The 144,179-nt window shown below is 42.0% G+C and overlaps 1 protein-coding gene and 1 long non-coding RNA gene across 9 annotated transcripts; both read right to left on the bottom strand.

Moving 5' to 3' along the window:
- Window positions 1–30,393: 30,393 nt before the first annotated feature.
- TSC22D1 (TSC22 domain family member 1) lies at window positions 30,394–126,224 on the bottom strand. 8 transcript variants are annotated; one of them, XM_037375991.1, is made up of 4 exons: window positions 125,756–126,224; window positions 122,257–125,111; window positions 32,949–33,000; window positions 30,394–31,826 (listed from the first exon to the last, which is right to left on the bottom strand). In XM_037375991.1, the coding sequence occupies exons 2-4, from the start codon at window positions 125,076–125,078 to the stop codon at window positions 31,569–31,571; spliced, it is 3,132 nt and encodes a 1,043-aa protein (XP_037231888.1). In that variant the 5' UTR covers window positions 125,079–125,111; window positions 125,756–126,224; the 3' UTR covers window positions 30,394–31,568. The 8 variants fall into 8 exon arrangements, with proteins under 8 accessions (XP_037231888.1, XP_037231886.1, XP_037231894.1 ...); XM_037375989.1 differs by lacking the exon at window positions 125,756–126,224 and having other exon boundaries at window positions 122,257–125,120; XM_037375997.1 differs by lacking the exons at window positions 122,257–125,111; window positions 125,756–126,224 and adding an exon at window positions 58,599–58,619.
- On the bottom strand, window positions 85,715–92,287 carry LOC119142729. The gene is made up of 3 exons (XR_005102398.1): window positions 90,901–92,287; window positions 86,779–86,976; window positions 85,715–86,260 (listed from the first exon to the last, which is right to left on the bottom strand). It is a non-coding gene; the product is annotated as an uncharacterized LOC119142729 (long non-coding RNA).
- Window positions 126,225–144,179: the final 17,955 nt, after the last annotated feature.

The raw sequence follows: 144,179 nt of genomic DNA, 5'->3' as shown, positions 1-144,179 counted from the left end.
TCAACAGAGAGATGTTGGGTTCCTTAAGATCAAGGGAATACTCCCTTGAAGTCCAGGCATTAATCTTGCCAAGGGAAATCACGTTTCAGGTTCACACATCTGCCATGGTAATTCATGCAATACAGAGCCGGTGGGCCAAAGAATAAATACTCACCTTAACAAGTGAGACATGGAACAGGAGCTCCAGGAGAAATAGGAGCTGTCTTTGAGATACGTCTGATATAGGTACCACAGGTGAGATTGCTCTGCAAGATCCCAAGTTCTTGGGATCCCAGTCTGACCTACGAAGATGCTCCCTGCAATGCAAGGGGGTGAAACCTGAGCCTGGCCAAGGCCAGGAACCAAGGCTGTCTCAGCAACAGCTATTTGGAAACCCCTTAGTTTGAGAAGTCTTTTCCAGCTTAGAAGAAATCAAACAGGGATCTGCAGACACTTGACAACCCTTTGGCAGATCTGAAGTGTGTCTGTTAAGGCTCCTTCTCTGGGAGGAACATAAAATTGAAGCATGAGCACATTCGAGGACTGATGCATTCATAATCTCTAAAACAACATCACAATCTCAATTCTGCTGATCTGTTTTTACAGAAGATACCACAAAAACTTACCCTGTGGTGGCAGCAGCATCTGTGGGCCTTGTGCAAATTCAGGAGAAGATTTTATGTCTGCTGAACTTGTTCTGTCAATTTTCACTCAAGAATATGCCTCTCAAAGTGCAATGAACATGTGCCATGTCATACTGATCCGGTGTTGCTCTAGCTGTAACAGCGAAAGCAAGAACAGCTTGTCTTTTTCAGTAATTAACTCTAACCTGAGAAGACACAGGTAATTGCATGAGTAAAGGCTATTACCCCTCCAAGAAATAAAATTTAATCTGCTTTTTTTTCAGCACCAGTGTTCAGCTGGACTACAAAGTTTTTTCTGTTGCAAATCAGAAGCATGATATGATTAAATAGTAAATCTACTATTACTGGTTTTAAGGCAATGACACCTTTTAATATCTTAAGCAACACCACATCAAGTGAGTTTGAGATGGAACCCGCAAAATTCAGTGACAACTTTTGGGAGGGAGTCTAAACCATAGGTAGCAAATGACTGGATTTCAGAAAAACGTATTTTCTTATTTAGAGAAAAAGGGGCAGAATGTTAGGCTAGTCCATAGTCCTGAAAGGGCTTTTCAAAATAAAAAATGTGCATATTAAGTCTTTCACTGGACTGGCATCACAGATATTGTGAAAAGAAAGGAGTGGACTTCAATTCACCAAATGACCATGGTTATTTTAAATCGTAATGAATGGTTATCCCGGAGCAATTGTCAGCAAAGAGGAGTTCTGGAGGAACTGCAGAACATGAAGAACTGAAGACATGTTTTCTCGGACACACCTGGCTCTGGCTGTACTGGGGGCAGTTTATAAGCAAGCCCCTGCAGGGCACCAGCTCCTCCGTTCCCAGGAATATTGTCTAGGGAACAGCTCAGCTTATGAAGCAGTTAGAAGTGCTGTGTGTGAATTAAAATATAAACTATAAGGCTAAATGAAGTGAATTGTTTAGCCATAAGGCTAGATTACCAAATAATGCAGAGAATAATACTTTTCATCATGTAGCTATATTAATTCCCATACACACCAGTGAGTTTTGGAAACAATATGGGTCAGAGCCACTAGAAATACGTGGCTGCTGCGCTATTCCAAATGGCCTGTCTGTGCTGAGGACAATGCAAAATATGATTTTATTAATTTTTCCATCTAATTTCATGGCACTCAGCAGTGTTTGTGCCTGCGCACAATGACAGGCACCAATCCAGAGCCTGAACTGGCACAAGCTAGGTTTGTTCCATCTACCCCAACAAAGCCATGCTGATTTACACCAGCTGAAATCCGACCCATATTTTCTGCCTTGGGTGGATTAAACTGAATTACTTTTTTATGCTTGACCCACAGCGTTGGGATATCCCAGCATTACAAACCCAAGGGTATCCATGTCTCCCCTCAGCTGTAGTAAACTCCCCATTCAAGCCAATCTCACGACAGATGCCTGGCAAGAAGCAGAAATTGTGCTGTGGCACCAAACCCATTGACTGGTTGGTGTGGCCATGAGAGGTCACATGCCAGGGTTTCTGGAGCCCTGTGGGGCTCCAGGGGCTCACAACGCCTGCCCTGGCAGAGGCAGCTTTCAAGACCAGACCTCCTGGACTGCAGGTCCTGAAAACCAGCTTCTGAGACCTCCCCCACAAGGAAGAGGGGTTTGGCCCTTCCAAGGGGTCCCCCTCATGCTTGGTCCGGAGATGCCTTTGGAGTGCCCTTGGTCTGGTGATGCTGGAGAAGGGTGAATGTGGGGCCCTCATCTGTCTTGCAACATCGTTTTGTCTATCAGTGCTCCACACATGTCACCCTCCTGCCGGCTGTCTCTGCCTCCTTGGTTTTCTACCACTGAATTACCCTTCTTGAAAGCTAATATGGAACAGGCAGAGTCAAGTGTAAATGCAGGGTTTTCAGTTTGCCCTGAACATTTCCAAATCTTGGACCAACAGGGGAGAAAGGAGTACTTTCCAGGAGAAGATTTAACACCCAGGTCCTGCCACTTGGACAGTGACCATGCTAATGATGGCCCATGAGCAGAGCCACTTGACACAGGCCCACTGAGGATGTCAGAAGTCAAATCAGTTGGGACTTCAGAGGTTAAAACACAAGCACCTTAGATTGCCTCCCTGTGCCAGAATCAAGCAGTGGCTTGCCCAGTTCCCAGCATGATCCATTGCCCATGGGAAGTGCTGCTGAATGAGGACACGTTGCCACACTGTCCTGCGCTCACTGCAGTTTGACAAATGCTTATAGAGCAGCATCTTAACATAGAGCCCATTGTAGTAATCATGCCTTAGGGCTGTGTCCTTTCTTTCCAAGCAGAAGAGGGTGAAAGCATGCATGGAAAATATTTCTCACTGGGCACATGGGTGTAGAGAAATCCAACAGCCTTTTCCCCCCATGCTTCTCAGCCTGCCCACCCTCAGTCATGCTCCTCTCAGCCTTCTGGTTTATGCAGCTATTAGGACAGTTTAGGGCACCTTCTGGTAAGCAATTTGCAATAGAGGGATTATTGCCTGGTCCCCAATTAAACAGGTTCCCTGGTGATGGGGCTACAGAGTAGACAGGAAGAACATCCACCACAAAATGCATGGTGTGCCCCTCTGTGCCACCCTAGCATGCTACATGCCACAAGGCAGCATGTATCTTATATCCTAGCTCTGATAAGGTCAATGGTCACCTGTTCCAACAGCATTAGGATTTTGCATCAATTTTTTTTTTTTTTTTCCTGCATGGAATTCAGCAGTCTCTTATGTGAGGAGCGTTGGCCGGGTTTGTTTTGCAAAGCATAGCTGGGAATGTCATGCTGCTTGTCTTCCATGTAGGAACAAACCAATGGCTCGGGTATAATAATTTTAAAATCTCCTGTTGCTAAACTGTACCTCTATGGCGTTGATTTCACTGTGTCCCTTCACTTGAAGACATGCTGAAATGCAGCTGTTAACTGTAATGTCTATCTCCTTACGTCTCTGAAGAGTATACACCGGTTCATTAATTTTGCCATTTCATCTAGGAAGGATCAAATCTGGAAACTTTTTTTTTTTTCCTTTAACTTGGTAATTACACTGTGAGAAAACAGAGCAGAAAGGAAATTGCTTCTAAAGGACATGGTAATAAACATGTCACGTATATCACTTAGCTGGGTTGTGTTTATTATTAATTCAGAATGGGAGAAGACTCGAGTTGTGGTGTAGGAGCATAATGGACTGGTTCTCTTGGGAGTGCAATTCCAGACTGCACTGCTTATCCCACATTTGCACCAAGGGGACCCAGCCCGTGCTGCACACCTCATTAGCCAAGCGAGGGACCTGGGAATCCTATTGCTGCATACATTTCTCCACAGTTCAGCAGCAAGGAATTCCCTAACATTTCACTCTCTGCTAATTTCCACTAACTGAGGATCCAACTATTTTTAATTAAACCAGTATGTACTGAGAATAACTCCTCTGACTTGACATTAATACCAGCCAACAGAGATGAAACTCTGCCTTGTAGTGCCTCCTCCTCGGCAGCTGTCCACCTGGTGAACTTCAGCTGTGATTTACTGAACTCTGGCACTTGTAGAGATAAACCTAAAGATGGTGGCTTGATGATGAATCTCAGACAGGACTCGCGGGGCAGTGGATGCAAAACCCTAGGGAAAGTCTCCTAAATTTCACTGTAACCAAGAATTCACTTTTATCTCTAAAGAATGCATTGATTCAGGACAGATTTGCTATCCTACTGCTTTAGATCACTCCCAAGCTGTAAAATAGAGTTAAAATTGTTAAACAAGTAGCTACTTAACCTGGGTTTACTGCTGCTTTGCATAAGTGAAATGGCAAAAAGCAGCTTGCATGAGTAGTTGAATCTGGCCAAAGCTTGCCCGGATTCTTCTGTTGGAATAACTTCCTTTATAGAAAGACCATGGATGGGCAACCAAGCAGCCATTACAGGTTGGCTTTTGGCTAACGCTGGAGACAGACAAATGGTTTGGGCACTCAGTTGTATTGTGGAGCTCCTTTGTTTTTAGCAAATCCTGGTGTAGCTCTGCTTGGAGGTGTGAAAGTGGGGCAGCTGCACCAGGGCCCCCAGGGCAGAGCCACACTGGCTTTGAAAATGAGGCAAGGTAGGAACAAGCTCTCCACAGTGCAAGCTGGGACCCTGGAGCCATCCAAAGATGCTGAAATATCGCTCAGATTTAGGGAGGACGTTCAGATCAGTTGGGTTTGCATCACTTCATGGAAGTGAGTGCACAGGAGCGATGCTCAGTGAGGAAACGGATGCTTGGATGGGAGCTGGGTCATGGTGATGTCCAGATCCAACAGGGCCAGTTTAGTTCTCGGTGGCCAGTCCCAGGGCAAATACTAGACACAATCAAAAAGAAAAAAGTGCACGCATAACCACAGTTCCTTTGCTGTCACATGAAGTACATTTCTCAGGGCACGTATTTTGAAAGATGTACATTGGCCTTTGGTTTTTTCAGGAAATTAAAAAGGTGGCATCCACCCCCAAAACTGTTTCTGCCTAATTTAAGTTAATAAGCTCCACCAAGACAGCAATTATTCTCCTGTTTGGCTACTGCTTCTATTCATTATGTGAGTGTGTGTATATTATTGTTATTTATCAGTAATCTCCTTGGAGCTATACAATGACACAATATTATGACATTCGCTGCTCCCAGAACTTGCTATACCAAATACAAACAAATGATCAGCAAGAACCGTAACAACTGAGCTACTGATCTAAGCCAGCATTTGATCTGTAGCTGGGAATTTGAGCAATCGAAACATGGCTTGTCAGATTGTCAGGACCTTGAGTTTTTATATGATCCACCAGTAAAAGTGGGTACTTTGGCTAGGGCATATTTGATGCACATTCTTTCAAGGATGCTAGGGCTTTTTCCTTGGTTTGGGATTTTTTTCCCCCACACATGGCATTGGTTTGAAAGTATTTAAGTGGTGATTATCCCTTATTTTCCTACTATATTGGCAACAGTGAATCGTGGGGATAAACAGAATATATGCAATGGTGAAGAAAAAAAAAAAAAAAAAAAGCACATTTCTGAGTTAAGAAAATGAATTGTGGAGCAAAGACCACAGTGCTATTACACGAGCTTATTCACTGATGGAAATAAGTGCTGTGGCAGGCAATTATTTCCAGACCTTACCATGCAAGAAAGGCAAACTGTTTGCTGGAGAGCATTCATGAGGGTCAGATGATGGAGGGAAAGGCCAGGAAGACAAGAAGGAAAGCTTTCACATCCCTTTTTCAAACTGTCACATGAAAGAAATGCCTGCAGTAACACTCAGTGAATGTGAACAGGGAGATGTTTGCAAACTGCCAAAACGTCCTTCAGTGGGGTGGACAGAGGAGGGAGAAGAAAATTATCATGAAATAAAACAATAAGAGAATTGTTGCCATTTCATGTTATTTTTGTCATCCAGAGCTGAGTGAAGAGAACGAGTTGTGCCCATCCCGTACATGCTACCATGATGCTACTATAGGTGTTGCACAGCCTTCTTATGTGCTGCTGGCGAAGGGCAACTCGATGGGGTTGCTGGTGATACACCTTGAGTATTTAATGGCAACCAGGAGGAACCCATCACAGTAAGAGCCCAGTCAATGGAGGTCTTGGACTTGATTCACCATCACATGAGAAAAACAGTAGTGCTAAAAGCATGTGCTCTGAGCCCTGTCCCAGCTGCAAAATCACCTGGGCTTGTTCAGAAACCATAGTGGTCCCCGCAGCACGTGCACGCACACCCAGTATGCCACATGTGCTTATAGACTTCTGCTTAGCAGGCACAATTCTATCTGCTGTTCAGCCCTGAGCTGGCAGCCCCTAGATGACAGGCATCTACCCGAGATAGCGGGCAGAGACTGGCTCCTTAGAAGGTCCAGAGTTGCCCCTCTCCCCTTGACCACAGAGGGGACCCCAAGCACGCATGCTTCTACCACACCGGAGTGGTGGGGTGGCTCTGGACCTGCAGGCACTTGTATGACAGTCCCAAGGCTCAGGTGAGCTGGCAGCAGTGTGCCTGTTCCTGTGGGCACAACAGCTCCGTTAGCCCAGAGACCTGCTCAGGGTGAAGTGATGCTGCAGAGAAAGCTCCTCAGGAAGCGCAGCCGTTCAGGAGTAAGAAAGCATGTCCTGCTACTTATAGATAATGGGCTGAAAAACGGGGAACAGAGGTCAGGAGTAGACAGCCAGTTCTCACAACGGTGGTGTGATAGCAATGGCCTTCCATGGGGGTCTGTGCAGCAACCTCGGCTGCTCAGCATCCTCATAAATAGCCTGGAAAAGGGGTGAGGAGCGAGGTGAGAGAGTTTGCCACTGATAAGAAGTTATCTGAGTGCAAGGACACCCTGTGAGAACGGCAGACAAGGTGATTAGTCAAAGGGCAGATGAAATTCAACACATGTAACTGCAAAACTGGGTTTTCGAGGAGGGAAAGAGAGTCCTAGGTTCATGCGGGCTCTGCACAAACCACTGCTGGTTAAGAGACGGGTCCTGTGTTTAGTGTCCACCAAAGCATGAGCTCAGCCCTCAGCAGTCAGGAAAGCAAGTCAAGCACTAGGAACCTTCAGGAAAGGAACAGAGATCTCAGAGGTTAGCAGGGGAAGCATCACAAGCCCTGTCTTCCCTCCTCCCAAAACATCTGGCCACAGCTGGAGATCGATACTGGGCTGGATGTGAAACAAGCCTAACCCACACAGTCAAGCTTCCTCTGTTGGCATGGTATCACCTCAGTACACATCTAGGGTGGGAGATTTCTGCACCACACAGCATCATGGACATATTGTTCCTCTCACCACACCCAATAAAATGAGAAGATACGCAAATAATATGAAAAAAACTCCCCTGTGCCTTTCTACAAAGATAGCACAGTCCCAATAAATGACTGAATTTCTTCCCAGTCCTCAACAACAGGGTGTGAAAAGTCAATACCCAAAGCAAACATAACAGAATACTGACTTTAGGAAGGTCTACCACATTGTTTGTCAGCTGAAAGATGGTTTTAAAAGCCTGTAGCAATAGGTTTATTGCCTGTTATGGCACGAGTCACCTGGCCATGCAGCTATGCCATGGGGCACCCTCTCTTTTACCATGAGTAGTCATGCTTTTAGGGTACAGGTCTTGTTGCAAGGCTACTGCAAGCAGACGGACAGTTTGCCATGTGTTTTCCTTCCTACAGCTTGAAATAATTCCTGGGGACGTGTTATATCCTGAAAGCTGAGACAGCCCCGGACTGAAGGAGCCAGAGAGCTGCCCGCACTCTCATTTTGGGAACCAGTTGCTGTGTCACAAGCAGGTAACTTACACCAAAACATTCGTGTTTCAAGCCTTGGATTTCTCCCCCAAAGGAAAGACTATACTCATATGGGCTTGAAATAAGCGGTGTTAATCAAAGATGTAATAATGTGCATCACGAGAGGAAACGGAGTCTTTGCTTTCACCTCAGATGTCATCCTTGCTGCTGTGGGAGCCACTTCTCCCAAAACCGCTAGGTGCCACCTCAGGGTTTGGCAGCCCCTTGTACTGAGGTGTTGGCAGCCCCCACTGCCCTGGGGACAGCAAGGGATGGGGCAGCAGGGAGAGCTGGTGGAGGACACACAGTGAGAGTGCAGGGCATAGGCACAGAGGCATAATGGGACATGCATTGGGGACCACTGGCGACACGCAGGGGGGTTGGTGGGATGTGTGGAGGATGTAGGGGGCACACGGGGACATTCATGAAGCTACAGAGGGACATGTGGGACACATGGGGTGCATGCAGGGGCACAGGAGACACACGAGGGTGAAGAGGGACACATGGAGGTGGAGTGGGAAACATGGGAGCGTGGCAGGACATGTAGAAAAGCATGGAGGGACAGGTGTGGGAGGACAGCAGGACACAGATGAGATGTTGGATCATGTTGGGGCACATGGGTGCATGGGGGGAGAATGTGGGAGCATGGGGGAGATGTAGGGGGCCAGGCACAGTAGGGCATGCTGTGACATAGGCGGCAGGATGCATGGGGCCACACAGTGGGGATACACTGGAGATCAAGGGGGGACACACGAGGCTTCTCTGGGCAGGTGTGCCCACCTCCTGTGGGGTCCCACATGTGTCCCAACGCCACAGCCTGTGGTAAGCAAAGGCACTCAGAGGGATGCACACACTTTGGGGGCCAGAAAAGCAGCCCCCAGCAGCCTCAGCTGCACCATTGTCCCCATAAAAAAAAAATGGTATTTTTTTTATACACAGGAAAACATATGCAATAAATACATATATAGAATGATACATGTCTATATACTTACAATTAATTAATATATTTATGAAATAAGAAAGCAATAGCAGCCAAATAGTGGATCTGGATGGCAAGTGAAAAGCACAGTGAAACCTCCACCCACCAGAGAGGAAAGGCAGTCCCACACTGGTAAGGTGATGCTGGGGTGGTGGGGCCATTAGTAGGGCTCTTGGGGGGACACCTCAGGTATGCTCCCTCAGCTCCCAGAGCAGGCAGGGTTCCTTTTTCCCTGGCATCCTCTTCAAAAGGGAGGAAAACAACCTGCCTGTTCATTGCAAAGCATGCATCTGCCCCAGTGAAACCAGCAGAGGAAGTGTCAGACCCCACCCTGCAAAAAACCCACACATGTGCGAGTATGTATATATAGATGGCTCGGGGGGTGGTGGCTTTGTGGCTGAAGGGGGGCACAGTCTCCCCTTCATGGCCATGGTGGCTGCGCCTGGGCTCCGACCCCGTCACCGCTCCACGGGCGGTGGGTCTACCCAGCCACGCAGCGCCTGGGCTGCTGAGGCTGCCGACAGCCAGAAGCTGGATTATGGGAGCGGGCTCTTCATTTAAGCTGAGCCTGCCTTCATCTGTAACTCCTGTACAGCTCTTGTTTGGTCTAAATCCACTGACAGAAGGATATAGGTGGGAAGCAAAGAGTGGATGTACTCCTTTCCCTTCCCTCCATCCCTGGGAAAGGAGGGCGTGATTTCCTGGTGTCCCAGGGGGGGAAGAGGGAGACCCGTAGCGAGGAGTTTTGGGTGTCCGGGCAGAGCGACCCACTCTGCCTTGGAAGTAGGACTCCTCAGCTACATTTGGCCAAAATCCATTTTTGTTGTTGAATCACCCTCATGTCCCTGAAGATGAACTTTAAAAGAAATATGCTACAGCTCTTGATGTTTTCCAGTCCTTAGGAAAAAATGGTAGATTTACTTTTCTTCCAAAAAAACCCACAACTCCAAGTAAACTATTACAAGTTAATTTAAAACAGTGTTTCTACAGCCCGCTGCCTTTCTGATAACAAGAAGCAAGAGTTTGGTTGGATTTTTTTTTTTTCATGTTTACTTTAAATCAGTTCAATCTTTTATTTTTTGCTCCTGCCACCTGTTGAATTGCAAAGCAGGGTTTGTGCTTGGAGTGCCCGTGATGAACACCAGCAGGAGTTACCACTTGCAGCATAAACAGCCTGGGATTTGCGGTTGCTGCTCTGGTGCCTCCTCTGTCTGCAGTCCCACATGGCCCCAGGTCTCACCCTTTGGGTCAAGGGGACATTCCTGCCAACTTGCATTGTGCCGGTTAGTGGGATTTTGCACTTTCAGCCCCAAAATTGCATTTGAAGCTTGGTTGTCATGCTCAGCACCACATGGGTGCATTGCCCCAGGTGGGAGGGGAACCGATGTGGGTGACACCCCTCTGGTTGATTCCTCTGAATGGAGGTTCAGCTCTGAAAGGAGCTCAGCAGCTGCCTTGGGAATGGGGTGCAGCCGGGGGGGCTGCCAAAGACCCCCCTGGTGCCAGCAGGGACCTGCCCCAGGACCTGTCCCCTCAGGGTGGGTACCCAGGGTGGGGAGAGAGGAAGAAAGAGCTGCTGGAAGACACTAACAGTGCTGAAATTAAAAATGGAAAGGAAAAGGAAGAAAAAAGGGAAGCCAAAGTATAAATTCAGTTACTTTGCAGAGCCAGGGAGAAGGAGTCAGACAGTTACACAGCCTTTACTCTGCTGCTGCTGCTGCTGCTGCTAAATTCTACCAGTTGAACAAGTCGAATGAGTAATTATCAGTATATGTCAGCTGTTATTTCAGTCCTGGCAACATCTGCATTTACAGAACATCTGGGGGTTTTGTGAAGCTGTTCTATAGTTAACATATTGGTATTTAATTCTTCTTTTTTTAAAAGAAATCTTCAACCTGTTCCATGAGTGCTATGCTAGCAGTATACATGAAAATGAAACTCAGCAGTCCAAAATTACTATAAATTAATGAACTTCTCTTTTCTATGGTTTTCCCCAGCCTCAGAGCCCTGCCTCGTGCTGCTTCATTGTACTGACTCGAAATAAACTGAATAGAAGTTGCAACATCTTAGCACATTTCACATAAGGATATTTCTGGCACATGCTGAAAAGCATCTATTTTAATGGGATTTGATAGAGGGAGGGTTTAACAGTTTAGCTGGTTTTGGGGAGGAGGTGCCTGCATCAGTAGCAACTGAGGCATCTCAACAAGAGAAAAAGAAGAAGAAGAAACCCCTTGGGAGAGAGATGCTATTGGGTTGTTGAAGTTTTCAGATCTCAGAGCATCCTCTATTTTATTTACAGCTCCTCTGTGACTAAATACCATTTTCCAGTTACTATATTGTGTGTTTTTTTCAGTTGGGCTCCTTATCCTTTCTCTGAAGCAACATGACCGCATAGTAAACTGTTTTTGAGGAGCGTTTGCTGTTTGAGGTTAGAAGCTGAAACCACATAGTTCCTTATCTTGCCTTTCTGCGACTGTTTTTATATGAGCGAGTAGGGCAAAAAAGCAAAGTGCTAACAACCGAAGTCTTCTTTTTCCCCTCTCCACACCCATATTTTTGAGGCCACAGTCCCCTCTAGGACCCAGCTGCTGGCTCTCTTTGGTTTTGTTGCCTGCGGACCAGGTATGAACATGCTTCCAAAGGGTGGGCAGGGAGAGGAGGCAGGGGGCTGAGCTGGGAGGTGGAAAGCAGTTACCAGCCTGGCATCGCTCCCTCTGAAACTTGTGTTTGTGGCTTAGGAAAAAGGTCTGAAAGATGCAAAAAAGTTCATTCTGCTACCTTTCTTCCCCAGACTTTCAGTGTTCATTACTTAACGGCTGCTAAGTCTTGCTAGAAAATGTGTCTGGACGTGAAAGCTGGTGAGAGTCTTGCTTGGTACCTGGGGCACTGGGCAGCGTGGGGGTAGGTGGTGGCTGGAGTCTGTTCTCCTGGGATGCAGGTTGGCATCTGGTGTGGGAAGGTGGCAACTGTCACTGCCGCCATCTGAAATAGCTTCAGTAACCCCCAAGGGAAGGCTTTTGGATGAGCCCAGGTGACAAAATCTTCTCTTGTGGTTCAGTGTTAGGTTGCAAGGTTATTAGAGACTTCTAACTGGGACAGACTGGGTCACCTTCCCAGGCAGGGATGGGGGAGTCCTGGGGGGCTGCAAGCATCTGGTCCCTGCACTGCACCATGCACCTAGAGGCCTTTCAAACCCGCTCAAGCTTTCACAAGCCTTGAAGAGCATTTCGAAGGCATTTGTTTTTCACATGCTCTAGTGGTCATGCTGGATACATCCCAACATGACATTTTTATACACCCATGCTGGTACAAATAATTTTGTGAGGCTACCTCATTGCAGCCTCCAAGAATTGCACGGGGTCAATAAAGTCTGGCCAAGCTGGGTTGGGTACTTAGTCCTGATCTTTAACAACAGCCATCCTTGTGCTTCTGTGGCTTTTTAACTCGATGACCTTTAACTAAGAGGGAAAAGATTAAAAAAAAACAACAAAAAACCTCCAGCTTCTCTAGATGTATCTGATATGTTCTTTCCAAAGAGTTGTTCCTTGCTGTGAGAAGGTACCCAACCATTTCCAGCATCCTTGGGCAGACAGCACAAGCACTGCTTCCTGTGCTCCCTCCCCACATGTTCATCACATTGAACCAGCCCTGTAGGAACAAATGGCACCAAAATCTGCCCCAGTGCTCTGGGAGCACTGGGAGGCCAAGGAGGAGGAGGAAGAGGCAATGAGCGTAGGAGCTGAAGTGTATTGTGACCAAAGGCAAGTCAACAGCACATAGCTGACCAAGTAGCCTCATCTTCTGAATCTGAAGGCTGGATTTGGGATTTTTCTAGTGGTGAATGATCACTTTGATCGACAGATTGATTTCTAAGTGAAAACATTTGTAGTATTGAATCCTGAGCGGTGTTCATTATTTGCACTCAGCTGTCAGCGAATTACACAGATATTTTGCCTGAGAAATAGAATTAGTTTCATTATCTGGAGACCCGTCTTGAAAACACAGCACTGATAATGACACGGGTTTAGTGCTGACTCTCAGAAACTCCAGCTTTGTTCTTGAACAAGATGGCCAGGGGAGCTGTGTTTAGACAAATGCTTCCTGCTGGCAGAAGCTATTTCCCCATCTCTTGTCCATGTGAGCCCGGGCAGCTTCACCTCAGCGGCTGACTCCTCCCAACTGCCGGACTCTTACCTCAAGGTCTAACCTGAACCCTGCTCCTCCTTCAGCTTCAAGCCATTCCTCCTCGCCTGCCACCTCTGAGAGCAGAGCAACAGCCTGCCTTCTTTTCTGTTGGTCCCTGTCGCTAAAGATCCCATCCTCTCCCCGGTCACTTCTTCCCAGGAAGGGCCCTTAGTGACCCCAGGAGTGATGTGCACAGGTCTGTATCTTCTGTGTATTACAGCCAGATTTTGTACGCCTTTCCTGAATACCAAAGGTCAAAAACACAAACCGTATCTCAGGTTGGCCTCCGCAGCTTCATTAACGCCATAGCTTTTACCTGTAACCCCTCCTTCCTAAGGGACCAGCCATCATTTCACTTCCCAATGTTTGTTTCCACAGCACTGCAGCATTACCCTAACATTTGCCTTGCTGGTAACTGCTCCCCATCCCCAGAGGCTTGGCAGGGGTTTGGGTTCACAGTTGCAGGGTCCCAGCCAGGGTGGGGGTTGCGTGATGTGACAGCATTGCCATCCCACCATGCATGACTGGTAACCTTCCCCAGTGGAAACTCCTGACATGGCATGTCACACCTGAAAGGGCATCTTCTTAATAGCTACGTCATCAGCCTAGGCACAGAAAGGCCTGATGTCTCTTGGACATGAGGATGCGTTGTCATTCTTCCCCTCCTTCTTTGTTTGTTTGCTTCTACGGCTGGTAGAAGCCACCAGCACCCAGGGTAGGTGCTGGTTGGCTGGGGATGTCTGTGGTTGGAGCTGCAGGGGGGATGGGAGACCAAATGGCCCCTTGTGGGGATGGTGTGAGTGGACCAGCGATGTCCCTCCCCCAGGGCATCCCAACATTCCCTGCCTGACCACCAGCCCAGGTACTGCTGCAGGTCAGTGTGAGGGTACCATGTCCCATCCAGAGGCAATATAATCCAGGTCTGGAGGGAGGTGCCTCCTCCTTCCCACTGGCTATCAAGGAAGTGGAGTGACCTGCTCAGCTCTAGCTAGTTGTTAATTATCTACAATTAAAACCTGTATATACCACTCAGGGTTAAATTAAGGTTTGCAAAGTGCCTGGGAATGAAAGGCATGCTGTGGATGCGCAGTGTCACCGCTGCTGAAGGTATCCACACCTGCCTGTGCAGTGGTGGGAGACTGAAGCATGTTTCCATGAACTGGAGCTAGCTGAAGAATTCAGTGACTTCTCTCCTCCTTTCTTTTTTTTTTTTTTCTTTTTTTTCTCTTTTTTTTTCCCTTTTTTTGCTAATTCAGCTGTTGCACGAAGGGAGGGATTGACAGGTGACAGGTCTTACGGCATGTTCAGAATTGTGCGTTGACAGCATCCTCCCTTCAGATGCTTGCGGAAGGCGCAGCACATTTGGATGCTGTAGGAGGCAGACCAAGCAGCCAGCGCCCACACTTCTTGCAGATTATCCCCACTTCACCCTTAGCGGGTCAGGGGCAGCGCTGATATACTTGCTTTTGCCAGTCCTCAGTGGGCATTTCTCCGTCCAGCCTCACCCACACCCCCACTCTGCCCATCAGAGCACCCGAAATCTGGCGCTGGCCACAGGCCCGCCTGCGGAGGTGAGCCCAGCCCTCTGGCCTTGCTGGAGGCTGAAAGCATCCCTCCATGTGACCTCCTTGCCTTGGCCCGTCTCAGTCCCTTTCTCCACTTTATTTCCTGTGACAAATTTGCCGTGCTGGGTCTGTGGAAAGCAGCTGGAAGGGTTTCATGCCCGCAGTATTTTTCTCCTTCTTTATCCCCCTCAGCAGGCTTCGATCTATTCAAATCTCCCTTTCTTTTTCTTTTCTTCTTCTTTTCAGCGCAGCTTCCTACAGTTTCAGCTTTTTGGCTTGAAATCTGTCTTTCCTCTTCCCTGGTGCTTCCTCCTGCATTAACCCTTCATGTGCCATGGGCTTGCTTTCCACAAGCACGTGGAGGTATGTTTTAGAGCACGGTGGAAAGCCATTGCCTTTTCAGTTGGAGGGCTGCCACCGCTCCCAGCTTACCCCCTCAACCTCCCGGCAGTGGCAAGGGCATCAGCCGCTTCACCCTACAGGTGCAGACGTGGAAGGGAAGAGCATCGGGGTTCCGTGCCTTCAGCATCTATGCAGCTCCTCACCCTCCCGTGGGCTTTTCCGGGAACAAGTGGTTGCAAACCCTGTGTCAGAGCCATTGGGACATGGGGTCTGCTTCTCCCCCCAGCTCTCCTTGCATTGTTAGGATTTGTCATGAAGTTGCTGGCATCTGCTCAGCACAATGACACAGCTTGGAAGCCACTGGTGAAGAAACCAGCCTGATGCCCCGGCTGAACATTGTTGCCTTCCAATGCCCCCCTTTCCCCCTCCTTTCTCTCTTTAGCTTTTTTCTAATATTACAGGCAATGCCCCACAAAGCCACATATAAGGAATCCCACAGCAAAAAGTTTTCAGGGCACACTACAAGCTGTGCTGGCTCCATCCTGCAGATGGATAAGGTGGGTAGATGCCCAGCACTTTGGCACACAGAGGGACTGCAAGATCAGTCCTTTAGGGACACTCAGGGCACACAGCCACTCCATGTCACAGCTGCCTCTCTTGGTATGTGCAACTGTGCCCTGGGCTTGGACAACCCCAGTTTTGATGGCACATTTCTGGCCGTCTCATGTCTTTTGGGGACTTGCCACAGCCTGATCCAGGAAGGCCAGCAGGCAGCTGCTCTTCCATTTGGCAGATGCCTGTGCAGCTGGGAGCCTGTACTGGGACACCAGTATGATGCCCTGCCACCAGCCAGCCACGCTGCTGGCAGCTGTCTGTGCACATCCAGTGCTTGGGGGATGCAGGTACCCATGAGCTCAGCTGTTGCTGTATCAGAGATGATGGTTTCACATTATTAGATAACAGTTAAAATAGGACAGGTTGAGTTATCTGAAGGGAACAGGAAGTCTCACTGGGCTCCTACCAACCCACCTAACAGCAAGGAGCTACAACACAAAGGACATTTTTGCTTTTATAGTGATTTTAACTATATGGATAAGCTGGTCCAGAGCTGGTCTGCTGATTCCAATCTGCTCTCACCAGGATGGATTTGTGTGATGACTATATGTATGTCTGTTTCTGGATGCATACGCTGTGTGTATACTATCATTCTGTTTTATGATGGAACTTCTAAAAATATTACTACTCTAATTATTACAAAAAAATGCTTATATGCACAACAGTGTGACATTGGCACCCACTTCCCAAATAGCCAGTGCATGATGGTTTGAATCGGATGTGGTGCTGAGCATGCTAATTCCTGGAACAGATCCGCAGGTACCAGAGTTAATCATCTCATGTTTATGCTCCAGACCTGGCAGCTCTTTTGCGTTTCATTTTTGTTTAAGAAATTTATTTGCCAAAAATATGCTTTTGCTTATCTGGAATTTTTATGGGCATTAAACAAGCCAATGGCAACAACGCAAGAGTCATCCTTGCTGGGCCGGTCAAACTCATCTCTCTTTTTAAACAAGGCAGGTGCTCCCAGCTCCCAGCCCTGCCAGCTCCATGCCCCCATCCCCGCAGCAGCGTGTGGGACACGCTCAGCACTCAGAAACCCCAGCCTCATCAAAGAAAAATGGCAAAGGAAAGACACCCACCAAAAAAAATAAAAGTCAATTTAGAAATGCTCTTTGCTACCTTCACTTCACTTTTTCTCTATGGTTTTTGTGGTTTTTTTTTTTTAATTTCATATAATTTCATGGCATTTCATTAGTGCTGCATATTACATAATAATCTCTTATTGTTTAAATTCAGTTTCATTTTAAAACTATTAAAACCATCTGCCACTTAGTAAACACTAACATATTTTCTTTCCTAGATCAAAGTGTCTCCCGTCTGTGTTGTAATGGAAGTTTGACATTATTTTTTTTACAAGACAGGCAGGAGACACTTTGATCAGGTGCCAAACCATTTCACTACAACAAACAGGCAACACTCTGAGCTAGAAATGATAAGATGTTATTATGCGCCATGATGATTTCACGACATGTCAGCCATAATGTTAAAAAAAAACCCTACAGAACATGTAACATTAAAAACGTCAGTGTGAAATTCCAGGTTTTAAAAAATGAACAATTTATGAATTGAAAGCGTTCCTTTTATATTTTTCCTCTACAGAACTGTGACCTTTCTGTAGCATTTTTTGACTATTTTTTTTTGCAATCCTTTTCATTTCAACGAACCAGTATCTTCAGTCAAAAACAATCCACTGAAAAAATTCTGACAGAGTTAACTTAAAAAGCTTTTCTTGAAAGCCTTTTTTATATACAAAAGATTATTGTCCTTGTCAGAGAACAAAAGAATCACCTGCTGGCTTTTTTGTCATTCCTAAATAAATTAATTGCTTGAGGATTATTTCATCCATGTTTCTCAAATGCACCGCTCCCCACTGCTCCCACCAGACCGCGGTACACATTTGCCTTTTATCCTGGGACACAGGATGCCTCCACAGAGAGCCCCCGACTTTCCAATAACACAAATACTGCAGCTACACGCTGGGGAATAAAACCCCATGCACATTGTCATTTCTGTCTTAATTTGCATGCTGAAGAGGAGAAGGGCTCTTCCATAGTCATCTGCACTCAGCGCGCGGGCATCAGAGAGGGGCTGGGCACAGGAGCTGCAGGTGGAGCAGGGGAAGGCCACCAGACCCTTCCCCCTCCCCCTAAAAGGGGGGCTACTCCTGCTTGGCTGAGCAAAGCTATTCCAGCTTTCCATGTGGACAACCACAGCTGAGAAAGGGCTAGTTGTCTCCAGCATGCATGGCAGCTGGAAGGGAGGTCCACGGCTCAGAGTAACTGGTAGCAGAAGGGCAGCAACACGCACAAGGGGAGCCTGTCTCACCAGCAGGGAAAGATGAGCACTTCTTATTTGAAGACCACAATTTATTTCACCCTAAAAGAGGTGAGAAACCTCAGGGGCCTGAAATCTGTTTCTTTACAGTGATCATAAAGGAATCAAGGATGACTGTGTTGCAGAAACCAGATAAAAGTTGCATCTGAGAAATGTCTGACTGGGTATTAGGGAAAAAAAAAATCACAAAGAGGAAGAGGTTGCCCTGGAGGGCTGTGTAGGATTTTCATCCTTGGAGATTTCCAAAATTCAGCTGGACACAGCCCTGAGTGACCTGCTCTAATGCCAAAATTAGCTCTGCTTTGCGTGAGGAGTTGGATCAGATGACCTCCACTGTTCCCTTAAAGGTTCAGCCATTCTACATCCATTTATGACATCCCTACAATTATTACGGGATGAATCCCAGTTTAAGAGATAACAAGTATCAGGTTTGCCCAAACCTGATTGTGCGTCCTTACCTGCAGCCCACTGCAGCAATGGCATTTGCTGTGTCAGTGGTGGTGCCAGTTACCACCTCCTACACCACTGGAAGCACAGTGTTCAACCCTTCCAAGGGTAAGTCCTTGGCTTCCCGGATAGCTTCATTTCAAAACATGCATTTGAACCAGTCTGGGGGTTGGGGGACTTGTATCACACTGCCCAAGGTCAGGAGGAGACCCCAGACAGCGCCGGTCTGCAGGCGTTTCAGCACGGGGAGCTCTTTGTAGCAGCAGAGCCACATGCTGGTGCAGCGTCAACACACGGCGCACGTCCAAGCGCAGCCCAGGCTGCCGCACACCGGGGTCTTGCGTCAGTATGCGCAGTACAAACAGGCACCAAGCGTGGGCTACTTCACGTTTAGGTCTTCTTTCCTCCCCTGATGCTTTGGGTCGGTGGGTGTCACTGCCCTGAGAATGACTTTCCAGCACCAGTGGAGCAAAGGCTGTGCAAGAAACGATTGAGCCTTAGCTCATCTTCTCCCCTTTTAAATGCAGATTCTTTAGAAACAAAAGCCGCAGGATTGTGTGCGCTTGTTGTTTCAACCCACTAGTAAGTATTTTAATGTGCAGTAAATCATTATTGAAAGAAAAGGTCAGAAATCCAGAGCCTGGGAGGCTAGAGGTGTGGGTTGGGCATTGCAAACCAACCGACAGGAATACAACTCAGGTGTTTCATTCCCTAGGGCTCCCTCAAAATTCACAGCTTTTGTGCTTTTCTTCCTGAAAGACTGCATTCAGGGTGTGTTAGCACAAGGCAAAGTTGGTTATACTGGAAAGCTGAGAATTCAGTACTTTATCCCCTATAAGAGGGCCTGTTTACCACAGGTTGTTTATTGCTCATTATTACTGGTTGTCTGCTAGCACCTCTCCCTCTTTCTTGCCCTCTCCAGGCAAAAATCAAAGCCTTTCCTACCACCCGTGATGTTTTAGTACCCCACGGGCTTAGCAATAAGCTTGTGCCGTCCCTCCACACCCCATGTTGTGGACAGCCCAGCCAACCACACAACCCAGCATGCCTGAGGGCTTCCTTCCTCACCAAGAGAGGGAAACCACTGGGAAGCGACAACCACAACTCCCAAAGAGCCCATTGCTTCTCAAATGAAAACATTGTGGAGCTGTGGCCTAAATACAACTGTTGTTTGCCAACAAGTCAGAAACATCTAGAACAATCTCCCCTCTGGTCCAGCGCGAGGACCACCTCGTGCCCAGAAGCAGATAAACATCACGTGGCACCGTGAGCCTGTCCTGCTGCATCAGCCACACCTGCTCATCTCCTTGAAGAAGGACTTTGACTTGGGCTAGCAAAGGAGGCAGGGGTGATGCTCACCGGGATCACGGGCCTGAGCAGAAACCCTTGGAGAAGTGCAGCATAGCCTTCAGCCACAGCATCTGACCGCTCTCTTGGCTGTGCTTGGCAGTTGCTGCCACGCGGGTACCGCCTGTAGAGCCCACAGTAAATACCCCTCCTTCGCCAGCAAGAAGAACATGAAGATCACCAGGGTACCACGCTGAGGTGCACCATACACTAACAGTTCAGGTCCCAAACGTGTTATTTGCCCCGTCAGTTCCTGAAACATGTCTTTGTAAGATGTTCACGCCTCTCCCAGCACCAAAGACACCTCCAGCAGGACTGATCTATTATCCTGCTGCCCCTCTTTGGAGTGCCTTGTCCCCGTTAAGTAAACAGTGCAGGAAACCCTTCGTATTTACCCACTCCAGAGAAGGCCTTTGGTTTAACCTTGTCAGGATGCGTCTGCTGGAGCGACAGCGTACTGTATGTTCTGCCTCTCTATTTGCATGGGTCGAGGAAGGAGGCTGCCTACATAACCACCCTCCAGATGGAGTGGTCCCATACGCATCCAGACCTTTGTTGGCAGTTGCCAGGCTCACGCGGTACATGAGAAATGCCTCACGTGTAATTATAGGGCTGCGGTGTTTTGCTTAATTGTTCTGCTGACAGAATACAGCTGTCAAAGGAATTGTCCCCTTGGAAACCTCCCTGCCCACACATTTTAGGACACTCAAGATAAACTAGATCTCCTAGCAGGCTCAGGGTGGACAGATGTAATTTCATGGGGGCTGGGGGACAGAAGGGTCAAACTTCTAATTTTTCACAGAACAGCTCTCTTCTCGTTTGCTGTGCTCCTGATGTAGTTCTGCGAAGACGACAGCACACATAGGGGACTGGAGATGGGATCGTTACCATGGCTGGTTATTTTTGTTGGAAATGGCTGTTGCTATTTTTTAGTCTAGTTGATTTAGCCAGTGGTTTCCGGAGAACAAAAAAGTCAGTGCTTTCTCTTGACCCTTCATTGCAAAACGCAACCTGAGCTTTAGGAAACTTGGTGTCGGAAGGTTCCCATTCCTCAGACCTGCCCTGGCTGTTGGGGCCACTGTGAGAAAATGCCGATGGCTGCAGGGTGGCTGTCCCACCAGGCACTGAAGGGCATTAGCCCTGGCTGCCTGGGCAAGGTCTGTGAGAGCCCCTTTCCTGAGGTTCTATCTACCACAGAGCAGTTGGTGCCACACAGTGCCCAGGTTGTAGATGCCACAATTAAAACGCTCCAGAGAGTCATCTGGGGTAAATAAATGAATGCCATTGCTTCTGAAGTGGACTCTGACTTTGAGAGGCGCAGTAGAGCTGCAACACTGCACAACCCCAAGCTGGATGCTGCCTCTCCTCAGCTGTTTACACAGCTAAAAGCAAGCAGCCGTTTGCCTTCTCCATTTTTCTAAACAAGGTTGCAACCTCTGTTCCTGCCTTAAGGAACAGACTGAATTGCTTATGATCCAGAACAATATCATCCTTTATTCTCTCTCCAAAAGCAAATCGTATTTCACCTTGATTATTTGCACATAATATGATTCACCAGACAAAATACCACAGGTATAAAAATGCTTATTGATAGAGAAATTGATAAAAGGTATTAAAGATCCAACATTTGCTTAAATATCATGAAACTTGTCACACACCAAGATCAAGATTTCAGCCCCACTTTGTGAACTGGGAAGACTGATGCTGTGTTTCTGTTCACTCCCAAACCCTTAATTAATTTGTTGTGGGACCAGGGCATCATAACACTAAAGGCAGCTTGTGCTGCAGTCAGAACACAAGAACAAGTTTGCTCCAGCACCATTTCCAAAGCTATCAAAGCATCCCAAAGCCTCCTAAGTCTGGCCCAAATGCATCATTTAATCTTAAGAAAGAATTTGGGGGTTTTTTTTTTCTTTCTTGTTTCTGGCTTGGTGTATTGCAGCTCATTGATACTTCTAGCTCTTTTCCTCAGAAACTGAAGGCTAGAAACTGACTCAAGAGGAGGTATGAGTCTCATCAGAGCAACATGATTTCAGGAGCTCAGATTTTAATGGGAACATCACATCTATTTGGCATTACAAGGTCTGATCTTGGTTTGCTGAAGGTCTATCCTGGGTTTGCTTCTAACAGAGATCATAGGCTGATGTATACAAATGTCTGTACTGACGTTGCCGGGCAGCCTCATTGGCAAACTTTGCAGTTAAATATAGCTAGAAAGGAATTTCTTTTAAAATTTAGACCAAAAGTAAAGGCCGTTTTTCTTTCCCCTCTTTTTTAAAAAAGAAAAAGGAAATTATTGATGTCTGTGAGTTTTCATACAGAACATCTCCAAAGGGTGGATGTGCTTTCATTTAAACCTTCCCTTAGCTGAGCTGTTCTCAGCCCTGTTAGGATGACGTCCTTGTTGGAGAATGAGAAAGCAACTTTGCACAGACACTAAAAGGAGACATTTAACGATGTCACAGCTAAAAAAAAAGCAAATAAAATCAATGCTAACAATGGGTACCAATACTGAAAGTCCTCTTTTTCTGAAAGCGGAGAATTACTTCCTTTAAGTACCCAAGTAAGCAGGCAAGGGTGGCAAAGGTGAGGAGACAAAGTCTGCGGGGGGGCACCACACGTTAGCCATGTGAGCCTACCTGAAACTTCAAGGGCGAGGACTTGCAGAGGAGCTGACGACACCAAGTTCCAGGCAACACACCCAGAGCAGAAAACTCCATGTCTGAAGTGATGCCCATGGGCTAATAGCACAGATCAGGGCCAGTGCTGGGCTCCAGGCATGTTGCTATGCTGCAGGGCAAGCATGAGCACTGGGGGGCCTGGGGAGCCAGGCTGGGAAGGGAGAACTGGGGAACATCTGCTCTTGCAGAGCGAGCAAAAGATGGAAATGAATTTAAACATGTGTCTGCAGGACACGTCCAAACGCAACCCTAAAACATGGGCATCCAGCTGCATCCTCCAGTTTGGAAAGTCCCCGAGTTGTTGGCTGCTGGAAGGTGAAAAGATGCTTCGGGACAAGGACAGGTCCACACCTTCCCTCATGTATCTGCTGGTGGCCATGGCTACTCAGATGTGCTGGGCTAGGCGGGCTGGGTCAGTCCCCACTGATAGCCCAGGCAAGGCCGTTCCGGAGGGATAACACACCGAGTTGCTCAGTTTATCCCAAGCAGAAAGCATCACCTTCAATGTAGCAATACCAGTACCACAGTACTTACACTGTACAGATTGGCAGGAATAGCCGCTGCTAAAATACAATCATGCTCACACTAGGAGGTCCCATGACCTCAGCAACAGGCTTGATCTCTAACAGAAACCCCTCCCCTTAAGAACATCACTGCAGTTTTTGGGGCAGTACTTTGGCAACAGCTTTTAAGGGACAAGTCGGCAGGTGCCGTTCCAGTATCGGGGTGCAGCATTTTTATGCCAGACACCTCACTAAGCAGCATGTTTTCCCTTCATGCCCTGTGTGCTGCAGCACACGCTTGGTCAGGTAGGAGCTGGAATGGCAATGAACTGCCAGGCTGTGCTGGAAGAACTCTTTTCTCCCCCTAGGATGGACTGGGGTAAGATTTTCACGACCAAAACCACCAAAAAATTACTGTGTGCAGAATTGCCCTTGCTTTTTTACATTACTTTGGGTTGGGGGTTTTTGCTCATTCTTCTTGATTAGCTAAAATGCCCACCTGAAATTTATCTTGAGAAAAGGCAAAGGATCTAACCCTCCTGTAAACAACAGACTGTTGATAGGATAACTTTTTCCTCTCTGAATTACTAATAACCGATACCTGTATTTTCACATCCCCAGAAAGGAATGTTTTTTAAAGAAAGGGGCATTTGCCACTGAAGCCGCAGGTTGAAATGCGAACAGAGTTGTGGCCGTGGGTTGATTTTACCTCCAGGCTTGACTGCAAGCAGCCACGCCGAAATGAAATAAGAGCACCATGGAAAACTGGAATATTTTCCCTGGGCTACAGGGTGCCGGGGTGCAGCCTATGTGCCCTGCCCTATGTGCCCCAGCACTCACCGGGGGCATTAACCCTCGCGAGGAGTACCACAGCTCCTCCAGGGAATGGTGGGTGGGCGATGGCTGGCTGAAAGCTGCCATCCGATGTCACTTGGTGTCACAGGCCCTCTGCCTCCTGATCCAGCAGGCTCAGCATAGATGGCCTGGGGGGGGGGGGTGTCTGTGCACATACATCTGTTCTGCCAAAACCCCAGAGTGTCCAGGAGCAAGTTTAAGCACTGCAGGCGTTGAGGATGCTCCAGCAGAAAAATAGCCCCAAACCTCCTTGCTGGAAACCCTTTAAGACAGATAGGGGCCCATGTTAGACTTCCCTTCCCCCATAAGATTTCACTTCATTTACTAAAGCTACATTAAGAACATCAACATTGTGAGGGTGGGGAAAAGAAAGCCTCTTCAAGCCTCTTCTGATTTCCCCTGCTCTGCATGAGATTCATCTCAGCAGCTTGGCACTTGTACCTGCTCCCAGACCTCTCTGGCTACCAAGGCCACCCCAAGTAGCCCAGGGCTGGAATAAAATCACTGCCTAGCTCTGACATGTCCAACGCAGGCATTGGCATCCAACAGGCCACGTCAGAATACTGCCTCCCCCATCATCTCCCTCTATCCTAGACCTACTGGAGCACCCCCAGCCCTGATCTGTCTGTATCCTATTGTTGGCTGGAGCTGCTTCGGTTTGCTCCACATGCCCTGGCAACACAGCTACTGCTGCTCCTTAGAAAGCCCAAGTGCATTTATGGCACTTAAGTAGTAAATAGGAGTAATTGCCTCCTGAGCAAACAGGCTGTCCTGGCTCAGATCCTCTGCATGAGCCCATTAAAGGGGAGCTGCTGTTCATTAAGAGCATGACTGAACTTGATCCCACCACTGCTCGCAGGATTTTAAGTTGAAGCTGATGGAGACTGGGAGATGGGCTAGGGGACTTTTCCTCGCACTGCCTATGAGCACTGGCACTTCCAGCCTCTTCTCACCTCCCTGTGACAGACCTCAAGTGCTTTCATCATCACTGCTGGGGTGGATCCCTTGTGAACAGCAGATGGAGAAAGTCCATGGCTGCAGGGCACTTAGCAAGGCTTTGCTAAATCCTGCGCTCAGGGGACGCAGACAGGTACAGCACCCCAACCCATCAAGGCTATACTCAGCTGCACCGTTCTGATGCGCATTTGCTTTTCTCCTGTGCCAGGTAAGCATTAAATCTGCCTCTCTATCAGTGGGGGCTGCTGCTCCCTGAAGGCACGGAAACCTGCCGTGAGCTGCAAGCCACATCCACTCCCCGCACTCACCTTTTTTTCCACTTCTGTTTGGGTTTGGCGATTTTGTCAACTGCATCTTTTCTACAAAGAAGCCCACGCAAACCTCCCTTCTGACTGCTTTCATTTGTGATTTGCAAGCCTTTATAATTGGTTCTTAGAAATGCTTTAAGCAAACCGCTGAAGCACTTTGCAACATCCGTCTGCAGCGTTTTTAAACAAATGGTATGGTTGTGGTATGTGGTAGGGATCAACCTGACATCACTTGGAGGTCACCTTTACCTCTGGGGTCACGCAAATATTTCCAAATAGTTGTTCCTCTTGGCGGTCTGGCCCAAGCAGGAGGTGTTTGGGCCTTGCCTCAGTCACCTCAGAAGGTCACTACGAGCAGGAAGAGTGGCCCTGGAGCAGCCAGCACCAGGGAATATGCATTTACAGCACTGGAGACTAAATTAAAATCAGTGAAAATAAAGCCATCCAATTCCTTTTGGTATGGACATTCCTACCAATTCATCATGCTTTCATGCCCATGCAAAAAGCACAGTAATTTACCCCTGGAGCACCTTTGGAGCTTCTTCATCCTACTTCCCAAGGCAGAAAGACGCTACACTGCAGCAACCACTTTCAGTAAGTCATAAAGCAGATTTTGTGGCTCCTGAGTGGTGCCAAGTTTCTAGCTTCTCTCCTGCTTTGCAAGGAAGAAGTAGTACGCTCCTACCAGCCTCTGATGAGGAACGGGTCCTCATTTCAAGCATCTGTAAGCAGAGCCAGCAAGGCAGGAGGGAGGATGAGCCGGTGGCAGGAGGCAGAAGTGCTGGAGCAGAGCCCTGCAGGCTGCAGCACCAGCAAGCCCACAGCGTGGAGGGCACTCTGTTCTGGCAGCGGCCAGTTTCACAGAGATTGTGAGTTTAAGCACATATCTAATTGAATTGCAGATGTCTTTTCTGATGGCTATCTGGTAGCAAAGCTTCGATTAAAGCAGCTGCAGAGAGGCAGAACAGGCTGGTTCTCAGTAATAAAACTAATGGGAGGAAGAATGACCATTTACCGCAGCCTCCGTGGGAGCATAATGCAGGCAGCTACTTTAAACACCATTTTTGAGGGAGATCTGAGAGCTCAGCACAGATCCCCAGCTTCCAGCTCCTAGAGATCCTGAATGTATGCTGGACTGGAAAGCAGCTGACAGTAATTCAAATAATCCACAAATAAGCTCATCTCCCTCCCTTCCCATACTCCCTGATGAACAACAGATCTGCTTTCCCATGAAGGCCATAAAGGCTTGTTCTTCTTGACTTTGTTTTTTAAAGGCTGACAAATTTTAACCACTGCCCTTTTGTTTCTTCCAAGATTCAGGTGGGTTTGCCCTGAGCTTGCACTGGCCAGATGATGAAAGCACTTGAGGTCTGTCACAGGGAGGTGAGAAGAGGCTGGAAGTGCCAGTGCTCATAGGCAGTGCGGGGAAAAGTCCCCTAGCCCATCTCCCAGTCTCCAGCACCTTTCACCATTTTACGGTGCCTTTAGACCTTCAAAGAGGGAGAACTTTTAACAGAGCTCTCAGTCCACCCAAACTAGAAGACTGGAGTGCTAGGATGACCTTTTTTTTTTTTTTTCCCTTCCTTTTTTCTGACTAGCCAGTTTCTCATGACAGCTTGAACCACATCCAATATGCATCACCACATATGCATCACTGAAAAACCACCCCCACCCAATCCAGCTGAAGCATCAAAGTTAAGCTTCAGGATGACCTAAGAACCTGGCTTAGCTCTAGAACAAGGCTTTTGAGAACTGTTTTCCCTTTTCTCAGCTGGCTGTTACACAGTACCCAAATTCCCGTTGTGCTGCCTTTCGGAGGCCTCTTGGCCATGTCCCACCCAAACTCTTTTGCCTCTTGGTGCAGCACAACCCTCCCGGGGGCACCTCAATGAACAACCACCAACAGGCACTTAGCTGCAAGGAAAGTCATTGCAGTTTTGCTCATTTTCCTTTTTGAACCGCTGCCCTTTTCCAGCGTATTTACAATGTAAGGAAGTTGGTTTATTCATGGTTTGGCTTTTAACTTCATTGCTGAGCCTGGCTTTGTTCCTGTTGGAAACTGGACCCCGATTCAGGAGGGCAGTTGCCAGTGTCTGCTGGAAACTCCTTGCCATGGGATTTTCAGACACGGCGTTTGTTGGCCTAGCTCAGCACATACTAAATGCAGTCAGAGGAGTCTGCTTACTCATCGCAGGAAAAGGACCAGGCCAGTGGCAGGTGTTTTTCAGAGTATCCTCAAACAAGCATTTCAAATGCCTACGTTCTTTCCAGACTTCCCAGGAGCTGCCTCCAGCAACTATCCTCCATTCGGTTTCATACATCTGAAGCTACGCTGACCAGCAATGGATGGAATTAGGCTGATTTCCAGTTTAGGCACTTGGAATTGTAACTTGTTTCAGGCTCAGCCCAGCAGCAAACTTGCCAGAAAGTCAGAACGCATAATCCCGAAGAGAGAGGAGAAAAGCAAGAAATAACGCAGTGTCTGGTAAGATGTGAACTGTTACTAAAGTACTCAGCATGTTTAACAAGAGGTTTTGTGAATGGCATATATTAAGCTAAACAAGCATGCCTTCAGTCAGCGAGCTCGAGTACTGCTATTTCACCCTACAAGGAATAAATAATAATTAACATTCTTTGTATTGAGATAAATACATTCACTGTAGCTACAGAAATCAAGGGTGGTAATTCCCAAATAGCCTTGCTGGGTTCTTTCTCCAGCTGAAAGATGGGAAGCTGCCTCCCAGGCATGGATTTATTCCATGAGAATTAGGGAGAGGGATCTCTTAAGGCACTGCATTTACTCCACTGCTGCTGGGAGGTGTTGTCTGGGTGATCTCCAGATCAACGTTATTGAAGCATATTTCTCTTCCCCAAGTATTTACAGAGCCCCCAGAATCTGGACAATCTGGACTTGCCTTAGAATTATTTGTCAAAAATGATTGGTTTAACCAAAAAAAAAAAAAAAGCCCCAAGAGGTAAAAAATAGCAACTTGCTCTCTACAATAATTGGCTTAGATGAGTTTATCATATTGCTGTTAAAAATAAAGCAAGTGTGCAGCTAATTGTCAACAAGTTAAATGACAAACAGCTTGAATATAGCCTGAAGAGTTACTGAGTTGGAGATAGGCAGAGAATAAAGAGCCTGGCAAATAAAAGACAGATTACATTATTCTCACTGTGGATGTAAACCTGAGCAACTCAGAGCTCATACAAAGAAAAATTCTGGTGGAAAAAGGTTACACTCTTAACTATTGATAAGCTTTGATTTAAAGTGCTCTGAAAAATTATTTGTTCTAGAATAAAAACAAAAATCAAAACAATTAATTCCAGAAGCATTACAACACCATTGACTGAAACACTTTTTATTTGGGTCTCAAGTGCAATTTTAGTTGATTTGAATCTGTTTCACAGAGAGGCTGCAGTTTTGATAGAGCTATTGCTAAAATCAATTCAGCAGCAAAACACTGCTCTGCCTAACTTTAGCAATTAATAAACAGCTACAAAGAAAAGCTCTATAGGTACTGAAGTTTTAAAACTAAGAGTAAATTATCGTATTTGTCAGCATTGAAGCACAAGGTACTAAAATTGTTGATTACCTTAACCAAACTTTCAGACTTCCAAATACTGTATTAAAGAACAGTTAAAAAAAATATCTTGGATTTAGGATATGCTCAGGCTCTTCGTGAAAGAAATAAAAGCAGAGGTTAATTTCTTTCTTAAATAAAAAAAAGTAATTACTTGCAAATTTTGGTAAGTGAAGTGGGTGAAAAAGCGGCTCTGCATGTTGAGATTGACTTTTTTATATACTCAATGTTACAGCCTGGAAGTGCTAAAGAGACATTCAGAATAGAAAGGCAACTGGAGACAATTAAGCCATTTAAAAAGCACCAAAATTAGCATTCCTTTTGTCAGATCCAAATAATTCCAGTGCTGTTCTGCCACAAAGGCTATCATCAATTTCTAATTTTAGCTTAATCCATGAAAAAAAGCATCTCGCATTTCTCTCTGGCGTTTCCTCATTAAGAACGTTCTCAAATTATAGACTGAAATCTCAAGAACACAAACTACGAATTAAAGTTCACACTCCCACATAGACACACTCACGCATGCACTTTGATATACTAGTCCCAATAAAGGTAATGCAACTACTCATGCCGTGATACAACTAAGCAACGCCTGAACTGCCGTATGATGAGTACCCAAAAGCAAGAATTTAGCTATAAATCACACAAAAAGATGATCTGTTCTGCCTCTGAAGCCTCAGCCTTCTTGCTCCCTCTGCTACACCCGATTACTCTCAAAACATGAGATTCCATGAGAACGGTATCTCCTGATTTTCATTATATGGAATAAGCAGTCATATAAGACCCTATAAAAAAAAAAAAACACCACACACACCTCTGTAATTAACCCTTATGTTTTAAGCCAAATTAATTCTTTCTATTCAAATTTTAGGACAATGCTTTCAAGGTCAAAGAACTGCCCTACCACTCAAAGCACTGACCATTCTCCCTCATTAACCGGGAATACTCTTTCAAGTATACAAGATTCACATGCTCAGCACTAGCTAACACCATCCACTGCAAAACTGCAAATTCCTTTGCTCCCCCGGTTATAGCCTATCAATCACGCTGTATCTAGTCATTCACCTAGAAATCGGTAGGTTTAGATTCAGTTGTATTTTAATCATCATAACTAAAGAGGAACGAAATACTTTTTTCAAACCAAAGGGAAAGTTTTTATCTTCACACATAATTGGAATTTCTTCTCAACAATTTTAGAAGGCAGAATTAATACTGCAAGCCAAGTTCAGACAACTTTAACTCACAAAAGTATCAAATAATCAAGATAAAAAGCTGTGGGAGTGAAAGTGAGAAATTCTTGGATGCCGAGGTTTCAGCCTGGCAGTTTGAGAGGAGGGCAGGTCAGTCATGTTTGCACTGCCGGGGAAGCCGTAATGCTTGCTGCCTCAGTCACCCTGAATTCAGGGTATCGGAGCTGCTGCCAGCACGGGGTGACCCACGCTCAGGCACGGGTGCAGTGTGCTGCCATGGAACAACCATTGCACGAGATTTATACGTTCATAGCTGATCATACAAGCAGATGCCTGACTCCTGCTTATCTGCTACTCCACATACAGAAGGCACTCAACAGTCCTGCCTGCACACGACCAGAGCAAAACAAGGAGCTTTGCTTAGTCAGGCCCCCTATTCCCACCTCCTTCGTTTGGCTTCATGTTCACTGTGTTTTTAAGAACACTGTGGAAAGCGGGAGATGCATTTTTAGCTGAAACTACACCTCTGAAGCCTGGACCTTCTCCTGACCTCTCTGCTTATGTAAAACTGCATTGCAACATGTTGACAGTGACTGTAGTTAACATTAGTACAGTATACAAACAGTGATTTATCAACATTGTATGCTTTATTGAAAGTTGACAAGTGCAACAGTTAAATACATTGACGTGTTACAACTGTTTAGAGAACATGCACAAAAACATATGCATACTACTATACAGATCATATGCAAAAAATCCATACTGGGAAATCCAATTTTTTTTTTTTTTTTTTAATTCTTTGCTAGCAGGGTTTGATAATTTTTGGAGTGGTTTTTCCTGTCTTGAACCAAACTACAATGAACAAAGATTTACTTCAAGATAATCAGCAGCCAGGGAACTTCAGAAGTTACACAAACAGCATAAATCTGCCAAATTCTGAACAGTTGCGTAGGTGCATTCTTATTTATGTAGCATAAAAAAAACAACTTTCCAAACTTCTTCAGATCAGCCAATGAAACAACTAAACTTCAATCTGTACAACCTAAATAGTTACAGTTTTCTATTTTACAAAGTAATTACACTAAATACACAAATATACAGTAGGCGAATAACCTTCATTGTAATTATCCTATGACCCAACTGTACGTCACCTACCTGCTTTCTATATATAATACAGCTTTATGCACCTGTCCACTGCTTCAAAAAACGGTGCAAGTATTTGCACTTAAGGTTTCAGGTGACAATTAAATGTTAAAACACTGAATTTACCTTTCTCCCTCTCCCTCTTCGATCCTATGCACCAGTCCTCACTTTGGAACCCCAGTGCACTATGGGGGATTGAACCATCACTTTTTACTCCAGTCTGTTTCTTCATATTTCCAAGCTCGAAAAGCACTTGTATCAGTTATGTCACTGGATGAGCAGAAGGTTTAAAAACAAACAAACCAAAAAAAAAAGAATTCAGGCATGCAGCTTCGCTTCTCAGCCATTTGCAGAAGCTGCTCAAGTCCCCAGTGTACTTGTGCTAATTCTCTGGAAGAAGTTTATTTTATTCAGTCAACCTAAGAACAAAGACTCCTTCAAGCCAAAGGGGGGAGGGAGGGAAGAGAGAGAGACAGATGAGTGCATAATACGGGGAGGGAGAGAAGCCTCTCCTGATGTGTACGGGGCATGGAGTCCTCAGTCTGAGTTGCAATGTGCACTGAAATGGATGAAGGGTGGCTGTGGCGGATTCCCGCTAGTCCTTCTTGCTCTGGGCAGTCCAGAGGCCAGCAATCATGATGGCAACGACATCCCGAACTATGCTGAAGGCCCTGACCCCTGTGATGCCGGCTGAGCAGGCTGCTGTGTTGTCCCTTGTGACTGGGAAGAGGAAGGCGGGGAACCAGTCTGCAGCTGTGCTTGGAACTGGGCAAGCTGCTCCGGGCTGGCCAGTGTTTTTAGCAGAGTGTTTTCTTGCTCCAGCTGGGAGTTCTTCTCTATCAGCTCTTTGATTTGCTCTTTGAGGACCTCCACTTCCTCCCTTACCGCGTACATCAAGTGACTCTTTACCAGATCCTGAAAGGCAGCAGAGAGCAGGAGCGTCAGGAGAGCAGCCCCGCAGGCGACCCACGGTGGCGGGGGCCGGCGCCGCCCAGCTCTGCCGGGGCGCGGTGCGGCAGGTCCCCCCGCGAGGGACACGGCCCCGGCCCACGGCGGAGGGCGCCGGCCCGGCCCCAGCGAGCCCCACCGGAACCGGGGGCCGGTCACAAGCCGCCGCACACGTGCGGGCCCGGGGAGGGCGGTGGGCCCCGCCCCCGGCGCGCGGCCAGGCCCCGCCCCGCGCCCGGCCCCGCCCCCCGCGCACCGGCTGCAGCCAGTTCTCAGCGCAGGTTGCCGCATTTCCCTCCCTCCCGCCGACCGTGCGCGGCCGTGGATGACGTCAGAGCGCGCCCCGGCCAATGAGCGTCCGAGTTATTTATAGCCGGGAGTTAAAGGCTCGGAGTTTGCCTAGCAACAGTCGGCAGAGGCTCCCGTGAGAACGGCTCCAGGCACCGCTCCAGTAACAAAGGGCGGCCGGGCCCCAGGCGCAGCGCAGCGGGACCGCGCCGGGGGCAGGGCGGGGGCCGGGCCGGCGGCCGCGGCGGCCCGGAGGGGGACCCGCCGGCTCCGGGCAGCGCGACGCCCGTGCCGGCCGCCGGGAGAAGGGCGCAGCGGCGGAGGATGCCCGGCTGCAGCCCGCGGGGGATGCGCTTGTTTGGCAGAAGCGGGATGCGCTAGGAGTTTTAAAAAAAAAAAAAAAAAAGCGAAAAGCACCCCAAAACACCCCCGCTTTGGGGGGTAGGCGTGTGTGTGTAACACCCTACACACACACAAATGCCGCTGTCTGCCCCAGCAGCGCCCCTCCCCCGCCGCACGGAGCTGGGATCAATCGGTTGGGGAGGCAGGAGCCAAAAACGATGCCGTCATTCCCTCTCCGGCATCGATAGAGAGAAGTGCGCATTCCTCCCCGCAGGAAGCCTTTGATCGATAAAACAACAACCACCAGAAAAAAAGCCCCCAGAACCGGAGCCGTGCCTCCCCCTCCCTCTCCCCGGCCCCGCTACCAAAACGCGTCCGCGCACGGGTTAACCAGCCGCATCCCCATATTGTTTACCGCTTCAAACATCACCACGGTTTTATGCCCCAATCGGTACGTACCATGGCTTGCTCGATTTTGTTGTCGATAGCTACCACGCTTGCACCAGAGGAACTGCAAAAGAGAGAAAGAAAGAAAGAAAAAAAATACATTAGCGGCGGCTGAATTATTTAAGAGAGAAGAGACGCGGGCATTGGTAGCCAGTTGGCTGAGAAAGTCATCCTCACGCTGCCCTGCCGCCGCCGCCTCACCGGGATGCTCCACTGCAGTAAAGCAACCTGTGAAGCCGCCCCGAGCCCCCCGCCCGCAGCCGGATCAAATATCCCGACATTTTGCCCCCCAGCAGACCACAAAGACCGAGCTTAACTGCAGGCTGCGGCAGCCGCGCTCCGCGCCGGGGAGGGCAGCCCCTCCGGGGCGGGGAGACGAGGCGAGGCGGGCGCCCGGTGCCGCCGCTGCGGCTCCCCCGGACAAAGGAGTCAGCCCGGCGTTCACCTGCCCCGCCGCCGCCGCGCCGGCAGAGCCCCTCGGACACAACACTTATTTACCTACTGTCGAGCCTCAGGGACGAGTTGTCGGTGCCCAGCAAGGACGATAAGAAGGAAATTGAGAAGTGTCTTAGTTGATAAACTCCTAGATCCATTGCCACTGGTCTACAACATTGGGCATTCATGCAATCGCGGCCAGAAAGGCTCCCCGCAGAAATCAGGTCTCCCTCTTGCCGGACGTGTGCGTGTACGCGGGCGGCGGGGCAGCTCCGCCGGGCGGCGGGGCGGCGGCGGGACCCTGCGGGGCGCGGGGCTGCGCTCGGCCAGCTCCGAGGTCAGCGCTCCGCCGCGCCGCACAAAACCTGGCCATCCCGGCCCCCCCATAATTTATGCGGCGCCGCCGCCGTCCATTGGCTGCGCCGCCGCTCGGGCTCCGCCCCCCGCTTCATCGCATCTCATTAGGCGCGCTTGCCCCCCCCCCCCCCCGCCGCCCGGGGCTGGCAGCGCCCTGGCCGCCCCGCAGCGCCCACGCGGGACGACCCCGCACGGGTGGGTGGGGGGGCGGCTCTGCCCCCTCCTCCCCCCCCGCGAAACCCCGGCACACGGGGTGCCGACGCGCGGCTCACCGTGGATTTCCACCAGCAATCGCTGACGGCGAATGAAAACAATAATAATTATTATTATTAATAATAATAGTAGTAACAGCAGCCGCAGCCGAAGGAGCTGGGGAGCGGCGGGGGAGCCCAGCGCGCTGCCAGCCGCCGCCGGCGGGAGCGCGGCCCGCGCCGCCCAGGGGCCGCCCGTCGCCGCGCCGACAGCGCCACCTATCGGCGCACGGCAGGGCCGGCCGGGCCCCGCCGCACCGGGGCAGCCCCGCCGGCAGGGACGGTGCCTGCTCCCGCGGCGGGATCCACCGCCCCTACACACATCTCAGCCCCGGAGAATGAAACCCGTTACCGGACAGCTTCGCCTGTGCGGGATGCACACGCACAGACAAATGCACCTGCAGATAAAACTTGTTTCAGACTCGTACAGATCTGCTAAAACAGCAGCGATCCCTCTTTGTCCTTTACACGCCTTATTAGTCCCTAAAACCATTTATGAAAAAATATTCAGCCATCAGATCATCCACAAAAAGCACGCACTGCCAAACCTTCGGACTTCTAGCAACCCAGCTAATACTCTTGTACAATAACAGGGAAAATGCGTATTTGCTGATTTTTATATTGTCATCCAGCACTTATGGTCTTAAAAGTTGCAGCACGTGCCTAGTAATGTAGGAAAAAATTATCCCACATAACTGTGGTGTATTTATCAAGAAATGTTATGCTTTCAGGTGTCATCAAACACAGCCACTACAGTCACAGCCAGTCCAAGTGATCCTCTCTACCAGTAGAGTTTAGGAGGAGACCCAAGGCTGAGCTTGACCACCACAAAACACCTCCACAAGAAAGGGCCAGCCTCTAAAACCACTATCTGCTAGACCTGCACTTTCGTAAGGCATTACGTTACTTAAATGCACAAAAACAAAGTAAAAAACCTCTTCAATTCTCTACAGCAAACCTCTCCAAGAGCTGGAAGTCACATATATGTCACAGGTGTTGCTCCCAGAGAAGCAGGAAAGCCAGGAGGCACAGAATAATCATCTTAAAGCTAAATTTAGCATTTGCGTATCTGCATCATCCTTCTTAGTTTATTTACGTTGTCCTAGTCTACTATTCTTTCATTCAGTAATGCCAGCAGAGTAGTACAAACTAATCCTGTTCACAAGAGAGGTGACATTTAAGAATAAGTGCTCATCATAGCTGCTATCCTAGTACCACACAGGATGTACATCCCGCAAGGGCACAGCTCTCATCTCGCCATCTTCAGATATCAGGGGAAGCTCCACAGGATACCACCTAACAGGCTGAAAATTAAAGGAAGGGGGTTTTGAAAAAAATCCTTTGCTATTACATTTGCAAGTCAATACAGGCAAGTAAATTAGAACCACCACATTAAAACATACGTGTCAGGCTCCAGCTTCCCACCTCCTGATGGACAAACACCAGTAACCATACAATGTGAACAGACTTCAACTAACCGCTTTCTTTGCAAAGGTTACATACTACACACAATGGTACTCAAACATATTCAGTGATCCAAGTGAGCCATTTAATAAACAGCTCCAAAAGCACATCATCTGTACCGGAATCTGTATCAACTTCTCTCCTAGACTTGATCTAAATTAATATTTTATGAAGAGCTGGGGTTTGAAAATCAAGTAAATGTCTCAAATGACTCCTCCTCACAGTAGGGGACTTAGGACTTTAAAATTAACGGAATTGCAGCTGGACACAAGCTCAGGGGCAATCTCTGTTCCCTAAAGGTCTCAACCTGAATGGGGCAGAGTAGATATAAAACCAGAGAAATTGTATCTCTGCTAATTAGGTCCTTATAAAATAACTCCCTGGAAGATAGCAAACTCACATGCCCACACAGACGTACCCTTGAAATGCCTGCTTTTGTTGCAGGTCAGGCAGCAGACGTTTGTATGTGTTTTCATTAGTACATGTAAAAATAAAGTCATGGATGCATTCCAAGATGATCGTCAGTGCTGCCATAACAACTGGTGATTATAAAACACCATCATCCCACTTATGACAGAAAAATATGATTTTCAGACTAAATTAACAATAAGTAACATTGCCCTCTAATCTATACTAATGTATCTTCGTGAAGAAGAGATACAGGTATGATCCTAAATCCAATTCCCACTAAACTCTCTAGCCATCTTCCATTAACTTCAGTGGGCTTTTAGCAAATTCATTTATTTTTAGATGCCTACAAGCAGAGCTATGATTCAACTGAAAGCTGTCAGCTGCGTAAGTAGGACTGCATATTAATATGCATGTTCTGCTTTGCCCACCCTATTAAAAAGCAAAACATAAGCGTCCCTTTATGGCTGAGAAAGCTCTAAGCTCTCAAATCATCTAGGAAATAAAAAAAGCAGGACATGTACTTTCATGTACTACTTCATCCCCAAAAAGGCAGGGGGGGAAGAACACTAATCTGTGATGTTCTCACCTCAACACCACATCATCTGCCTGACAAGAACATGGACAGAACTCCGTATTTAAAGTTGGGGGTTTGCTATTGCTGTTTTATATCATACATTTTAAAAAATCTACACAAGCTGTAAGGAAAATAATCCTCCAAGCTCCCTTTCCCCCCCTTGCTGCTCATCAATTTGTCTCCCCTCCTGGCCCTCTACCATAACATTCAACATGCACTTTACTCAGCTTATGTTGTTTTGATTCACTCACCTTCTCTCACAGCACTAGAAGGGAGTCAAGATGACTACTATGTTACTCAAAATCTTCTCTCTCTCTTTTAATATCTCATTAATAGATACTACATGGTATTAGACTCCTGCAAAAGCTTACAATTTTACATTCCTGGGAGCAGAGGTGAGAAAGGCTGCAGAATTCCTTATTTCTGTAAAGCACCCCAGGTCTGCACTGGGCTGGACCAATTCATGCCCGCTGTTAGCCCTGGACATGGAATGAGGGTCATTTATTTAGAGTCCCATCACATGGCAGATCATACACTTTGGAAGTCTGCCTGGTGTCACAACTGCTTAAATTAATAGAAAAAGGGTTGAGATGGGTTACTGAGAAACAAGCAGGGCAGAATACAATATACTGCTAACAAGGAGCTCCCCAGCATCTCTGATGCTCAAGTAAATCAACTGCTAAGTTGAAACATATACGGTAGTGAAAGACTTCTTAGCATGCTTCACCTTTTGTAGTGTTTCAGTTCTTAAACACTGTTTCTCCCACTAAATAAATTTCCTCATCTCAATATAATCACGCTAAGCACTTGAAAAAAGAGCTTTTCATCTTAAGCACATAATGAAGTAAGCTGCAGCACAGAACCATTTTGTCTCTACGCAAGTTTGGTTTGGCGTATTTCTGTGTGCATGTTAGATTCTTTCACTTAAAAAAATTACCTTTCAGGTATCTTGTCAATGTATGCCCCCTTTAAATGCCAACATTAAAAGCCCTAGATAAGCATCTCCTGAACTTAAAATAAATCTCATCTTTTGACCATGTTGCAAAGAGACCACACGAAAAACTGTACTAGAAAACAGCAATTTCTGTCACAGCACGCTTTCAACTTACACTAAAGACAGGCTCAGATCCTGTGCACTTCAGCTATAGTTATCAACCACAAAATTAAAGCACTGAAAGGTTAAAAAAATTTTTAACAATTACTAAGAGTACAGTAATTAGATTCTACATGACATCTGACTTTACATTTCACTTGGCATCTAAAAACAGTCAATAAATGGCAAAGTACTATTCTGCCTTAAAATTCATAAATTCAAAACTATTTGTGTACTGACAGCAATCCCCCCAGTATCAAACTTAGCAACACTGCTCCAAGCTAATAACCTGAAGAGGAAAGTCTGGCTGCAGTTGGCTTCAAGGACTTAAAGAATTATTTATTTCAATACACCATGACTTTTTTTCTTCATCTCAGTAAAGGTACACGATAGGCTGGAGAAGCTTCCCAGTGATTTCCGCACCGCCCCCCGCCCCCCCCGTAAGTTATAATTATTTTTTTAACAGACTAAGGACAAAACCAAACCAACCAACTAAAAAAGATCACATTCAGATAGTCTAAAGATCACAGAATCTAGCCAACATCTTTTTTCCAGCCCCAAACTTGTAGCTAGGATCTTGATTTAAAGAAAACTTGGAGAGGTTGAGAACTTACTGCTCAGCTCCAAAGGCTAACACATATTTTATTTCTAGTTTGAATTCTGCAGATTTCCATTTACATATCTCTGCTAAATTGAAGAACCTCTTGCTGCCAGATACTACTTTAAATGTATCTTTTCCTCCCCCATAGTAAAGTTATTTGCAACTCTAATTTGGTTTGCTAGGAATTGGGTTTTAGTCCCATGAAAAAACAGATAAAAGGGAAAGCTATGCAAGATGCTAGTGAAATGAACTGCTATATTTGTAAATAAGTTGGTTTTTTTGCAGATGTGCAAGCATAACTAAATAAATAGTCAGCAGAAAGAATACATACACCCTGCTGGGGTTCTGGAAATAACCTGACAGTACTTCTAATTGCAATGCACACACTGAAATATCATGCTGTGTGCTCTGCACAGGAGACACAAAGCTGCATTTAAAAGCAAGAAGGTAACCATGTAAGATCAAAAGACAAACAAGGAGAGGTTCTCACTGGCCCCTCTGAGGATATCCTCTTTCTCTTTTACAGGCAACTAATTGCTAAGTCAACCCCAGTTGTTTTTAATGAGAATTATAATGATTCTACCAATTGTAATGCTGACAAAATAAAACATAAGGTCTGTACCAAGTACCTGGATATAGACAAACACAGAGATAATCCACCCATCAGAGAGAGCTCTGCAAAGAAATGCAAACCATCTTAAAGCAATTTTGATGCTTGGAGAGGGACATGCGGCATACCCTTCCCTGTGATCATCCACCGATGACCATCTAGCAATGCAGCTGGGATGAAGGACTGTTCTGTGCACATCCACTGAGTTTCAAGATCTCCTCAGTCAAGTGAGATCTATCATAACTCAAAACCTGAAATTGCATCCAGATGTTACACCACCTAAACTCAGAGAATTACATATTTGCAGTAACATCTAGTTTGGGAATCACAGGCTTCCCTAATTTCATATCCAAGCTTAAAATGAGTAAGTGTAAAATATTTAACTTCATTGAAAGTGAAAGTCCTTGTCAGTATTACATAAACTTCCCTTGACCAAGGACTGGAAGTGGGAAAAGATCCACCAGCTGTGTTAGCACCCCTGAAAGTTTTAAGTGAGACATCTGAGCCAGGAATTTATTTTCTTTCCTCCAGAAAGCTACACACATCACTCTGCAGGCTGACACTGTCCCCAGGATGGAAGGGGAGAAAAAACCCCATCTGTTTACTGCCATAAAGCAGCCTACGTAGAACAGTGGTAAAATGTTACAACCCAAGTTTCACTACCCAAAGCATGGAACTGTAACTCATCTTTCCTTTATGTGAAATTTGGTTTAAGTAATTTTAGATTTAACTTATTCCCTGTTCTTATGCATAGCTTTCATGTGCAATGATTTTCTCAAAACCAAAGAGAACACCTAGAAGGAAAACCTACTTACACTAGCATTTAATCCCACTTGTTCTAGCTGTACAACAGATTTTTCAACTGTGTACTCCAAAATTAAAAGAGGGAAAGAAACAATGTCACTGGACCATTTCAAGTTACACCTAACATAACAAAAAGAAACATAGCAAATATAGGAAGTGGTTTGGCACAGTGACACCACAAGCATTTGGAAAGCTGAAGTTCTCTATATTAACTAGTATCTCTGACCCAGGGGGCCAACAGCCCAGGAGGGACTCAGACAGTGGCTGACACCCACCCCACTCTACCTTGATAGCACACAGTGGGATTTAGTCATCAAATTAAGTAACAGCTAATTTAACCTGTAACTGAGCAGGGTAATCTTTTATCATTTTTTAAACTCTTAATATCTTCTGTTTCCTTAAGGCTGTGGAAAAGTCACTCCAAGTAACATGAAATGGGAATACTACATCTCACTGACTGGTGCTAACCATGGAAGGGGGACAGAGGACCTTAAGTCCCTCCATTTCCCCTGTCCCCAGTCTCCAGTCCCCATAAAGCCTACACCTATTATGTCAATCTCTTCCTTCCTCTTTCCCACCTCCTCCACTTTTTCCAATTGTTCCCCTTGAAACTACATTGAAAATCTTGGATCAGCTAATAATTTACTCATGCTTATTAAGAAATTACTTATACTGCATAACAGTTGGCCTACACTTCTCACTGAATATCATTTTCCCTTTAATGGCTACTTTTCAATTCAATGCTTGAAATTAAGCCTGTGTTTCCCACAGAAGTATATCACACTAGAAGCAAATTCAGAGTTGCTAGGAACAAAGCCAAAACCCACACAATTAACCAGTGTTGTCCTATGGTCTTCAGGAAGTCTGGAATGAAGTTCCCTATTCCAGCTTCTACAGAAATGATTAAAAACAGCCAGTGATGATCAAAGGAGAAAAGTACAGGCATATAGACACAAAATGTAAGGTAAGATCACAGTGCAGGAAACTGAGTGCCCGGGATGTGGAATACAATCTGCTGTGAATGAGGATGAAGGTCCGTCATTGCTCAGCTTTTGACATGGCAGATCACTCGTTACCACCCTGTTATGCAGAACCTTTTTTAAGGACATTCTGTTAAATAATAATAATAAATACCCAACACTGCAACTCTGTTACACATATAGTAGAATAAAGACAATAAGGTCAGAGTTCAACAACAATTTTCATCCTTGGCAAATATATGAAGATGACAGACCTCTATCCAATTGTCCATTTACACTCCTACAGTTTCAATCTCTTCACAATCACTGGCAAATGGCTTCAAAAGGTATTAGCAATATCAATTAACAAGTAGGTGAATGACTCCCCTGGCTCTAATGTATGTGTAATACCGTATTTCCTAATTTCTTAAGTGGTCAAAACTTTCTACTTCAGATGTACCTCAACCCACAGTTTTATCAACATCTGGTGACTACTTAGAAAATTTAGAGAAAAGTCAAGAGCTGTTGTTCCATCCAAGCAGAAGTGCACTTTGACAAACAGGCTGCATTCACTCTGATGTATTTAAAGGTATTTTTATAACTGAATGGAAACTTGCAGTTATAGAATGTACCTCCACCCATTCAGGAAGCATAGGGGAAACTTCCAGAAACCAGTAAGAATGCGACCTGATTTACTACACCTATTGCACACGGCAGTGTATCCCAAAGTCTTGCTCCTCTTTATCAACCTTTAAGTCAGCCATCTGCTGGACGATTTCCTGCCCAGGCTGTGCTTTCCCCACCCTGTGGGAACAAGGATATGAGAGGAATCTGATGTATGCTCCTGCTTCAACTCGGTACAGCATTAAGAAACAGGTACAGCTAGACCCTGGAGCGGGAAAGTACTCCCAAGCGTCTTAATCCAGGCATAGCTTCAGTGACTTAAGAGACACAAATCCTGCTGACTCACGACCGCAGAAATCTCAACAGTATCTCCACATAAAAAAAACCATTTACCTTCTCCCCACTGAAGGAAAGAATTTTAAAGCAATACTGACCTGAAATAGAAAGGCAAGAAACCTGGGAAAATACATAAGCCTATGAAATGAGGTGTGCTTAAAAATGACTTCAAAATTACCTTAAGACAGATAAATATATTTCAAATCTGACCCAACTGTGCCTTATGTCTTTAGAGATGTATTACCCGCTTTAGTGCAACACTTCGTTCCTGTAATTCTGCCACACTGCAAACCAAAGAGACCAGTCAGAACACAATGTGCCAGCTCAGCATATTTGGAACACCTTCCAGGCCAGAGACTGAAAATGGCTGGCATAGGTCCCACCATCTACAGAAGGCCCATATACCCTGAAGTCCTGGTTCTCCTTCAGTTGGGATTCAGCCTTCCTCAGTACCTTACTGCTCCTCTAAAAGAACCCCAGCCAGTACAAAGCCCTCATTTTCCGCAGGACTTCATCTTCTAGGAAGTACCTTGAGACTGTCAGATCCATGGTGGCCACACAGAACAGACACCACTGACATTTAGCCACCCTTGAGGCAGACATTTTGCAAACAGCAGAAGATAATCTTAATCTTTTAATACACAACTTGCAAAGGAAAGCTTACAGCATGTTATTTCATACCTATTCAATATCTGGGTAATAGTCTTTATGCAGAGTTGGCTAAATTTGCGAGTGGCATACTGTTTATGAAGCAGTCCTGTCCACTCCCTAAGAGTTCTGATGCCTGTTTTCTGGTGGATATCCACATAAAGTAAGTTTCATTAGCTGTTCCAAGAGTCTTTTGTACAAAACGAGTTCTGAGCTCATTTATATACTAACTGAACACTTCTTGAAAACAATTACTTCATCCTCCAGAAAACCACTGTTAATAAGATAACACCTTGAACCTTTGTGGCTTAGAAAAAAAAAAACACAACCTCAAAACAAAACCCCCACAAAAACCCCAACCAGCTCCAGCATCAGAAGCCTGAGATGAGTAACCCACTCAGTAACACATGGGAATCCAAAACAGCTCCCGGGTACATTTCCTCATTCTCGTGCAGGGTGTTAGCCCAGATGCCCAGTGGCCACTTCTACAGCATCAACGTGGTGAGCTGCCACACTGCTGTCAAGTCCTGCTGCAGGACAGGATTTAAAGCCCCTTTTCCAGCTCCACCACTGCTGCAGTGCCCCACCAAGCACAGGGCACAAGTCAGCTCTTCCAAAAAGCCACCCCAGGCAGCCTCCCATCCAGGAAGGCATTGCCTGCTCCCACACAAGGTACAGAACAGGGGAATTCCTCTCTGACACTCCCCAGCTACTGCTAATCGCTAGAGGCCCTGGGCAGGTAGACAGTAACATCGATCAGCAGTTCAACCCCGAGCAATCATGACAGCTATAAACAAAAATACTTGCAAGTGAATGTTTGAGTCACAGGGTAACAACGGTGCCACTGAGATAGGCTCCTGCCTTAAATTAGTTTGGCCAAACCTGTTTTTCAGCCCCATTTCTGAAGAATTCAGCATTTTAAAAAATGCTGTTGATAAACTGAAACAGGTAGAAAAGAACCATTGAACTGATTCAGAGATTGGGGTTGGGGGAATTCACTTATACTGACAGACTGAAAGATGTCAAGGTACTTGAAAGGATCCTTGAAATCCTTGGAAGGACTGAGAATGATGAGTGAAAAGCTACCTTTAAATAGTGAAAATGCTAGGTTTCAGGAGCTGTCAGATTTTTGTTTTCTTTTTTCATATTAGAATGTATCTATTTAGTATTTGCCTAATGATGAATTAAAGCCTGCCTTTGAAAAATAGTAAGAAGGACCAGCTCAAATACAGCTGGTTTTCTATCCCTTGATATCAGATCAGGTAGAGGCTGGATGCCCTTCACTAAGGAATGCTTTAAACCAGCTAAAGTTACTGAAGTTCAGATAGGAATGACCTAAATATAACAGCACAAGACACACAAGTTTTTGTCCCTTTAACCAATACAGCCCACCTTAACCATTCCAAGAGTTAGCAGGTGCACCCAGCACTCCTTCCTTCCAGCTGACGCCATAACCAGAGCCTGAAGCATCTTCTGACTTGGGTGGGTTCCCCCAGGCCCCAGGCTCACATGACCTGCATTTCCAACCAAGTTTCAAAAAGAAATACAGAAGATGCCACGACACCATTTGTTCAGTACAAATACAGAAAAATGCCGATACACACCAGGCCTCAAGCAGACACAGCCACCAACTGCCTGCAGTACAAGAGAAGCAGGAGCTCCTGCACACCTACATAATCACAGTTTCCAGCTGCTTAGTGCTACATAGCTCCCCAGTAGCACACAGACATTAGGGATCGCTCTTCCACAGCACCCTGGCAGAGCTCCAGAGCCTGAACTCTAGATCTTGGATGTCATTCTTGCACACAAACTTTAAATGAAAAAGTATAAAGTATTTAATTTTATCTGCACTCCCTCTCAAAAAAGAGATTCTACATCTAACCTGAAGAAAGCCAAATGCTTCTTTTGATTTGGCCCACACATTCAGTAGGGTCAGTTTTGGAAAGCCAATATAACCATATGCAACAATAGCCAAGGACAGCTGCGCAAGAGGTTGAAGTTTCGCCTTCATTTGCAATTTATGGTGACGTGACAATCAGCCAGCCTGAACTCACAGAAAAACAAGTAGAGCAAACCCAGTGTCTCTGTAAATGAAACTAGAGGGAACAAAAGCAAGCGAGAAGTAAACAGGAAGTAGCTTGCTGAATAAGAATACAGGAGAAGTCATCCACATTTTCTACATAACTAACGTAGATTTTGGTTTACAACTAGAGGTGCTACGCTGGGCTGCTATGTGTATCAGTAAAAATCAGTTATAGCAAAACCTCTTAATAATGCAGAAAGGTTAAAGAAAAAGCATGTCTACTCCATCACACTTTTTTTCATCATACATTTTGTGGAACAGATTGTTTCCTACCACAAACCAATCTTCTCAATACAACCTTTCTTGCTCGGTAATATATGAGAACACAGGTCATTGCTGTACACAGACGCCACTCAAGCACAACATACCTTTTGTTGTTATATTTCGATTTCTATATAAAATCATAAAGTATTTCCATTACACTGGTTCCTTAGGCATACAGGTGATTTTAGTGTAGTTTTTAACATCCATTTCAAAATTCAAGCATGTTTTTAGAAACTGTTGATTGCTGAAGAACTTTTTTAAAAAAGTTTTCAATGTATAAATTTATATTCTTTAAAGAGGCACCACTCACAGAGGAAAGCTATTCTCCGTGGGCAGTACCGCAAACATAACATGACAAAGGTAACAAGTGAATATGTATAATTAGTATTTATCAAAATTTATATGATATGAGCAAGGTTTCTGGATTTTAAGGCTGTGGTGTAACAAAAGTTACCAGTTCAGAGATCAGAAGTTACGAAGAACACATTCTGTGCTCTCTCCCACAGAAGGGTATTTGCCTTCTGTACACAGAACAACAGCTCTTTAACATGAAGAATGAGGGCATTTTCATTCCCCCAACTATCAGATATTTTTAACTCAGTAAAATAATTCTTCCCATTCACCAAGTTACTTGGTATTTCTTTTAAACACTAGAAAGGAACCAGATCAAAACCATCCACCTCATTTTTATACTGTTTAGATGGAAAGGGAGGTTAACAAATGTAATGCAGAAGACCATGTTTTATTTCAATGTCTCTCCAAACATTTAACAAGACTGATTAACTAAGCTGTTCTTTAAACACATGACAAGACAGAAAATATATTATGTATGAAAAATATTTACATGAATATGAACGTGCTTGATAATAAATTTCAAATCATGTCAAAATTGTCATTATTTGGTTTAGTATTGCATCACTTAAGATTTGGAATAACTGTAATAACTTTTTTGAAAAGAGGAAAAGTACTGTAATGGCAAACAGTTTACTAAAATATCTAAAATAATCTATATTATAAAGAGATTTCAAGACATGCAGATTTTCAGTGAATAAGTAAAACAGTAAGTAAACAAAAACTATGTCTGCATGACACAGTACATTCAACCAATGTGATACTCCTAGCTTTAAATAGTTTGAAATAGTTTCAACTTGTGCCAAGCACCTTGGTTTAGGAGAAGCATTTTTAAGTACTTGCTCAAACAAATTCGTTTAAGAAACCATTTTTTTAAAAAAAGGAAGAAAAGTAAATCAAGCATCTAAAAATTAAAAATTTTATAAATACCTCTTTAGATGCTGTTCCAGGTCCAAGAATAACACTTTCATGGTTATTTGGTCAGAGCCTTGTTTCTGAAGAAGTGTCACTTTCATTGATGTATCTATTTAGTACCCACTGATTAGTTTCCCCCAGATAGAAGGTTGGAAGAAATACCTCTCAGTCCTTGGCAGCCGTAAGATTAGCATTAGCATTCCACTATTAACCACAGGTCCTGAACTCTGCAGCACTTTCAAGAATCACAAAGCCTCACCCGTTAAAGATTATCCACTCGCTTCCATTCAAAGTTTGAGGAGTTTAATTGTGGTTGGTCATGATTAACAAAAACAAGAAGGGCGAACAGTGATGACACTACAGATTCTGAGATCACATGGTGTGCTGTTACATAAAGCATCAAGAGAGATTAAAATCTTCATGATTAGGTTTTCAAACCTCAAACAAATGCATCTTCATTCAGCAGCGCCAAATTTGCCAACTCTCAAGCTGATTCAGTCTGCTCTCACTTTTTCTGAAGCTTGTTAATCACTACAGGTAGCCAATTCTGCATAGAGAAAAGGCAGATGAGTTGTATTGTTTCTCAAATCAAAGTTCTAGTGCTTAATGACAACTGTAATTAGACACAGAATCAACAGTACCCAATTTGTCAAAACACATTTTACACGGGGAAATCGTATCCCCAACTACTATTATAAGAAGAACTGGTGACGGCAGTTACAGACATGCATCTGGTTAGTCTCTTCTGCAGACCAGATAAAGATCAACTCATCATGTATCAAGCCAAAATTCAATCAAATACTGTGTATTCTTCCCCATAGAAACACCAATCGCCATAAGGAATTTTTGGTGCACTGTAGTACATCTACCATCTAACTAGAAGCGTACTTGCATAGGGGTCATTATCCAACACTGCTTCGATGTAAACATACTCTTCTCTATCACTGTGAAAGCTTTTCAGTGAGAATAAAAATTGACTTGCCCACAGCACATTGTAGAGAAGTGAACGAGATTCACTTCCCTAGTCTACACAGGAGCTGGAGAGCCAGAGATACCCCCTCACCGTGGGAACGGCCAGATACTTGCAGCATGCGTGCAGGAGCTCCCACCACACAAGACAGCATGGGCATTGATGTTACACTCTTCTATCAGACGGAGACCACAAAAATGCAGACAAAACCAGAAATCAAACCTAGCAAATGTTACGTGGGCTTACTGCTAACTGCTAAAGCATGTCAGTTCCTCAGGCAGATTTGCCTTGTAAGACTATACAGGAAAGAAACCAAATAGAAGGGCCAAACGAGTTGGCTCAGAGCACGGCCATCTACTATGCAGCTGCACCTCTGTTGTACCTTGCCAAGGCACTGAAGACGTGACTGATGGCAAGAGAAGCAAAGCAGGTATTACACGATAAAAAAAAACAAACCAGCCTGGCCTGGGTGAGGGAGGGGTAGAGCCAATGCTTCTTAGTAGAACCAAGTCTACCCATCACACAAAGGGAATATTTTGGTTAAGAAGTAGAAAGGAAGCAAACAAAAAGAAATAACACAATAATTGGTTTTTTTTCTTCCTGGCAGTAAGGGCTGCGGTGGGATTAGTTCTCCATTCCCAAAGTCAAAAGGGAATTCAGTTAATTTAAAATAGGCATCAGAGCTACTAACTGTGAAGCAGGGCAGAATATTTCCAAATGGGTCTTCCCAGAGCCTGGTACACCTGACTTACAAGGACAAAGCATCACGTTCCTTTTAAAGCACACCAGGGAGATTGAAACAGACAAGTTACACTCTACAATAAATGTTTCTCTCATTACCTCAAGTCCATCTTAACACAGCATGGAAACGGGTAACAGTCATGGCTCATTTGAGCATTCTCTTCTCACTCCCACCAAAAAAATCATGGAGGTGGGACCACTCAGATGGTGGAGCAGTTGTACTCCAGGATCTTGGTTCTCAGAGAAGAAGCACAGAGGTATAACAGCCCTGAGAGAGATGCGTGCTCTGAAAGCAGAGCTACTCTTGAAGGCTTCAAGTGGAGACTAACATGGTACAACCAAATATAAAATGAGAGGGGGTGGGGAAGGGAAATGATTTGTAGAAGGAAGGAGACTTTCAACAGGCTTTCAAGGAACAATAAGGTAGCAGCAAAGGGATCATCCATTACAGCAATTAACGACTATTAAGATGAGAAATTTTAACCCAGTATTATTTAACAGTTTCATTATTCTAGATGAAATATTACTTGTAATGAGGAATCTTGCTTATTTTAAAGAGCCAAATCATCAAGCTGACTACAGAAATGCTCAAAACCAATTTCAAAAAGCTGAACCGAGACAGAAATTACAATTTGAGTGGCATCTTTACATATCCTTTCGTAGTCAGAGATTTAGTACACCAGTAATCTCTAAAGAATCCTGGTTACATTATCTTACGTATCACATATCCTACAACCACATATCCTACAATCTCCCTTGGCTGTTCTATAAACTACACGGCTGACCTGTGGCAGTCAGGCTCAGCTGAGTCTGTATCCCACAGAACTGCACCAACAGAGCTGACTGCTTTGGATTTTAAGCTGCCCTTCTCTTAATCCTCTTTAACATCCTTGCCATCTCTGTTGCCTGTATGCCCCTCTGTAAGGCTGCGCAGCTGACATCAGCTAGGAAGACAATCTTTCTCCGTAACTGTTGTGCATACAAGCACATGCACTGGTCACAAGTGTTTTCCAGTATGCCCGAAACAATGAAAACACATTGCAATATGTTGGAGCGGGAAAGGGAAGAAAGCAGTGCCATTAACCTTTCCCATGGACAGTCTTTACTTTCTCCTTTCCTATTCCAAGACACCCTCCGAACAGAAGCTCCATCATGCTAGGGGCTGTGTTAAGCCACTTAGAAACAAGGTCCAGTAAAAGTTGTGCACATCTGACCAATACATCACTCAGCTTCCAATGCTGATATGTCTCAAATCTGGGTTTCCTTTATAGCCAGAAGGATCATTAAATGTTAGATGACATGGGGGGGGGCATAGAGGGGAATAAATGTCTAGAGACACCAATGTAAGCACTGAATATAATTAATGACAGATAACTAACCGTACTATCAATTCATGCCCACAAACAAATCAAAAGATACTGTAAAAAGTTATCCTTCCAGCATCCTCCCCATGAGCTTATGCTAAAGCCCTTGTAGTTTGCCCTGCTTATTAAAAGAAGTCTTGTCAGAGTCCGTTTTAAAGTGAGAGACAAATATATATGCATGTATGATGCAGGACTACTGGATATATTCAGCTGCTTCATTCTGCAGAGAAGCAAGCGCACTGCTGAGCCCAAGAAGAGAAGCCATAGGTAGCTCCACCTCTGGTAACACTAATCACCCTCCCTCATGCTTCAGCCCCAATTACGGTGATGACTTTACAGTAGGGCAACACTCACAGGCTTAATTTGATGCTAATTCTCCAGTTATGCCAAGTAAAATGGTTTCTACACCACTGATCTAAAAGCACCTAATTCCAGTTCATCACCTTTTTATGTGGGGGTTTTGTGCCCCAGAGGAGTCCTACCAGTTTCATTTATCACAGCCATGTGAAACAGCGAAGGATTTGCGTTGTCAGTTACCAGAAACCAAATTAAATCTTAAAACATTAACTGCTCCAGAGGCAGGTATCCCAATAACCGATTTTCCTCGTAAACATTCCCATAAATTTGACAATTCTGGTTACAGTGTATTCAAGTAATTAAAAGTATTGCTCAGTTATGTGTAGGTTAACAACTTACAGGTAATAGAAACCACAAAGAAATTGTACGTCAACTGGATTAACTACATGATCGAACATTTTTACTGCCTTGAAAAATAGCCTCTAGCTGCAACCGAAAAAAGCTTGAAGTACAAGGATCTTCTTTCTTCTCCTGTCACATTCAAGAATTCAGCACCAAGCTATGCTTTCCTTCCTTTGTCCTGAACCATTCTGGCTCTTATATAAAGTGACAGATTGTGCACAGATGAATTATCACTGTGGGTACACTAGGATGTCAGATACGGGTAAGTTCCAGCATTTATTGAAACAAAAAACAACAAGATTTCATGCATGATAGCATCAGGGTACCTAGGTTCTCCCCTGGCCATAGCACTTATGCCCAAAGGGGAGGAGGGAGCACATTTCATGATACTTGATTTGCAGTACTCCTTGACAGTCTTGCTTTTAATTAAAAAAAAAATACATCAGCGCAAGTTTAGATTTAGCCTGGTAACTGAATGAATCTGGCATTCAGCCAACAGAATTTACTGTTTATGTCAGTCTCGATGAAGTGCAGCACTTGAGCCCGAATTCCTCAGCATGTCACACATCACTGAGTGAGCTGCCATACCTTCATGGAGTAAACATTTAGCAGGTTCATTTCCCACATACTACAGAGGACTTAAATAGACTATAGGACTTAAATAAAACACTATAGGACTTTAAAAAAAGAGACAGCTTAAGTAATCCACAATTTACCATAGGAAAAAGCAGAAAATAAAGCACAAACCAACATTTAGACTACAGACATAAAAACCCTGATGGTAACCATGTCAATTTTGATGTGATGCAACAAACTAAGAATTATGATGCGCATGAGTGCTTGATAAAGCAGAAAATATACCAAACATTCAAGCTTTTCTGGAAGCTTTGAAGTTATAAACATGTAATCCTTCCAATATTTAAGGGCTAAAAAACTTACTAAAATACTGATCCAAGATTCATGTAAGCCAGCACTCAGGATTTCCAAAGTTCGATCTGTGATCATACACCAAGTGTCTAAGACTACTACTATAGGGGGTTCAAAATCAGAAAAAAAAATATCTATGTGAAGTTGTAATGTGTGTTACAGGAGATGCCCTACATACCATTGACATTGTAACTTAACTTTTTTTTTTTTTAATGCTTTGTTCCCCCTCACCCCCATTTTAAAATCAACCTTTATGGAGTACTTTGCCAAAGTGTTTTTCAAGGCTGCTGGTCAGCAACAGCAGCACAGAAAAAACAAATCCGACTTCAGAAAATACTCTTTAGAAGTCATCAGTGAAGCAATACACGCTGGATTATCAAGGGAAATAAAACTGACAATGAGAAATGGTAAAAAGCAAAGACATCTGCACCATAATGAAAACCAAAGCGCAGAAGTGAAAGACAAGTGCATGGATGCCAAGTTGGGAAATGTCTCATTCCCAAATACTAGCAGCAGAAATCACTGCTGTACCTTTGTTATCCTCATATTTTGAGCAGACGTAATGAAGTACAGTTCAAGAAGATAGCTTTATTTCAGTGCACCATTAAGCACTTCAAAAAAGTGTCTTTAGCTATTAACATCCTAATTGAACATCTAAGGAATATTCTTAGACATCCTACACAGTCATCACCAAGTGATACGCACTGTAAGGCTTTCACAGTTGCACAAAGGTAAGCAGGACAATTGCACAAAATCAGCCTGTTTTACTGTTGATTTTTATTTTCATCTTGGCACTATGACACATACTGTCAAAAAGCAAATCCTCCCTGTGTGAAAGATCAAGAAACACGTACAGGAAAGATCTTATTGGGTATGAAACACCTGCCTAGCCTCTGACACCACCTCCAGGCAAGGCCAGAGGCAGAGGCCTGGGGGAGAACCCAAAAAGCAGGGAGATAAATGCAGCTTCCCTACAGTACGCTCCTACCTGTCAGCAACCAGCAGCTTGAGAAGACCCTGCACAAGAAATAACAACTTAAAGTGTTTAATAACGTAAAAGAATTTTCTTCCAAGAACTGGCCCAGTTGCTTTCTTTCAAAGAAAGTACATCACATAGTTCTGAGACTTTGTAAAACTCTGCTTGGTTAATTCTGAGTTAATTACCCAGAAGAGGCAGTTTTCAAACTATCAAATACAACCACCTTGACTTCTAGAGAGACATGAATTCAAATCTCAAGAGCAAACGTTATTTAAGAACACATCAGGAACACCTGGAAGCCACCACAAGCAAGAAGGAGCAGCTACCGGGAGTCATTCTCCAAGAACCACCTACGAGCAAGTGCTTTACATTCCACTTGTTGCAAATCACTGAACTTCTATCCTTTAATCACACAGAATAACAGATGTACTCGAAGCATGTTCAGGCTGTGGAACTATGTCAGTATCAGGACAAAGAAACATTTTGAAAAAACTAAGTTATCTTGGGGGAAAGAACTAATTATAAGCATTGGTACTGAATTTGTATTATAAATTAGAATATTTACTGGTAACTGCTTTTTGATTGTGAACATCAGTAAAATCAGATTAAGGCTACAGGAGACAAGCCTAGTATCTACCACTTTTACTTCCACAGGTAAGGCATCTCTCTACCCTGGCTATGTTCTATTATCCTGGTCTACAGTGAGTGCTCCTTTCCGTCACTGCAGGCACCTGTGAAACCCAAACCAGCAGAATCTCTGATTAACAAGGAGCCTGATTAACATGGACTGACACAGCACAGTAACAGCAGCTCAGCATTTTTTGCTGCAAGGGATTGTCAATTTAGTTTGCATGTTACATCAGCTGAATACAAAATTAATAATGAAGGATTTACAGACATTCATCTAGACTGGAGGGGAAGGAATCCTCCCCCCAACACAGATGTGTACGGTTGTGTTGGCATTTTTTAAACCTATGCATGCACAAGAAAACTTCAGAGAGTACTATTCAGTTGCCAGTCACATAATCCATGAAGTGGAACCTCACAGTTAAGGGTAAATAAGTTTCAACAGACAAATGCAGCATGAAGCAGGACTCACAAGCCTTCTTATTGAGAAAGGCCATCCAAAACCTTCACAGGCCAATTCCAAAACAAATCTGCACCCTGCCCAAACCTCCAAACTGAGGCTCATCACTAGGTGTGGGCTAACAGAAACCAGTTACAGCTCTTCTTGGAGACCAGACACTCCTCAGTAATACAGGAACTTTATGAAACTAAATTACAGCCGACATTCCTTGGGCATTTGGTGACATTTGTATTGAAGGAGTAAGATAAAGATTTACAACAATGTAGTTGTAGCCATTAGCAAGACAGGAAGAGTTTTTAACTCTACAGCTCTCTTCCCCCAGACTTTTCCTTTCTTTCAGATTCCAGAGAGCAGTGTGCACTCAGGCAGCAGTTGAGGACCAGAAAGCTTTGGGCTCCATGAGGCTAGCATCTTATTTTTAATGTCAGCCTGTTGTAAAATGGAGGCAAGTAGAATGATGCAGCACTCAAACATCAAACAAGCACAAATCCAGACAGGAGTAACCAACCCCTTTTGGTACTGCGAGTACAGCAATTACAACATGACCTTCGATGCTCTAAATAAAGCAAGCTGCAGAGACCAGAGACTGGGTTTCTCTGCCATGCCCAACATCCCCCCATCGAGGGAGCAGCACTTTGCCATCCTGACTCTCTTCAATTAGGCCAGATGCTCTGAGAGGTGAGATCTTGCTAAAGAGAGATACTCTACTGTTTCAACCAGGATAAAGCCCTTCACAAACCCACTGCTGTCAATGGGAAGGGCACTCCACCAGGTCCAATCATTCAGATGCTGGACCACCAGGACTAGAGCTATTGCAGCACAACCTCTCATGAGCAGCACAACACAGGTGCTGCGTGTGCAGAAGGAAAAAGGGTGTAACTTGCTGCTGAAACTTGAACTTTAGGACCTGACAAGCATTTTGTGCATAATCTGTTCTCATGCAGGTAACTTTCATGGTGCTGTGCAACCTACCCAAACTTGTATGTTCACAGAACGCAGCATAAGTGCTTTAGGAGGTTTGATGGGAAACCAGCAGCAACAAAATAACACCGCAGGTAGCAAACTAATATCTTGCCATGTTGAGCTACTGATAATACACCTTTTTCTCCCTGTAGTGAATGCTCATCAGTGGCCCACCATGAATGATTACGCCACATTAGTTCAAGTCAACAACACCCCAACATTAAGTATTAGTTCCTTTAACAGGCGCTGGAAGACAGCACTAATCCTATACTTGATTATTTTTACTGTGAACATTTAAGTCTTACACAGCTCTTACCCTGTATTTATTTTTGTATTCTTCTAGATTGATTGTGTTCAGCAATGTTTTATTTCAGAAAAGACTGACAGTCACAACCTTCAATTTTCTTATCTGGCTATGTGACAACAGCAAGCAATTCTGAAATTAGCTGCTTCTGACAAAGCATTTTCTTCAGAGACTGAATGTATTTTCATTTCTTACCTTATCAGTAAGGAGTACAGAATGTGACAAAGTTGCAAGATGTGCTGAAACGCCTCTCTTCTAAACCAGAGATTGGGACTTCAGTTCCGCAACCAGTAATTATCATTTTCTTGAAATTAATTGCTCTAATCAGGTAAGTAAAAGCTACTGAAATTACTTGGGAGACCAAAATAGAGGTTTGGAAGATTATTACTGCATCTCACAGAGGAAGAGATATTATTTTTATACATGCTATTATTAACGAGACTGAGAAATGTATTTATCATGAAATTAAATATTTAGTAACAGAATCATAGGAAAACAATCCAAGTACAGATTTGAAAATCAAAAAACACGTCACTGAACTAAAAGAGATAAGAAGAGAACAGAAATAAAAAGGCAAGTGAAAGCAGGGAAGGAACAGGGAGAAATAGTCAGAGAAAACAGCAAGCAGAGCAAGGCAATAAAGACCGAAGGGTCAGAAACCGCATGAGGGAGTGAAGAGGATAAAGGAATTATGGGCTAAAAATACCCAAACGAAAGGTAACAGCAGATGTTATTTTTTTGGTACATTTAATACAACATCTGAAAAACAGAGCGTTTCTGGAAATGCCAGATTTTTCTAAAAAAAACCCCAAAATCCAAAACAAACTATACAAAGGAAAGGATTAACAAATTAAACCTACAATGAGCAGCTGCAAAAGGCCTGCCACCTCCCTTGGAACAACAGCACTTCGATTCATAACCCAATACCATGACATCACTGTCTTATGACGACAGCTTTTGGAAAAAGAGGAAAAAAGGGAGAAAAAAAAATCAGAAGTTTCAGACTCTCAATCTCTCACCTTCACGTATGTGAGCAAAAACTTCCAGCCTGTAACGACTCCCTTCTTAATTCACGCTTCAAATACAATGTACTAGAGAAATACTTTAACCTAAAGTACCAGAGGTAAAAGTTACATTAGCCAAGATAGTTATGTGGCTCAGCTTACCCCACTGAAAAGGGTTAAGCTGGCAGTGCTAGAGTAGCTCCTTCCAAAGCAACTCACACAGCCCTGAACTGTGCAGTGTGCATTCTGTAGCCACACAAAAGCCATGCAAATTCTCCTGTTAGGAGCATTGCAGTTCTGTACCGAACCAGCAGCCCTTGGCTTAACCAGTAAGGCAGCTGCCCTTCAGTGGAGATGGGTTACACAGTGCAGTGGTTAAAAGCAAAAAATCAGCCTACACCTGTGTTTCCACAATCACAACTGACTGTCACAGCAAGCATGAGGATTTTTTAGGACAGCAGCACTCTGTGTGAGCTCCAAACAATACAGTGCTATTTTCAATCCTCTTCAGAGAACAGTGAGGAAGAGAGAGCAAGGAGGTGTTTTGAGTGGGGAGGACAGACACAAAACTAGTTTATTGACCTATCTGCATTTCAGCTGTTGTTAATAACAGCTAATGCTTCATATCATTCACTGAAAGATGTATCAGAAGTAAGGAAGATGAGCTCCAAGCGTATTCCAAAAAGTCTCTGTAATTCTGGCTTCTGAATATCAATTTATCAAGTTATAAGAACTAAGAGTTCTTCTTTCCAAGATGCCCAGGGAAGAAGGAAGATAATCAAAGTTTATTACTTTCTCCTTCAGTGACCAGTTCAATATCGCATTAAACATTTGTGGTGACCCCTACTGGTACATACATACTGATCTAAGTCCAAAGATTCAAACCTGCTCAGGCATTCATGGCAACAGGCCTTCCACTCAACAACTGAATTTCACAGGTTTTAATAAAAAGCACAAACACAGCTAACATGTCAAGTTAAATAACGTTCTTTTCCTCTCACTCCATTACACATATTCCACTATTGTATTTCACAATGGGCTCCAACTAATTGCCTCCTACTTCATCCTGCCCACAAGTTCTTGCCTTCTCTTTTGTACTGGATCTGATGGAAAACCAAAAACTATTACCTGCTACACCACATGAACAATGTAAGTGAAGGCAGAAAAGAGCGACCGGCAGAGAGGGACGGCAGCTTTCCCCTTCCTTAGATACACCCACCCACCAAATTCACTATCACGATAAGGTCTTGCAGAAAACACCAGACAGGAAATACTAGCAAAAAACCCCACAACCCCCAAACATGCAATTTTGTCCTTATTGTCTATCTGGATATTCTGTTGTTAAAGTCAGGGAAGGAATAAGAAAAGCAGATAAGGAAGATAATATTTAGGCCACTTTCCTGGCTAATTGTGTTCTCTAATGACAACCATCACAGCAGTAGGAGTTCCCTTTCCCAGTCTACAGTTACTTGTGTGGCGTGTCTGATTCAAGACTCTTTGCAAACTGCCAAGCAGAGGGCATGCTCAGTAAATAGATACACAAACAGACTGTATTTACTTGTGTCAGAAGTTTATCAGAACAGTTGAAGAACCACATTCCGAAGAAGATAAGCAGGCAGGCAGAAAGAACATCAGAAAAAAAAAAAACCAGAACTAAATTATAATCAAAGCTACCATATTGAGACATACAACAGCAAGTACAATTAACATTTAACTTGTTACTTGAAGTTTATTTGAGAAGTGACTGAATCATTTGTGCCTTGGAGCAAAGAGGTGTTGACACAGATATAGCATTAGCCAATTACTTTGCTTAATAAAAAATACGGTTAAGTCATGAATTTGTCACCTGTGACAGCGTTTGGTCCATTGAAATGAACCCTTCAAGATAAGCAAGTGGTTAAAAAGAAGAAAACTCTGCTTGTAATAGTACTGAAAGTAATGTACATATTGGATATGGTCTTTCTCAGAGTTCTCTTTAGCGTTAGGAAAGATCAGACGTCTAGAGGATAGCACCCAGCCTAAGGCTCAGTCCCTGCCTTTCTCTCCACTAATCACAGAAGCGGCCCAACACAACGAACCTCCTGCACTAAGGTTAGCCTCTGTAAATGTCCTTCCCTCTCATAAAGCAGTTTCTTCCAGTGGCCAGCATTAAGCCAAACTCTAAAAGGGAAGCTATTAAACCAACCAACCTCCCCCCCCCACACACACACACAAAATAAACAAAAGAATCAATTCAATGGACTAAGAGAATTCTGGTAGCTAAAAGGCATTAGGCACAGCACCTAACGGCACTCTGACTTCACAGGATTACTCAAACTCCTCAGTTCCCTTACTGTGAAGGAACTTGGTAGCACCTTTTCTGTTCCTCTGCTTTGTTCTCTTGGCTTCTAAGTGCATCCAATCGCCCTTCCGCACTTCTCCTGTATTCTTCTCTCTGTCCTTTCTCACACATCTCCCTTTGCTTTAATAAACTAGCAAACAGTAAATCTGTCAGGTGTTCTCCCTTCCCCACCCACTCCACCCCCAACACAAAAAAATACAGTTGGCAATCAACTTCCAAGCATGAGGGAAGTGCAAAATGTGTAGATGAAGGCAATGGCTATCAAGCATGCATAATTCATCGGACCTACGGCTGCCTCTATAGAGAATGGAAATAAATTTTCTTCTAGCACACCACACTGGAAGAAAAGATGAGATCCACAGAACACACAAAAGATCAATACAGCACCTTTAACAAAGCCAAAGGTAACGAGGGGAAGAAAAAAAAAAAACTACTGGAGAAAAAAAATCATTATCTATTACCTGGAACTGCACAGACTAACCCTAAAATGATTTTAGATTCAGATATTTTTATGTTTCGTTCAACAGCTCCTAAAAAGCGCTCAAACCCCAGAAATTCCTACTGGTCTTAAGAAGAGTAGCTAGATTATGATTTCTGAGGAACCTGAACCTTTGTTCAACTGCACAGCAAAGGTATCTGAAGAAATTGGAACAATGTCTTAATTCTGTTTTATCATTTGTCTCTATTTTCTTGCCAACTTGAATTAGAAGAAAGTCAGAGTTTTCAGTCTCAAATTGCAGTTCATGGATGAAAGTAAGTTTTTACTAGAATTAAAAGGCATTCCGCATAGCACATCTTTGTTTTTAAAGCAAGTGGTTACTCATGGTGACTTCAAACTCCCTTCATTCACGTTAAGTGGCTGCTTTTTTCTTCAAGGCCACTATTGTGTCATAACTCAACTACTTATAACACACTTGTGTATCTCCATACAACAAGCACGAAAGAAATTATCCATTTTTGCTACAAACACTCCTCTAAACCCACAAAACCAACTTTTTCTGGTTTTCTTCGCTTTTGCACCTACTTATGAAACTGCCACCTGATATCAGCACTAGAAATAGATGCCTAAAATAGCAATGCAGCTTTTTAAAGAAATCCAAAACAACAAAAACACTATCATTTGACCATGTACGTATTGTTCAAGTGAAACCAAAGAGGTCACGCATATTTTTAAACTTCCCATACAGCACGCTACACAAAAGAAAAAAAAAATAGGAATCAGGACAGCACAATGCTTGCATAACCAGAAAGTCCTCAGTCTTGCTGCAGGAAGGCTCAACATCACCCACACCAACCCTGCCCCCAGAGGGATCCTTATACATAGGATTAACTTCTACAGTCACGCTAAGACAGAAGAAGCTCCCTATTCACAACTAGAAAGTTAAACAAGAAAAATACAAAGTGTAAGTACAGGTATAGACCAGATATATTTTCCTCCCAAGCATCTCACAATTTCAGAGTTACTCAACCACAACAATTAAGAATGCCTTGAGTGCACTGTACCTGAGCAAACTCTGTTCCAGTGCACTACATTACCGACACTGCAGCCTCAGCTGAATGTAACCCAGTCCTGGCAGCTTTGAAGCTTTTTCTGCCTTTCCCTCTAATGCTTCCCTCCCGTGGAGCCTGTGGGCTTGGAGAAGCAAGTCACTCCTCTAGTCAGAGGTACACAGCTGGCTTGCAGAGATCAGGCAAGCCCCTGATGACAACTTGTCCCCAGAAGCCTAGCTCTAAACATTTTCTATTCAGCTTTTAACTTAGAAATGAAATAGGAAACCCCAAACCAGAAATCTGCAGAATCAATCCATAGCGAGATATTCACCATCATAGATAAAAGCAAAACAGGCAGACTTGGTGCCAGAAAAAGCAACCTTAATGCTATTAGCTACTTCCATCAATCCCCCCGTGGAAGCCCATACATAAGGTCAGTGGCAAGCTCTGCCTAGCTCAGTACCATTTCACAGCTGCCATATGCCAGCAGAGTCTGCATCCTTGTTGATTATAGCAGGGCAGCAGCGCCCCTTCCCCTGACCCAGTCCCCGCTAACCCTGTTAGGTTTGGTCAGATGTAGATCCAGCTGTTTGTAACTACCAGTACACGCAGGCACGAGCTGTTCTTGACCAAAGCAGTTCTGGTTTTCACTGGCTATCAAACTGCGTGCAGTCAGAACCCTGCTTCTAGCAAAACAAGCTCCTTAAGAGTAAAAATCCAAATCAACTGTTCAGAACTTTAACGCCTCATAGGGGAAATGAGGACCCCAAATTGTGCAAATTCCTCGTATTCTGCCCACTTTGCTCACTCAGCACCGTCCATACTGAACTCCCATCACCACTGTCAAGGCAACGAGGACTCGACCTTCTCGCCCTCCGCAAGATCTTCCCTCGGATACTCTGCTGAAGCCGCACTCCGGAGTTTTAAGCTTCCACTATGAAAAACCTCAACCTGCGGCGGCCACTTTCCCCCGACTCCCGAGGATGCTGCCCGAAGAGAGGCAGTGCTTGCGCGGGACACGGCTACTGAGCCCGCTCGCCACAGCTCAGCGCCGCGCGGCCCCGGGCCGTGCCCGTGCCCCCGCCGCCTGCTGCCCGCGGTGACTCTGCCCCGCCACCTGGTGGCCGCTGCCAGCGCCAGGCCGCGCTGCCCGCCGCCGGCGGCACCGCCCGCCCCCCCCCCCCCCCCCCCCCGAACCGGGCAGGGGCGGCCGCCCCCCACCCTTCCGTAGCGGTGCAGGTTTTGCGGCGGCGGGGGGGAATGAGAGGGACACGCAGCCCGCCCGGAGCCGCGGGGAGAGCCCGGCCCGCCCGCGCCCCGCCGCGACCGCTAGGGAGCGCTGTGGGGCCGGCAGCGCGGCAGGGTCCGGCCGCTCGGCTCGGCGCGCCCGGCGCCCCCACAGCCCCCACCCCCCGCGGAGAGACCCTCTGCGGGGACCTCCGGGCTCCGAGCCGCTCGGACCGCCGCTGAAAAACCTGCTGGGAAAAAAACAAACAAACTAACCAACCCTAAACGTGAGATGCGCCAATAAAAGGGGAAGCAGCGGCTCAGGCCCTCCGTCGTTCCTCCAGAAAACAGATTCGTGCCCCTGAAAACAGCCCGAAAACCGCGGCACAAGGGGCCGGCTTCGCCCGCCGTTACAGAGATGGTGGCTACGGGTACAGACACACGAGTACGCCGTTCCTGCACTGAGGCTGGCTGTAACCGGACAGCACTGGGAAGCGCCGCACACAAAGGCCGGCTCGCAGCGAGAGGCGGGCAGCCGGGCCCAGCCCCGAGATGGGACACCGGGACCGTGGGCACATCTGTCCCCAGCTGTGCGCATCCCCCCAGGCCCGGGCCGCGCACCTCCTACCTGCTTTTATATCCTCCCCTAGTAATCTTCTCTTACTGCGGAGTCAAGGCATGAAGAACGTGCCGAGGGGGAGCCCACGGGGACCGGCTCCTAGAGAGAAGCTGAGACCGCAGACCTCCGCCTTGGGCCGCTCCCAGCCCCACCGACTGCCCTGAGAAAGGGGGTGCCCCCGGGATGCAGCACCAGCCCTGCCAGCCGGCCCCTTCCCCAAGGCATCCATCAGTCACTTACTACACTTTCAGGTCTAAGAAGAGCTCAGGGCCAAACCCGGTATCGGTTTTCCCTCCGAGTAAAATTTTTAAAGGCAGGAGCAGCCCAGACACATCGCCCCCCACCCCGCGCTCCAGCTACACGCAGCCAGCCGGGCTTTGACCGCTGGAGCCCGCTACTGAACGGGGTACGGAGAGACGGTGACCTGCAGCAGGCTCCCGGCACACCAGGTTTTTCTCGGGACAGTGAACCTCCAGGACGCCGCAGCACAGACTGCAGCACACCCCGCTTGCCAGCTCAAGTCAAGCTACAACACCACCCGCCCTCCCCTCGGTCCTCTCTCACCAGCAACAAAGCCACAGGCAAGGGTAGCAAGTTACGGGTGTCACACCAGAACATCCACGCTGGATGAGAAAGGAAAAAAAGACAGCATTTCAGTTTATGGAGGCATAATGTCTAAGAGACCCTTCCCCCCCTCCCCCTTCCAAAACACCAAATTGACATTATTATTTAAAAATCCTTCATCTTTCCCCACTGTAAAGCCAATGTCACTTCTCAGATCAAAGTATTCCTTGCATTAATTGGATTGCTAGATTCCCTCCGGTGTCTTCCTGAAAACTTCCCTAAACTTACTACTTTCCACTGCTGGGTGGTCATTAGATTACCCACAACACACACAGGCCCACAGCCTTGGAGCTTTATTGAGAAGAGAACCTCACCCTTTGTGCCAGCCTAGCAGCGTATGACAGGGGAAAAAAATACTCCGAAAAGTTGGTCTAGCCAAAGATGCCAAAGGGTCATTGAACTCTCCCCCGCAACCCAGTCTAGCTTTGCTCACTGGCAGTTACCTCTGAGCAAATACTAGAGGAGCAAGAGGCTGTGCACTTGAACCCTGCCACTATTCCCAGGGATACTACAAGGAAGGAATGGGTCCTTGCTGAGTCTTGCTTAAGAAAATAACACGTGTGTGTATGCATGTGCATTCATAGACACACCTGTGAGGCTGGTATGTCAGAACACACTGATTTTAGAGAGCCTTAATCTCCAAGACTTTTTACTGCTAGAATATACTTTTAAAAATCAGATCTTGTCTTTTTTTTAAAAAGAGTCTCTTCATGAAAAATGGGATGCGGGAAAAAAAAAAAAGTACTCCACAGTGCATCATTTTCAGTACTGGTACGTAATTCCGTGTTTTTCCTTTCTATGAACATCCAAACACTTGAAGGTATTGGCTTTTGGTTTTTTCCTTCCTTGTTTTTTTCTGTCTGTTTATTTTAACAGAGCATCAGCCAACATGGCAAAGACTTGTTCTTCAACTGCCAAAAGCATCACTAGTATAAAAGTGATGTCGGCACTGTTTTGTTAGTAATGTTGGCCTTCCCTCTGAAGAGGCAGAACATACACATTGCCAGGTCAAGCATTAATGGAAACTATTGTTAGTTTACTTAGCCCAGCAGCATGAAAGCTTGTAAAACAAGACATCATCATCAAAAAAGATCTGGGATCACCTCAAACAATCACTCCAACTCACTTCTCCTGAAGATCCATATGCTCAGAAATCCAAGTGACTGAAGACATGGCAGAGGTAATCACAAAAAAGGGATGGGATTAAACCTTGCCTTCTTTGTGCTCCTCCACCTCACCCTCCCCTTTGCTGTGCACTGGAACATTGTATTTTGCAGAAAAAGATGTGCCTGCAAGATTGTGAACTCAATGAAAAACAGGCATTTTATGCAGTCTACACGTCCAAATTTAACAATGAATCAACTGTCATAACAGGATTTGACACAAGTCTGAGTCTTTTGTTACTGTGCCAAGCTAGAGTTTTGCCTACTACTGTAGTTTCAATACTGCACGTAGACTCCATGAGTTTGCTGATCAAAACCATATTTATATTTTTAATTATCAATGCAATGTTTTATTCAATTATTTCAGTGAATTGCCTTAGTCTTCCTGGTTACTTTAAGGAGATGAGTTCTTTCTACTGTCTACTTTGCATGAAATTATGAGAAAATTCTCTGAAAACTGACCTTGATCAGGATGCACAGGAAGAATACTGCCCAGCAAGTATCCTTAACAGACCTACTATCTTTTGTCATGAGTTCTACAAGTTAGAGAACTGGAAGTTTATACCTTCAAAGTATGGGAACAAGTAATTACACGGCAGGCCCAATAAAAAGGAAAAAGCAATCAAGAAAAGTAGCTAAAATGGAAGCCTTCGAAACCACTTAGTGAGGTATAACACAGATGTTACCAACCACAGAGAATAATAGAAAAAATTAGATCGGAAGGCTTCTTTGGCTTTCACCTAGACCAACCTCACCATAAGTGACGGCTAGCTTCAAAATTTTATCAGGTTGCATTCTAAAGGAAATGAACAAGAATAGACAGAGCTCAAAGTTCGTGAACACTACTACCCTGACAGACTACCACAAGTTGGTAGGTGCCATCTGAAAGACTCAGCCTTAGGAATGCTAAAGAGCAGTAAACAAAAAACGTGCAGTCTTCATATGAACCTTGCAATTCAGATCAAGCAAAGGACAGCATTTGTGATCCCCCACCCCCAACTACAACAGAACAAGTTACTTTCTGAAACAGCAGAAAGGAAAAGAATAGAGCATCAGAAGAACCATCAATCAGTTCCCAAAATATTACAGCTCTAGGATGAGAACCAGGAAAAACTGTCTGGCTCATCTAAAGTACCATTCCAAAAGTACAGCAGGCAACTCCTCAGAACATACCTTATATTAAGCTGTATTTTAAAAATTACTTCAGCTATTTGGCTTCTGCACTCCTGGTTTGAGGCCAAACCAGAATCTCAGCTCTCCAACAGCAGTAGCCTTTAGTATGTCACACGCATTTTCTTGCAATATTTTAAGCTAAGAGATCACACTAGCCTGAAAAATAAGTATAAAAGTATAAATTGGCTCTTCTTCCTCGTGGATGTTTTAAAAGAAAAAAAGTCACATTCCCTCAGTCTTCTGCCGGTAGGCTAAACAAGGCAGCATCTGATAAGAGCAAGAAACTCAGTACATGAAACCTTTTCAGAAATGCCTAGAGGGGGAGGGGAAGGAGGGGGAAGTATACAAGTGGCAGTGAAAGGAGGACCAAATAGGTCAGTCAACACAGAAGACAACTGGTTTATAGCACTGTCCCAGATGAAGCCCTGATTGCTTGCCTTGCAAATGTAAATACAACTAAGTTCTAGCTCCAAAGCACCCAAAAACCTCAAGAACTCAAGAGAGTGTAACTGTACCACCAGATCATGCTAGTAAGATCCAATTACATACTTAAAAACAACGGTCACAAACAATTATGTTGTAATTAGGTATGATGTCACAATCCAGAATGCAGACAGCATTGAAAGAAGGCTATATTCAAACTGGCAAGAGAGATCTTATCTATAAAACAGCCTTAAGAGACTCATCCAAAACGTTAATGCTCTGAAGATTTCAGACTAAGTAGAATCCATCATAAAAATGCCAAGTCTATTTAACAGGAAGCTATAGGTAGTATTAAAAAAAGGCAGGCAAAAATTAGGATATTTTCATCTTAATTTTACGTTAAAAACCTGCCTATTAATCTGCATGAGTTTTATATGCTTCGGTGCTGTCCAAATATATGAATGTTCACTCAAAATGACCACTTCTACAAAGTTCAACACCTGCATATCCTGGGACTATTTCCTTCATAGTGTATCACTCTGAACCACTGTTTCAGTCCAAATGTTTAGATGAATGCTGCCCGAATTAAACTGCTATTAACAGTTCATTGAAGTGCACAGATATGTATTTGATTCGTAACTCAGTGGGTACTGCTCTCTACAGTCACTTCTGGAACTCAAAAGCAAAATAAAGCAGAAAATGAGAACAGAAACACTGAGATTAAGAGATGTAAAAATGAATGCTGCCAACACCTATAGTTCTGTGAAAAAAAATAAAGGAGGGTATGTGAAGCATTAAAACTATGTAAATGAACTGGAGACATATCTTAACCTTGTATCATCCTATTTAACATCATTCTTAAAATGTCTGTGTTACAAAACTAAAATTTAAAGTATTTTTGAAGTCTATTAAGACCCAGTTACTTTGAATCCCAAGCACTCCTGCCTGCACTGGCTGCCAATAGTAACCACATACTTCAGCAAATGTACTCCTATAGCTTCTAGGAGTTAAAAACTGACATTTCTACTGTTTCAAAAACTTGACAGTCAAAGTTATAACGGAATTTTCCTTTTTTATGCTAGAAGTTGCAATCCAGACTGAGCTCTAACAGCAAGGTTAGAGACATGCTAGAAATGTTTGCAATACATGTTTGCTGAAGTTAAGAATAGCCCAAAGATAAGCAGTTGCCTAAACTTGGCAGTTACAAACTGGGTCTCTACACAGGCACAAAACATTCTTCTGATGCTCAGACTCATTTGTTCTCAAACACTGACTGTCCCGGCTCCAAAGCCATACAGAAGTTTAATGAGGTGACAATCCCCTGCTGTCAGAAAAGTTTTGAGATTCAGGTCACAGCAAAAAAAAAAACAACCCAAAACAAAACACTATGGGTAATTTAACACAACAGGAACTCACTGAAGAGAATTAGATAATACGTGCTAGGAGTTGAGTTTTTCCCATCATCAAGATAAAAATCCTATTTTTTTTTCCCAACATTGAAGGAGAAGGCTCACACTTGGTATCAGAAAAATGTGTGCATATTTGATCCTTGAGTCTTGGAAGGTTTTAAAGAAACCTCTGATAAACTCATTCTTTTCAGAGGAGTCACCATTCACAATCACTTTGCCAAAGCTCTCAGAAGCTTCAAACATCTTAAGATGGTCTTACCTTTATATGCACCCATACTAAAACTAAACTTCAAGAGGTAGGTTAGCAGGGAAAGAGGAGGTGCAGCAAGACATATAATGTCATCTCTGGCAATTGAGTAACTCTGTCTCTCATCAGCAAGAGTGCCATATTGAATCTTTCTTCATTAACACATAGAATTTCCCATAGCATTTGTGGGAAATATTGATTTTGCAGATTTAGCATTATTTGATCTCACATGCCATCTATACCATCTCTCCTGAAGCTGCTGTAATTCTATTGTTACTGGAAAAATAACTTAAGTCATGGCAGCAATAAAAGAATTCCCTCACCCATAAAAGATATCCATTTTGTCTACAGTGGAACACCTTATTTTACAATTCACTTTCAAACATAAAGTATACTTAAGGCCTTGTTTGTACCAGTAGAGCCCATCAGACTCATTATTTCTATTTAAAATTTAATGTAAGAATGTTCATAAACACAGTGAATAAAGACTTACTAACAGTAATTTAAAAGTAATCGTACCTGCCTGCTCTGCATTAAATTTATCACCAGTTAGCATAACATGTAAGAGTCCATTAAGTTCAAATGCTTCATGTTAGCTGCACTGAACTGTTTTTCAACTGATCTGTAATTAAACAGGACTTTTCTGTAGAACTGGTGACCGGTTTCTGAAAGCAGACCATGCACAACAGGACAGGTTCTTCACCTAAATCAGACAGTAACAGTCTTTCACCTTCTTCCCTTTTTTCATAGATTCTTACTAGGGAGTACCCAGGTTTCCATTAATTTTAAAAGCAAAACCAGAAACAATGGCATTTTCATCTCTGAAAATACAAGAGGGTTCTATTTTCAGCAAAATAGCGCTGCACTTCACATCAGTATGCAAGACCATTACACTGTTATTACATTTCACAATCATTAAGAAAAGGAACTTCCAGATTAACAAAGGGCAGACAACAATCTGGATATTTCCTCACCACATGTAATAGACAAAAATTAAATTACTACAATTTAGACTCAAGCTTTACCTCAGTAACTGTATCTCCCTGTCTGCACACAGAAGACAACTTTTCATTCCATTGAAAGCTAAATCTGAGATGCAGTGATTTTAAAGAAAGTTACTCTAGTGATGGATACTACCACTATAAATAAATACTGGAAATTAAAATGTTGAATAAATTATTAAGCTAAATGAAAGACTTGTTTTCTTCCTCAAATTGACACTAGCCCTAATCAACAGTATGATCCTCAAATATTAGTTAATAAAAATGCCAACAGAAAACATGAGAATTAAGAAAAAAGTTAGTAAACTCGGAAAGGCAGACCTATATTCAACACATTCCAAAATTAAGGAAAGCATCAACACAAGATAGTTAGAATTATGTATACAGCATAAAGCATCTAAAAGATTTTTATTCCTTTCTCACCCTAAAGAACACAGAAAAGAGAACTCATTCAGCTTCTCCTCCCCCCCCCCCCCCCCCCCCCCCCCCCCCGGTATCATGGGATACAAGTTTCATGTTTTCATCTAGATAATTACTACTTTTGTTTTCTGTGAATTACAGTGTCACCCATTTCCAACTGAAACAAAGGCATTTATTAACTTAAGCAAGAAGGATCTGGGCTTCAAGTCATTAAGTATTTCAGAAATATAGGTTAGCCTATCTATAATTAGCATTCCTGATGATTTAAACATGGTTTGATGATTACTAAATTCATCATCTTTAAATAAACACTTCTGACTCAGCATGAGCAGAATAGAGACATTTTCATCAACTAATTTAGCTTAAGACTTTTTGGCAAGCAAGACTAGGAAAGAACCGATAGCTTTTATAAGATCAGTGAAGACAGGAATAGGCATGCAAGTATGTTAACAAGTAAAAGGGAAAATATTATCATGAAACTGAATCCAGAATCATTGCAGACAATTGTTCCCATACTCCAGTGTTTTGCATTTTGAAGTGAGTAATCAGTAAGCAGACACTACATAGACAAAAAACATCCTTATCTAAGAATTCAGGTAAGGGAGCTACCCTTTTTTTATTATGATTAAATACTAACATGCTTTAGAAGTCAAGTTGTATCTTGTAGAAGCTAACAATATAAAATGGAAAACATTTATTTCAGTACTTAGTGGTCAAAGAGGATGAAGCTAATGACTTAAATCAAAGATTTAATCCTATAATGGAGCCACAGTGTTCAATTGCCAACAATGAGTAGGAGTAGGAGTCATCTCAGCAAGTCACCTGCTAAGCAAGCCAGGAAACAATACAAAAATAAAAAAGCACCATGTATCCACAGTGGAAGAATGTACAAAGACTGAAAGGGCACGTGCCCACTAAAATCCTCAGCAAACAAAACCTGAAATTGGGTACCAGATTTACTTCATTAGTTCATTGTTATCCAGAACTGAGACCTTCCCACAGCTTTCAAAGATCTGACCCATATTCAAAGGCCAGATCCAGAACTTTACACGTCACCTGAACTACAAAATCTTGTTTCCAATACATTGGTGTCACACAAGGCTGACTCAATCTTTTTTCTGAACACTCACAAAAAGCTTTTTTCCAAGGTTCATCTAATCCTTAGCAGTGGTTTATTGATAATACATACACCCCCCCATAATTGCACTAGAACACAATTTTGCATATCATGTCTTAAAGTCTGTTTTGTCTACAGACTCCTTGGAAACCTGGTTTGCATAACACATTCTTTCCAGAAGACTCCTCTGCTGAAATTACTATCTGGGTTTTTTCTTTTATTAAATATGAGGCAGTTAGTTCTCTGTAGTTTCAAAAACTCAGTCTAAATCTTTATCTTAAATTCAGCAAAGGACTCTTCCTTCCATCTTCATGAGGCAAGCATTCCACCCTACAGATTGTACTTGAAATCAGTTCTTTCCAGATTCAGTAACTCTCTCAGCTTTTATATATTGCATTGACTTATTTGTTCCACATTGCACATTAAGATATCAGAGACCTTTAACTCTCCTTTCTAGTGTGTTACATCAGTCTTCAGCTACTAGGCTACATACCGTTCCTTAAAATAGCATAAGCCATTCAGATTTTTTAGCAGTACGTACACATGAAGCAAATTTCCTCATTTTCCCCCTACATCAGTTGCTTTAAAATAGAGGAGACCTTAGAATGATGCTGAGTGTCTAATGTGAGCTCCTCCAGAGGTCTGACCATATTTTAGAAATTGAAAAAGGTCTATCTATACTGGGTACAAGGATATGGCTGAGTCCAACAGGAACCTATTTACACAGTGCCTCTGACATTTTGAAACAGCCTTGCAGCAAAATATCTGGGGCTCCACAGAGCACAACAGCACCAAACATTTATTCACATGCTTACTGCAAGTAGTTTTCCCACTTTCCCTGTGAGCTTGCTTTTTTTTTTTTTTTTTTTTTTTTTTTTGGTCTGGTGGTTATTCCCCCCACTCAAAAAGGTAGCTGAGAGAATTCACTAAATTTCTTTAAAACTCACTAATTTCTTTAAAAGCTGTCAACTTACATAACATTTGACAAAGTACTACAGAGCAGTTTAAGCATCTAGAAGGTTTTATGAATGATGGCTTTTGTTCATCTGAAGTTTTTACATCATTATGGAGAAACTTATTACAGGTTTAATACAATTCGCAACCTCCACTATATCAAAATCGAGGGCTATCCCACTTAATTACATGCTGTTTGTGGTTTTTTTCTCTAGGGGATGCATGGGGGGAGAAGGCTTCAAGGTCAAATTCAGGACCCTGAATTTTGCCTAAGTAGTCTAAAAACAAAGTATAAGAATAATAATAAAGAAATTGCAATATGCTACCAGAAAGATTTCATTAACAGTCTGAAAATTCACTTAGTAGAAGTCTAGCTGGGGAACAACACTGTCAAACACCATACGCCCACTTAAAGTTGTATTTTAAACAAAATTTTAAGTTCCAAATTACGTATGTTCAAGGTTATAAATGATGTAACCTTGGACTTCTGACTTTCTGTAAATCTTTAAAGTAATTTTCCATTATTCCTTACACTATTAAGTTTCTCATGCTTTTCATCAGCACAGTACATCTGAAAACCAGAATCAATTATCTCCTATAGTAAATGATCTCTAGATGTTCAGTTTGAGCTTTAATAAGGAGAGATTTTTTCAGAGACTCAGCATCTATTCTCAGACCCACCTCCCTTTACTAATAGCTGCCAAATCCATCAGCCCAACAGAAGCAACACAACCCGAACTCCCTGCCCCAAGGTCCAGCCCAGCAGCAAGGCTGAGCATGCAGTCCCTATAGGCACACACGTAAAAACACATGCACAGCGCACATATACACGGCTGGCCACACAAGTCAACACAAACTCAGCAGTTAGGTAAACACAAGCAGCACCAACAACCTCCTTCTGCTTCTCTCTGATCAGGGTGAAAATCCATTAGGAGAATACGTACAGATGTGCACACACAGAGAATATGGATACCGCTGTAACTGGCCTTGGGCTCGCTCTGAAGTCTCCCCAGCAGCTGTTCCCAGACTCTAGGTCTGCCCAGCTGCCACCACATGGCACACAAGCCCCTGTGGCCACACTCCAGCTGCTAGCACTCAGACCCCCTTGCAAACACATAAACACATCCACTACAGATCCCTCTAGGATCTGGCCTTGGACTCTTGGTCTACACAGCAGCTGGTTGCCAGAGCTTCTCGCCCCTGGTTAATTACTTCATGCACAGATACACACACAAACAGGGGTCTCAGCCAGACCCCAGAGTCTCCCCAGCAGCTGGCCTGGACTCTTAGGCTCCTCCAGCAGCCAACCCCTCTAGCTGTCGCATACAGATGCACATGTGTTTTGCCTGGGCTTTACAGCCACACTCAAGTCTCTTTTCCTACTCCCTGGCTCATCCTGCTTCACAGACCCTAGTGATCAACACCAATGCATGCACCCTCAGTTGACTCAGCCACATGAGCCCTTGTCATCCATGGCATCTGACTCTAGCTGCTGGGACGGAGACCCCTGTAGACACACACGGTAGGTAGCCTCTATTTCTGTTTTCTTGGGTAACAGTTTAATGAGGAGACAGGCCTGGCAGACTGCACCGAGGAGGACAGGACATGGCCAAATATACTGTCCAGCCACCTGCTTACAGGCAACCAGCCCACTTTAGCCCTCTGTCCCTCTATTTTCCCCACAGTTGTTCCTTCCCCCAAAATCACCCTGATCCCTCCCTTTCCCCAACCTTGGTCCCTCCCCTAAGCATCCCATGCTGCCATGTGCAATCCCAACATGTTCTTCCCTGCAGCCCATAGTAAGTCCTACAGTGACTCTAACCCCTCTTCCCAATCTGCAAGCTGACCGCACATTGCCTCTCCATTTACTCATCAATTATCTGTCACCCAGGTCCCTGGGGGCTGATGATCTCCAGTGACAGACCTGGCAGGAGCCAGGTCAGGGGGCTTGTTTCTCTGACAAGGTTACCAGGGTTCCTCAGTTTGCCGCTCTGCCTGAAGGCTTCACTGTGTGCACAGAAACGAGCCTTTTAATCACATAACCTATTACCCTTAGTATTTCCAGACTGAACATCCAAAGCCATTCCAAGAGTATTTATCAAAGCCACGAAAATAACATTTCAAAGTTCAAAGCCAATGTGTTTGGAAAATCATCATGTTCACCACTTGTTTTAAGTTGTGGGGTTTTAGATTAAAAAACACAAGCACATCATTTATCAGATCTACTCACTCAAAGTTGTTGCTCTTAAGTGTCAGGTGCTTGCTCATGTGTAATCCTAATAAATGTTTTCCAACAGTTATCAGGACACTTAAGTAATACAAAAAGCACCACATACCTTGTTGACCATATCATATTGTATTTGCTTTATAAACACTCATGACTGTTAATGTTATTGCTAGGCAACTGGACTATCTACCATACAGTATCTGCATAGCACTGTCTGTTAGCAAACAAATGATTTTGAAGTCTTTTAGTTCACAACTCACAGAATACACACCTAACACTGAACAGATTTTTTTTTTTTAAACCTTTGATAAATTATCCAAATCATTGAGTGACAAAAAACTCACTCACCACTAACACTTAGATTGGAACTGTAAAGAGATTGTAAAAATATGGGAGGTTTGGGTTGTATGGGGGATAACAAAAAAGCTGAAGTTCTAATGATACAGCAGTTCTGCAAGATAGAGGCAGCAAAACTAAAGACGTTATCTGGAATTTGTGAAGTACCATTTTATGCCTAGAAGGTGAGGGAACTTGTCTTTCCTTACCTAGCTGCTACAGCAGCTGCAAAGATGCAAATCTGTTCATGCACAGAGGAAAAATAATTAGTCTGAAAATTGAAAAGGAACAAAGAGGAACTAGGACTGTGTTTCTTACGTTACAAACTGAAAAACTGCCCCCTTCCATTGCCTCCCACATACTATCTTTTCAGTAACCCTAACTATGCCCTTCTCTACCAATACATGGTGCCATAGCTCTTTCAGATCCCTCTTCATTTCCATGTTCTTTAAAAAGCAAAGGTTTATTTTATCCGCATTAAAACCTCAGTGTTTCCAACTTATTTCATCCTAATGGCACAATTTACAATCTGACAAAACAGCGACTATTACTGAATTAAACTGTAATGCCCCCTCCCTGAGTTTCACTGTTGTAGTTGGTTTATAGCTTTTGGTAGCAGGGGGTCTACAGGGGTGGCTTCTGTAAGAAGATGCCAGAAGCTTCCCCCTTGTCTAATGGAGTCAATGCCAGCTGGCTCCAAGACAGACCCACCGCTGGCCAAGGCTGAGCTAATCATCAACAGTGGTAGCACCTCTGTGATAGCATATTAACAAGGTGGAAAAAAAAAAATAATCTGCACCAGCTGAGAAGAGGTGAGGCTACGTGAGAGAAAGAGCCCTGAAGACACCAAGGTCAGCGCAGAAGGAGGGGCAGGAGGTGCTCCAGGAGCCAGAGCAGAGGTTCCCCTGCAGCCTGTACTGATGACCATGGTGATGGAGGCTGTCCCCTTCAGCCCGGGGAGGACCCCACACCAGAGCAGACGGATGGCCAAAGGAGGCTGCCACCCCATGGGAAGCTTACACTGGAGCAGAGGAAGAGTGTGAGGAGGAGGGAGCTGCAGAAATAACGTGTGATTAACTGAACTGTAACCCCTATTCCCCTATGCTGCTTGCGCGGAGAAGGTAGAGAAATGGGGGAATAAAGTTAAGGCTGGGAAGAAGGGGGGGGAAGTGTGTTTTTTTTTTCTGATGGTAATAAAATTAAACTCATTTCCCCAAGTTGAGTCTGTTTTACCCCTGACTGATCTCTCCCTGCCCTCACCTCGACCCACCAGCCTTCTTGTTGCATTTTCTCTCCCCTGCCAGCTGAGGAGGGGAGTGACAGAGCCACTTTGGTGGGCACCTGGCACCCAGCCAGGGTCAACCCACCACAACTGTTAAATGTTGTATTCCCTTGTGCAAACCATTCTACAAAAAAATCATATTCTGAGAGAGCAATAAGCTCAGCCAGACAAGCTGAGTGAGGGCATGCAAAGCAGGGTCTATACAGAGAGCAAGATTTTAACACATGAATTTCAGCGAGAGGCTCTGAAAATCTGATGTAACAAGTTGTGCTCTCTGCACTGCAATGGTGCACTGAAACCCTGTCATTTACTGCTATGGAAAGGTCAAATATACAGTAAGAGTCAGCATATTGTTTTAAATGCCCCATTCTTCCATGCAGAAGCATCATCTCAGTTGAACGGTACAAGCAGCCATGCACCGCCTGAATGGCAGCAGGAGTTGTTCATATATTCCTGTTACTGTCAGGTCAAAACAGTGGGTAAATTTAGAACTACTCCACAAGAGACACGTTTAAAATAGACAGATGAATGATAGGAATTTGGAGTGAGACTACAACAATTCCGATTACCAAGTGTCTAAAATTGAATGCTCTACTAGCTAGACACTAACCCAAATATTAGTTAGGCAGGTTTCCTAATCATGCAGCTTCACAAAAATCTGTGGCAACCTATGTGCTTAGGTTATACCAGATATTCCCAACATAAATCACCTTATTTTTTGGTTTGATCATTCCCTCATCATTATTGATTTCTCACCTGTACTATTATCAGGAAAGCTGTGGCACTGCTGTTAGCTACCTACACTTCAACATGGTCATAAGTGCAAAAAAAAAAATAAATCACACACAAGAGGATATACAAGGGATTTAAGCCGCTTTTGCACGAACAACGACCTGTTGGCACAATTTGTAAAGTTTCTCAGACAGAGTGTTATCTTTTCTGTATTGAACATGAGAGAGAAAGCTTCAGTTTGCTTGTAAAGCCAATTCTACAACAGCTATGGTAGAGGGAGGAATAATTGGCAAGAAGGACATCATAACTTACAAGTGGAAGGGGGTAGCCAAAACAGAAGAATATTGCTACCCTTTTTAAAAGGGAAAAAAAAAATACACTTTCCAAGGTGATGCTCTTAAAATTTTCAAGTATACACCGAACAGCAAGAATTAGAAGTAGACAAGTAAGGCTGAGGAGAAAAGCCACAACCCCCAACTTCTTCAGCCCTACAACGTCTACTTAACTTGCACTGCATTAGTAGTGTTCCCAGTAGAAGTACTAACTTAATCACTTCCTCAGGTTAAATAGTTTTATGAAACAATACACATTTAGTACATATACAATGACAGGACCTAGCATCATACAGACCTGAAGTCTCTGTGGATAATGGACTACACATCAACTCTGTTTTCATGTTAAAGTGTAAGGCATTCTGGAGACTACATCTCTGAATTTTTCCAGGGAGAGTGGGGGGATACAGGAGAAAACTGTACAAGCAGACAGATCCTTTTAAACACATTACTTATGCTCACTCAGATCAGCAGTCATAGGTTTTAAAAATTATCATAAACCCACATTATTTTTCAATATAACAAAGAGAAAGGAAATGTAGCACAACACCATCAGTGTCAATGAAGAACTACTCACTGATATAGCGGGATAATTTTAGTATTACAATGCAATGGTGTTAAGTTTGTACTGGTTTAATTCCGTTACCAAAATAACAAGTTGAACCAAATCTAATGCTAAGTCCTGGCATATCTGATTATGCTAGAACTTGGATATCACAGTGGTAACACCACAGAGGCATAAAAAGAGGTCTTTCAAGCTGTTATCTTTAGATACATGTTACACATGGCCTATAATTCTCAGAAGGAAGTACTACAGAACAAATTGAAAATTTATCCATTTCATTGTTGATCAGAGAAATTTAAAAGTCTCTAGTCAAACTGTTACAGCACTCAAGTTAGAAGAAACTACTAACTTAATATCACCAAATATCTGTTGTAGTTACATCAACATTATTTTAACTACTCTTTGTGCAGATTCTCCTTCCATGTAAAATCACAAGTGCAGTATTTAGTTCAAAGTGTATGTATGATAGAAGGAAAATGAGGTTTTCATGGCTCAGCAAAGACCACTTTCTATTCTCACTTACTCTTTCAGTCCTATTTCAAAAGGCAGGACTGAATTACTTCGGTAAATTGTGGTTCCTTTATTGTGACAACTAATCTGCTAAAAACGACTTTTATTTGGTCTACCTAATATCAAAGTAAGCTCTCAAAAAAGGACCAGTAGAAAACAAGGACTCCAGCCTCAGATTTGTGTTAGCACAATAGAAGCTACAGCCAAGCTATGTATGATGTTAAGTCATGAATCTGTACAAGCAGAAAGCACATACTTCTGCACGTGAAGCACCATCTGCAAGCAATAAACTTCTCTATCTCACTCTGGCCTCTGGGAACATGAATAATGGCCTTTCACACAAAAGATACACAGCTGGATAGGGTGCCAAGATAAACCTGGAGTACTTGTGTTTACTGTACAAGTCCTACACAATTCTTAAGTGTTCCCAGGAACAGCCTCTCCTGGAAGCCTGTGTCTTGCTTCTCCCTACACATGCCCCAAACTACACCACTTACTCTGACATGCCGTAAGAAATAGCTTTAGTATAACTCAAAAGCTGTTAATGTGCCCCAGGAAGAGAGGAAAGGAGCCTCCAGATCTCCAGGTGGTATGTTAAAACAGACCCTCTCAAGTGGACTGCTTAATACAGCATGTGCACAAAAAGCACCACCCTATGCATTGTCATCCAAGCAACAGTGATGTCAAACAAGCACATATTTAGAGTCAGAAGGTCCTCTGTAATTCGCAAGGCAAATACAACATCTACCAGAAATACCGACATGCCCTTCAAGGGCACATCAACTCTCAACAGCATAAATCAAAGACAAAGATTCCTAAAAGGTATGATACCACAAACTGATAATAGTGTTAGATAGTACCTGTCTATCCCTAAGGACCACAACGTATCTATGAAAATTCAGCAGCCACCTCTCCAGGAAGGCCGCACTGCAGTAACAGGTCCTCTGTTAATGCCATACCCCACAAATGGGAAATTAAAGCAGTATTAATGAATCCTCTTGAGTTCTTACATGAAAGGATTTCATGAAAAATCTTTTTATGGATGGCCTCAGGACTCAAAAGCATCTCTTCAAAATAGAAATCCTATGTTGATGCTCTTGTCAATACAACACAGAAGTAAAAGAGCCACTTCAGCATTCAAATCCACTTCTAAAGCAAAGGATTTCAGTGATTTTTTTCCCTTTGGCCTTGGTCTTACATACTGCTATGGTGGTGACTGAGAAATACTCCAGTCCACCATATCTGAAATTTAGAAAGTGCTGAAAAATTAAGTTGGAGGTAATGAAATAACGTGACATTTCTAGAGGACACTATTCCCACCCTCCTCAAGCCCTAGCCCACTTTATTGTAAGAATCACTGAGCTAACACTCAGGTACCAAGTCACAGCATTGGCAAAGCCACCTGTCGGTAAGTAAATCCAGCATTGTTTTGTAACAAGAAAATCACTTCTAAAGAAAACACAAAGTTTACAAACTTGTTCTGAACATGGCTTGCATACTCTTCATATTCATTTACAACCTTCATCTTTAAACAAGTTAACCTATCTGGCCTTTGCAATAACAACCTCAAGCGAACAGATTCAGCAACTTAAGTTCTTTAAACTTTACAATTTAAGATCGACAACTAAACCTACCAAACACTGCAAACTGTTTAAAAAAACATCCTGCTTACATAAGCCATCTCCTTTACTTAAAATGCAAATCGGCCGTCACCAAAACCATGTTAATACTTTATTTAAAAATGAAAGAATTAACTGACTTAATGCCTCGTTAATCAGTCTGTGCTCAGCATTTAAACCTCACTGCCCTTACAGGGCAAGAGCATTCAGGTCAAGTCAAAAAAGCAGCACACAGGAGTAACAGATGGCAAAAAAAGCTTCCTACAGCCCTATCAAGTGACAGAGGAGCACCACCACTGCAATGACTGATCACTGCTCCTGGTGGGGACAAAACCGTTCAATTACACATCAGTGCAGAATTATCAATAACTAGATAAATGTAGTATAATAATATTGTTTTGAAGGGCTGGGGGAAAAGTTACTGTAAAACCCTTATTTAATGATTAGATGGTGGGTTTGATGGACTTTAAAGTCAAAGGGAAGAAATTAAAAGTTCTGCGGCCCCAGACAAACCTGCTTACAAGTGATATTCTGCACCAACACGTTATATGTATTTATAGAAACGGATATATAGATATGTCTATATATTTATATATAGACAGATACAGACATATCATTTCACTTGCACATAAAATCTACCTAAGATTCCAACATGCTCTTACAGGCTGCAGGACTTTGGAGCTGATACAAATTCATGCTTTTAACTTCCTGAGCTCTTAAAAAGATACCAAAGGTAATGGTTCTGAATCTGTAGAAAACAGCATCCTCTCTCACTGAACGTTCTCACTTTAAAAAGAGTCATCTGCATCTTTAACCTGACCTCCTTATAACCAGAGGAATGGCTTCCCCTGGGATCCTGGTAGAACTCCTTATCTTAGTCTGCTTTCTGCAGGCAATCACATTCCTTGCTTTAGTCAGAGCTTTCACTTTAAAGGTCAGCATAAGCACCTAGTGCTACAGAGCAAATCTTTAAATAACTTTAAGACATCAGAAATTTAATTTACCACTTATTTCACCCTTCAATATAAACTTCACACATATATACACAGTACCATCTCCAAAACTCTTCTTCAGTGTAAAACCAATACACAATATAGTGTTACTCAACTAGAGATCCCTGTGTAACCCAATACATACATATTTGTGTATGTACACCCACACACAGATAATACTCATCGGCTGGAAAAATACTTTTTGATTTCTTCTACACACAAAAGCATGAAATTTTATATAAAACACTAAGAACATATATTCAGTTCCCTTACCTCTAAGAATGCTCTAATTTAGCAAAAAGCTAACACAAACTCACAGCTGAAGCTGTCACTAACAGCACAGTAGAAGAGGAAAAAAACTCATATAAACTTTTAAATGTTTAACTAAAAAAAAAAATCTTTCTACCACCTTTACAGGAGGAAGACAATACTACAAACCCAGTCAAAAAAATCAAGTCAGTGTGCTAAGTAAGTCAGTAACTAGGCAATAAATGCAGAGAGCTTATTAAAAGCAAGTCTTCATTAGCAAAGTCTCACACCACTCTCAAGTATGAATCATTCCTTTTTAAATACCCTCAAGCTACGGGGGGGGGAACAGGAGGGACATAACAGAGAGTAGAATCCCCTGTCTGAAGATTATTTTTGTGTCATGTTAAAAAGAAACACTATCACATTATATTGTACTTTACACTACAGGTCTCAAAACCCCACTTTAGCAGGACTTTTGTCTTAACAAAATACCTTGTATGACAGCCTATGCTTAAGTTGGAATTTTGAGGAAACAGTTTTCAACTTTGGGTGCAAATGAGAAAATTCAAGTTCATTTGGGGTATAAATAAAAACCCTTGCCTTATAAACCAAATTAATGTTTGTACTGAAATACCATCCATGGGTCTTATTTAACAAGCAAAGTCTTCTTCTTGGTGTACAGAGAAAAAGGGGGGAAAAGTGACATACTGAAATTTTATACGAAGTAAACCGAAGTTTAGATTTGAGGGGGAAGGTACAAACAGCATTCATATCACATTACAGTCATTATAATTCTAGATTAAACTGTAAATTCTTGTATTTTGATACAGGTCAAGGCTTTAAGTATCACTACTAGTGTATGGACCATACTGAAATCAATTAATCTTCCAGGTTTATCTAACCTGGAAGGATTCTCTGATGGGTGGGAGTAGTTTGCCAAGTAAATAAACTCTCTTCATTGTGCCAGAAATTAAAGAGGAAACACAGGAGCGAACAAGGAGAAAAAAAAAAAAGTGGGACTCCGGCAGTTTTATTGCACTTGCTTTTAGCTAGAATAGAGAAAAAGTTCCTTCAGCCAACAAGAACACCTTCCTTGCAGAAAGCCAGTCACTACATAAGTTGCTCCAGTGCAGTCCACATAAATGTCTCAAGGAGTGTCCCAATATCACATGATCACATGTCAATCAAACCGATGAGACTATTCACTGAACCAAGGCCTTACACAATGCAGTTCTCAAATAGCTCCAATACGTAATTCTGCACTCTGTGCAAAGAAACAAATATGAAACAGCTAGTCAAGACATAACACCTTGCATGTAAGTCACTATTTACATAAAGGCAGAAAGGAGAGTTTCTTTACAAAGTACACTGCATCACAGAGCAAGACAGATTTTGAAACAGTAGGTGCTCCAAGAGGGCCACAAAACAGATGGTAGCTCAGAGTGACAAAATGTGGCAATATAAACCATCCACTGCTTAAGAGTAAAGGCAAGTGAAGATCTAGATTTATCTCATGCATTCATACATGGCTTTGAAGCCTTTACAAAAATGTTTAACTTGCAAAGTTGTAAGGAATGAGCAAGGAGCCCATGTATCACCATTATACTGCCACCAAGATCACAAATTTTACGTGTCTTTGAAGGAAGCAGAAAATTAACCTGAAACAATAACTTAACTTCAACTACAAGCAGGAATTTGGGTGTTAAGATTACCTGGAGAGACAAGCAAAATGCCCTGCAGCTGAAGCGCTGCCACACTGGAAGCACTGGTTTGACTGCTAGCTGAGGAGATACGTTTGAGTCTTCCAAGTAATATGGTATTTCTGGAGAACAATGCGAGGACTGATATGAGGACAAAAATTCTTAAACATTTTTCTTAAACATTTATTTTTTAATAAATGTAATATTATTGTTCATCTTTCTCATTTGCTAAACTGCTTTATTAAGAAAAAACCCAGTTCTGAGCTAGTTAAAGGAAGTAATACAGAGACCTGGTTAGTGTACTCTCTCAACAGGGATTGATGGGAACACTCTCCAAAGCAGATGCAAGTACAGGGAAGAATAACAAAAAAAAAATTTCTATGAAGTTTAGCAGTAATACAAGGGAACAGACACTTAAAAGATATCACCCATACAAGTATAAAGGGAACAAAAGTGTCAATAAAGAAATTACTTCTTGGAAGACTCTTGAACATAATACATAACAAAAGAAAGTATTATTCTTCCCTGAAATACTCGAAAGAAAATAATTTCATCAGGGGCTTTGTAAATACCATTTGAAAAAGTTCAGAGATCAATTAAGTAAGGTATGAAAAACATTAGTTGTGTTCTAGGACACTACAGAGGTAAAGCTGAGAAGAGATTAAGACAGGAAAAGCTAGGTCTGTTATAGCACATTCATTTTTACAACTACTCTTAATTGATTAGGAAAGGATAAGCTCTTTCTGTGAATGTCCCTAACATTTTTTTTAACCTATTTCTAATTTCAAACAGATCCAAGAGAGGGTTACAGCTTCCAAAGATAAACAAGCTCTTAAAAGAGTTCCATAAAAATAAACTGACAAGTCTAGGAGCCCTTCTAACTCGCCTCTACTTTCCCCTTTAAAAAAAAGCTGCAGCATTAACTCAACTGGTTTAGACACCATGTGGTGATAAAAGTAACTAGTGTCCAAGGCATAATAAAGCCTCAAATCAGTGCTTATACTTTATTAGACACCAGAGCACCTAACCCCACAACCTACAAATCTATAGGAATACAGACGTTACTAGTGTCATTGCAGGGGCAGGGGGGAAGCTTAGCTGCAGCAAGCGATTTTCTGTCAAGCCTACTGCCTGTTAAAGGAGTTTCTACTTTAGCTAGCTGCTTGTTATTCTAATTCCTGCAATGCTCCAGTATCCAACTCGGCCTCAATTTCTCTGTAGTCCTGAAGTCACCCAGAAACATCCTGCCTGTACCCAGTAACTGCACTGAAGTCAGCTGTTCTTCATTTACTCCTACTTGCTTCAGTCTGATTTCATCTCTCTATCATTTATACACAAACGAAAATATTTTGCAAATTATTATTTCATGGTTCCTCATCTAATGTAAAGTACTACCAGAGATCAGGAAGACATTTTGCAAAGTACTTCAAATTTTAGTATTCTGAAAAGTACTAAACATATGTCAGCAACAGGTGTGTGAAAGCACCCCTGAAACACTTGAACACATAAGGATGCTTTCCCAGGTCACGGCTTATTTGTTTTCAAGGTAATTTCCACCATTTCTCAGAGAATCATGTTTCACATTCACATGCTACTTCACTTACACTCCACATTAAACAGTATTTCCTAGCCTTCCACAATACCCCCCCTCACTGGTAAATGCCAGTATATACAACTGTGGGACAACATAATGAATGAGAACAGAATTAAGTATCTACCTTAAGGAGCCAAGCTTTCCTGATTTTATGCCTTAAGCCTTCCCTTAGCCATAGAGAACCAAACTTTGGAAAACCTGGTAAGAATCTACTGTTTGTCACTAATTTCTGCAAAATTACGTGTCCAAACAGTCTTTCCATTCTTCCTGTAGCCCCACACAGTAAGTACAGAACAGTGTGTTTATTCTACCTTGTGTTTTTAACAAAGGTATCCTACCAACAAGAAGCAAACAGTCTGCAAGCTCATGCTGCCTACCCAGTTAAACCAATTTTAATCAAGGTAACGCACAGAAAAAGTACAAAAGCTACAGGAAATTCCATCATATTTTTACTAATAAATGATGCTGATCTACCATTTAACCTACAGCTTCTCTATAGCACTGTTTGACAGGTCTTTCCATCTTTCACCAAAAAAGCTAAAACCAAAAAGAGAGAGTTTATTTCCCTATGTGCCATGCCAATAATTCTAAAGATCACTTGAAGTGAAATTAATTTCTAAACAGTGCCTTTCCTGAATAGCAGTCTACATTTGCTGGCAACCTTTCTGCACTAATATTATCACAATTTTAATGTGGACTTTAAATGAGGTAATTCCATCCAATGAATAAACCTCAGTTTAAGTCAGTACAAAGCTAAACTTCGCAGAAATTATCTAAATCACATTTCAATCTTCAAAAGGCAATTATGATCACATAAAATCTATTTATAATCATAAAAGTTTTGCTGTTTGCTCAAACGCTGTTTACTTTACAGATGCTATCTTTATCTGAATTTGGCAAGATGAGATCAGATACTGGTAAGGTAGAAATTGTCAAAGCAGTTACCGAGAAGAAAGCCACCCCGAGCCACATGCCTCTCTGTGCAATCTCTTACAACCATCCATCAGGATAAATAAAATTATTTTGTCCCCATGAAAGCGATACCTATTTGTGCAAGATAAATTTCTTCATTTCCTGTTCTGTAAGACAAGCCTAAAACCTACACATTTTCCTGACCTCTGCTGGATCAGAACTCAGGAGAAAAAAAATAAATCAAGAAACATCAGTTTTTACCAGGGAGAGAAAAAAGGACAGCCACTTATGTATGAGAGTAGATCAAGGAAATTAAACAATGTAAGACAGTTTATTAGAATAGTGATTTTATATTCTTAAAAAAAATTAAGTTATCAGGGAAGCACCACTGTCATCAGTAAGAGAAACAAACTTAATATGGTTTTCAAAACCATTTTTTAAAAATAATTAGTCATGCCTTCCATGCCATTTAAACAATCCAGCTTAAGTGGCAAAACACAACAATTCCTGGAACAACCCACCAACTCACCTCATGTTGCTGATACCAAATTATGGACATGGCTTAGAGCTCTGCAGCCACCAATTCTTTATAAAGTCCATGCAAGAAACAAAACTGGAAGGGTTCGACCATCTGTTACCATTGCTTTCAGAGAATGCCTTTTTCCAGCCTTCAATTAAAAACAATTTTCTGAACTAACCCCTAAATCACATTCATTCTTTCAGGGATCAGTAAGAGATGTCTGGCAAACCAAGGTATCAATCTAATTTCCTCAATAAAAAAAAAGCTGAAAAGGGGTTTCTGTCACTGCTACCTGCTCAAATTCCAATGCGCTGCAAAGAGGATTACTGGAGAGATGAATTCCAACATCCAGCACACCACTGCTGATGGAACCAGTCTGGCTTTCAGAAGTTCACAGAAAACTGCTGGTTTTGTTACCCATCTCCCTGACTGTAAAGCAAGGGAATTACAAACACCCCAGAACCTACACTCTTTATTCTCCTTTTCTCATTTATAAAGTCAGCGTAATTTTCTGATTTACAAAAGGAACACATTTTTTGACACACCTCCCTCAAACTACTCTAAACCGACAAAGTATCTCTCACGCAAATGACAGGTTTAGCTCTGGTAAAGTAGCAACATTAACAAGATTTCCCCCAAAGTTTCCTGATCTTTACAGAATACTTCCTCACTCTCAAAACATCCCATAATAAAGAAGGAGTTGCAACGTAAGCCACAGAGGATGGACAGAAGGTGGAAAGCATAAAGCAAATCTTTCAGGTTAAACAATATAGATATTCTGGGACAGGAAAAAAGGAGATGTCAACAGCCAGGATTTTATTGACCAGCTAAGTAACAGTTAGGAGGCCCTGGCATCTGGTCAAGAAGATGTAAAGGATTACATGAAGTGAGTCAGGTAGCTCAAATGCTCACGGAATCTTAAAAGGGAATAAAACCAGCAAAAATAGGAACACTACAAGTCTACTCTGTGAAGTTCAGTTAGTACTGCAGATTAAAAACCTCTAAAATCATACAGTGTTTTTCCATGTTTCCTGGCATTCTGGAATCAGAGGAGTCCAATACTCAACACAGTTATGTTAGGTACAATATAAACAAGAAGAAAATGGTTTTAGACATCTTTATTATTTAATAACACAAAGGCAGGAGTTATTCCTCTAAAGATATATCAAGAACCCAGGATTCCAAGTTGCAAAACTCAGAGCATGATAGTAATATGCTAACACAATGCTGATAAGACAAGGAGTATCTGACTGCAGAATAGCAACAAATATTTTGGTTTGTGTTTTGGGTAGTTGGTTTTTTTTTTTCTCCAATCATAAATATGGGGGGATAGGGGAGTGAACTAATTTTAGCAACTGAGACAATAACATTAGAAACAGTTCTCAGTGCCCCTGTTGTTTTATTATAAGCATTTAGCATTCGTAAGTATTTGATAGTTTTAAATTTAACATACTACAGAACAAAATGACCAAAAACTGTGGCTAAGGCAAGTATACCTATTAAGGAAGGTACAAAAGGTATCAAACTTTAAAAGGACTACAAGTCAGAAAAACAGGCATTTTCAACTAAAAGCACTGCTGGCACAGATCTCTAGCCACAGATGTTAGTATTTCTTTCTGAGACTCACAGATCTTCAGCTTTTAACTTCTAGATGACTCCTGTTCAGCACACAATTCATGCCTATACTTATAACAACCACTCAATTTTAAGGTCATCACATACACATTTCCACATATTAAAAAAGTATTTGTTACATTAAATCGAATTAAATTGATTTCTCTTTAAACTTCAAAGTTCACAAGTGTTACTGTTGTTGCATAGTTTAACACACACATCCAACTATCAGTTTTCTAGAAATACCAGGTTATAAATTTAGCATTTTACTCAACCACAGAAGCAGCAAGACAAAGTAGTTTTGATACTCACAGCAAAAAAAGATATTAAAAAGCCATCCAGCAGAGCCAGATTTCAGAAAGTCCAGTGAAAATGGCTCACTACATAAGTATGTACTTGAACAGCACCATCTGAACAATTATTTTTAGAATGTACTAAGACTACAATGCATTCCAGCATAGTAAAGAAGGCCCAACTGCCATGAAGCAGTAGCCTGAGGGCTAAGTTAAGACTGTTCAACAATTTAAATATGCAGGTGAACTTAATGAAAGATCTAGGCATTAGTTAAAAAACAATGTTTTGTGGTAACTGATTTAAGACATTAATTGGATTCAAGCACAAGCATCTGATTAGTTTACTCCAACTGCCAGAAGCAGAAAACAGGAAAAGTGCTCTCTACCTACTGCCAGAGGGTCCGGTTCACCCTCCTGCCACCCCTTCTTGGTCAGCTTCAGAACAAAGCTTTCCCCGTTCCTAACCTGAACATTAAAAGTCAGCCCTATTCTTCAAAACTGATTTCCTATAACAAAAAGAACAAAAGTACACAGATATGTGTGTGTTGTTTACTACTACTGCCAAACATAAGGTTTTTATTTGAGATCTCACAAGACATTTAATTAAGTTTGACTATAGAATCCCTTAGGGGGAAAACAATTAAAAGCTTTCTGCTTTCTAACAAGTAACATTTCACTCTTAAAAAAAATATCAAAAAACTAAGTTTTTTCACTTCCAATGTACCTTTTCAACAGAAAACCACAGGAAACCTGAAAAAATGCTGTACTTCCCATCATATTGCCCATTGTGACATTTCTGGCTCAAATTTATTTTTAAGTAAACTTGGAGAGGTAGAAGCCTAATTAAATACCATTTGCACAAGAAGCTTCATTAGTATTATTGCTAATCATTTAAATGGACTATAAGTGGACAAATCTTCACAAATGTAACAGTCTGAACCACAGCAGAACCCTGTTTCACAGCTTCATGTGGCATCTCCTATGCAGGGGACAGCAAGATCTGATCACATGAGACTTGTAAACTTTTAAACTCGGATTTAACTTGATCTTCAGATAGGAAGATGCCAGGTTTAGGTTTTATAAAAGTCATCTTTATGACATTGTAACAAAAGGACCGTGGGAGACCAAACAAATTTCCTTAAGAATTATGCATTAGAAGTAATTTTCTGCCTAGGCCTCCATTTCTAGGGTAGCTCTGTGTGATGGAAAAAGGAGTCATTTCTTTCCCAATCCCATTTTTGTCAGGAGATCCTGCTTAAGGAAGGCCAAGATCCAAACCCAGTCATCTTCCAGCAACATAAATGGCTCTCAAGATCTTCTGCTGAAGGCTTGTGATGCAGTATAAAGGTTAGAAGGTGTCCTGAAGCAATTTGGAGGGAATGAAGAAGGAGAGAAGAGTCACAAGATGCACCAAAAGTAATAATGTATGTAACATAGTTCCAAATGACCAACTCAGCATGAAAGAGGAACTGGTAAAATCTCCTTAGAATTTCATTGCCAGTTTTCAAGTGATTCCTTTTGCTAAAAGTCAGAAGGAAATTTAGAATAAACTTCCTGTGCCAGCAATGACACAGCTGGAAAAAGAAAGGTCTGACTGTGGGCTATCGATGCTTGCAAGGAAGAGGCTGTTGCTCTGCACAGCACGAAGTGAGAAAGGCAGAATTTACCTGAGCTGATTCTACTGATTCCCCTTCTCTGAGCCTGAGGGATTGCTGATCATGTGGGTTAGCAGCACATCCCCTTAATCAGGATGTTCCAGTCTACTCCCTTCATATGGACAAAGAAACAGGACTTAACAAACCCAGCAGCCACAGGCTCCTCTGAAAGAAGAATCTATTTACACATTTAGAACTGGGGAATTTTTTCAGTGCTGGGAATCAAGTCAGATTTCAAACACATTTGGTGGCCTCCACCTTACTGCACATTCACACCTAGCACTGGTGTAAAGAGACAGGGAGGAGATGAAAATTGTGCGGCTATGGGCCATATACAGATCACTGGCCTTACCTTGACCCCAGCCACCAGTTTCTGCTCTTAGCTTCCTGTCTAGAAAAGGGTCAGACCAAGAATGTCATTAGTGCTTCAAAGAACTGAAGTACAAATATGACCCATGGAAAGGAAGCTTACACAGAGGCATAAAAACTTTCCAAGATATTTTTTCTCCTCTCTCTCTCTCTCCCCCACTTTTTTTTTTCTTTAAACTGCTCACACTCTTACCCTCTCTCAGCCAGCCTAGAGGAGTGGAAGACAACATCAACAAAAAAAAAAGCATAGAGAAACATCATAAAGTCCATCCTTCACACCTGAGCGGATGGCAGTTCAAAGGGGCCCTACCTACCTGCAACCCTGTTGTTTGCTTCAAGAACTCTGTTTGCCCAAGGAAAAAGAGGCGAGCAAATCCTGGAAGCAGATCCTTCCCCAAAGGAAGTTTCTTTGTTTCTTTCTGAGTCTGCAACCTGGAGCTTTTGCTTGAGACTCAGTCCTCTGAGCGGATTCTTTCTTCAAACTCACACTGGTTCTTTACCTTTGTGGGCAGCTGGAAAAAGAATGAAGCCGTAGGCTGAGGCAGGGACTCCATACTTCCAGGATAGGGAGGCAGAAAGACTGGAGGGGAAGGAAAAGTGCTAGTTGGTAACTTCTTGAATAATGGTCTGCATTCCCTCATTTTCTGCCACACAGAGACATACACATAGTCACTGCAATAGGGGAGGATGACAAGAGATGAGTACTAGACATGCAGTTTTCACATGCTCTGATGCCAAAAAAAAACCCCAAAGTGTTGAGCTGTGAACTTTCAAGACTTAAGACATCTACCAATAGATGAGATCAATCATAAGATGTTTTGTCCAGAAAGTTCTCTCAGTTTGTTACAAGTAGATGTAGGTGGGGGAAACAAAAAAAAATAAAATTTAAGCGCTCATTTCTTGGGAAAAAAAGCCAAATCTCTCTTCTGTTCACTTTCTCTCAAGTGAATGAGAAATGGCATCTATCGCAATGCAGCGAACATCTCCCCTTAATCTCTTTAAGAAGAAACAACCATACTTACCAGACCGTTTCCCTCACCAATGACTTCCTAACCCCATCCCCAACTCCTCTGCAAGGCCTTACTCCAGCCTCAAGTCTTCTACTCTGTTTGCAAAATCAGATCAAACACTGATAGCATTTTAATGCTTTTGTGACAATCTCTGACAACCTAGGCATGTTATGGATGCTGTGGAAGCTAAGAACCAACCCAAGTTCCTGGATCGGTTTCAGGGTTTCTAGAATATTCCTCATTTTTCCTGAAAACCTAGATGTCCTAGAGTCAAGTGTCATTACACAACAAGCAAAGATAATGCATACGAGAACTCAGATTTTCTTCTGCTGACAGACTTCTGTGAAATTTTATTAGTAGCATGGAGCCAACATGCAACGAAACAGATCTAGAAGTCTCTGGACTTAAAACGCAAGTATAGGCATAGCCACTCACGTACGCATTTACCGGTTATTATGTATTGCAATACCTTTTGCATAACAGCAACAGCACCCAGCAATTGCACATAGGGTAGCTGTTGAGCCGCGCACCTCAGATGAGGCACTATCATTTTACCTGCAGTGCTTTTCATTGCTCTCAAGACACCAGGTAGAGTATGATCCAGTAGATAACCAAGAAGCTGTGCTACTCATTATGTTTGGTGCAAATTACTCTTAATTCATTTGGGGGCAATTTTGGTGGTGTTTCTTCATGTTCTCCTTTAGAGTGCATACCTAAACAAAACAGCTTTATATGGTTACATACTTCACACGTCCTTCAGTTTTAAGCTCTCCTCTCCTCAAAGAAATGTTCCTTCATTGTGCTTCAAATAACAGAAAAGAAGTAGGGGGAAAAGCTAGGTCTTCTCATTAAAATCACAGCAATAATGTATTTCTTAAAAAGCATCTTTAATTTTTACAGTTAGAGCAGACAGGAAAATTTCCCCTTTTTTTTTTTTTTTTTTGAGACTGGTGACAGATAAAGCCATCAAGGACAGAACCTGATATCGTACAGTAATTAAACCAATCAGCAAGTTTCTTCCAGAGAAACTGCTTAGGCATGCAGAAGGATACTCTGCTGCATGATTCCTCTGAGGACACCGAATATGGTGATGCTATATCAATCTAAGGTAAAAGGCTTCACTCTGAATAGCAAGACTATTTCACAGAAATAACAGGATTAGTAGTCTTTTAGTGGAATTTCATGACTTTTCAACAAAAGACCAAGATGTGTTACTAAACCTTTCAATTTGACAGAACATTGCCTTTTTGATTATTTCAGATCAACTTCCAAATACTAGAGAGCCAGGTTCAGTCTTTCCACCCCATATGCATTTTTTGGTGAAAAAGTCTGTCTGTTTGGAAAGAATAACTGACCAACGCACACAAACATACTTGGCCAACAGATATCTCCAGGATTATGTTTATATTCTCCTCTTCCAGTAAGGCAGAGGATACAAGATAAAAGAGAAAAAGTTCAATGCAAATTTCTACTCCTCTGTACTTGCTGGCTAAAAAACTATCATAAACAAACAGTAAAATTAAAAGCATATTTCTTCTTAAGATTCCCTTGCAAACAGAGGGTTCTTTTTTACCAGGTAACTTGCAAGACTTTGAATCTCTGGAACTATTCAAGCTGCTAATACTTGTTGCTTACAATTCATAAGTTCAATGCAATATACAGCATTAGAGGCTTAATTTCAGGTGATGCGTTGAAGCCTACAAACACTACTAACACTTCTGAAGTCAACATTCTTTTCCAGCTCAAAGCAGTAGAAAGTATCAAGAGCAAATCAACCCAGGTGAAGCAGTGTGACCCAGGTTACTGTAGCTTCCTTTCAAACAGGAATCTGCCTAGTACCTCTGTAATATCAAGATAAGGCTGCCTTTGAGAAATCCTCTTCACCACGGAAGGAACCTATTCACTGAAAAGAGTCCACATCACCTTCAGTATGCTGCACAGTATGAAATCACCTACTGAAGTTTTAGGGGTGTAGAAGAGAAGATTACTTGGCCTTATTCTATTCATGTAGCAGTTCAGTACAAGAGACAAAAGATCCAACATAAAATTTAAGAAAAAAAAGCATTTATCAGGACTTTGCCCACTATTGTTTTCTCATGGAAATAGCTAAACAACAAAAAGTTTCTGGAAGATCAATCTTAAACAAGTTGTTAGGAATAACTTGTTTTTAAATTCCTTTCCTTACTTCAAGGTCACAGTATCTCTCCTTTTCCGAGGAAGGGAGAACACTTTGCTTCTAATATTTATCCTTTCATACATACTTGCATACCACTTCGAACAAACTTCTCTCAAACTCTAAATAAATAAGGTTGGTAATGTTTGTGTTCTAGCTATCAGAAATACTAGCCCGATTGATTCTTATATACAGATATATATACAGATCCGCAAACAACTGGATCTCTACATTTTAGATGAGAAATGCTAATAAATACTCCTTTGCTCTTCCAAAGATTTAGAACAGAAAATAGATCTAGAATAGACCATCCTAAAGTACCTGAATCCTTCTTATGGGAATTCTGGGAGAGGGTTTTTTTGTTGCTTCGCATCAATCATCAGAAGCGATTCATGCTGCTGAGATGGGATGTTAAGCCAGCTTAAGGCACTGAATATACAGTAGCTTTTCTCAGTCACTGTACCATAGAGTCTGCTGATTTACCTCAAGAGCAGGCCAAGATGGAATCCTTCTAGCTGGAGCAGGAAGAAGGAGCAGAATGAAATTATGGCTGGGATGACACGAGAACACCACATGCTGATGATCTTCAGGTATAGACGAAGTCAAGAAAGGCACTGGTAGATCTGTTTGTGAGTATACAGAAGACTGTATGGAATCCTATAAACAATATTCTTCTCTCCTTTGGGCAAAGAAAGGAACCTCTGCAATGTCTTTCCATAGTGACCTGACTGTTGATAAGATATTCTGGGAGGAAAACTCCCTTTAGCGCTTTCTTCCACCTTCCTCCTCTACACAGCAGGTTTCACAACCACTCATCAATTGAGGAACTAGTGAAGAGCAATCACCATTTTTCTGCAGCAGCAAGTAGAAGCTCAATATCCAGTAAAGAAAAGTTTAAACAACCGTGAGTAAATTCTACAGAATAGCATCTGCAAAATAATCAAAAAACTGAATCTATGCATTTGGTAAGTGGTATTCAATATAAGCAACAACACTTTTTTTTTCATCCTAATACTGCAACTCCAACTATAGGATCCAAGTGAAAGAACATGGAAACAAAACACAAACTGTTAGACCAGATTCAAGGTACCTGCAACTAGGTCAACTATTTCTGAACCCTCAAACTGGAATTTTAAAGCATCATGCAATTATTTTAGATTTAAAGTGCAACTAGCCATATGGAGTATTTGCAATTCCTAAAATGAAACTTGTTCTGGGTTAAGTAGCTATGGCCCTCCTGCCATTAGTCATACCTCTAGAAGTATGTGCAGGCTGCAAACCCACGGCAGGATCTATGCACCAGCATCCCGTGGAACTGTTATTCAAAATAAACATTACAAGAACAAGAAATTTTAGTAAAACATCTTTCTGCTGGAAACCAGCACCAACATGGCATGCATATTGAAATATCAACAAGAATGATGTAAGGCTATTTAAATTCCAAGCTTCTGACATTATGAAAAAAAACAAGTTTCCCAAAACTTCCTGGCTTTGTTGTTTTTTTTTTTTTGAGGGGAAGGGGAAAGGACTTGATGGGAGAGAAGGGAAGAAGTCATTGAGCATTACAACAGCTATACCAGATAACGTCATCAAGTTCCAAGATGGAGAAAAGGCAGCAAAACTATTGATCAAAGTGTTGATTTTTAAAAGATTGTTATGCAACCCATCATTAAAAGCTAAACTTGCAGACAAATAGAATGTAGGAATCTTGACTTTCTGATTTTCAGACTTTGTTTTAAAGCATTTGGTCTCTCTCCAGAAACATTTTCTGCTCAACTTCTTTAAAGGCCTACTAGAAAGAGAGGGCCACAGCAATGTCCGAATTACCAGACAAGGCATTGTGTAAGACCTACTCAAGACTGGTGTAGGCACCAACCCCTGAAAGACCCCTCCTATTGCCAGATTACTTTTTCATTTTTCAAACTGTTTACATTGCAAGAATATTTTTAAATGTCTATTAGCATGCTTTTTGTTTCTTGTCAGCTTTGTATGCCAAGTACAGTTGAGAGCAAACCTTTTTTTGGCTTAACTAAATCACATTTCAAATTAGGTTAACAGACTTTACTGGCACTATTATATTTCTGTCATGAAGACAGACCTTTATTCAGCCTTAGGGAAATTCTATGCTTCTGGGCAGAGGGCATGAGCAGATTTAAAAATAAAAATCAGTGTTTTTAAGACTACATATGATGCCAGGTTGTTCACCTTTTTCCTCCTTAAGAAAGCCAACTATAGCAACAAAGGTTACTGTATTTATGTGTATCTTGAACTTATTTGAAGAAATTCGATAAAATGTGTAGTTTCTTAATATGAACAGTGTCTTTGCACTTTCCTTTTTAGCTCTTAATACATGGCTTTATTTAATTCAATTCCATTTACATGCAACTAGCTTAGATAAATTTCTTAGACAATTCTTTCTTTAAAGCACCATTTTTCTTACTGAGTTCTTAAACTTCACATAATTCCTATAGTTCTCTGGTCGGGGACTTTCAGCCAGTCTATCTGCAGAACCTGGAGGCTGAAATACTACACATAAGCAATGTTAAGAGGAGTGATTCCGTTACTGTTCATACAGCCACACCAAACTGGATGCCTGTGATTTTTTTTTTTTTTTCGGGGGGGGGGGGTGGGGGGGGGGGGGGGTGGGGGGTGAGGTGGAAACTGAATTTTCAGGTGAGAATGGCTCAAGGCTTTTCTCTGTAGGTTCTGACCCTTGATCATAACTTTCCTCTGGTGTCTAGAATACCTGGAGAATACAAATACAACAAAAGTATCCCTTTCATGCAATATTTACTCAAATATATATATTTAACAGATTAATGTTAATAAGGGCAACATGGATTCCACTGGAAAACAAAAGCTAAACAAATTAGTTGTTTTTTTACAGTCACTAGTTAAGAAGTTCTACTTTGGAAAGTACTCAAAACATGTATTTCAGAGTGGAGTACTTTCTACATGTTGCCTTCCACATCTAACACTAATTTCTACATTTTTTACCTTTTTACGTTAAAAAGAACATCCTGACTCTAGAGCTTACAAATGCAGCATGCAATCTGACCAACAGGCTTTATCCTTTCCTCATTTTCAACAATAAGAACTCTACAGCCAAAACTGGACGGAGTTTTCTAGTAACTGTTACTGCTGAGATACAAAGTGATGTCAAATGCTATTGTAAGCTGTGTTACTCTCCAGCACTAACAAACGTGTGATGTTAACTAAGGCTTATTTTTGTCTAACAAGCTGGCGACAGTGGAGACAGAAGCCAATTCAGAGTCATGACTTGCAAATGATGCGCAAGCACACCATGACACTTCTGTGATATAGTCCAACTCTTCAGTTCAATATTAAGAGAGTCTCATATGCAGTCAGTTATGTTTTAGCTTGGAGTTACTTTTACTTTTACCTAGTAGGTGTTAACAGTACATGAAAAATGCATTCTGGATTATCTTGTACTGCTACATCACACAAAACATGTTGTCTTTAATAAGCTAATTTTCTGAAGATTTGCTGACTTACTTTATTGGACTAGTGCCTCGAATTCACCTGTATTTTAGTATCAAACTAAAATTGTGTAATTCTCTCAAAGACAACTTGGTATAAGACCACCACAAGTTTTATTATAAAAAAAAAAAAAATGTAAGTCAACTAAGGTATAGGCCATTTGAAATGTATCATTTGTCTCTACTTAAGCAAAACTGTTTGCATTGAGTTGCCCCTGCATCTTCTTTCCATGCAAGCACCTTCACACCTACCTGCTTTGATCAGCCAGAACTCCCAGCTTTTGCACTAGACAATTAACTTTGGCAGTGCCTCTTCACAGGCATACCAGTGTGCAGTGTTTGTCATTCTGTTATCTGTTGAAATATTAGCACTTGGTTTAGGTTGTGTGCAAGAAGAAAAAAAAACAGTATCAAGTCATAGATAAAAAAACATGAAAACACAACAAGATCTATTTCTAGCCTAGGCTTACTGCTTTCACAAAATTATTCAGAACAGAGAAAAAAAGACATAAAACAATCCATACCAAAATAGAAACTTACCCCACTGACTGATCTGGGTTGGAGAGTGTTTAACCATAGACTGAATCTCACAGGACCCTCTTTCCCTCATTTGAGTCAAGACTTCATTGACAAAAATAAACACAATCCAGGGCAGATAAAAAAAGAGCTTCCCACGCACTCAAACACACAAGACACTACGAACCCTCTCAAAAAACCCCACCATTTGAATCATTACTGAACACTTCTGTACATGATTAATATCTACAACATGCATCATTTATTTTGAAGCAAGTTTGACAACATACACCACAGATTTTTTACATGACTCAGCATGAAATTAGTTGCCTCAGAGTTCTATGCCAAAACTTAAAAGGCCAGTGTTTCCTAAAACCAGTTGTATTTCATAAAATGCTTCTGCCTTTAAGTTCCTAACATCAGCTCTCCTATAGAAGACTAGCAAGGCTCCCTTCCTTCCATCACATTTTCTTTTTAAGGCGTGATTCTAAAATTAGTTTGCAGGAAGACCAAGAGAGATCTGCATTAAGGTTCTCAGGTTTTAGCTGTGTATTACACGCAAGCTATCATACTTTTTATTTAATGGCTTTCTAGCTACCAAAAAAAGTTTAAAAAATCTCACAAGTATTCCATGTTGCTGTTACTTCTACATGCAAGAAAGTTTGTATTACAAAACTATCTTACACACTCCTAAATTAAGTCAAACTCCATCTTCTAGTTCACTGAAATGTACAAAAAGACATAGTGCATGTGACCTAGCCAAGGTAAGGAAAACTGCAACAGATGCCTAGTAAAGTAAAAGTCCTTCATTGTTGGCAAGTGTTCAAAATCCATCCCCTAATGGTTGTTGAGTTAAGCATTACATTAATATAGAATTCAACTAAGAGCAAGTCTGTATTTTTAAGTGTACTCTTCCAAATAGCTATTTCCCCAAGTTTTCAATTATTCTTAATTCATAGTTTAATATCTGCATAACTGAAACCTCCATAAACATTTTGCAAACTAGAGTTTAATATTGTGTAACTGCTTTTTTGCTCCTTTTTTTTGCTGGACAAGCATTATATTAAGTATTACTTCATCTATATAATATTACATGTGAACATCAAGTAATTTTCTATTCTTCTATTTCTTAACTATTTTTATTGTAAACTTCAGTCCAACAGAAAAATTATTCAAACAGAACTGCCACTTCATACTTCAGGATGCAACTTACTGTAACAGTCTGCTCCTATTCCAGGCAATCTTTTAATGTCCTTTTTTCAAGTCATCAGGGAACTGCCATTTACCAGTCAAGTTCTTTCACTCTATTTTATAAAATAAAGCATGTATATGTATTTAAGCAGCCTGCATGACAGAAGGATCATATATGGTACCAAATAAAATGCATTCTAAAAGGTACTTGTATAGACAACTGTACAAGTTTGAGAGAAGCTATAGGAAGTATTTGGGTGAACAACAAATGGCACATTACAATACAGCATTAAAACAGATGTTTTCACATGAAAAAGATTTTTCATGTGAATTGAATACAGGTTTCAGAAATATGGCATATTCAAGCCTACACTAATCAAAAGTTTGCTTTTCCAGCAACGTACCTTGATACTATGACTAAATATTTTCGTAATTTTTTCTGTTATATATTTAAAATACATACACAGAAAAAGGGGTACAATAGAAAAAATTAAATCACTAAAAAAATAGATTCTCTCCGATTACCACAATCAAGCAATAATTTGGTTTCATACTTACTGCAGTTCATTACAAAAATGTGCAATGAAACATATATTTTGCAGTCCAACAAAAACTACATGAAAGATGCTTCCATCTCCAGAGTGGGGACAGAGAACATTCTGGGCGGAGAAGAGGACATGGGGAAGGGTATACTACACAACCCCAGTAGAATCACTTGAACGCTTGTTAGCAGCATGTAAATTGGCACAGTGTTCTCAAAGAGCCAGTAATTTAACCACGATAACCCTGGCCTTCCAGAAAATGAATCATTAACTGGACTGTACAGATTTTTGGGCTCCACAGTAGCTACAGCTCTAACTATAGCAAAGTAACAATGAGTATAGACTAAAAAAAAAAAAAAAAAAGGTACGCAAACACATGATGGAACTTTAACTGCAACTTAACAAACAGCAGTAAGAGACACTGAGAAAGTGCGAGTACTTTAAAAGGAAAGTAAAAAGACAAAACGTAAAATATTCTTCTCACTACAGACAACCACTTCTTCTTTGCCCACCAGTTCCCTAGCATGCATTAACACCACACATACGCCTTCCCTCTTCTTTATCGCTTAAATCAGAGCAAATGGTTGTTCTGAGCAGTATCCTAAATGTTTACATCTTTTAAAAATTATGTCTGTTTAGCAGCTACCAATCAGAGAAGTCTGTATCATCTGACTACTGTTTTCTATCCATCAAAAGGCAAATTTAAACTACTGCCACATGTTCATTTGGAGCATGAATATATACTGCAAGCAAAGTTAATCTGAGGTAAAAACATGACACTATGGACAAGGACACCAGTAATCCATCTCCACATGGCCTAGTCATAAAGTACACAATAGGAGGAATCAGAGTTACTATGAGGAAGCCAAATTCACACAAGCTTAATCTATTTCAGAATTGCAGCTAACATTAAACACAGAAAACTACAATTTAGAGAAAAAAAGGGCTCATTATTATTAACAAACTCATTTCCATATTTTATTATTTTGTTTAGTAAATGACTAGAAGTTACTAGGCATTTATTCAGTTTACATACACAATTTAAAACTCCATAAACTTGCACATTTCTAGTTATTACACTTAAATGGTTTGCAATGATAAACCACTCAGACTCCACAAGATTAGTGCCCACTACACACAGTTGATATCAATTTTGATCAGTTTTTCAAAAACAAAAAAAACCCCAAACCAACACCAACAAACCAAAAGAACATGACAAAACAAGTATTTCTGCTGCCTGTTCCCTACAAAACAACTTTTGAACCACTGTTCAATTTAAAGCCTGTTTTGACACCTCAAAGAATAGGCGTGTCATGAAAGCAATGGAGTAGATGAGCATGGCCCTATTTCTGCCTCTACAAGCACAAGGCAAGGGACAGCAAGAGGCACTCCCAACATTACTCATTCTGACAGAAAGCCACCAGCAATCCATGTAGCACATCCCAAACTGGGAGCACAGCAGCCCACCCAGCCTGGTTTTTTAGGCAGCCAGCAAGCCGAAAAACACAAAGCAAAGGGGAAAACTACAGTGGGGATGGCAGAGGAAAGAGATAAGAGAACTTAAATTACTGGGGGCAAAGGGAGGAGCAGTATGGTAATAGGAAGAGGGTAACTGCAGCACCAGGCAAGGAGACTTCTGATAGAAATTGCTAGAAGCCCTACACACAGCCGCGCCGCGCCCCCCCCCCCCCCATTTATTTTTAACTCCTCCAGTATTCATGGAACTTTTTGTTTTGTTTCTCAAATAAGAAACAAAAATACTCGGGGGGGGGGAACAGACTTACAGACTTGAAAGTCAAATCTTTTAAGGTTGGTTCCTAAATCATACACTCCCCCCATAGCAGAAACACTGGCTGCAGCAAGCTCCACCGACTTGAACACTCCTGCAGCATTAACTTCCTTCATTTATGAAGCCACTGGCAGGACTGCAGCCAGTGTTATAGGTGTAATAGCTGTGCTTCAACATTAGGCAGACTATTGCATCAGCCAAGCTATTTTTAAGCACAATTCAGCTTTTCTTCCATAACCTGATGCAAGCTTATATGTTTTTTGCCTTTAAACACTGTTCAGTTTGTTCATCACCACCTTATTTGCCAAATATTAAGAGCCACTCCAGTATCATACAATGTCTAGCAGTGAGAACATTTATTAAAAGCAATGATTGCTATGCTTGACAAGAGAGCTGCTAATATTACAATTTATCCTTTCACATAATATAACAAAATTGAGTTGCCAGCTTTGCATTATTTCCATTTTACTACTTTAGGCTGTATCAATGATAGTATCAAAATATTTAGCATCATTGTGCAAAAAAGTTAAGGCATCACAGGTACACTACTAAACCTAAAGTTTTTCACAAAAGCACACACTAAAAGAAATAAGAAGCACAACAATTTCCAACAGAAGTTCTGAAAAATCAGATTATCAAGTTTTAAACAACCAAAGTAGGGGGATTCTCAGTAAGACAACTTTGTCTTCAAACCTTCTAACCAATACACATTCTTATTTGTGCTGTATTTCAAAGAGCTTGATCAGTTAAATTTACTGATAGGAATTTTAACGCAATTTTATCTTGAAATTTGTACGTGCAATTTTTTGGAATATCAATGCTTATATTAACACTTAGCAGAGCTGGCAATCAAGTCTTTAGAAGTTAGGCACTGTCAAGAATATTTTGCAACAGATATAATTGTTCTTCCCCACACTTCTTTTAATTGCCTGTATCGGGAGAAGAACATTAAGTTCCCAGTTTTTAAGTACCCAACATTTTAGAAATCCCTTGCCCTTCAACCAACCAAAGCACAGACGAATGTTTTGGCAGTGTTCTCCAGCTGCAAATGGTTCCGAGTGCCCAGTTTGAAGTATCTTTGGCTCAGTTTCAGGAGCATTCTTCCTTTCAGACCACCAATACAAGTGCATTTTAGAAAAATATGAAGTGAGACCAGTCTGTGCTAGAATAAATACCATCCAAGAGACAGCATGAAATAAAGATTCAACTAGAACCAAAGAGGTTTTATTAGAATATGAAGCTGCAATAAAATGGAATGCAACAAATGAGCCTTAAGTACAAGAGAACTACACTGGAAAAAAAACCCTGCTTCTTCCCAGTCCTCTGAGGCTGGGGAGGAACAAATGCCCTTCACTATATATTACCTTATTTTTCGGTTTACCCACAAAAACCAAAATTCAAAATACTTCCATAGAAGCAAAACCAAATTTATGAAAGGTAGTACATACTCTCTTAGAAATAACTGTAGAAAAACGGCTTAGCTAAAAGGCTAGTTGAACAGAAGAATTTAGGAGTTCTCAACCTAGGACTGCAGCAGAAATGCAGTAGAATTCTTTACGTAGTTTTGCAGAGCTCTCCTCAGTTCCTACGTTGTGTATCTAAAAAAGCATCTTCCTACAGTCTTCAGATAGTTTACAACCTCAGAAAAAAAAATTTAAGAGTTTGATTTGTGAGGTAATTTAACTCAATCAGGAAGCTACAATCACCGGTTTGTTTCTCACACTGACATTACCCCTAGACTTGCTTTCAGGATGGCATTTGAAGTATCGGCAATTCCTCAGACACAACACTAATATCTTAAAAATGCATCATGGGAAACCAGGGTTATAATTTGTGAAACTTGCTGTTGTCACAGTGATCTAATCAGACCCTAATATACAGGGCCTGGCAAAGGGAAGACAGACTTACAGATACCTGCTCTCTCCTGTTTCTTTTAATACTTAACACCCTAGCTTTTTCCAAGAAGAGTTTCACAAAAGTTCATGAAAAGGTAATTTTCAGGCTCAAGACAGGGTGTTTGAAGAGGGATATGCAGTTGCTAGTTCCTCCACCTTTGTTTTGCCTTGAGTTATTTAACAAGGCCATTTAGCAATTCAACAAAGAAGAAAAAAATAGAATAAATCTGAACAAGCATTCAAAAGCATATTCCATTTTCTTGGCTCCAATACACCCGCCCTGGTCTGCTCACTGGCCAATGTAAAACCACAAAAAACCTAGCAAGTTCTGAATTACTAGTATAACGGAAGTCTGAGCATGTTATTTTCACTCCATCATGCACTTACAGCACATTCTCTGCTAGTCCAGAAGACACAAAATGAGGGGAGGAGAGTGATGAACAGAAACATTCCAATGCTAGAATACTGGGAAATAATAGGTCTGGAGTACGTCATGAGGCCTAGTGCTTCCCTTGAGACTTACCAGGATGCACACAGCAAGACCAATGGATATGCCTCTCCACTTGCGTGATGATCAACACCTGACTAGCTTCCTCTGGAAGGAGTTTCAGAGCATGCAGTTTGACAGCTGTCCAAGAAGCTTGTAGGCTGCTGCTCAAATACCACGAAAAATGGAGGAGTTGGCAAATGGACAACAGCAGGTCAGCAGGTTCTCCTGCAATATTCTGTCAAACTTTACAGTTCTTTACTTCAAGGTTCTGTTCTCTCTACAAGCATCAGTGAAAAGGAATTCAGAACACAAAAGCAAACCCTAGACTTTTGTCTTTTCTTAGACATCTCCCCAAAAATATGCATAACAAAATGAAAAATCCCTCAATCCCAAAGAGTAGAACTGAAGGCAGCTTTGCTGATTGCATTGTGGATTCCAAGACTGCAGGAGTAAGGAAATGGGACACGATATGGATATAAGGCAATGGGTGAAACAGGCAAATGTTAGTTATAGATCACAGAAGAAACAGTAAGTTTCCTTACAGTCCTATTAATTTTACTTTACAGAAAGCTAGATGTTCTCTCTCACACTACAGTGTAGTAAATTAAATTCATTAAAAATAAATATCCACCATAGTAACACTTAAGGTATAAAACCGTACACAAATTCTACTGCTTGCTAAAACTTGCTTCTTTTAAGTCAAACTGACAATCTCATAATGTATTAAAATAAACTAAAGATGGCCAAAAAGCATTGCCAGAACTGTGGGCTTAACACAGATAAAATACCACAGTGAATTCACCACACCTTCTTTCCTCTCCCATTGCCAAAACATCCCAGCTGAGGCCTTCAAATAAAGCAAATTAATAGGTTGAAGAGGAAGGCAAAGACAGAGACAGCAAACAGAGAAAGGTAAAGGGACCTCAGGAAGGAAGGAAGCAAGCTGTGTGAAACAAGACAGCTATTGGAATTTACAGCAATATCTACATCAAGTTTCCTGATGGAAGAAGAATGTTATGTCTGTTTTAGTGAAACACCACTTTCAGTTCTTGTGTTACCATCACAGATCCTATTTTTTACATTAATTTTAAAAAAGAAAACAGAATCACCAAACAAGCAATTATGCTTCATTGCTGCCTAAGTAATATCATTCAAAAGAACAATTTATAAAAGTGTATTGAATTTCTCTCAGGATCACTGACTAGTCAAGGTTGGAAGGAATCTCTGGAGACCATCTAGTCCGACTCCACTCTCAAAGCAGGGTCAGCTACCACAAAGGAGTAATAAGATACAAAAGGAATAGTAAGCTGTGAGATGTTCTTGAGTACCAACTTCTGAGACTCGAAAGCAAGCAGAGTTAGCAACTACAAACCACCTTTCCCTCTTCCTGCCCATTTTTTTTTAAAAGCTGGGTAGCAATGGCACATGTACTTCATTATTAGAATCAGAAGCTGCATGTAAGAGACCTGTATACCAATTTTTGGAAAAGCACACTTTTTCTTTACAGGAGCTATCGTACATTCAGTGAAGCACAATTCGGCACAAGGCCATTAAGTAAATATATTTAACATATCATTCTGACATCTCATCAAATCTGTAAACTTACTTGTTTACACAGATGTCACTGTTTGATATTTCCCACTTTAGGGGAAGCCTTTCTCTATTTGTTATGAACCTGCTCCAGGCAATATACCATTCCTTTACTGATGGGAACAACTTATTATTGATTCTTAATGAAGTATCCATATACAGCAGAACTAGGGCATCACAAAAAAGCTTGCATCCTAAAAGTATTAGTTTCAAGAGTGTAAAACACTTATTTAGTGAAGGTGGTAAATTCTTCTCCAACTGACAGTCCTGAATATAAATTAAAAAATAGTTATTTTATATAACTACTTGTTTTGAAACTGAAGAGTCAAGACAGCTACAGAAAAAGGTGTGAATTTTCTCTTACATGTCTGTATGGCTTAACCCAGAAAACACCAAAAGACATGAAAAAAAGTGTGAACAGAAATAGAAGCTTCAAAGAGCCAGTTCAAAAAAAGAGCAAAGAAAGCAAGTAATATTCAGGGACACACTATTTCTCATTGACTTCAAGTGCAGTGTGTCTGAAAGCATCCTAATGAATGAAAATCTCTTGAAAAGAGTATATGCCAAGACTAGTAAATAAACTAAAACAGCAAGAAAGCAAATAATGTAACCCCTCTTGAAGCATGAATATTAGCATGAGGTTTTTTGGTTGGTTTTATTTTGTTGGGGGTTTTAATTTTTCTTAGCGTTAAACCCATAAGCAGAACTAAGCGGACTAAATTGTTCCTCCCTACTTGTCAAGTAAACACTTATAGTCACTTGGGACCCTTTAAAGACAATAATTTATTTAAACTGGGCCAAAGACTTTGAAATTATCATGGGCATTTCTTAACACATTTCTGTATTATGGATAACAAAAAAAGTTTTAAACATCAAAGATGTGGAGAGTTTTAAAGCTATGATGTCTGTTCTAGTTTTTATGAACTAACAGACACATTAATGATAAAGAAAACACTATACTGCAAACACAGTACAAGAGGTAATACTTATGAACAATCCCACTGGCTTCAATAAAAACTCTAAGTACATATATGTTTTCAGCCAAAGCTACATTATTAAAAACCTTAATGATACAAAAAGTTTCAGAAACTACTTAAAAGTCAAAGTTGCAAAAAACCAAAATCCTCAAGGAAGGTATCCAGATCGCTGTTTTGGGGGTTTATTGGTGCAAGAGACAGATGAGATGTTCTAAGAACAAATATCATCAACTCTGTGTCAAATTATGGCAATTCACATTCTCCTACCCCATCTTGCTAATATTCCCTTAGAGAGCCATTCAGAAAAAAAAAAAAGGCGGCTATGAATAAGGAGTTGCAATACAAGATCTCAACGAATTTTTAGAAAGCTATGACCATAAATTCCAATTGAAAAGTCTTTGCTAGCTAGCTTTGCTTCTTTTTCCTCCAGGGAAAAATGTGTTCCAAATATTTAGAAATAATAAGCATTTGTCAAAGGCTTTGAAATTAATTCAGCCTAGATACAGCACAGAAAGAACCATCAAATCAGAAATGCTAAAAACTTAAGTATCCTTTTCTTATATATATACACAAGATGGCAAGAATGATCAAGTATCCATTAAAAAGTTAAGGAAAGGTTTGTTAGCCATCTCCCTTCACAACTGGTACTTCCATGCATTAAAACTCAGATGATGGGATTTTTTTAATTATTAAGTAGGCTTTCTATTGCACAACTAATTATCTGAACTGATTATATTAACCTTTAGAGGACAAAAACTATTAGTACAAACAAAAGAACTCAACAAGCTTGTTTTGATTTTGGAATTCAATGTAAGGTTCTTTTGTGAGGCAAGCGAAAAGCTTAAATGACACAGGGGATCAAATCATCCAAACCAAAATAGAAAAACAGCATTACACAGGTATCTGAACCAGGTTCCACAGTCCTTAGAACAGTTCATGTTTTCTGTACAAATTTCAAACAATGGAAACATATTTGCATTTCAGACGCATTGCAATGCATAATACATTTATTAGTAAATACAATCACTGAAATTCTATTCTTTTCCATTTGGAATCTCCTAAAGCTTCTGGATTTTAGTAGTTTGTATTTTAAAATAAGTCACAAACTAAGAAGAGTAAGAAGTATTTCAGTAGAGATCTACACAACATGCAAATGTTTCTATCCCCTTCTGCATTTTTTAAGGGCACTGACATCAGGAGTCATTGATTTCAAAGCAATTTACACAGTACGAGTCATGCACTGAGCTGTTCAGGCTTCCTTATTTTTCCCCTCTGATGATTTGCCTCCATCCTTACTCTACTTACATGATTTTTCAATTATTTTTTTTACTTAAAAGAACTTAAATAACATTTTGATATACAGTTTAAAAAAGTATTTATGCCACATCAATTAACCAGAATAAAGTATCTAAATACTCAGCAATAATAGAAACGCAGCAATCCCTTTCATCATTTTTTTTCCATTAGTCACAAACCCCTAATTATAAAAGCATGATTGTTTCCAAAACGTGAACAGTAGTGACAATTCTTCTCAAAGGCAAAACAGAATCAACACTTATAACTAAGTAATAAAAAAGAAGAGTAGAGAAGTGTATCGGGAGCACCTTACCATAAATCTTCATCCAGCAGAAATAACATTCCATCCATCCCACAGCCTATTAACCAATATTGCATACATCAAATACTTCTGCTGAAATCATAAGTTTTTGCAAAAGGCACCTATTAAAGTTACAGACACTAAGTTATTATTCTAATTTAGAATTATGAACTTATCCAACAGAGCAGCTAGTGTCCTACAGAATTACTTGGCTAGTTCAGAGCAGTCAAGCCCCTTGTACCGTTGAACCGTTCATCACAGGCGTATCCTGTTGCATGTAGGAAGCAGCACATTCACATAAAACTCTTACATGCACACTTTAAAAGAAGTATTTCCACAAGACCATAAAAAGATTAGTGTTTGTAAGATCAGCAAAAAAGCCCTAGCCAGTAACAGTGTGGAAAATGCTTCTGAAAAAGGAGCTAGCCAGTCTAATCACATATATCTAAACATACTAAGTATGGCAGCTTAAAATAAAGGCCCAAACCAACACATACTATGACAGAGTAACAGCTGGAAGAAAGAGGATATATTTCCAGTTAATGGACTTGGCTTTACCTTCCCACCTGCCCCTCCTCACCCACCAATGTTTATAAGCATTCCCTACCAGAAGATTTCTTTCATAAGAACATATCCCTTTCAGTCTTGTCTACCAGCACCCCTTCTTTGTCCTGTGTTTTGGCTACTTAACTTCCACTAGCACAGTCTTCTGCTGCAGTCAAGTTTCTACTCCTGATCTTCAAAGGCCTTGCTGTCCCCTGCAGTGCTCAACAACATATGAATTGCTGCCACAGATCAAGTTCAAAAGACACAGATCAATAGCCAAGAACTTCTTCAGACCTTTTTCTCCTAGCATGCTTTACAGAGATATCAACAAAGTTGTATTAGAGAGGAACAGGTACATTTTGTTAAGATTAAAGCTACACATAAGTAGTTCATACATGTGGTTGCATCGCCCTCCCCAATCTTTAGCACGCAGTTTATCTTCCAAAAATGTAAGATGCTCATGTTTGTCCCTCTTCCAGTAGAAGTGAGCAATATGTGGCACACAGTAAGCACTAACATAATAAGAATTATGGTTATTATTTCTTTATGGGTATTTTATCTAACTCCCAACAACTCTGCACACATTTTCTGAGAAGGTATTAAAAATTAACTGAACAATTAATGAATCACCTTAGTGTTCCCATAAACACTGCATTTTACAGTATCACCTGGATGATAATATGATGCAAATTTCAAACACGGACTATCCAGCACAAGGAAGAAATACATTTCCTGAACAATAGTCAAAGTGTAAATAAAACACTTGGCTAATCTTATTAGTTAGTGCAGCACTTTCCAATCTTATATTCAAGGTGCTTCATTAAGACAATGGTAAGATAGTCTAGTTGGACTTATATAACAAGACAGGTTATAGACAAAAAAAATGGATTAAGTATAGAAATTCATGCAAAGACACCAACACTAAGCAAAACCACATTTGCTAACTGGTCTTACACATTAGTTATAAGCCATGAAATGACTTGAAGTATATGACATTGGGTTTTGAATTTTGTATTTTAAGCCAAGCGTAGTAATTCCCTCCAATACTACCTGATGCTGCAGCCAACAGGGAACACTTGATAGTTTGTATTGGATATCTAGAAAATGTTACAGTAATTTATTGGCTTTAGTAACTGCTATTAATTTTAAAAAGTACGTTTTGACAAACTTTTTACATTCAAAACAAGATCAACGGGCTTCCTGCATTCCTAAATTTATTAATCATTTTACGGCTAACTTGCAACATAATTGCATTATTTGTGTATAATCCACATCAGACTCTAGTTTAAAATCTAATCAAACATCCTCTTCAAACATCAAGCACAACCCCTGAAAAGTCTGCAGACTCCTCCAGCTTCTGAAGTAGGATTCCTGGAACAGGTGCTGTAGTTTAAATACAACACTAATATTTAGCTGATAGCCACATCATGAGGAGCAAAACAGGCAGACACAATACCTGGGGCTTGTCTTAACCCAGGCTTTGGCTTAAGTCCTTCCCACAACGGTACTCTTTTAGGGATCATATTCAGGTCTTGTCCAAGCACAAACTCATTAGACAAAACACTTGTTTCCACAGACTGGACAAGATATACACATTCTACACAGTATTCTGCTGTTGGATGGATTAAAACAGAAACACAACTTAATGAAAAGACAACTATTTTCAATATATTACAAATTAGACGTTCTAAATAAAGTCAGGAAAAAAAAACCCTAAGTAGATTATTTGTCTCCTTCAGGGTTTAGTGACCTCTGTCATGCTTGCTGATCTGCAGAACATCTTCTATGCCAGCAACTCTAGAAATCTGGAAGTCCTGAAAAATGTGCTCCAGAATTTATTAGTAGCATAAAGCCAAAATCCTCCTCAACATTACTTAAAGCATTTGAAAAAGCAGCACTGTGATGAGGGAATGTTTTGAAAAAATTATGCCAGATCTCAAGAGTCCTGGTAACATCCTTTAAGATTACTATTAGCACCCTGATTGCAAATGTGACCACACAGACATGAATCAAGACAAACTGTCTTGTTCTTTTTTTACTGTGAAGACAGTTCAGAGCAACTCTGGCAACAGCATTTACCTGACAGAATTGGAAGGGGAAGCACAGGAAGCATTTCCCATCTTTGTGGGAGAGTCCTTTGCTGGCAGCAGTAAAATTGAGAACCTGGCAATTTTAAATGCTTGCTACTTGCCTAGTTATTCATTAGCAACAGCTAATGGAGTTATCCACAGACACTAAGAGGGGTTATCTCAACAGAAGGCATCTTTCCTCCCCTTTGTCAGAATGTAACTACCAAGGATGACACTGGCAAGAGCAGGGAAGGAGGCTGCTTAAAGCCATCCCTCCTCCAGTACCTGGAGCATCCTGCAAAAGGACAAACAACATACTTCAATGCCATTTCATAGCCACTGAACATATGTTTATAAAGTAGAACTAGCCTAGAAAGGCCTACAGTGTATCCCAACATAGAACCAAGCATTTGAAAAATATGCAAGCAGGGAAAACAAGAAAAAAAAACTGCTGAAGCTTTTTCTTACCTCACTGGTACACTACCACTTTACTCTGTAAAACTTCAGCAGTTCTTCACAGCTAGCTACTCTCCATGCACACCTATAATCAATTTAATTACTTTGTGTTGGCAGTAAGAATTGTTGCTAATCTCGTATATCTTTACAGGATTTTAAGCTCACTCAAATATTTTGTTAGAGGCACATAATTTTAAAATTTTGGAGAATTTAAGCATCAGAAGGTGCTTTTCGAAGCTTTGTTTAACATTTAAAGCATTCTTCTTCTTCTTTTACAAGCCTCCTGGATGTTTGCCAGTGGGGCTCTAATGCCAGCACTATAGCATCCAAAACACTATTTTAAGCCATTGCTATGCTGACCAACACATTTTTCAAGCACAAGAACAGCTTCCCAAAAAATATCGACTGTGGGCAAGTGTTTTTGTTGTTCATGAAATTGTAAATATCTTGCTTCAGCCTACAGGTCTTCTTAATTTCTGACCCATGCTTTGATAAGAGTAAGGCAGTCATTACGCCTTTCCCTACTTTAAAGGTGCAACAACCTCTGAACTATTGCGACTCTCCTCAGTAACACGTCATTGCATCCCACCTAGCTTTTAGCAGCCATGGGATCAGTTGTGATCATTCACATTTCTATGAACAGTCAAGGGTATCTATGGCCACCTTCTGTACCTGTTTTTCCATTTGACTCAATCAGTTTCCTCTCCTGCCCTCACACTTCACCACTATTTTCAATAAAGTTTAAATAAACTACAACTTAAAATTCTTTTTATTTCTAGTTTGGAATAAGAAGGTACAGAGCAGTATCCTGTCTTCAATAGTTGCCAGCACCAAGTTATCATGAAAAATCACTGAAAAAGGTGAAAGTAGCAGCTACAATAGATACATCTCAAAGATGTACTTGCTTCCCCTGAATTAGCTAAAAGTAGTCCTAGGAGCTGAAGCCAAAAGTCATTTAATTGCCATGTACTATTATAATTCTGTACCATTTCCTATATAAACACCAGGAAAATGTACACACACATTATATACACATGTACATTTTTTCTCCTTAAAGTGCTGCTAATTCCTAGGCCTCTACAGGATCTTGTGGCAATGAGCTCCACAGACAAAATATTTCTTAAAATTGGCCAAGGCAATTTTACCCATGTTCTCTTGTTCCCAGATTATTTGAGGGCATACACGGTCCACATCTTGTTCTGAAGTAGTTCTCATTTATAATTTAAAGTACAAAAAAGTGGCTATGTTATCATAGCTTTAGGCTCCTTATGAGTCATTGTCTCCATCAGAAGTGTGATGTAGGTTTACCATTGAGCCTTAGAGATTTGCTTCTCTCTTTAGGTATTACTTTGTCATTACATTCTGAATTCCTTCTAATCCCCTGTAGATGATCTTTAGTCATTAAAAAAAAAAATACACCACCACAACTGAATTTCAAGATGTTGTAGGACAGGCTCCGAGGACACAGCAGGCCTTAACTCATTAGCTTTTTGTCCTCAAAGGCTCAAGTTAAAAGTACTCACACAATTTACACGATGGACATCCTGGGTTTTCTATCTGTCCGCACCAAAGCCAAATGACCATTTTGGCACATTTGGCAACAGATTTGCAACTCAAACATACTAACTCACCACAGTAATAGTGGGTAAGAGTGGAAAACCCTTAGGAAGACAAGAATGATCATCAGATAAGACACTCTACTTTGAGAATGTATCCACGAAGAGAAAAGGAAAGCCACTGACCGCAACACCAGCTCCACTCTCTGCTGGCATCAAACATCGGAAGCAAGAAACCTAACCTACAAGGACAATACAAACAGCTTGCGGTTGAAGTAAGAGTGACTCTCTAGGGAACAAAGAAGGGAAAATAACACAAACTGAGGTCTTCGCACAGTCTGACAAGGAATTAACAGCCCACAAACTTATCATTAGTTACATTGCTCATGCCATCCTTTTTCTTACCCCCTTTCATTGCTTCTGTTGTAAAGACTCACCAAAAGACAGCCTCATTTTCCTGAATCAAAGCATTTACCATTCATCGAGAGTTCTGAAGCAAACAGCAAATGCTGAACCAAACTGGATAAATGGAAAAAGCACAGGACACAGTACTGAAGCAGACCTGTAAGACACCATTCCAGGCTTAAAACCAGGACGCATTAGTTCACGCAGCATGACTTAGGTCTTGCAAGTGCTACATTTTGCCAACATTACCAGGAAAGGAACAGAACAAAGTTTTGAAGCCTCTACTTGGGTACGTAAGCAGAGCAACACAGTGAAGCTACAATACAGACAGTGCACAACAAGAAAAGCAAATACACTAGGAATTCTTAAAATGCAATTTGCATCACATAAAATATGCCAATCTGGTAAATCTACAATTAACTTTAACCAAGTGCTTCTATTATGTAATAATTCTGGAAGGTATTGGCCTCAATAGTTAAGTATCAATCAAAAACCAGTCACTTCCAAGGATATACAGCAACCCCGCAACACTCAGTCATACTAGCCTGACTACAAAATCCACTCTAGCTGGCCAAAAGTTTCTCCACTGGTCATTTCTTCCTATGGCACTGGACCTCTGGCCATAAGCCATCAAGAGGGAGTAAAGAGAAATTACACTTAAGGTAAGAGAAGCACACATGTTTCTAAATACCTTTCAAGTACAAGGCTAAATGTTCAGAATCTCCATTGCAAACTGCTCCAAAACGCAAAGCTCAATTCAGGATTTTCAAGTTTTCCACATCAGAGCTCTATTTACCTTCCTTCACCAGCAGTTCTTTCTTCTATTATTTTTATCAATTCCCCGATTAGATGAATTAACACAAGTATGTCCTTCAGGAAGATCAAGCTGCCAAGTCAACAGCTGCCATCCTGACATTTTGAGGTGTTTATTGCCATGTTTCAAACACTTTTTATTTCCTTTGCAGAAAAAACAGAACCAAAGAGTCTTCATTGTCACGTTTCACGTCTGTACAATCTTAAGTCAACCCACTAACACCAATATACTTGAGAGATAAAAAATGCCTACTTCATCAGAAAAAAAATGCAAATCTCAGATACTGCATTTCAAACCATTTCTTACCATTTTAAGGTTACAAACTTTCTTTACCACTTAAGAACAATCTCACAGAAACTAGTCACATTGACTGACAGACACTATAATTAGTGTTCAGACATGGCTGGATCTTCCTTCATAAAGGAAAAAAGCCTCCTTTTCCTGTCAATTGTATTTGGTACATTTCTTTTGTGGTCAATTTAGGCAGATTGGTCTACCCAAGGTACATACTTCTTTTAACTCTTATTTCTGAAGCAAAATGCAGATCTTTCCAGCAACCTCACGATTTCTGAAAGGGCTTCATTTCTAAATCTTGTCTCTTCATTAGAAGCAGACAACATAAATCAGTGGCTGAAAAAATGCAACTGATGAGCAAAAATTAAAACGTTCAGTGTTCACCCATCATGTTCAAAGTATTTTGCACAGGGAAAAAGAATTTTTACTTCATTATAAATGTATACCTTAGAGCATATATTTAGTATACAAAATACTACAGAAGATAATCTTTTAATATATTTTTTTCATATTATAGTTACATTAAGAATGGCATCCAAGAAAGTTGACGTTTTTAATAGAAAAGGCATTGTTTATTTACAGAAGCTCTACATATACATATCACAATTTACTACAGAAAACAAAAACTTTGACTCCAACATTTCTGAACACAGACCTCACAGTGCCAAGTTGCCTATGCCAAATTGTGCAAAGCTACACGGCAGTATTATTTGATGAATGCAATATGTGTGACTGTTCTAGTGATCACAGTAACAAAAGCGTGGGAAGATTTGTCTGCATACACAGAGGCTACAGACATAATCCAGAAGATATCAACTTTCCTCTTAAGTCACAGACAGCAGGTCTAGTGCCTATCAAAGTACTTCTGTTCCAGAGTTATCTGACAGCAACTTTGAGAAAGTAATTCGAAAGAGTACCTGTAAATCCACTGAATTATAGTATTTCTAAAGCCAAAATAGAAGACATACAGAAAAGAAGGGTGTTTGTGATTTTGGATAACTGCAGGGATCTTACACAGATATGACTTGATCCTCCATCTAACATATGTTAACTCTATCATTTAACAAAAAGATATCCCAGTGTTTTGGGTTTGGTTATTTTTTTGTTCTTGCAACATACAAATAAAAAATTTTATATATTTATAAAGCGTACGTGTTCCTGTAACATTAAGAATTGATTAGTCTACCTTGTTTGGAGGTTGAAGTAGGAAGGAACTCTTAAAAATAAATCTTAAAAAAACAAGCTTAATACTTTTTAATTGGAGAGATGTTAAGGGGGGGGGGGGGCTGCATGGCTTTCTTAAACACTTTTTAGATCAGTAAGTATCAAGACAACCCTCTATTTGAAAATACCTACGAAAACTTCACACAAGTTCAACATATTTTACAGAATTCTTTGAAAGACTGTTGGTGATACTTTCAGAGAAAACACTTTCATCCAGTAACTAAAAAAGTCTGTTCTAAATATTTTAAGTATTTGGACAGTAAATATATACATTAAAGAGCCCCAGAGACTGGGCTTTGATGGTCAAGGCAAATGGAAAAAGTGAAGGTAACTACTGCTAGTCACAACTGTCTGCTATATGTTAAACATTTATTTCTCTCCTTTCACAGATCAAGTACTCTCTAGAAGCTGAAAACGTCTTCATGCAAATCATCATCTTGCATTTACCTGTTAATTTCCAATGAAGTAAAAAGACTGCTCAATTACTTCACCATGCTCCAGCATAAGCAAGCAGCACTAAGAATCTATACATCCCAAGAGCTGAGTCAGTGAAGCCTTACAGAAGGGGCTAACCCATGCTTTCACGACAAAATGGTGACTCAGTTTTCAATGCAACCGTATTCCACAGATTGTGTACTTCATTAGCAACAGGTTACACCTCTACAGGAATATACAGATTACCAACCTGCTTTGCTGCTCTGTTTTTTCATAAACCATTAAAAACATTTAAGATTTTGCCTGCTTTAAAGTATCACTGTCTTAAAATCAATTCAGAAAGTATATGGACATCAGACAGCAAGTCCTTTAGGACCACCTCTTCTGTTCTTTGTTATAAAGCAACTAGCAAGGTGGAGCCCCAGTTCACAACTAGGCCTTTTAGTCACTATCCTATAAATAAGAGCAGCCTGTATTGCCAACAACTGCATATACTTGGCTCTAACACACACATGCCTGATACCATTTCAAAAATTAAAATCCCTTTCCCGACCAGAAAAAGAAAGAAGACCATAACTACCATCATAAATATTTCATACTTTCTTCCTCACTCCCCTGTCTCCAATCAAAAACGTGCTCAGGTACCCCTCTCTTTCATAAGTAATTACAAAATTGGAAAGTGTCTCACAAACTCTGAAAGAAAAAAACCACAGAAGCACATACAGATCCTGCACCAGTCCCTAAGCAGTTATGAGTAACTTGCCATTTCACTCAATTTAGGATATTAGGCCTACTAAAGAAACCCTTGGCAGTGCAATATGCTGATCCATTCTTAACATAATAACCTCATTCAATATATTAAAGAGGTACATTTATACCTTTAATTCATTTGAGTGCTACAGTAAATTATTTAACAAGTACTTTAAAAAAAATGTGGTCATTAACTCATGGTTCCTTTTATTTTCACTTAGTCTTTTAAGAATGCAAGAAATTAAATTGTAAAGAACATCAACTGCTCGTTCTCTCACCAGCAGGTTTGTTTAGGGTTGCTTGGGTTTGTTGTTGTTTTTTAAAAAAGAAGGATTAAGCTTTATATGTTCTCATATACATGTATACAGATACACAACGTTCAAAATTTTAGACCAAAGAATCTCCAAAAAAATTAATCAAGAGATTTAGTAGACATTTCTAGTCAAGGCCAGGTCAAGATTATCACTAAACAGCTTATAACATAAACAAACCATAATACTGAATATAAAATAATTTTTTCCACAAAATCCTTCCTTGCCAGATTTCAGAGATGCTCAGAGTTTGAGAATCCTGAACACTGAAGGACAATGACAATTAACACCATGCACAAATTTACACACACGACAATCATGAGACATCCTGAACTGTTCTGCTTCCCTTTACATGTCTTTCTTTCTATAGGGCAAACATTGCTGCATGAACCCTCGTGAAATCCCAGGGGAAGCTAAAGCATTCCACTTCTGTTAGGCTCACCCTGGAAGAATTAAAACACTATTTACAGTCCACAGACAGACTTCCTCAGAGAAATACAGCATCTCTTCACATGGTACACAAAACACATTATGATACCTTGACACATACATCCAGTAAAATTACCAAGCTGAAAACGCTCCAGGAAATCTAGAGGAGTTGGTTTTGGTGGGTTTGTTTTGGTTTTTACTATGCTTATCCCAACTCAGTGGCCATATATGTCAAACAATTCACTCACTATTCAGATTCTACCTGAGTAGCTTTTGCTTGCTCTTCTTTAAGAAGAGAAATTTTTCATGATTGCAGCCACAATATAAGTGAAAGCAATCACACATGAGTTACTTTTAATCACAGTCTTCCTTACTAGCTCTAACAGCACTAAATAGATAGAAACACAAATTTAGTATAGTTACGTTTCAGATTCCTTCAATTTCTACAGCTTCTTATATATAAGTTATGACTGCCAGTCATCTCTTTCATCTGTATACAACTGTGACAGAGTTGGATGAAATGAAGGTCAGAGGAAGCTTAAAAGGCATTTAAGTTTTCTCTCGTCTTGACATGGATTTCATCCCTCTACATTCCACAGGGAGTTCAAAGTTGCTGGAAATTTGTTAAAAAAACATTAAAAGTTATTTCTATACCATGCATTTGTTTACAACAATTTAAAACCAAGCACAAGCAACTCACAACAGACACTAAATTCAGAAACCTAACATTTTATGCAATTAAAAGGACTAGGTATGTAAGCACCAAAGAAGATTAACACTTGATTACCAATAACTAGGACTGTAATTGACCCATGAGACAATGGATTACAAATAAAAGATCAACAATGTTTGCAAAAAAATGATGTCACTTATATTTGATGTGCACCTTCTGATCTTACAGGAGTGAGCCAAGTGTAACACTGAGGATACAGAAATAAGCATACACTAATAGCACTGCATGCCGAAATTACCTTATCTGTGTAACTTGTCTTTACGAACTATACTGCAACACAGTAGTAAAAAAAGCTATTATTAAATGCATTAAGACACCAAAAGTATTGTTGAATGTGTATCCACATATTCAGCAGCTTTGAATACTGTCCCTAATACTTAGCACAGTACTTCAATACTGTCACTCGGGTAACTGCTAGATAAGTTCACATCTTGATTACACACAAAGACATCACAGCTCTAATAAGTTCCTGGTGGATATCCATGCTAATTAAAACAACCTAATAAAAGCCACCAACCCAACAGACATACAAACAGGAGGTTGGATAAGTACTTAAAATCACATGCAAGCTCAAACAATTTGCCTGGCCAAGTGGTTTAGCACACAAGCAGGAGTTTATAGAACACTCTACAACCAACTTCCATTTGCTATCAAATCTATACCTTACTAGAAATTCTGTCTACATTTTTTTTTAACAGCCTGTGGGCCCACCCATATCTTTCTGTTAAGTCTAAACTTATGGAATACCACCTTCTGCCTGTTTTAGCAATTTATAAAATCATAATCCTCCACTATACTCAAAAGAATGGGTTGTTTAAAAGTAGACGAACAGATGATCAAGATACCCCTTAAGTTTTATTAAAATACAAAGCATGGTTTTCTGAAAGTTTCCTTGAGAAAAAAACCATCAGTGGTACTTGCATTTGTTGCTCTTCAAGGATTATAGTCAGCTTCAAAAATTAGTTAAATTTCTAGTCAATAATAAACAAAACTTCAAACTGCTTTACTTCCTACTCTGCTCTTCTAATATACTTTGAAAATCCGGTACTCGTTCCAGATCATTATCTACAACCCTCAGCAAGGAAGGCTAATTATAAAGGGTAGTTTGCTTAGGTAGACATTCTCTGCTGAACAAAGAAGTTACTTTGTTCTGGACCATCACTAGCCCTGCACTGCAAGAAGAAACATAAATTGGGACAAGAACTTCAAGCCTGAATGCCTACAATACTTAAACATATGTCCTGATTGTCAAAGGTACTCAATATATGAAACTTCACCAACACTAAGCACCTCAAAAACAGTACAATAAACTCTTAAAGCATGAACATTTAAAAAACACATTACAACACGGATTTGCTTAAGCGCCCAAATTTATCTAACTAGGTGCATGTGAATTTTACACAGAGCACAGTGGTGAAAGCTTGACTTCATATATGTAGCACATATGGAGCAACACTTTGAAACACTCCTATGCTTATATAGCCCAGTTTAAATGTTTTTTAATAACTGAATTCATAAAAAAAGGTTAAAACAACTTAGAAGAAGTCAAGACCCACATGTGTAATTCAGACTGTGGAGTAGAAAAAAAATTCAGGCATCACTTCCGCTGTACAAAACAAAGCTAAAATAATTTAAAGAAAGTAAGAACAAATAAATTGCTTGCTCAAAGAAAATGGCAAACAAGTTTGTTTCAGTAATTTGAGAAAATCACAGTAAAGTGTTCAAGATTTTACTTTGCAAGTGTAAAAAAATTCATATAATTGAAAAAGTTCAATTAGTAAAGCATAATGCTGTTTCTGAACTATGATGAGTATCTCTGCATGGCACCAAAGCCAAAAGTCGTCATTTAGTAGGTGCTAGCAAGTCATTTAGTCCGTAAGATAACCAACCATGATAAAATACCTAAACTATCACAGGCAATACTCTGACATTTGCATGTATGGGATCATTACAGTCCCTGCCTGCCAAACATTTATAATCTCTAAATCCCTCTCTGAGGCAAGTCTGTCCAGTGTCAGTGGAAGATGGAGACTTCTACATGTAACTGCAACCACAAACCAAATCCTGCCTTCAAACACTGTTAATGTGTAACAGGTGTTTGGAAGGCTGGCACAAAATGAGCTGATAAGGGTTTCCACACCACAAGTGACCGTAGCGCCATCACTATCTTAGTAACCAAAATCCAAAAGCAAACCAAGAGTTAAAAGATTTGCAAGACATTAAAGCAGAAGGATGATCAGGTGCTCCAATTTGATACCATAATTAAGCTGCACTTCCATCATGCAATTTGTAACTCTGTGAATGCTTTAGAACAGGCTAAAATAAAGTGGTATCTCCAGTCATTCAAGAGCTCTTTCTATCTTACCTTTAGGCTATGGTTTCCTGTACAATCACATTGAGAATAAACTAGTTCCTTGTTTATGGTGATCATTACCATTAAATAATTTACTGAATAATCTTACCCTTAGTCCCTGCTTAGTATGCTGTTAAAGCATGCTTTTGCTTAACAATATTGCCTTTGGTGGCCTAAATGCACTAAATTAAAGTTATAGGCTCACTTTAAAAAAAAAGTTTTCAGTTATTTGTTAAAAGTGTAATACCTATTACACACAGCACACTTTAGTCTCATAAATTAATCAAGAACAGAAACGAACATGTGCATTCAATCAATGAAAACAAAAGACAATATTCTTTTCTTTTTTTTTTTTAACATTTCACCTACACCAAACTGCAAACCCAGATCACAAAGTATTCCCAAAAAGGTCATACTAAGAATACACTTGCTATTATTACACTGATACTCAGATGTGCATAGTTTCTTCTAGAAGACTACAGCAATACTACTGTTTACAACTTGACCTACCCCCTAAGCTCTTAAGAGACAGGTCTGAAAAGGCTTATTTATTTCATTACGCTCTGTAAAGTGAACGGCATTATAATAGGGGATTTTTGTAGCATAGGTGTGCTACCCATTTGCTTTTTTACTTACGCTTAAGCAAGATACATGAATATTTTGGGGGTGGTTTTTGGTTTTGGGGTGGGGGGTGATGTATTTATTTCCCCCTCCCATCCTCTTAACTTTGCTAGTTTACCACAGTTACAGTCATTACTATGTTGTAACATTATCTAGAACATAGTAATTTGTAAAGGCTGAAACATTTCACTACCAATACACAGCCTGATGAAGGGATAATTCTAATTTCCAGATTAGCCTGTAACATAAAGAATGCAAAACCTGAGACAGTAACATAGATTGCTTTTCAACATTAAATATTTTAAAACCTTTTGTTTCTTTTTGTACACACATACATACATGATTTAGTCTGCTTATCCACTGACAATTTCCAAAGACCAGCCAAAACTGTAGTGCTAAGGAACATTTTCTGGAAATCACTTTATCAGTTGGAGAGATACTTTTCTCAGTATCTCCAACAATCTGCCTTAAGTGCTAAATTACTGCTTTTACAACCCCCTGATATCTGTTGGTTCTTCCTGTCTTTAAAGACAATGCAATACCAAGCCTGCAGCAGTCCTTAGTTCAAAGCATATCATGGCATGCAGAAAACACATCTATAAAAAGAGATGAGAAAAAAGGTCCATCCAAACAGGTATTGCCACCTACAGCTGGCCAGCAGACATACAAGGCGCAGACTGAACTCCTCATTGTTCTTTACTCAGAGCAGAGAACTAACAAAGTCAATTCAGCCAACTGTAGGTATTTTATTTCATCAGATGAAATGAGAAGCTGGACTTGTCAGCACGACACAACAGCAACCACATTTTCTTCACCAAAGCACTCTCTTTTTACTCATGTGACTTACCACTACCGAGGGTAACTATTTTTTCAAGTTACATAAATAGCCAAATTAAAGATATGAAGAGAATTTTCTAACAGTCAATTGCCCAGAACTCAATTTATGCAGTTTTCACATTGGTGGCAAGACTCTGCAGCAAGTTTTAAATCTGAAAGATGGAAAACACCACCACTTCCCCCAGGATGCAGCTAAAAAAACCCACTACCATGAATCTATGCTAAGCCACCATAAATCCTTCATTGTGAAATATCTTCTAGAAGTATCTTCTCCCTTTTTCATCAAATACAGAAGCAAAATTTCCAGCAAGTAAGAAAGCCCATATACACTCTAGAACAGCTTACAAAATAATTATGCGAAATAGTTACTGCATCAAAAGTAACATTTAATTGAAACTTCCAGTTGTACTTTATTACGTTCATTCTCTACTGCCTAACATCTTCAATAAGTATTCAATTACATCTGTAAAAATCTCATTTGTACCTGATCAACCTTCCTAACTACATACATGATTAAAATTCATTCGATTTTCTGACTGTACACTTGCTTTACAAGCTAGTGCTAGTTACTACTATCAGAGATTCTCAAAGGCTGTTTACAAGTCTTTTCAGTGCTCACATTCAGCGTTAATCTTACAGTCTCTCCACAGACTTAATAACAAGTCAAAACATACATCCTAAACAAAAAAATATTTCCTCCAACATTTGTCTACCTCTGTCCAGGTGTAAAGGGATCTTTTAATAAAAATTTATCTTCAAAAAGAAAACTATGAGGTTGTCAGATAATAAAGAATAATTCAAATCTCTATGTCAGTTTTATGTGTTTATCATCACAATTTCCTCCTTTCTCTTTTGCTTCACTGTTTGGATGAAATGCACATACAGGTGAAAAAAACTTGCATCAGACTAAATAGAATAAAAGCAACTCTACAGGAAATGCTGTCAAAGATCGGAGACAGTTATTAGTTCTCTTTCATTCTCAAAATCTGCTTTTGAGTAATTGTGAACAATGTTTCAGATTAAGTTATTTTTAAATTCACTTACAACAGCCCTTATAAATACTGTAAAATACATTGACTTTAAGTGTTCGCTTTACAGGTAGTTTAAGAATTATACAAGTCTGTACAAAATCTTATTGCAAGCATCTGCAGCATAATAAGGCATTGTCTAGGAAGATGTAAAACGGATTTTGCAACAGTAAGTACAAATACACAAAAGAATTCACCACAATACAAATATGTATTTTTCCATACTTAAGTTTCAAAAGCATAAAAATAAAAGAAATCCTCTTCTATGGTTCTAGGGATGAAATACTAAGCTCAAAAGACCATGTCTAAAATTGACAGGATTTAATAACCAAACTGAATAAATCAAGATAACTGCTGCAAATCCAAGAAACTATATGAGAATCATGCACTGAAACAAGTCCACACCATGACTCAACCCAAGAAAAAAAGATACTTAACATACAAAAAACTTGCCAGCATTTTTAGTACATTGAAATATTAGAAGAGATGATGAATCTACCGACATACAAACCTCTACGGCATACCCAACAGGCTGAAGAAAGACTAGTCAGAAAAACTAGACGTGGGTTTGGTTGTTGGGGGTTTTTTTTGTTGTCATTGTTTTGGATTTTTTTAAAACACAAACTGTAATGGTATTATTTGAATCCTCTCCTTAATAAACTAAGTTTGCAAATTAATTTTCCATACAACATTCTGCCAAGCAGTTCATTTTTAATATCTCTTATTTCAAGTCAAAGTGAAGGGTTTGTTTTTTGGTTTTTTTTTTCAAAAAATCATTCATACTGGGGATATAAAGGCTACGGTTTTCAAAGCAGATACACCGACACACTCTACACTGCCTATATTTAAAAGGCAATGCCCTGATAAAGGGCATAGAAAGAGCTGCAAATGGTGTTGTAAAAACTGAACAGGCCTAAAGACTTAAAGATACTGGCATGTCTTTAAATGCAATTATATACAGGTTTAACGGAAGCTGGGAGTTAATCTAAACAAGGTATTACATGGGTCAGATGTTTTTTCAAAGGCACACTAAATGGAATTTTACAGCTTCTTCGCTGGCCCAATTATGTCATCACTTACTCCTTTCTCCTACCTTTTCCCTTGCCAGGTTTAGAATCACTTGGGACGTATTGATACAAATCTGCAGCAGTATATGTACGCATAAGAGAGAGAAATAGGGATTTTATACACACATATTTACAGCATACCTCCTTCTTAAATGCTTATGTACTGTTACAATACACTACCTTTTACCTCAGTAAAGGGGGGAATAATCTAACAAGCAGGCAAAAAATTCTCAAGAACTCTAGCTAGAGACATCCGATGGGCAGAGAAGTGAGGAAGCAAGCGGAGTAACAGCATTATCTTGCACTGCCTTTATTAAGTGATGAGGTCTAAGCTCTGGACCAAAAGAGATTCCAGTCAAGATGACAATACAAATAATACCTTGCCCTGAGATCCCCTGGAAGCTGAAACAGAAGCCATCTCACCAAGTTTTTAATGCTACAGGCAGCTGTATGGGGACAAGTACTGCTGTAAATTATCTAACTGTACACAAAAGTGACCTGACCACTACTGCCATGCAAAACAAAAAGCAATTATTTTTGGTCTCCATTTAAGAGAGTCATATCCTGCTCTGTGTAAAGAATCTAAATGACTTTCCAACTGCAGCTAAACAAAAGTGTAGCCTACCTGGAGATGACAGACTGAACAAAGACACAACGTGCATGGGAGAAGAAAGGTTATGATCTTTGGCTAGCCAAATAACAGAGGAAGAAGGTATTTCTGGCTATTGTTACCTTCAGGGAATTAAATATTCTGGAAAAGCTACCAATCATGACGAACAGCTAACATATGCTCTTAAAATCAGGGTAAAGTCACATGCTAGATGTCATTTTCCAAAACACTGAGTATCAATGAGTTTATGATTCTCTTACTCAGCTAGGATCCCTGAAAGCTTAGGGGGCTTTTTTTAGATGATGGGGAAAAAAACCCAAAACAAACAAAAAAACCCGAACATAAAAAAAAGCAACACACACCACCAAACACAAACAGGACCCATGAAGAGGATTAGTGTCCTGGTTTAGAAAGATCGAAGGAAGGAGGACCAGAAAACATTTCTGAGAAAATTGACTGCTAGTAGCATAATGGTGACACTGTGGGCTTTAACACTTTAATCTGTCTTCTACCACCTTCACGTACAAAAAACATAATCACAACGAAACAGTGTTGGAACTTGTCTTCTAGGACTCCTGGAAGACAAGCTGCTACTCATTATAGCGCTCTGGCATCTTAGAAAGATGTGATGAAAGCCACTAAGGCAGTCAACACCTCATGATCAACATAATCAGAGGCTGCTGATAGAGTAGTATTTTCAATATTGAAGAGACTCTAGCCTCTCCCAGCAACACAATTTTTTTTTTTTTTTCCAGTTTGGCCACTGATACTACTCCTGATTTGAGTTATGGCACCAAGAAGATATTTAAGAAGGACTTCACCTCCCATTGCTATGGCATTTTCCTCCACCTTGTAAGTGTTCAGTGCTTTATTCTGTCTCCTCACTTGAGTCTGTTTTTCTTTTCTAGTGTTCTTTTCTGTCCTCTCCCACATTCTCAAGGCAGGTTATTTAAAGGTACTTCTCCCATTAATGTCAGCTTCTTATTAGACAAGAAGTTTTTTGGGAGAACCACCACAGTCTTCCTGTCCATTTGTAAACATGTATCACAAGAGGTACTCAATACAGTGAGGAATTTCCTCACAGAATTAGTATCAAACAACTGCACTTTGAAACTGCTGTTCGGATTGCTTCAGCCTGCACATGCAAGGGCCCTTCACAACTGACACAGCTTTTCTGCACTCACCGTCAAAGAAATGAGAATATTCACATGCTCTTACTATTAAGACCAGCCAGTGGTCATTTATATGAAAAGGTGAAGGTGGAAGAACATGTGCGGTTTCTTATTCTGACTGCATAGAATCAGTGCACCAGATTCAAAGGCTCACCACCCCTCCACAGGCCTGCACGGCTCTCACAATGGATTAATGCTTTGAAGTAAAACCACCAAGACCAAAAGTGCCCCAAGTTCAATTTAAAGAGCCACAACAGTGTTGCTGAACCTCCCTTTTCCCACCATACTCATTTGCCTAAAGCGCCTCTTGGCTATCAAAGAGAAGGCTTCTACATACACCACAGACTTGCAACCAGTCCAAAGTGAGTAAAGTCAATCCTCAAAAAAGAGAAGCTGAGGCAGGATGAAGTCTAGGCTCGTGGGAAAAAAATAATCTACCTAGGAATAAATATTCATTATTTCAATATAATAAATAAGCTAAACTACAATCACCACTAGCATACCCACATTCCACAGTATCCTTTTGTCTTCCTCTATACAATGGGAATATACACACTGTCACAGATTGTTAAACGCAATTTACCCATGCAGCAGTTTCAGAGCATAATCAATACAACCCACCCACCCTCCCAAGAGAAAAATAAGTATTTTCATGTAATACCTACATGTGCCGGGACCTGAGAAACAATGTTTCTGATTAGACAAAAACATCACACCACTTCTATTCACAGAATGGCTGTAACAAGACCTGCAAGTTAGTGTAAATCACACTGTATCAGTCTACCCCTTAATAAGGTTACAGGCAGTCTTACCTCTCATCCTCACCATCTACAAGAGGTGTTGTCAACGGCAGCACCTTCAGCGGAAAGAGGGAAGCAGAGGATGGCATATTGCTGCTACCGCCATCTGAAACAGCTGATGCTCCAACACCACTCTCGCCACTGGCAGCTTGAGGTAAACCCACCAGGGAAGGTTCCGTAGGGCGTCTGCCATCTTCAACTTGGCTTACAATTGACTGAGCTAGTGATTGTGTGGGGAACTGGGTAGAGCTTAGCGGTATCTGCTGTGGCACACTCTGTGCCACTGGCATACCTATACTTGTTGATATCAAGGGAGGCTGACTAACACTTTGAGCCAAATTCCCATTCTGCACAGCCGAAGCTTGTGCTATATTCTGTGGCTGTCCCAAACCTATAGAAGCAGAAGGTATGCCAGGGGGCACAGCTGAACCAGCTTGACTTGGTGCAGGAACAGAAGGTATAGGGCTAACCGCAGGCAGCTGCTGGCCAGTCATCCCTTGGACTACAGATTCCACTCCTTGTGCCTGTGGCTGTACAGGTAACAAGGTGTTTTGCTGAGCAATGACCATTTGCTGAGCAAGGCCTGAAGCACCAGCCTGTACTCCCTGCTGCATTATTCCTGTCTGCACAGGCTGCACTACTTGTGAAGATGGAGGAGCAGCCGTTGACGGCATAACTGGAGGTGGAATTTGGTTTGCAGCAGACGGTGGCTGCACCACAGCAGCTACGCTTCCTTGCTGCCCAACATTCAGCATTTGACCACTGGTACCTACACCTGGTATTGCTGCCGGAGCATGTGCAACAGGCTGGGCTGGGGCAGTGGCTGGATGTGCTTGTACTGAAGGCTGCATGCCCTGTGCCTGGGCAACGGGAACCGGCTGCCCTGCTCCTACTCCAGTAGAACCAGGCTGCATGGCAGGGGCTGGAGGCTGAAGGATCTGCTGATGTTGAATGTAGTCTGGCATAGCCCCCGCAACAGAGTTTTGGTTCACCGGCTTAACATGACCTGCAGCCATCTGCGTAGGAACTGTCTGTTGCTGCTGCTGTTGCTGTTGTCCATACTGCAACTGCTGTTGCTGCACAACTGGCAAAGTCTGCACAGGCTGCGCCGGCTGAGAATATGGTAGCGGCTGTTGAGCCATACTTTGAATGGCAGGTTGCTGGTGGCCCAGAGATGGGGATACACCTAGTATATTAACTGGGGCTGGCTGAACCCCAGTAACAGTGGTTAGACTGGCCTGTGCAGAAGGTTGGACCCCTGGCTTCTGCTGTGGATAGTTTACTTCTTGAGAATGCAGCTGGACTTGTGCAAGCTGTGATTGAGAAACACTCTGTGGTATACTAGATGCTGGAATTGCTGGAGGAGCAGCGCTGCTAAAATCCATCTGCTGCGGACCCACACCTTGAAACGCTTGCTGCTGTACCACAGTAGGTGCTCCCATTTCTCCACTTCCCACACTTTCTGTATAGTGACTCAGTGTGCTTACATTGCTGCTAACAGAACTCCCACTGGTGCTCTCCCTTTCAGAAGTCACTTCAAGCGGGTTTTGTTTTATCGTCTCTACTGCTTTGTTTACTGCTACTCCTTCTGAAACTGCAACAGTGTTTTCTTTATCATAGAATTCAGTGCATGTCCATCTACCTTTTTTGAAAGGTTCAGAACTAGAATCTAATTTTACAACCCTAAACCTTGATGTGCCAGATGCAGGCGGCTGCTGGCTTGATCCCACTGCCATTCCTGCAGTTGGATTAGTAACATTGTTAATGACACTAGAGGAAGCACTCGTACCATTGCCAACACCACTCAAGATATTCACATTAACACTGCTGCTAGTTCCAGACAAAGCATTTACATTACCAGTACTTGTGATGTTGCTTAAATTTATAGTACCAAGCACACTGCTTGCCACACTAGAACTACCACCACCCATATTATTTAAGGTACTAGTTCCAGTAGCAGGACTTACACCTAAATTGCCAGGAGTACTTGTAGTGCGGATATTAGAGACGACAGATGCCGGGGAACCAGTGGATGATGCAGCAGAAACTGGTGCAGTTGATATAACATTGTCAGAGCTTCCAGTTGTTGACAGTTTTCTAAATGATGGACTGGGTGGTGGTCCTCCAGAAACTGGGGCACTGCCCACCCCAGGATGTGATGGATGATGGTGTCCATGGTGGTGGTGGTGAAGATGGTGGTGGTGGTGAACATGATGGGGGTGAACACTTCCATTGATCACAACACTCTGCTGTGGGTGATGAGGCAGAGGAGCATGCTGCTGAGGAAGATGAGGCTGGTTTGGAGAAACAGCCCCAGGAGTCTCTGCCTCTTGGAAGTTATTTAAAGTCTCTTCAGAGGAGCTCCTCTCGGGTTCTCCCAAGTCAGTGGCCCTAGATAAAGAAACATCCAAGATTTCTGAAGACGACAGGTCTTCAGTGTGGGACTCGTCCAGGTCATCGTAGCTTTCTGTATCCTCAGCTATGCTGTTATTAGAGCTCATACTCGCTGATATTTGAGCAGGGGTCACACTGGTAATTTGGAAGCCACTTTTCTTTTTCATTTGAGCTCCACTCTGTGCAAGAGGCTGCGGCTGGAGCTGAGACTGTGAGAGGAGGTTCAGGCTTTGTGGAGGAGGGGGTGTCGGCTGTGGACCCACTGATGAAGATGCTGCAGGAGATGGAGGCGGCGGCTGGACCAGCAAAGGCGGCTGATAATCCTCGGCAGAGAGGGCAGCGCTCCCAACGCCGGTACCTGGTGCAGTGGGAGCAGTAACGCAGCTGCTGCCGCTGCTACTGCTGCTGCCCCTTCTAGGAAACATTGCCGGGTGCGCCATCTTCCTAGCACTAATGTCTGCGGCTGAGTCAGGCTGGTGCATTGTATCGGGTGTATTTTAAGAGTGCAATCCCCCGGTATGGAGAGAGACAGACAGACACACATACACACAGTTAGCTTTGCGCTCACGGCAGGGCAGAGGCACCAGGCACAGCCACCCACCCCACCCCCCGGCTCCCGCAGAGCACGGGCTGAGGCGCCTCAGCACCGCCGCTAACCACCCCCCTCCCCTCCTCCTCCCCTCCGAGACAGGGAGGGGGCGAGGACCGGTCCTCCGCCGCCTCGAGATTAGCGCCTCTGAATGTGACACTTTCAACCCTCCGCCATTCACTTTCTTCCTCCCTCTCCCCCCCCCCCCTTTTGCTTTCCACGACCACCCCCCTCCCCGGCCGCCCCCCCGCCTGCGCCTCTCCCGGGGGGCGAGCAGCGGGCGGAGGAAATGCCCGCAGGAGCCGGCCGGCCCCGGGGGCGAGCCCCTTCCTCCCCGCGGCTCGCCCGGCCGCCGCGGCTCGCCGGCAGCCGGCACAGCCCGCCCTCCCCACGGCGGCCGCCGCCGGGCCGCCGCCTCCCCGGCGGGGCGAGAGCAGCCGGCGGGCCCTCGGGGCAGCCCGGCGAGGCAGACGGCGCCCCTCGCCATCACCGCTGTAGTAGTAATAGTAGGAGAACGCAGATACGTACAGGACTGGCGCACGGGAGGGCGGCAGCGGCAGGCTGAGCCGGGCAGGGACATCCCCTTCAGTGGCAGCCATGGAGCTGAATCATTTTGGGTATTAGAGAGACGGAATAAGGAGGGAAGAAAAGCAGCAGCCCGACAAGAGAGTCCATGAAAAGGAGGGAGGGAGGAAGGGGGAGCCAGCCAGGCAGCCTCTCTCTCCTCCCTCTGTGTCTGGCTGTCTCTGGAGGAGGCTGCGCTCCGCACGCTCTTCCTTCCCCCTCCGCCTCCTCCCCCTTTATAACAGGCGGCACCCGCTCTTCCTCCGCAGAACCGCGCCTGGGACCGGTCCTCCTCCCGCGTGCGTCTGCCCCGTCCTTTCTTCCCTCCGGCTCTCTCCCGCCTGCCCCGCCGCTGCGGGTCTCTCCCCCTCCCGGCCCCGTCTCCTCACGGAGCGCTGGAGGAGGGCGCTGCGCGGAGCTGCAGGGGGGAGGGGAAAGCTCGCCAAAGGGGAGGGCAGGCGAGAGACAACGTAAGATGGCCGCCGCGCATGCGCGCCCCGCTGGCAGACATAAAGCCCGTCTGGCCGAGGCCGACGGAAATAGGCTCGGTTCGCGTGGCGGAAATTGCCGAGCGGCGCCGAGCCCGGGGAGGGGGAAGGGCGGGGTGTCCCCGCGTGGCGGCGCTCCTAGCTGGGGAGGGGGCGCCGGGCGGGGGCAAGGCTGCGGCTATGGCGGGCGGCCCCCCCCCACGTGCCCCACTCTCTTCTTCGGGCCCGCAGCATGACTGTGCCTCACATGACCCGCCGCCGCCTCCCTCCCCCTCTCCTCAGCTCCGCTGCAGATTTATTCAAGTTATTCATCACCTTCTCCTTCCTCCCCTCCCTCGGTCCAGAATATTCCTGCCCATTCCTTCCTTCCCTCCGCCCGGGGAAAGCGGAGCCGCCTCACCCGGGGGCCGCCTTCCCCTTTGTATGTACCTCCGGCGGCTTGCCCCCGACCCCTCCCCGCGGCGGGGGTCGCCGCGGGTGGCTCCCCTCACGCCCCGAAATGGCCGCCGCCCAGCACCCCCCAGGCGCTCTTCCCCGCTCAGCCGGCCGGGCGGGAAGGCCCCCGGGGCGGTGTCACCGGGCGGTGACGGGAGGCCGCGGGTGCTGCCACCGCGGCGCGGGCCGCCGGCAGGGCGGGAGGTGCGAGCCCGCTGCGGGCGCGCACTGAGGCGGCGAGACGGTGCCGGGGAGGCGGGGCTGTGGCGGGGCTGTGGCGGGCGGGGGACGCCGCCGGCGCCCGAGGGGAGCGACGCCCGCAGGCGGCCGGGTCAGGTGAAATCGTTCATCTGCATCCACAGGCGGCGTGTGCGTGTGTGTGGATGCGCGTTGTGTGGATGCGCGTGTGAAGGAGTTTCTGATGAGAGGTCGAGAGGAAACGCGCTGCTCCAAAACCGGTGCCGTTCACAAGCATTTCGAAGTGACTGAAGGGAGCTGCGGTGAAACCCACCACCCTGCCCTCGCTGCTGGCGGCAGGCCGCCCGGGCCTCCTCAGCGCCAGGCAGCAGCGCCTGTCGCGGCAGGGCTGCTCCGGCTCTCCCCAGTCCCACAGTTGGCTTCTCATCGTGGAGCAACGACCGTCTGACCCCTGAAGACGCTAGATGCGTGCGTGTCTGCCAGGAGATGCCCCGTCCCTGTGGCTGTTAGACTGCAGGTACACAGCAGGTAGGCAGGCATCTCATGGCCGCACAAGCCCGACAGATTGGCACTGCCGGTATTGCTCCCCCTTTCCCATCAGCAGGATCCTTTCCAGGAGTGCTTTCAGAGCGCCGTAAGTTGGGCCTCCCGCTTTCCTACAGAGAGTGGGACAGGTTCGCACCCTCTCCTCCCGCAGCCTGGCATGCACCGGCGCCTGGAGAGCTGCTCGCACTCCCACCTCCTGGCAGCACGCCTGTGACTCCGAACCCAGGTGTCCCTGAGCTTCTGGAGTTGTCCGAAATCACTGCTTTGAAGTTGGTCCAGTTTGCATGGAATAATATAATGTTCGCAGGACTTGACTGGCATGGGCTAATTCTGTAATCTGACTGTGAAGCCCGCTGGACAAGACAGTCAACAGGGCATGGGGGGAAAAACAGGGCTTGGTGTTTGCTGCAGTGAATATTTAAACATACCACAAAGAGTAGTAGAGCTTTAACGAGAGGAGAGTTGTGAGAGTCCAAGGTAGTATATCATATAGCTGAGTCATTAGAGAGTTCTTGTGGGAGATGTAAATGTTAGCTCCTTCAGGCAGAGAGGAGATTTGAGTCTCCCATGTTCACTGTGTGGCGTTTAATCACTAAGGTACTAGAAAAGCTTGGGTTTCTGGCTCCATTTTGTGAAAAGAGTGAGGATTTAAGGTCACACAGAAGGAGGAGCTTTTGCTGCCTGTTCCTGAATTTCAGCCTTCCATCTTGCCTGTCCCTGTTGACCTAGCTTACCTAATTCTCACTCAATGTGGGGACCAGTGTGGCTTTGAGAAAACCCTGCCTTTTGTAGCCTAATTCCTTTTATGCCTGGAATGCAGACATTCAGCTCGTCTCTCCAGGTACCTGAAAGGTAGACTTGCAACCCTTGCTCCTTCCATGGCTCTCGGACACTATATACAGACGCTATAAAACTATTGTCATGTAATTAAATAGGATTCTGCCTTTTCTAAGAGCAAGACAGTATTATTTTTTAAAACTGATAATCAGCTAGAACACCTTGAAGACCACAATACTACCTGAACACGTGTTCCCTGTGGGAAGGAGCCTTTCTGCAACCCTCACAGATTTCAGGAAAGCATCACAAAGGTGCCCACAATCTGTCTACATCTTGGTGCAGCACTGAGACCTTGTATGTCTTCAATGAGATACTCACATGTGTAAACATTTTAGAGATGAGAGCCCGAGGTTGCAATCCAACTTCCATTATAAATTCCTGTTCTGTCTGCTTATAACTTTCCCAGACAATTTCCTTGAGGAATTAAGTCTTCTATGATTAGTTGCAGCTCGAAGATGATTTTTTGAATGTTTGAACAAAGTCCAACTACTTTTAAACCACATAGGCTATGAATACAGATGACTCTGTTTCTAACCTTAACAATTTGTGCAAAAGTAATTCAAAAAGGACTGGGCTCTGAAGTTTGTATGCAGCTAATAGACATCAACAAGCCTGAAAAAGATTTAGAACAATAGTTTTGTCACTGGTTAAATGCTTGCTTTTACCCACACTAACTTATATTAATTTTGAATAGTTGGTAGTCTTTTGGACTATAAACTTCTGAGTACAGCATGTGAAATGGTTCTTTAAGTTGGGTCTGTATAGTTCTCTTCTTATACAAGAGAAACTGAAGAAAAAATGAAATTTAGATAAGTGTTAACTTATCCGCATAACATGGTCACTGGTCAGTTAACAATCCAAATGATTGTCTAGGCTAGACAAAGCACATCTGAAATGGCATGTTTGAAATTATTTTTTTAATGCTCTTTGTAAATACGAACATTTTTGTGTTACACATTTTTTCTTTGCTTATCTGTTTTCATCAAGTATATGCTTACACTTCTCTTTCATTTTTTGCAAGCCTTAGTCTAAGCACAAAAATAAGATTCTCAAATTCAAGATTTTAATTCATTTTCATATCCATTAAAGTTTTTTAAATTAAAATAAAACCACTGAAGTTGATAATTTAATTGTTATGAATTGTCTTATTTAATTGTTCAAAGTGGGAAAAGAAATTTCATCATATACCTCATCTACAAAACACCACATATTTAAAATTCAATCACAACACAACTGACCACCTTCACATATGGACAATAAGTGAAATTACCCTGTAGTTACTCCAAACAAGTCCACCTGCTGTTTTCTAATGAACTGTATCAATCAACTAGCTGGAACCAGAGGTGCTTGTGTCATCACTGGATGAATCCAGCACCTTGTTGACCATGGTCACTGCTTATGACTACAGGGCAGATAGTCCTGCAATCCCGTCACTACCTCAGCCGGAGACTGAAGACTGCTGGAGGCTTGCCAGTATAGAGGAACCCCCTTGGATTGCATCTCCTACATACATGCTTCCCAAATGGGCCAGCACAGATGGGTTTGATACAGCCCTTGCTGCCGGGTAGAGAGAGTGAGTGTCTGAAAGAACTCCTATTTCAACCTTAAAATCTTATCATTCACGTTAGGGCAAGAGAACAAGATCTTCACAGTGTAAATATGTCTCACGTATATATAATATTTCTTCAGAGAGGAAACAACAGGCTGTGTTGCCACCACAGATTCTCCAAGGATACAAGAAGCAGCAGTATTTTAATATTTTCTTTCTTTGGCTCCTTTGCTATTTGACACAGTTGTATGTGTTCATCCTAGCATATGCAGTAGTTCATGTCTTTGTGCAGAGTAATTATAAAACCAATGAACAGGAACACTATGGGTTTTTTACTCAAGAGAGTCAGAATCGTGGCAAATCAGTCTGATGTGTGTTTTAAATCCCATGTGACGGCTTCATAAATAATTTTTTAAAAACTTCAATGAAATGAATTTTTTTATACTACAAAGCTGCCATTGTTAGTTTAGACAGAAGGCTTTTCTATGTTCATTAGTATTGCTGACTGTAGTCTCAAAGTTGGTTTGCAAAGGTGTATGCAATTTTTTTTCTTACTCAGAAAGTACAAGAAAATTCTCACCTTTCAGCTCTGAAAAAGTTGCAATTCTGCTTCTCCATTTCTTAGAAAGTTCAAGTCAAGTCTTGATCTTCCTGTCTTGTTTTGTTTTTAGTTGGCTTGTTAGTTGGCTGATTGGGTTTACTGACTGATTCCAAAACGCCTACTGAGACATTTTTCAGTCCTTATTTTAATTCTTATGAAATAATGTTGAACTTTTTGGAAAGGGAAGTTTTCCCTCAAGTTTTTATTAAATAAATGCTTGCAGAAATTGACAATTGTAGCAATGCTTAAAAATACTAGTCAGATCTACTCCAATGCCAATATACTTGAAATGATAGATCATCTGGAAAAGTTGTTTTAAAATATTCATCATACCTGCACTTGGGGACTGTGGCCAAGTAAGTAGTCTTTTTTTTTTTTTGTCTTTTTTTTTTTTTAATGGAGATTGCATTCAAAGTCAGATTTTATGGAAGACTTCTAGAAGCTTTATCATCACTTTAAATTGTGTAGACTATGGGTTTATGGACTATGTTCACTGTACTGCAGGAATGAAGGTTAAATTAAATCCCCCACCAGCTTGTGACTGATGCATTACCAGCCATAAGACCACCATGATTTTATCACTGTTATCATCTTGTTTTCCTTTACTTTCCAGTTTCACTTGCATTTGTAGTCACCTGATGAAATTGCATCTTAAAGAAGCGACAAGTTCTGGAAAGTATTTCTCGAATACCTCAACCTACAACCTTAATGGATACCATTGTAATCTGAGATCATTTATTTAATTAAATGTTTGTAGAGTACAGGTCTTAGATTGTTAACTGTTTGATCTTTGATTAGTCAGCCAAACAGTATATATAATTAAGCTGAAGATCAAATAACGTAGATGATCAAGTCATTGAAAAATGGTCCAGTTGTTAAATAGACCCTCCCTTTTTCACCTCTGGAAAATCTATGAGCAAAGTAGCAAGTTAACTAGTTTTTTAGATTAGTTTTAGTTTTTATTAATTGATTACAAACATTTGTACATGACTAACAGTGTGGAAATGTGAGCTCTTAGCTTGCAATTCTCAGTCTCAAAGATTGTGTGGAATTGTTTTCTTTTGACTGATAGAGGGAAGCACTTAGGAAAATGCTTTGTTTAAGAGCGCACTTTGTGTCCCCTGACTACGCTGGCAATTCTGTGACGTCTAAAAGTTCTGCAATTTATGTGATTTTCTTGAATGATCAGGGGTGAATGTGTCTGTTGTGATGAGGCACAAATCTTTAACATCTCAGGCTAGGAATAAATATTTCCCACCCCCCCACACACATCCAGCCCCAGCCCCCGAAGCACCAGCCTTGTTCCATGCAGAGTTATTTGGAAAAACAGAATGTTTAGATAGTTAGTATTTAGCACAGCCACACAGTTTTTGTCATTATATTATCACATAGTAACTGGAGGCAGATAGGCTGTCCTAGTTGTGAAGGGTACAGAGAAATCCTTCTTGAGCTCAATTAATTGTCTGAATCTTGTGTATCTAATTTTCATCTTCCTTTTGGCTGTGTCAACAGTATTTCTTCCCATCTAAAACATATTCTGTGGAAGCAAATATTTGTTTGCACAAATCCTGAATTTTCTATTGGACGGTACTTGAGCAAACCTAAACTTTGGTTTTTATATGCATTGGTTGTAGTGTAGCTGAACCGCTTCGTGAAAGCAAGCACAGGCTGGTCATGAGCACAGCAGAAGTAAACACAATTTTTATGAGTAGTCACTTGGTATGTTTTTCCATAACTCAAGTAATAAAAATCACCTGTACTATATTATTTCTCTGCTAAAGAACATACAATCTTATTCACAGTAATAGTAAATTTAATTCCCCCACTTCGGTGAGGTTTGTTTCCCTACTTTATAATTTTTCAGGCATTTTCTCTTTGATTATCTCTGCATTTTAGATTACTGTATGTGACACTTTTGCTTCTGCACACATACTCTGACAAGCCCTGAAAAGTCAAATTAAATGTCCTCGTGACAAAATTCGGTGGGAAACAAGTTTAGGATTTCCAACTGAAGCACCAGAAAAAAATTGCCTTAATCAATTTAAGTAGAACAAAAGATGTGCAAAGTCCTGACAGTTCAAATACATAGTCAGAGGCTTAACTTCAGTCATGTGAATGGTCCCTTTGACTATTAACTTTTAGTCACTAAACCCCTAAAATCTTAACATTAAATGTGTAAATATTTGTAGGCTCAGAAGACAAGAGGTATGTGCTAAGGTGTGGTCTTACGGAGCCTTAGGATTATGTTGACCTTTAGATGGTAACAGTGTTGAGTCCTTATCACGAAAAAGTTACTCCATATGCTGTCAAACCAGGCATTCTCCAATATTTTTTGAAAAATGCTAACTTTCTGTGTCTGATAGGAGCTTTGTGTCTGATTGGAGCTTTGTGTCTTAGATTAAAAGCCAGCCCTGCAATATTTCACTGCTTCGGGATCAAGCTACATTACCTCATTCCCAGTTTTACCACTCATTAAGGCATTTTACCTGTTGTTAGTAAGAGATTAGAAAATTGCCTATTTTAAGTAGAGCATTGAACAAAAAAACATGTTCCTGTTGATTAGAAAGTGCTTAATTTCTGCTCAGTCTTAATACCTTTATTAGTAGTTCGGCATGGAAGCACTGATGAGAGTTGAAAACCCATCGGGGTTACTCACCACATCTCACTGCTGAGTGAATTCTCAGACAATAAATGAGGAAAGGCAGAAACAGTGTCAAAACATGCCTCAGACTGTGCTGATCAAGTAGCCTGTCCTACTTGAATATGGGGCAGTATGTCAATGTGCCTGTCCCGTGAGACAAAATACAGTGACACTGTAAGAGAGGGAATTGCTTCCCACAGCTAACACCCCCTGCCCCGTGACTCCCCAATGACTCGGTTGTCTCTTGTAAACCATCTGTAGGAAGCAAAAGAGAAATCACAGTCAACACACATGCTAAACCTAGCTCAGAAACATCCAGGGCACTTGCTCTAGAATTGACAGAGGTCTTCTCAGCAGCTAGTGAAGATGAATGGAGGGGAATCCTTGGTGAGAGGACTTCTAATAACTCCCTGTTGAGATGGGCTGTCAGACAGTAGTTTTTTACTTCATGCATAGAGGAAGACCTTAATAGGATACAAGTGAAATTTAGAGACACGAAGGTGCAAGGTGGTGCGGAAACCAGACAGGCCCAGGAAATAACATGTGGACTTCATATCTCCAGGAGGACGTTTGCTTAGTTTACACATTTAGTAAACATGAAATTAGATATGATTTTGCAATATACGATGAATGCAAAGTAACATTTTTAATGTTTGATGACATTTGCAAAGATGCTGTTGCTGGTATACCCTAGGAACTGTAATAATTTAAGGACACTGTGGTGCTCAAAGTATTTTGAAGAACTGGAAATAGTCCAGAGAAATGCAACAAAAGTGATGTTGGAAAAAGCTGGAGTTTCAGTCATAACGCATGTTTGGTTTGCGAGTATCTGCAGGTCAAGCATTAAATCACAAGATAATAATCTCTTGACTATTTAAAGGAGGGGGCGTGATATTTCAGACCCAGATTCAGCTCACCCCCAGTGAGGTATCTAAATTAGAAGTGTTGCTGTAAAATTTCTCATAGAGAATAGGGACCTTCCCCTACAACCTCTGAATCCCTCCGAGCTGCTTATTTCTCTCAATTGACTGCTAGGAGAGCCCAGGGTAATTAGACGTCTAGCGTGTGTCTCTCAGTAGGGGCCTAGAGTAAGGTGGGAGGTATGTGAGCCAATGGCATAAGAAAAAGAATATTTAGTCTGAACATCGGAACAAACAGTTCTAAAGATACATTGGACACTTAACAGTGAAATACAGCCTATGGGAAAGTGATAGAAAAACAATTACAGGGACACTCCCATTTAGCCAGGATAAAATACTAAAGAATTGCCTGTAGAGAGTAATCCTTTGCTGATCAAGAGAGGTCTTGTATAATCTGTAAGATTATTCCTACCATTAATATATACAATACTCTTATCTGGCAAAGGACAATAATCAATAATTTAAGGCTCTTACCTGATACCAGGATTAAAGTGACAGGTGATTATCCAGTGCAGGAAAGAATGTGATTTTATTCCTCAACATTATGCTGGGGAATAAAATCACATTCTTCATGTAGGTAAATGTATGTATATAAACATATACATATATATGTCAGTATTTACATATGTGGCTTTATATGCAAATATGTATATTGTGTTACTTTTATATTTATTTATTTATTTATTTATTTATTTATTTATTTTTCCCCTAGCTGAAGCTTGCTGGTGCTTTCAGTGCTGCTAATTGACACTTCTGCATCCCCCTGCTGTCAGATATCATTAGCTGAGGGTGCTCTGAGCTGGTTTTGGCCTGTCCTGGGCAGCTGAGAGCTCCTTCCTGTATTTCTTGTCTTCATTCTCACAAAACTGGACAGCTCGCTACAGTCCACATAAACATGACCTCCCAAACCAAATGCTGGTAGGTGGATGAAAACAGATTTGTGGGTTCAGCCCTGGCTTCATGCTGCAGACATTGCCTGTTCTTTGCTCTGGCATCCACTGCATTTGAAGGCAGTGATGCGTCATGTTGATTTAAAAAGCGTTTAAGATGACCAAATCTGTGTTCTACAAATCTTTTCATTGTTCAGCTTCTATCAGCTGTCCTAACATACACTTAACTTGTCATTTAAACTATATACCATGCTCCTTAGCACACTGAAATACATTAGTTCCTGTGCTGATGCTGGGTTTTTTCCTTCATTTGTCTTCTATCCTACTTTTCACTTCTCCTTTTCTTTAAGCCTTTCTCCTTTCTGATGCTTAGATTATTTTCTTTTTCTGCAAAACTTCCCCTTAGCTTAGATCAGCTCTAGCACATCTATGCATAGCTGCCACCACTTTCAAAATACTGCTTTCAGACTTCCAGTTAGACCAGCTTCTTCTCGGGTAGGGTCACAGAGAGGTTATACTGCTTCTCGCTAATCCTCTGAGGCCTAGAAACAGGTTTTTCAAGCAGAATAAATAACTCTGCTGAGCCATTACGCTTGTTACAAAGTGTTAAATAGCTGATTTCAGTGTTTTTGTAGACAATGATGAGTGAATACTGCATTTTGTTTCTTTTTTTAGCCTGCTTTCCTAAGGAAACAAAGCTTACACAACTGTTCTGCCTGGCTGGCTGGCTGCTTGTCTGTCAGCTTCTCTTTAATAACTTTGAACCTGTTGGTTGATTTCAGGCTGCGATGGAGATGGCGAAGGTATGCTGGCCCTAAAGTTCATGCATTTCTACAGCTTGGGAGAGGACAGATTCCTAACGCACTGCTCTTATGGGACAGGCATCCCTGTGGACGTTTGGGGTGGCAGTGGCCACAGCATCACAGTCCAGCCCGTGGGCTATGGCCAGCCACCACGTGTCCCTCCCCAGGGGCCAAGAACTTGAAGAGAGGGGGATGTTCTGGTGAGCAGAAAAGCATTGACGAAGTGGGAAGGAAGGAGGCCTGCTCTGTATGAGGGACAAAACTCCGTAGGCAACCGAGTTTTGTTACTGCTCTTGTTCATGGAACAAGTGTATTTATGACAAAGAAGAAAGCATGAAAAAGAGAGTTTCCTTCACAGGAGTCTTTCTCTTCTTGGCATGAACATATGCATGTCATAGACCCACAGTGCACGTGTATTCATTTTTCAGTTGGGTGGCTCAGTCTTGGATTTGAGTCACTAGGTGCCACTGAAATATGAACAAGAGATGTTAATGATATTGTAGCAGGAAAGTTAGGCTTCGTTCCTTGGTACCCAAGAGACGGAGCCTACACCTTGCAATTTTCAGAGTCCTCCTGGGCATTCAAGTTTCCAGCTCTGCAAAGTCTTAATCATCTTCTCAGCATTGCTATAATTTTCAGCTGTTTATTCTTGCAGGAGGCTGTTCCCCAGATATCCAGTATCCAGATACTCAGTATTTGTCCTCTGTCCCTCTTTGTGCTGTGGAAGATGAGACTTTGCAGCTGCTAGTTATCAGACTTCATACACTTAAGATTTTAATGTCTTCATGCTTTAGCTCTGGAGGTCATGGTCTGAATTCTCAGTCATGACCACTAACAGCAAATAAGGTAAATCATCTGATTCACATGTTAAGCGGTAAAGGTGCACATAATTAAAGTGTCTCAAAAAAAAAATCACAGTGGCAGCTAATACAAACAAACTAGAGAACAAAATATGAACAGCTAAATGAATGCTAAAAAAACCCCTCATGCATCTGGCATCCAGGGCTGAGAGTTGCTGTATCCTATCTGAAATGGGTTGCTGGTGGGAGTGAATTCTAAATAAGGTGCCATCAGCTAAACAAGTCGTTCTGTCAGCAACAGATTTAATGAGGCCTATTTCCTGGGCACTTGCACTTCATACTTGGATTCTCCATTGTCTAATATGGTAGCGACCTTGATCCAAGCTTTTCTTGTGAATGGGGCACTCCTCTAACACTTTTCCTGGGGAGTTTCTCTGCCAGTGGCTGTACTAAATCAAACAGTCTCAGGGAACATTTCTGGCCACTTTAATTCGATCCTTTGTACTTTCAGATTGTCTGGTGGTTGGCACAGTGCTGTCCTGTGCCCGTAGCAGTCTCCAAAATGGCTCCTGAACACAGTTTGGAGTGAACTTTGGCCAAGGCCATTTCCAGCAGGTAATTTGCATTTGGTCTTACCCTGTTTTGGAGGACAAGAGCATTTAGCAGTACATGGCATAAGGTGTTCACTGCCTGCTGCCCTTAATGGCAGAAAATGGTCCTGGAAAATTTAATGTAGGAGTGTAGACATAGTCTCTGGTATCTACTAGGAGTTACACCTTTTCCTTAAGACTGCTGATACTCTAGTAGAGCTTTTATCCATTGACTAACTAGCTATTTACACAGACCTATAGGAAATAAGCGTGTTAGAAATCTCTGCTGTGCTGTCAGCTTTGGCTGGAAGTGGCTGACAGCTTCAAAGGTATTAGTAGGTGAGGCACAGTGATGGGAATGGCAATTCATAGACATGTAAATGTACACACACATTTATGCATGTACACGTGCTTGCATAAAAACTGCAATCACAAACCTTTCCTAAGGAAATCAGGCTAGAAATGTGGTGGACAAACACAAACTGGTCAAATCTGGCAGAGCGTGCTGTGTAACCAATCTCAGCGGTTTTGGTGGGGTTTAAGTAGGGTGAGCTGTAGTTTCTCAGGGAACCTGGCCCTTCGAGCTCTACATTTGCTCAGGCCCCTTGAATTACTCCAATTGAACTGAATTTTAAGCAGGAAAAAGGCCACCATGAACTGACACATGCTTCTTGAATGCATTTGACTACACTGTGTAGCAAGCAATCTACAACTGTGGGTGTGCACAGATGTACACAAGCTACCATTAAACCAGCTTGGGGACTTTTCTGCAGTGTAGCAATCTGAAGCTCAACACAGATAGTAGAAGCCACTTGAGCGATGGGGTAAATTCTTGGTTGGTGATCTTGTCCTGAGCTAATGCATATGTTAGCATATGCAGGGTGGCTCATACAAGGTTAGGTCATGGGTATTGCAATATATCAGAATGGCCTGCACTCAAACAGTGCCAGCACATTGCACAGTTTAAAGCTTGTGCTGTTGTTGCTGTCCATTTCCAGCCTGAAGTACCCTCCTGCCCTTTGAAGTTGCAAAGAGACCCTTGAAAATATGATCCGCTGTAAACTTGAGCAGCAAATCTTCCTGAGTCTGCAGGCAACTGAACCAAAGGTTGTAGGCGGCAAGAAAAGAGATTGTACTTTCTGTAGCATGAAATCTTCAAGAGGAGGTTTAAGAGGTTGACAACATTAGCAGGTTCACATCTGGTCTCTTCAGTAGATATAGTTTATGTTCACAGCCTGAACCTGCTTCTCACGCTTCCCTTGATATACTATCCCTCCCTTCATCCTGCTCCACCGGTGCCTGAATGTGGGATTGTTGATACGCTACCAGCTGGGAGTAGTTTATTTATCCTGCACAAGGGGAAGAAAGAACATGTGAACGTTGGTTTTTCACCCACATTCTGAGCAACTTCCAAACAATCTGTGCTGAAAAGGAAAAGATTCTTCATTAATTTCCACAAGGACTCATGAAAATCCAGGCTGTTCATGATTTGGATGGCGATTATAATTTTTTTCTCTCTGTCAGGAAACTACAGAAGATCAAAGTCACAGGCTTAAAGATAGGATAATGCAGCTAACAAGGGTACAAGACGTTACAGGCTGTCAAGATGGTATTGTTCAGGGCTGTCAAAATTAAAGACAATTTATGCATTGTAAGGACAGGTTAAAATCAAGGCCTTGCAACTACAGAAGAACCTAAACATTATAGTAGTCTAGCTGCTAGAAATATCTCATTGACTGAATGTTAATGCATCTGTGGGATTTTCTGGAGTGCGCATTGAGGGCAGCAGAAAATGGAATGGAGTTTAATCTGGAAGGAGACAAGAAAATTATGTCTTTCTCTGTTAGAATCAAAGCCAAGGAGAATTTGGACGCTTTCCATTACTTTGGACTGACTCAGCCTCTTTTTTGAATTTAGTGTAGTGTCTATTGCAGAGATGCCAACAAAGCTATCCATCAAAATGCTGGGAGGAAAAAGCACAGGTGCTCTCCTGCCCCAGCTATTTATAAGAAAGGCTTGCAATCACATGTGATACAAATGCCCTGGTTGAGTTTCTACATTCCAGAGCCCTAAATCCAGCTTTTTGGCTGAAAAAACAGCTCAAAAATTATAATTGACTATCAGTTGTAGCTGTTTAGCAAAGCTGAAAAACTAAGAATTAAATTTAGCTACAGGAGACTGGGAAAGGAGAAGTAAATTTGGGAATCTTTGTTGAAAATTTACTGTTTTGAGAGAAGATATTAAGGCACCAAAGAATTTGCACAGTATGTTAGTGTAATAATATTTTATCAAAACCTGTACATCCAGTCTTATGCATATTTAGGATGCAGAAAATGCTATGGCTCCTAGATACAGGCCAGGATTTGTACTGGCAAATCTTTCACTGAACTTCCCAGAAATTTTCTATTCGTTCTCTTGCTGTTTGAGGAAATCCAAGGTAAACTAATTTTTTCAAAGATGATGAATATTGCTGTGGGCTTCTGAAAGTTCTCATAATTTGTGAATTCTTAAGGTTAAATATTGTAAGTATGAGAAACATCTGGGATTAAATAAGAAACATTTGCAGCCTACTAAAGGAACCATTTAGAGCTTTGCATAATGATATGAACATGTTGCTTCTCTTCTCAACATGACTGCTATTGTCTCAGTTGCCATAATAATTGTTTCGGTGTATTTTTAACCACTTCTTTAAATAAGTCCAAGCAGATTGCAAAGCCAGCAACAAATAAGGCAATTTCAGACTTTTACCTCTCTCAGGAATCTTCCAGCAGTCCTGCTAAAACTGATGTGCAAATGCATTGACCTACTTTGGCAGAGATCTCCACAAGAGTCTTACAGTCTCTCTGCTGTGTTGTTATTTCTTTCTGTATTTTTTAAGGCAGTGATTTGTTAGAAAGCCACATAATCAGTTGTTAAATTGCTGGTGGACAAAAAAATGCGTATTTAGAAAAAAAACCAAACCAACAAAACCGTTCCTAGTCTGTGCTGTGAGAGGAATTCTGCTTGTTCAAAGGCAGCAGGCTCTATACAGACTACCTGGTCACCTGAGAGGTTAGTAGAAAAGGCAGTGTAAACAAAGGATGTGGGCAACAAATCCCAGGATACTCAGTTTTGCAGGAATGCCAGACATCTTAGAGCCTCTGCTTCAGTTGATCTAAAGAAAACACGTCCCAGCAGTACTCCGTTCTATCTTGTGCAAAACCCCATCTTTCAGGAAGGCACTTGAATACCTTCAGGGACTTAAGGTGGCTATAACTATAGCCAAATTTTGGTGGCAATGTACCACAGACAGCATTTAATCCAGTGCCTCTTGTTTCCAGTGTGCCCAGTAGCTAGGAAAGTTACTGTAGGGAAGCAATGAAGATCGGCTTCCTACTGATGAAAGGCTTTTACTATAGAGCAGAAGTGCCCCTGCCAGCGAGGTGCCCAGCAGCACTGTCCTAGCACTGTGTCTATAAATAAAGAGCTGTGACTGTTTTACTCTTTTTGTTCAGTAGCATGGTAGAAAATGAAAAGCCCTCCATGTAATATATTACTTTTTAAACTAGTTTCCAAAAGATTTGAAACTTCTGTGAGAGCATATTTCTTCCTTTTTTTTCCCTCCAAACCCCAGAAATTATATATATTTCTGAACAATATATGATTTTTAGTATATTTGACAAGAAGATAGAGATCCCAGACACCTTTAGTTAGTACAAGCTTAGCGCAAGTAGAGGAGAAAGGTTATAGTGCAGCTTTCATTCCTGGTACAACAGGAGGATGGAGAGAAAAGCATAAGAGAAAGAAAAAGAAGCTAAAGATGTTGCATAAAAAAACCTATAGCCATGGGTCTCCCAAATTTCGCAGACACAGCCTCAGGGAGCCAAGCTTTCCTACTCCTGCTGCAGACCAGCTTGCAACCCCATGCTGCAGCAGCTGTGAAGGGTGATTGTATAGCCATTACTAATACAATAGCATGTGTAATGATGACTTTATAATGCTGACCTAAAGTAGGTGGGGAGGTGACACACCAAGCCCCACACCTACCATAACATCATAACGTCTCTATGCAAAGACGGCGCTAGTCTCCCACAAATCCAGAGGCTGTCAATTCTCTGTGTGACAAGCAATGTATACATTGCTATGATGCTATCAGAAGTTCTCTGTGCAAATCATGCCATCTGGGAAGGGCAGTCTTATTCTGGAGCAGGAAGGTAAGCCTGGCACTGGCTGTACATCCCACATCCAGACCACTTCTAAAGCATACTTAGAGGCTTGCAAAAATAGGGCAGGGTTCCTATAGTAACTTAGTAGAAGAAAGGATCCTGTGAACTCTAAGGTTCATTGGCACACACCTGATACTGTTGGGTGCAATGGCAATCTGGGAAGATTGGGGTACCAAACAGAACAGCACCTCAGAAAACAGCTGCTCACCAGTTCTGGCTTAGACTCTTGTGGTTAATATCACACTTCAAATAAAGTTTAAGTGACAGCTTTGGCATAGGCAGCTATCAAACACAGTTTAAGTTCCTGAGTTTTTTTGTGGTTTTTTTAATGCTTTGCTTCCATAGCAATGTTTCCAGCTCATAATCAAAGGCACAAACCTTTGCTTAGCAATAGCAAAACTAACTGCATTCATTTGGAGAGTGTCCAAAGTGTCCGGAACAGATTTGAGTGAATCTAATGGGGTGTGGCACAATTCTTTTTTTTTTTTTTCTCTGGTGGAACCAAGCCAAACAAAGAGGCATTTGCAGGCAGAGCCTGGGGGTACCTCAAGCCCTGAGAAGTTCGGCAATCCCAAGGCACATCTGTTAGAAAGGTCACTTTAAGGGCTGGTCTTTCTTTATTCTGGGAGAAGTACACAGAAGTCTTTTGCCTGGTGAGGGACAAGTAGTAAAATGACATTCCTCAACTGTGGAAAATAGATATCATCACATCGTATGTTCACAGTGTTTATGATGAGTTACTTGAAACACACAGACCAAGAAATGTATGATTTGCAAAAAAGAAATACTAATATTAATTTCTTGAAGTGCTGAAATTGCAAGATAAGGTTATTGAATGAAAGCCTGGCTCCACTGAAATCAGTAAGAGTTTTGTTCGGGATTAATAAAAAAAAAAAAAAAAAAAGAAAAGATAATTTCACTGTAAACTAGTTTATAGCTTTCACTAGGTAGGTACAACAAAGTGAAACTAGTGAAACTATATCCCTGTACAGTAGACAGGTATTTGCCAACTGGGTTTGGGTTGGGATTAGAAAGAAATAAAATTTGCTCTGTTCTTTTCTTTCAGTCCTCTAATTAATTTCTGCTTAGTTCCGCACTGCCTTTTGCTGCAAAGAGCAGACATTGAATTGGGATTGTATGTGTTGACAGTCCCGGCTTGAGCCTTCCCACGGGTTGGCTGAGATTTAACAATACATTTTTTCCCATGGTATTTTCTGTCACATATTTTTTTAAACAAACACAATTCTGTCAGCTATAGAGGGCACAAAGAAAAGATGTGCTGTAAAATAGCAAGCAAATGACAATTTCAAGTTTAGGATTTGCAAGATTATATAATTATGTTGGCAACTCTCCTTTTCTATAATCTCTTCATGAAATGTATATTCTATTTACTGTGCTATTCAAAGTAATAAAGGCAATTACGGAACATTTCATTAAAAGGAATGACTCAATTTACCTTTGGCCACAGAAGCACAAGCTCTACCAACATTTTACAGAGTCACTGCCAACAGGTCTGGACTTTGGCTTCAATCTAGAGGAAACAGACACCTGAAAGGGAGCCCAGCTGTGCATCTACACACTGCCACACTAGCTGTGAAAACTGAGGAAATGTGCAGAGCCATATGATGTCACATAGCAAACATTTGGTGCCATCACACATACTGTGGTACTTCATGGTCAGAAATAACCTGATAAGGTAGCTTATTTTTCCAAGAGAATAGCCTTGTAGTGCAATTTGACACGATTGGTCTGAGCTTGTTCGCTTTGAAATCAGTGATAAAATTCCTGTTGTCTTGAACAGGAGTGGTATGGAGCTGGGAAGACATCAAGCTAAACCACCAGGCACTGCTTTGAAAGTTAAGGAAGTGTTAAGGTCAGAATAATAATTTTCATTTTTTCATGCCATCAATGCCATTTGCACTGTCCATCTATTCAGCTTGTTGTACATGCAGATTATCTGCATCTGGTTATCACACTTACTAATCCCAGCCTGGCACTGACTGAAAAAGTGCCTTACAAAACATACAGCCCAGGGCAGGAGACTCCATAAAGTCAATGTTTTTATTGCTTTTCTTATTGATGTAACAACCCCCTTGTCATGTAGATTTTCTTTTCTTTCTTCTTCTTTTTTTGAAGAGAGGGAAAAAAAACAGATCATACAAGATGATAACTTAATGCAGTGATTGCTGGTTGTCCATGGAGAAGCATAAACTTGATCCAGGATTTGGAATACAGTCACAAAAAGTGCTGAAAAGACAGATCCTTGATATCATGTGCTGCAGGTCACGGTGGGACACATTGCAGAGCCTGTCTGTGGGCTCCAGCTCCATCTCTGCAGGCACCAGTGTCTCCCTGTATAGGAACCACCGTGTTAGACACCAGGAATCAGTACCGGCAGTTCTTCAGGTGGGAGAATGGCACTTGCAATTAAAAACTGCATGCATGGTGGGTGTTACAAAAGATAAAAGAGATGGGGCAGAGGATGGAGGAACCATCCTGAAAGAAGCACTTGGATTCCTGCCACCCTAAAGACCTACTTGAAACAAAAAATTTTGGAGAACAGAGAGAGCTGAATCAAGTCCTACTCCGAAAGGTGTCTATGTTGAGGGCACAGAGGTACATCTCTTGCTGCTGGTCCACTAGCTTGCATGCTGCTCTAATCACTGATGGCATCAAGATTTTAGTTCGTGATGGTGTGCATGAGGGGAGGAGGGAGGGGTGATTTTGCTTGCTGCAGCCTGCAGGAACACTTTGAGTCCCTGTGTTGCTGTACTGCAACCCCTTACTTCCAGAAGAAGCATTGGGCTTATTCACAAGCATTTTGCCCATGGGCTTGCAGGCTGAAGGTAGCTTGCAGCTTGAAGAAAGCTTGCAGGTCCCAGAGA

This window comes from Falco rusticolus, chromosome 2, assembly GCF_015220075.1.
Source record: "Falco rusticolus isolate bFalRus1 chromosome 2, bFalRus1.pri, whole genome shotgun sequence".
Taxonomy (NCBI): Eukaryota; Metazoa; Chordata; class Aves; order Falconiformes; family Falconidae; genus Falco; species Falco rusticolus.
This window is presented reverse-complemented; position numbering and strand designations above follow the sequence as displayed.

Coding starts and splice junctions, on each gene's coding strand:
- TSC22D1 (XM_037375989.1), bottom strand. CDS start 125,120: ATGCACCAGCCTGACTCAGCCGCAGACATTAGTGCTAGGAAGATGGCG. Junction 33,001..122,256: donor GTAGATGGTGAGGATGAGAG/GTAAGACTGCCT, acceptor TCTCTTTTGCAG/TTCCTCTGGTGCAAGCGTGG. Junction 31,827..32,948: donor ACAAAATCGAGCAAGCCATG/GTACGTACCGAT, acceptor GCTGCCTTTCAG/GATCTGGTAAAGAGTCACTT.